Here is a 122,895-nt window from a genome sequence, read left to right on the forward strand (position 1 = left end):
TGTGGGGTGAATTCGACTCTCGGGACAATATAATGATCTAATGATTATTTCATTTCAGCTCGAGGAAAAGTCAATGATAATGAGACAGATTTAAGTTATTTCAGAGCATGAGAACTGTATCAAATAGGAGGGATGACACTTCTCCCAATGTTTCTTGCGGTCAAATATTCCATCAACATTCTTACAATTGAAAGTATTAAGATTACAAAACCATAGATCATATTTGGAACAATTCAAGTTTCATTCGGGGATTGTTAAGAATATAAAATCATAAATCATGATTTAAGCTTTTAGATGGCAAGACAGCGACAAGAAATTCAAAAGAAAGTCATGCAAATAGTATACAATATAGATTAAACTTAATTGGTAGTAACATTACATGTTCTGAGATTACACAAAAATATGCTTCTATCTTTACAACATGCTACCCTATAATTCCACCAAATAGCCACCTCTTTATGTTATACATTGTATACCATGCTAAAACCACTTCTTCTGTATAATTGCAAGCAATGCTTAAAGGGCATCTCAGAACAAATTATTCTGGTTCAGAGATTCAGATATAGCAATCACAACCAAAGTAAATAAATCTAAGCAACAAAATCATGCAGCAAATGTGTTGACCCGAGTCGGTGTCGCCGATCTCCCATGTTTGCATAATCATAATCGGCCGTATCAGGCCCAACTGGAGCAGCTGTGCCATAAACATCATTCGCTCTCGCTGCGAGAAATCTCTGCTGATCGTCTGATGCAGGATGGCCGACATCACACTGTTGCAGCCCCAGTGTGAGAGACACTCCGCTGTTTCCGTAGCGACCCAACTCAGCCATCTGATAAGCCAAAAACCTCCCACTCCCGTCTTGGTGGGCAAGAGCATCTTGTAAGAAGCTGGAATCTACTCCGACTGGTCTTTGGTCACTAATTTTCAGATTCATATATGAATCTTGCGCAGTCTCTTCGTTCTGGAAAGCAGCAACTGATTCGGCCACATCCATAGCTGGGATGACATTAGGTCTTGAGGAGTTGCTTATCTGGCTTGTTTGGCATCTTCCGGTTGCAGGGTTTTGCATGTCGTCATGGTCCTCAGAGGACTGAATGTCTTCCTTAAGTCTTGGTGGATTTTCTGAGGAAGAGTTTGAGTCAATCTCGGTATCACCAAACTCTTCTTTGTACATGTCTTCGATCATAGGCTTCCAAAGACGAACTCGTGCGTTTATGAACCAGTTTGATACCTGAATGAAAGGAGACCAAATCATGAAAAAAATACTAAGTTAAATTCAAAACATATACACTATGACTGCCCTTTTTCTCTGACGCAGCCTGATGTGAGCCAGGAATTTACTTACTATATGTCTTGATTCGTCAGTCATACAAACTAATACATTTGAGCAAACTAGACTGTTTGATGAGGAGACCCAAGTGGAATCAGGAATAAGTCTAACTAATGATGTGCACACATTTACAAACCAAAAAGATTGCTCATAGCACACCAGTACATTATCAGTTCTCAAGCACAAGGATGTTAGTTCATCAGGAAGAATATACAGATACGATCCAAGAAACAATTCCTTCCTGGTAAAAGAATCGAGAGGAAGTGGACATAAGACGACGTGAGAGGGGAAAGAGATAAATTACTGGAAAAAGACATTAAAGTAATCATAACAGTGGCTTTTCAGACGAAAAAAATTATAGTTAGATTGTCAGTTAAGCAATGCATTCCTAACGACATTAGCATTAAAAGAAGAACTATCCAAAGAACACAAGAGAAGTACCTAAGTTAAATCAAGTATACCTGACTTCTTGACAAGCCTGTCTGTCTTGCAAGCATTAGCTTTTCGGAATCCTTTGGGTAGCTGGCAAAACATATTAAAATGGAACTGTTAGTATTTGTATATATTTATTGTAGTTTTAAAACAACCAGGTGAAAAAGAAGGTAGTTGGGCTTACGGATTAAGGAAGTGCTCAAACAGCCAAGCACGAAGAATCAAGACAGATGACTCAGGCAAGCCCCTCTGTGGCCTCCAGGTATGCTGTTGCATCATACCAAATTGCTGCATGGCTCTCTGTTGCCTTAATTGCTGATCTATGTACCGAAGGCGAGATAACCCACCACCCTTGCCACTTGTGTTGTCTGGCTCTCCAAGATTCTTCCTTATAGCTTGAATTTGGCCACTGATTGCATCTCTCAAGCAGCGAAAATGCCGAGAAATGGTTTGAAGGGCAAGCGCAGTGTATGGCTTTGCAGCCCCACAACCAGCTATCGCATCAAAACATGACACTATTATCTGCATTTGATGGTAATACTGTTTGTACCTTCTATCAACCTGCAGTGAAAAAGAAATGATAACGAATTTGTCAAAATTGCTCTACAAGAGTATATTCCATTAATACAAATGATTGCACAATGCTGTTATTGTCAATACACTTCTACTCAGCAAGTGCAAGCCTTTTCGGAAACTTATATCAAGAAATTTTAGTTTGTAATGTTACAGATGTAAATAGAAGGAAAACGATCATAGCAGTCTTACATTTCCGCAGAGTGCCAGTTTCTCATACAACACCATAGGCACAAACCCTTTCCATAATTAGGCACAAACACTGTGTCTCTTATGCTTCATAAATTTGACTTAGGCGCATCTAACCTTATAGCTAAACCATGAGATCCCATTGCATATTTATTTGCACTCTTCTATCTTTATTCCATGTGAAAACTTCACAAATAAGGATTGCTTATAAACCATAGAAAAGAATCAACCTTCAAAAGGGCTGCCATGACTTTCCAGATGATAATCATGCATGGCAGTATCAAACTAAGCCACCGAACTTCAAAAAGATTATGCCAAGGAAGAAACTTCTGAAATGTTTAATAGGGAAATTTTACAGGTAGCAAAGAACTACAGAACCAGTATGACATTTTTCTTTCAGCCATAGTGCATTTCTCGAGGCACTCACTCAGTTGCCATTCTCTTCCACCATTACCTGCCTAGTTACCACGATTTTTCGGATAAATATCTTGTTTTCCTCCTGTCAAAATCCTGCTTTTTCTGACCTCAAGCATCACGATTCTTTGTTCACTCGCTTGTAAATCTGTGAACATGCACTGTCTCTTTCCATCAAAGATAACAAGATGGTTCCTTCAAACATTATAATCAACATGACTTGTTTTCTGCTAGGCCATCAGTATTTGAAGCCTCAACCTCAAAAGATTTTACTGCTACTCTCAATAAAAAATTTCTAACTTCAAATAAAATTTATTAACATGATCCTACATTAAATGAAATTCTAAGTATGAAAACAAGGATGACAGCAAATTAATGAAAAAGATAGAGATAAGGATATAGTGTACCTCATCCAACATCCCTAATAGCTTTGAGACCTTGTTCTGAAGGTCCTGCCTTTCAGAAGGTGAGAGCTCATTAGAATAATTAACGGTGGCTTCTTGAGGGTTTGAAGCCATCCCTTCACTCTTCGATTCCCCACTACCATCCTTACATGTAAGAGCACCATCGGCAGAAGGGTGACTTTGGCTTTTATCTGCTCTTTGCTTCAAAGCACTCCCAACGTTAACAACTTCATCAAGCAATTCCTGTGCTATCCTGAGATATTTAGAATTTGGAATATGAGACTGTCTGTAAGGGGAGACATTGCCATGAAAACTTCTGTTTTGAAAGTGTTCCTCCCTCAACAGACCAATATTTCCAGAAGTTGACTGATGGCAGCCCATGAAAGAGATACCCAAGCTAGTTGGTTGGTACTGAATTGAAGGAACCGGCATATGTGTGCTAAGGCTGAGTGATAAACCTTGATTTTGCATGATTGGAACATTTGACTGCTGCAAAGACAAGTTTTGTCCGTTTATGATGCCCAACTGAGTCCGCATACTCGTCTGAGGGTCATCAGTATGAAGTAGATCATCTGCACCATTCATGGTACCATCAACTGTCTGCATAAATAACATCTCATTTCTTCCATCCTTCCAAGCATTATAACCATGGCTGCCAAGATGCGAAGTGATCATGTCAGAATTCCCTACAGTCAAGCCTGGTGAGATGTCAGAAGTGGCACCGGGAAGTTCAATGTGATTCTGCTGGGTTTTAGTAACACCAGCAACTGCATCTGTATACTGACCAGAATTCAAGAAGCTCAGGTACATCATGTTGCCTGGACCTGGTGATTCAGAATATGGAGCATGCCCTGGATCCCTCAGGCCAAGATTTGGAGTGCTTCCACTGTGGTCATTAGACATTGAATAGAAAGTAGACATCTTTATCTTCCTTGATCTTAAACAGGGCAAGATCTTCAAAGACAGAAGTCTGATGGATCATTGCAATATTTTGTGTGAAAAAATGGCAGTTATCTTAGTCATGGGAACCTGGATGAACCCGACACTAAAAGTTCAAGCCCATGGTGAAGAATGAATTATGTCACAACAGTTCTGAATACAGTAAAGAGGAAGAGCTGATTAAAGATCAACTGCAAACAGAGAAAAAAATTAATGAATCATAAATGATCAGAAAAAAAAAGGTTCTAACAGAAAATTCATTTAATGAACATGACTAAAAGTAACTTCTGAGCTGCAGATCATTTATATTTTGTTAAAACTTGTATCATTCCTCAGATTGAAATTAATCATTTTGCAAAATTTAACTGAAGAACAAACAAAGACCAACACAGACACAAATAGAAAGGATAAATAAATGGAGCTCAAGATCTGTTTGCTTAGTTAATAAAAGGAGTAGCCAGAAACCAATTAAGGAAGACATAATCTCTTAATCAATCAGGACATTCAATCAACCCGAACCACGTTTCTCTCATTTTAAGGCTACATGTTTGCACAATGGCCAAAGGGTTGGGAGGAAACTAACAAAAGTACATGATACAAATTCGGTTGGGTTCTCGAGCTCCATGAACTAAAAGAACAATTGATATATGACAGCAAAAGGGACAATAAGAAGTAGAAAATCTTTGAAAGGACCCAAATGATTGGTCTCTTTTAACCCTTTAAGCATGGATGAGCAAAAGGTCTTTGGTCCAGATACCAGAGGAAAAACCCCAGATGCACCATATAAAGCCAAAACCCACCACCAAGAAATCCAGAATATGTACCCTTTACCCTAGCCAACGCAAAATAAATGTCAAATCTGCATAATTTACAAAATCAAGAAAAACAACAAGAAAGAGAGAAACATAAAATAAAGGAACCTTTACCCAAACATCAGATTTTGATAAAGAGGGAGCAAAGAGCATGAGAAAACTCATCAGACAGATGAAAGAGAAGTATAATACCCAAGAACAACAAAATCCGCTTAAAAATAATCTGTTGCACAAACAAAGAAAACTAGTAAATGAAGGAGAACGGTTCTCAAAACAGTAGATTTCTTAGATTGAAAAAAAATTAAAATAGTGAAGCCAACATCCAAAATTCTTAAACTAAAAACTAGATGGAGAGATAGAGACGGAAGGACAAAGAGAGGGAGCCAGGCAGGAAGAAGCAACTGCAATGATATGGATGTTGATTTGAAGAAGCAAATATGATGCATATACATACAAAATCGAGACGTCCTTGTTGAAAGAAGAAAGACATGGATAGGGAGATGAAGAAAGATGGGAGACAAGTGAAAAATCAAAGTCTAGTACCTGAGATAGAGAGGGGGAGGGCGCGAAAGGAAGAAGGGAAGGGCGGCGGCCGCTGCTGTCTGCGCGCCTCGTGGGGGACAAGAAAGCATGAACCCACAGCCGATCGGCCGAGGAGAATCCTACCAATTCGGAGACAAACCGATCCCGAGACCTCAATTCCAAAGACAAAGCTCTCCCCCCTTCCTCTCCTCCCCTTATAATATATCTATTTAATACTGCCTCACCACCTTCATCAGCATATCCAACTATATTAAAATGACAACCAGTTTGCAAGTCCCGTCTTTCTCTCTCTCATCAGAGCTCAAAATTGCATCTTGCACGTGAGAGTATTTCTCCCTCTTCCTAATCCATGATAAATGACGAATCTTTCTATCTCTTCTCCCTCCTTTCTCCCTCTTTCTATCTTCCTCTATCTCTTTATCTGCAAGTCTTCAAAGGAGGTTCCTTGCTGTGGCTTCTTGGGAGTTGGTGATGAGGATGGTTAAGGTGTTCAATCTCCTAACCACCAGTTGGTAGACCTAAACTTCCTCTTAATTCTCTCAAGCACCAATTTGCCCACCTCTTTGATCTCTCCTCTTCTCATTCCTCCTTTCCTGCAGTATCCTGCGTTCCTAAGCATGGGGAAGATGCTGACATCTCACAGCCCAGACCACACAAAAAATATAAAGCTACTTTACTCTTAACCATCCCTTTTAGTAAATGGTGCGCCAATTGCTTCATCTAGAATAATGACACCCTTGGGGTTGATGGCTAAGCTCGTGTGGGGCTCCCCACCACTGTAATCAAACCTTGTCCTGCTCCTCTTTGTTGCATGTGTGGGGCTGTGGCATGTCTTGGTGACAATGCCCTCCCCTCCCCTCCCTTCCATTCCTTTCATCTTGTTTGTTTAGGATCTCTCTCTCTCTCTCTCTCTCTGAATGCCTGCAGTGGACCATGCTGACTGCACCTGCCTCCCTCATTAGTCTTTTAGTACTCCTGTGAGTGCAATTCTGGCAGCTCATCATTGGCAGCATTAGGTGATGAATTGGAACCGTGTCGCGCTCTGATTGGCCAAATCACATTATTTGAATGTCTCATCTGAGCTAAACATAAAGAAATCAAACGAGTGATGATTATTTTAACCTATAACCGTATAATCATGATCTAGATTTTGCACATAATCCAACCATGGGACATGAACAGAAACTCACAGTATAAACTCCAGCAAATGCAAAATGGATGATGAATGAGACAAAACAGAGTATGCTTAAACAAGTGTAAATGATATATTATAGGAAATGACTGTACCTTATGATATCATCGAAGAGAAGAATGAGAAGCATAAGACTAAACAATTTTTTGTTGGAGTATGCTTAAACAAGTGTAAATGATTGATAGAATCTATTGGGAGAGTCGAAGGCAATCGATGTGCAGATATTGTTCTCAATCTTTTTCTGTGTGTCCTACAGTTGAAGAGAAGCATGCTTCCAGTTGCAGACATTAAAAAAGCTCCATAAGACAAATCCCAACATTGATTTAGTTCAGGCTGTTCTAATGATCAAGCATTAATAAGCTTAAGATACAGAATAAAGAACATCTCCAAGTCTTTCTTTTTCTCAGATATTTATAAGAATTCAACTGCTCATCTAATATATTATCATGTGTCCAAATATATCAGTTTTGGAACAATCTTTTTGAAGGACTGTACCACAGTATTCAAGCATAATAATCTTTGCATATAACTCCATAAATATAAACCACCAGAAAACGGAGAAGGCCTAATGGTTCACTTATAAACATCATCATCCAAATGTAAATTGTTCTTCACCAAGATTATTGTTATCAGGATCTATTGACATGAGGGTCACATATCATCTACCACAGGTTTTCTCAGGAAGTGATGCCTTTGGCCAATAAGAATCTGTTTGATTCTTTCTGCCATAGTTGTTACTGGTTCATGCTACTTGGGGAGATCCATCCATCAAAGGAGCAAGGCCAAAGAGAAGTATTCTGTCCTTCACAAGTACCTGCGTGAAGGGATTCCGGAGCGAGAGAAAGCTTCATTTGAGATGACTTTTGAGAGTCCCTCACAATGTACTGGAGGAATTAGAAAGGTTGTTCACAAAGCCACCTAAAGAGGCATCTGATGGCCTGCATTGAACAGATGGACAAGCTTGATGCTCGCAGCAGTTCACTGGCAAGAAAGCAGGGTCAAGAAAGAGTATTTATATCCCAATAATATGAGGAAAAGGACAACAGCAGGACCACAAGTGATACATCAGGAATCACTAGGAACAGTAAACAGCTCATGAGCTATGCACATTTGCAGCTCCAAGAAGAGCAAATGGCCGCAAGAACAGTGGTCACACAATTCACATGCATTGTACAAAATGAAAGCCATGTGGGAGCACAGCATGTGGCACTCGAACAGCCTTTGGAAATGACCCAATCATGAAATGTACCGAGAAGAGGCTCAGTGTGCCAAACCTAACTTGTATTTTTCCTCTATTTTTGAAATATATTATGACTCTTGTTAGTGTAAACAACCTTGTGCCGTGGTCTCGGGGCCGACGTGACTCGTTTCGAGACGGAATGACGGGGATCTTTGCTCGAGGTCTCTCGGGGTTGCTGGAGTGGCCGAGTGCGCGGACCAGATCACATCTGGGTTCGTCGGGATGTCCCGTGGGGAAGGCTTCCTCTCCTTGGCATCCCGGGAAAATAGCTTCGTCCTCCTATCTGCACACAAGTCGGGTGGGAAGCTCGGCCCGACCCCTCCGACGATCGATGTGGAATGGAGTGGTTCCCCCTCTCCTCAAGGGCGGGGTTATTTATAGGGTTGATTTACTGTGTCTGATGCGACTGCTTGCAGGGAGCAGGTTGCGTCTAACATTGGTGTTTGCGTGGCGTGAAGAATAGAGTCTGGACGGGTCGTTAATGGGCCTCGGTCTGTGTTCTGGTTCGTTTGACCAAGTTCGACCGGGTCGTTTGAGGTGTGAGGTGTCGTCCGGGACAGCTAACGTCTGCGTGGGTCTTGTCACAATTTATTATCCTCATCAACTCCAAAAGCTAATTTCTGGCTTAGAAAAGAGGCAGTGTAATTACAACCTTAGTTAAAGCAAACTGCTTTATAAGCTTCTTCTATCAAGGAGGAATGCTTATTTAAGAGACTCTACTTATTCCACCACCTAATTCTTCCATGAGAGTTGGAGACCTTATGAGGTCATTTCTTTAAGCATTGCATGACTTGATCTGTACATCAAAGTAAAGTCTTTTAACTTGATTTGAACATGATTCTTTTCACTCTTCTTTCTTTGTGTCCTCACTTTGACTGTACCTCTGTCCATAAGATCCCAGAAAAGCTAACATAAAATTGAGGAGAATAATGTCAGATTATACATTTATATATATATATATGGTTGACAGGTGGAGAAAATGATACGGCACGCAATTCGTGGAAGCAGTCCGGGCCAAATTCGTATCCTGCACACGTGTGGGGACCGACCTCCACTTGCGTCGGAATCGAGCCAACGCAGCGTCCGTGGCAGGCAGCGTGGGCGACCCACCGGTCTGCTGTCGCTTCAATGGTGCGAGCACGTGGCTTGGGGCTCGGGAGGGGAAGATTTCGCCGTCTCCCTCCAGCCAGGATCCGCGGATCCTGCTCTTCCTCGACGAGGCCGCATCCTCCATGGGGGCCGACGCAATTCTGTGTTCCCTGTTTGGAATCGGACATCGGGCCATAAGAGGGCCGAGAGTGGTCGGCCCGCGGTGGGGGCCCGGTGGGCCACCGTTTTTGTCGGCTTGCGACGAGAGGCGGAAGACAACAAGGAAGGCTTTTGGAATCTTCCTCCTCCGGGCCCACCTACCGAGAGAGGCATTCATTGGCTGACCCCAGCGCAGCGGGTCCCACGGCCTACTTTTAACCTGGTCTGATGTGATGCCGTCCTCCCAAGCTTCGATTGCTTTAGGAATCAAACAAAGGTGGGTGGGGGGGGGGGGGGGGGGGTAGCAACACAGAAGCTTTCCTTGGGGACGACAACATGCACTTGCTCTTCCGTTCCACACCAACTTTATCTGTATGAATAAGATCACGTACACGATAGTCTCGTGGTTATCTTGAATAAGAGCATTAATTTTATTTTCCTTTTTGTAGTCATCTTATTTGACTTAGTCTCGTGGTAATCTTCTCTCTGTATCTTGTTTGAATGGGTTTTCTTGAGCTTGGCTAGATTACAAGCAAGTGATCCCCCCATCATGGTGGCGTTTTTCTCAAGTATATCTTCTTCGCAAGCATCATCCTTATCTGTTGGTGCATCGTAGTCTAGGGAATTATATATATATATAGTTCTTCTTCATCGCTGGATGTGAGATCCAATACCATGCATCTGTTCAACGTGAAAAACAAGTTCTAGTCGGGACTCAACATGTTCCATATTTACTTCAACCAAAACCTATTAGCAGTCAATCCGAAGGCCGCAAAAACATGATCTCGTTTGCTTCACAATTTGTAGGACTTAGAGTTCTAACTCTAATGCTCGTTTAAGGAACACTGTGATTCACAATTATGCTACTGCTATTACAATTAGTAATATAATAACAGGAGATTTGATGGGATTGATAAAGACGACAGTAACAACAGCAATGATGGTGATGATGATGGTAGTGCAATCTCTATCCCTCTATGCTATGTCGAATAGAAGTTAAGCTGGGAAATAACATATAATGATCATCTCCAAGTGACATCCTAACCCCGTTTTACTGTTCGTTTCAAGCAATTGACAGCTTAGCTCCTCGCTTAATCTTATTGTGACCGGAGACCGTTATAGTTGAAGCAGTCAGAGAGGAGGTTGTCTTTGAATAGTGTTTGTGATAATGCTGCTGATGCAGAAGAAGACCAGCTTGGTTGGTAGTATATAAATTTGCTTCCTTCGTGTTCCGTGAGGAGCTCAAACAAGTTTTTGACCAAGCAATCTCAAAGCTGAACCCCGAGAACAAGGCCTATAAATATCACGTTAGGAGAAGAAGACATGACAAGACAAGCTAAAATCCGAGAAAGATGGATCAGTGCACAGGTACGTGAGAGAGATGCATGCTCATGTTTGTTTCTGTAAGATTGGCTAGCTGATGAATGCTTTTCGTGTGACAAAACGCAGGGAAGAGCTCGTGGCCGGAGCTGGTGGGAGTGAAGGGAGAGACGGCGGTGACGACGATCGAGTCTGAGAATCCGGCCGTCAAAGCTGTCATCGTCGAGGTTGGATCGATAGTTACTCCTGATATCCGCTGCGACAGGGTGCGGGTTTGGGTTGACAAGGCTGGAATCGTCGCGGAGATTCCTCGTATTGGGTAGATGGTGACAAATATGTATGGATATGTATTGGAATCTTAAATAAGGCTGGCAGATGTCATTGTGCCACCGACATGAATAAAAGTTAATGGGCTCGATCGCAATTGTTCGTAGTTTGAAGTTTGTGTCGTTTATCGTTTTCATGAATTAAAGGCTAAATTTGCGTCGTTTAGCGTTTCGTAACCAACATGCTTTGAATGCGTGCGTAGACTTGATCGAAACCTTCAAGATTTGCAGTTCTGCAGAGAGATTGAGCACGAAAAATAATGTAATTCTTGAAATGATGATCACTTGGGGGGACAAATGGCAAGCAGATCTATCTATCTATCTATCTATCTATCTATCTATCTATCTTTTCTGCAGATTTCTGTAGAAGTTGACCTCGCTAAGAGCAGGCAAGAGAAGACAAGATCTCAACAACTCTCAGCAGCTGTGTTCCTTCCTACCTAAACAATTTGGCGTAGCTTCGTACTTGTCCACGTTGCATGTCCTACGACTGTGCACGTACTGCATGCAGCGAAACCATATCTGAAGCTGGACTTCCAAAGCTCAGCTCACGTGAACTGCTTGTTCTTATTCTGTGCATCTTTGACATCCAAGAAGTCACCTTAACTTGATGCTGCCTATAAGAACAAATCCTCTCGACTCAATCCCCACACGCAGAAGAGGTAAAAGAAAGAGGCGTATCCTTCGATCCTCCGTTAGAAGATCTAAGGATAAAAGGAAGATGCAAAACATATGCGCTGGTAAGTAAAGCTCGACTGAGGAATCAAGACATGTAGGTTTGATGCTGTACATGCATGCATGCCTGTTCGCAGGGAAGTATTCATGGCCGGAGCTTCTCGGAGTTGAAGGGGAGAAGGCAGCGACCATCATCGAGTCGGAGAATCCAACGGTGAAGGCAAGGATCGTCGAGGACGGCAAGGTGGTCATCCAGGATTTCCGGTGTGACAGGGTGTGGGTTTGGGTGAACAAGCATGGGGTCGTTGCTCGGGTCCCTCACATTGGCTAAGCTTCACAGGAAAAAGGTTGAAGTAGAAGAAGAAGAAGAAGAAGAGGTGGCAGCAGAAGCATAATAATAAGTTGTGACAGTATCATATCGTGGGCTTTGTTGAATCCAAGACTCTGAAATCGATGTTGTTGCATCGTTTAATGTGTGTTGTGGTAGAACATCATCCACTCTACGTTCTTGAGGAAGAAGCACAAGTAATTTGGCCATGCATATCCAAGATAGAAAAGATCCAATGATAGAAATTATTGATCTCATATGATTGATAAATGAGGGGAACATGATGGTTCATTGATCTCATAAGATCCCCTGTTCACAGTTGACCATTCAACAAAATGAGCTAGATTTCCACCTTTATCATGTCAAAGTAAAGATTTCCATATGAGAAAGAAACATCATCCACTTTCATCATAAAGTTTCTGGAGACATATTATATGAGAAATGTAATCATCACCAGAACTACTGTTCACTGCAGGGCTCATAAGAGAGCCTTAGATAACATTTTCCAAGTTCCAAACAACATTAAACTAGATGGCATACTATTTTCTTCTCAAGAACAGCTTTGTTCATCATTATGTAAAAGCAAATCCAGGATTTCGCCACTCTCAACATCCCAGTTCTCCCCTTGTTGTTCAGAGTCTGACGGGTAATCAGGCATGGTAATGGCTCCTTGTCCTTCAGCTGATGATACAGTTCCAGGTAGTATACTACTACCTGCTCCACTGCTGCCATCAACACTGGAATATGCTCCTGTGGTCAGCATCCCACAGCTTCCATTAATGGTCTGACCATGGAATACACTTGTTCCACTGGTCCCTCCGTGCAATGCTGCATGTTGCATCTGTTGTTGTTGAAGCTGGTCTTGAGTGTGCATCTGATCATGTAGCATTGCAGGTCGGGCAACCATCGAGATCTGAGAGTTCATCGGTTGACCTTGCTGAGTTTGCACGACAGCACTGGGACGAGACGGATGAGCTTGCCGAGACTGAAACACCTGAGGGACTGGTTCCACAGGAGCGTTGGCAGGATACAGTTGAGCTTGCTGGGGTTGCACAGCCACAGTGGAAGGAAAGACATGGGGAAGAAGAAACATTTCTTACCCTAATAAACTTACCATTCGAGTATGGAAACCCACAAACTAATCTGTAGAAGATTAAATTATCCTATCAGTTACAACGCATGATTCCTACCTGCGCTGCAGTTGGATGTTGAGGTGGTTGATTGTCTGTAAGAGCAGCGAGACAATCGAGGTTCTGCTGTAGCCTTTCAAGTTTCCTGCAGCAGAGAGCAAATAGAAGAACTTGTAGATGGTATGCTAATGAGAATCTGGAAGGAACTCACTCATTACTTTGATCTGGTTATATTAATTCCACAGAAACTTGAAGAGGAAGGAGGAATTAACAAATAGAACAACCATACATAATGGCAAGAATGCAAGAAGCAAATCTAACAACAGAAATGACAGCAAAAAAAGAGTTCATTGGAATTTCTACTGCTGTTTTTGCTAAAAGTTTGGAACTGGTCATCAGTTATGATTTAGGAATTTGTACAGTGTTACAGAAGTACTTAGCAGATGATTGCAGAATCTACATAGCTCATGTTTGTCATGAATGCTCCTCGAGTTCAAACTTACCGAGCAGAATCCTCTAGCTTTCCTCGCTTCTGTTCATCAATTATAGCACAAATCAAGCGTTCATTCTCATCAAGGTACTGCAGCAACAATAGCAGAGTGAGTCATAACAAAGAGATCAAGCAGGAAGAATGCCTCTATTTAAATGCCTCAAACTAAAGAAGATGAAAGAACATAGATAGAGGAAAGCAAACACATGAAAGAGTTCTTCAACAAAACTGAAACTTAATACAACAGTAACAAGGCAAATATTCAATACCACTCCAAAATCTAATCCAAATGTGAAGATTATATATATACATACATATATATGAATTCCAAAAGGAAAAGGAAAAATAAAATAGAAAATAAACATCAATTAAGTTTTTATGTGAAACTTGCATAACACCATGAATTAATTATGTACCATAAATGGGACTACTACTGCAAAAATAGAAAAAGATTGATGTCCACATGAAGAACATTTAATGACCACATAAGTCAAAATAACAAGGCATGCATATTAAGGGTAAATATACATGAAAATAACTTATAAAAAGAAAATGAGACTATAACGAAGAACATCACATGCTTGTCAAAGTGTGTTTGCGAATTTTAGTGTAAAGATAAGCAAAATTGAAGAGAAACAAAAGATTAATTCATTTAGACATAATGCTTGCAGTCCACGCACAATCAAGGAAGTTCATTCATAAGAGTAATTAGAAGAAGAAAAAGAAACAAAAATGATGAATAATTATAGGAATAGATTGCTCGAATAGCATGATAGATTTAAAGGAAGAAAAGAATAGCATGATGTATACATATAGAAAGAGAACAAAAAAGAATTGAAATGGCAAACTAAGAGGAGAACCTGCTGGATGAGATGCGCGGCCATGGCGATCGACGAAGGATGTTGCAATCTCTATTGATTTGATATTGTTTGCGATTCTCCTTCTCCCTTCCTTTATATGCTATTTTGTTCGTTAGAAAAGAGGAAATTAATGCAGTGGATAATTTTGGTGAAAACCAAAGAAGGGTTTTAGGGAGCACACAAGATTTAAGTATAAAACGACAAAAAAATAATTAATGATTTCCGTGTCCAGCATCAGATAAAGATGAGGAAACGAGAGGCCGTCAGCGGTAGTAAAACGTCCTCGTTTTCATTCTTCATTAACACTGTTCTTGCATTTTAGTATAACAATCAAACAAAGTGCTCATTTAATTGCGAACGTTCTCGATTTGACACCCAAACTATTTTAGAGATAGCTTTCAGCTCCTAGTGACATCTAAAAATCTTATAAATTCTCTTACGATCATGTGATACCATATATGAGAAATTTTTCTATAGATTTCACAGGCTTTACTAACTATGATTTTTTAAGATATATATATATATATATATATATATATATATATATATATATATATATATATAATATGGGGCCAATCAACATATGTAGATATTAGTCCAAAATAATAATATAAGAAATATGTTAAAAATTAGGACAGGAAACATTCTGCCTACAGATTACCTTAGGTATAATAATAAAGGTGAATTGCTGTTTATTGAAATTATTTCTCGTGAATCCTAAATTTTGATAAATTTATGGACTAATATGTTTTTAAGATAAGAAACGTAAGAAAACTTCGATCATGGACTTGAATCATCGAAGGATAAATTATCAAAGCAGAAGAATCAAATATTGAGTCGAAAAGCATATTGGACGTTAGACTAACGGATTCATCGACGTACCGACGGATGGACTTCGTGTCATGAGTTCGTGCATTGGGCTAGAAGAATCGGGTATTGCAGTAAGAAGATTGGATATTGTGGGAGGTCAAAATATCGATAGATCGGGTAATACTCCAAAAGAAATGACGATATGCTAGAGGTTCGGACGAAGTGCCGAATAAGCAGATGACATATCGGACAATATTTTGAAGGTTTCATGATTGTAATTAGAGTGGTTAAGTTTTAATCGAAATCGTTTAAAGCCTAATTGAATTGGTTTTGGGTCGTAACCATATCAACTTAATTAGAAGCCCATTGGGCCTGAATCAAGGTTGAATTAGACCTATTGAAAGACCAATTCAGTGACCTTGGCCTAAGCGGTAGTACCACTTGAGAGCCGGAAAGCACTAGTTGTGCTTTTCTAAGAGTTCCGACGGTAGTACAGCTAGTATCGATAATGGTATTACCAAAGCCTAGATTCCCAAGCTCTGTTTAGTGGTAGTACCACCTAATGCTGATAGTAGTACCACTAGTATCCCGAAAACTCAAAGATTTAAATTTTTAGCTCCATTGGCATTAGAAATATTGATAACAAATCAAATATCTTAATTAAAGATATTTTGTTAAAAGATGGTTTAAATATAACTTAATAAGCATTTGTCAACTTTCTAACAAAAGATATGAAATTTGAATCTCATGCTTACATCTTGATGATAACAATATTTATACTATTAACCTTGATGATTTTTGTGATGAAACTTACTTTTCGATTTTCAATGATAATGTATGATTTTGATGAAATAAATCTCACATATTAAAGAACTTATAAGAAGAATATATTTTTATTTTAATATTCTTCTATCTCTAAATCTTATCAAGTTTTCAATAAGAGATTCTTAGTCATTGATGAATCTATTTGTATTATTTTTAATGAATCTCTCAAACTAAGAAAAATAATTTTGATGATGTTTTTAGATTTGATAAATTGAGTTTAAACGAGAAGTTTTCTCCTTAAAGTAATTTAGATATATCTATTCTAAAGATATCTTACGCAAACAATGGAAGTATATAGATGTACATTCTAGAAAGTTAATTATTGGGTATACATCAAAAGGTGTTAGAACTCGTTCTTTGTTAAAAAAATATTTATATAATTTTTTATTTATCTCAAATTTTATAATGTATTGATGATGCTTTTAAAGATGACTCATGGATCTCCATAAATGAAAACCTTTTACTTTTGGATCATTTATGATTCTTTGTTTTTGCTAATAATTAAGAAGGAGATTTATCCAATTGAATTATAATATTTTGGTGTTTTTGACTTAGATTTATTTTGTATGAATCAATATCTCTTACTATTTGATCTCCTATAATTCTTTCATTTTGTTAATAACTAAGAAGAAGATTTATCCAAACGAATCATGATTTTTCACTTGACTTTTTGATATTTATTACTAGATTTATTTGGTATGAATCAAAACCGTTTACCATTTATTCTCATATGATTCTTTCCTTTTGCTATTTAGCAAAGAAGAGATTTATCTAAATGATTTGCGATCTTTTTTTCATATTTATAACTTAGATTTATTTCATATGACTCTTTTGTATTCATGGCTTATATATCATATCAATTGATCTCTAACTTATTTTTGATATTAATAGTCTTCATGTGATATTAAAGTACTTTTACAATTGATTAATTGATGTAAATGAAGAGAAGTAATACCATGATATTATAATATCCTTTTCTTATTTTTTTTATGATGACAAAGGGGGAGAGAGAAACAATAGCTTACACATTTCTTCCTTTTTGTCGATGACAAGGGAGGAGAAGTAATGATAATTTATTTTGATGACTATGCATTCTTGTATATGTTATGTTTGATGATATTTATTTGAAGATGTGCAACTATTTTGATAACATTAACTTATAATATTTGTTTAAGATGTGCAACTATTTTGACGTTGTATCTTAAGACATGATTGATTCTGAGCAATGGTTACTATTAAAAGTCACTCTAATTAAAATTATTTTAACTTGAATTTAAAGTATATGATTGAAAGATTATTATTTTTTGAATTCAAGTTCCTTATAATATTTCAAAATGGCATATACACGAGGAGAGTTTAGTTAAAGCTCTATCAATAATTAGTTTTCATCATTAAAACGAGAGAGATTGTTGAATCCCAGATTTTGATAATGAAATTAATTGATGAATTTATGGACTAATATGATTTTAAGATAAGATGAAAACTTTGATCATGGACTCGAACCATCATAGGGTAAATTATCGAAACAAGAGAATCAAACGTTAGGTCAAAAAGTATTATGTCAAAAATTGGATATTGAGCTAGAGGTCGATATATCAAAGGATGAACTTCATCCTATGTGTTTGGGCATTGGACAAAAAGGATCGAGCATTGCGTCAAGAAGATCGGATGTTGTGGGAGATCAACATGCCGATAGATCGAGTAATACGTCAAAGGAAAAGATGATGCGTTGAAGGTTCAAACGAGGTGCCAGATAAGCAGATGACATACTAAACAATGTGCTGAAAGCTTCATGATTATAACTAGAGTGGTTTAAGTCTTGATCAAAGTTGTTTGGAGTCTAGTTGAGTTAGTTTTGAGCTGTAATCATGCCAACTTAATTAGAAGCTCATTGAGCATGAACCAAGATCGAATTAGGCCTATTAGAAGGCCAACTCAGTGACCTGAGGTTGGCACAGGTTATGCTTTTATAGGAGTTCCGGTGATAGTACCACCAGTGCCGACGATGGTATTGCTAAAGCCCTAATTCTCAAGCTTTGTTCAGTGGTAATGCCGCTCGATGCCGACGGTAGTATCACTAATACCCTGAAAACTCATGAATTTAAATTTTTAGCTATATTTTTGAAGCCATTTGGGATCTATAAATAACCTACTCATGTTTGGTTGGTATAAGAATGAAAAATTATGATTTGAAGTATGTAAACTCTCTTGAAAAGTGTTGAGTATCTTCCTTCTTGAGTTTTGAAGTTATACTAAAGAGGTATGAGGTCTTTTGTAAAAGAGAAGTATGAATGTTCTCTCTGTGAAAAAAAAGAAAAAATTATAATAAGGATAATTAATCTTCGCTTGTTAGAAAAAAGATCGATAGTAAAAACCGATCACCTCGAGGGGGAAGAGGAATCATGAGTGAACCACTATAAATCAATTTACATCTTTTTTTTTATTTTTTCTTGTCATTACTTACTAATTTACTTGCTCACTACCCCTACTAACAATCAAAAATTTCAAATCAGAATATTATTTTAAAAGCATTAATTGATCCCTCCCACGACCCTAACAACTTTCACTAATGATTTGAGTATTAAAGGGTTATTATCATAAACCTAACTCAATCTCGATCTCACGTAGATCGATAGCAGAACAAAAGCATAAGTCCATGTTAGCCCATGAGTAAGCGTTTGAGCTGTCCTTTTAATCACATCAAATTTCTTATCCACATGATCCGAATGGGGCTAATCCATACATCATCGATATTAACACCATCAAGTTTGACTATCTATTAAACATATTTTTTTATCCAAGGGTGAAGATTGATTCACAAGTAGACCGACGGCCAGAAATTGAATTTGATGATCAAAAGCTAAGACTTAGCGTCCCAGAGATGAAGGCTGAGGTAGATAGAGCCTCAGGCACTGAGATGGGCTCACAAGTGCCCTCCGAGAAAGCAAATAATACTAACGCCTTATCTCACACGACACATGTTTTGGTCATATGTTTTGCTTGACAATAATGACCAGGTCTAACTTCAATTAAGAGAAAAGAAAAGAAGACAATTAGAAGTCAAAACTTAGACCAGATCATACTGATTCAGAATTACTCATGCACGAGAAAACCAGTCACTGATACTTTAATTTCCATTCAACATTTGATTTTTCTTTCTACTACTTGATAGAACATCCAATGTATAGTAAGACCTACTATATACATATATGCATATACATACATATATGTGCGTGTGCGAAGGTTTCGACGGAAAGCTTTTACTCGTTCCAAGTTTTACTGAAGAAAAAAAAAAGACTAATAAATCGTAAAAAAGTTGAATTCAAACTTTCCTGTGTTCAAAGTAAGATTCAATGTCAAACGTAAACCTGGTCATGTTTCCACCAACCTCCTCCCCAAGCACAAGCAAAGAATAGGCTATAAATACACCTCCCATCCTGCTCATCTCCATATCTGCCAGCCTCCCACGAGCAACAAGGAAGACACAAATAGCTAAAGCTTCGGAGGATTTGGTTAACCATGTACTCGTCCAGGAGAGCTGTCTTGGTTCTGATAGCCATGGCTTCCATCATCTGCCTCATGAATTCCCAGCCAGTTGCCGCAGCAAGGCTTCTTGGGGTGGAGCAGCAGCTGTGGGGAGCTGCCAGTTTCATCTTCCAGGCCCTGCCGCAGGGTCCCGTGACGCCTTCGGGGCCATCCGGTTGCCATAATGGCTCAGCAAACAACGGCAGACCTTGCCCTTAGATCACACACTCCAAACCCCATACTGGCGTTAGGGTCTTGCATGGATGCTGAAGTTGCATTCTTAGTAGCTATTCTTTCGTTGTTTTTCTACCTTAAAGATGTATATCAGTTCCCAGTCAATAAGACATCAAGTGAGGAAGTGAGATTGGGAGTACTTAATTCCTGTAGCTATTGTTTCTCTCTGTAATATCACATTCTTTTGCTTGCTGGAGAAACGCTTCTCTTTCTTGTCTTTGCGATGATTCATCTAAATTCTGTTCACAACCGCTCCTCCTCGGATTACGCATCACCACATAATATACGTGGCATTAATCGATATTTCCCGTTCTCATAAATGATCGGAATTATGTTCATTTTAGATGAAATAATAATGATCAATGATTTGATTGATTCCAATGGTTGAGACGGGCGATGGATGGTTCTGATCTAAGGAGGTAAACCGGTGCATCTCGTCCTGCGAATGGATGCGTCCGACATAACTGCCATCGTACGGCTGTTAACCGCCATGGAAACGCTTCGCTATAGGCCTCCACGTGGCGGGAAGTGTTTGGACCATCAACCCCTATATAAGGCGGGCGCAGTTATCGCCATTGCCCATCGTTTCCGTTCCATTGGTGCAGAGCGAGAGAGAGATGGAGACGGTAGCGGTGGTCGAGAACGGGCCGGCGACTGGGGACGTGGTGGGCGTGGGGAAGATCAAGAAGAACCGCATTCAGGTCTCCACCAACAAGAAGCCGCTCTTCTTCTACGTCAATCTCGCCAAGGTATCACCGGCCTTTCTCTGCACACAAACTTGAAATTATAGCTCCGATCTCATTTCTTGGTTCTTTAACCTTCATATTCCCTTCAAAAGCATCATTTTGGGCATATTGTGCCTTCTTGATGTATATTTCTGGGTTCTTTGGATATCCTTCGGTTTGCATCTAATACGACGTTTCTTGCGTGACTGTTCTTTTTGGTGGAAAAGATCCGATTTCCGTTTTGACATCTTCGAGAATCGATCAGCGGAACAAAATGTTGATTTACTCCTTGATTAATGTTTCTGATTGCAGAGGTACATGCAGCAGTACAATGAGATTGAGCTCTCTGCGCTGGGCATGGGTAATGTTTTCTTCACTCGATCTGGTCTTCGCAGGCAAAATACATTGTCATTTTAATTCTTTTAGATTCAAAAGATTTTGTTTTGTGTTCTTGCTGCGACAACATGCCGAATATCACGCCATGCATTCATTAAAAGAAGAAAAATAATAAGAAAGATAATGAAGTAGGAAATACATACCTCTGCAAGTTTGTGTTTTCCTGTGATCTTCACAGAAATCTTGTGATATAGCTATTGGCACGGTCGTCACAGTCGCTGAGATCCTGAAGAACAATGGACTTGCTACCGAGAAGAGTAAGCACGAGATGAAACCAAATCTGAACCCCTTTTCGTTGATCTGAAACAACACTCATGACACTCTTTGTCTGATGGAAGCAGAGATCTTAACCTCCACGGTCGGCACCAAAGATGAGGCCAAGGGCCGCCTGGTTCGGAAGGCCAAGGTAACCTGTTGCACTTGTTCTTTTTCGTTTCGCTTCAAACGGAACCCCTTACTTTCTCTTAATGCAGATTGAGATACTGATGGGGAAGAAGAACTCAGATGACCATGACTCTGCCGACAAAGAAGCGGCTCATGAGGCAACCGAAGCGGATGCGAAGAAGTGATGCGGGAGGGATTCGATTCCTCTCTTGGTAGTAGTAGCTGTTATGTAAATAGCATGAGTCAGTGATTCAGTGTTTTCCTCCGACCAGTAGTTTGTTTAGGCTGAGTGCTTCAAATTCCGTCTGAGATTGCTTCTGTCACTGCAGTGTCTTATGTGTTGCGTGTGGGAAATGACTGGTTTTCACTGAATAAAAGGAGAAACAGAAGAGCTTTTCCCCAACTTTGTGTGCAGACAGACTTCTCTTTCACTTGAGCTACTAAAAGTCAAGCTCGCTTGCATTCGGTTTGAGACCTCTCTTGCTCCCCAAACCATCAACCAAGTCGCCGTCCTCTTCCGGTCAACTGAAGCAACCTACTCGGTCAGAGCAACCCGTTAACAGAAGAAGAAAAGTCCCTTACATTCTCACGCTGATCAAAATCAAGACTTTCGATTCTTTGTTTCATACTCTCTCAAAATTGCACGTCAAAGATCGCTGCAGCACATGTAGACTTGATTAAACCAACCTCTCTGTTGTGAATGCTTTCTTATTTTGATGGGAACACTGAACCCCTCTGCAAAACAACCGCGTTTGGAATGAGTCTACAGACTTTGAGTGCTTTGAATACGTGGAGATGGTAGCTATATAACGAGCACTCTCCTCAACAGTTTGCCTCATTCCAAGGCCCTCGGGCATCTTCACCTTCTCATCGTCGGCTGCTGTTCACAAGAGCATCACCTTCCCTTTCTCTTCTTTGTTGAGATGGCCATGGCTTCTTCAAGGCAGCTATTGCTTGTTCTGCTACTGGTTGCGACCATGGCACCCTTCATGGCAGCGAGGCCCATGCAAGAAGACGGGTGGTGGAAGACCGGCGGGCTCCTCGAGTCTCTACCGCAGGGGCAGGTGCCACCTTCAGGACCATCGGGTTGCACTCACAACCCCAAAAACCACGGTGGTAAATGTCCTCATTGAGGGAGGAAGAAGGCTGTCAACCATGTTCAACCACAAATACGGTGGTGATCGGACAATGGTTTAGAAATCTGATTAGGTCCTTCAAATGTTATTTTTATATCAGGATGAGAATTATTATATTTACAGGAAAAATGTATATCCAAATAAATGAATATTCATTTAATATTCTTGCAGTGTTTTTTATTTTAACAAAGTAAATAGTAGGTATATAAACATTTCGCTTGTTCTTTTATGGATTATCGGTTCATCCGCACATATGGAGCCATCATAATTCTCTAATTATCAGCCAAGTAGATGAGTCAAATAAGTGAATCTAATGTGACTACTTTATCACCGTTGAAAGTTGATACTTGTAGAAAAACTATCAACTCAACTATAAATACCCACCTCAACCTTGCTTCGATCATCCTTCTTACGTTGTTGCTTGGGATAAAATATAACACTTTTGTTGTTGACGATGTATAGTTTAGTTTGTAATATTTGGATAGTTTATCATAAAATTTTAGGTTCGAATTTTATTTTTATTATTTATTTATTAATAAACTCTTTATTTTTTATTAAAATAATGTGTAATCCATTTCAATCGAAAAAAGAAAAAAAAAGGGTTATTCGAATCGCTGGGTCAACTCGTCCGATCCCGTGAGCGAGTCGTTGAGTCCATGGACGGACACGTTCACACCGCGGGGCACGAGGACGTCGGTCACCGTGTCGATACCCGACGCCCGGAGCGGGTACACGAAGTGGGTCGTGGCCTCCACAGTACGAATCCCATTTCGAAAGAGCGACACGAAAGCGCCAACTTTGTTGTGGAGAAGTAAATATAAAGAAGAAAAACTCCTTTATAAAGAAGACGGCCCCGCGCGGGGAAGGTCGGTGTTGTGGGGCCATCGAGCCAAAATAAACTTTGACCAGTTCTTACCGTTCAAACCCCTCTCTCCTTGACACGTGTGTCGAAACCTGTGAATATTAGAATCGGATCGTATACCTAAAAATAAAACAAAATAGAATTATAGAAAGCAATAATATGTATCAATAAATTAAAAAAAGCTTAAATCACTGTTCGATTTTTAAAAATTATTCATTTAGACTCATAAAAGGATCAAAATTTTTTATTCCTACAATCAAACAAAAATGATTAAAAGATTTAATTCTCGATGTATATTGCCTAGATTCAAGTCTAATATTTTGATTTCTCGATGTGATGCTAATCCTCTACCTCTTGCGTGAAGATTAATGTTAAAAATTTTGATGTTAAAAAAGTTTGATATCATCAATTACAATAAGATTTAGTCAATTTAAGGTTTGATATGAAAATTTTCATCTTTTTTTTTAAATTGCAAATGTTCAATTATGCTAAAATATTACTTTAATTTTTTGGGGAATAAATTTTGATGCTTATTTAACAGAACTTCTATATAAAAAAAAATTCTCAAGTTTCATTTTTTTATTTTTCATTTTTTTATCCAATGAAAACTGGGATACTTGTCATTTTATGAATCCTAAATGTTGGACAGTCTATTCTCAGGTTCATGGGTGGGGAATAAATGCTGTGAAAATGGCTCATCTGAACTGTATTATGATCATTTATATCTCATACTGCAAGTCAATAGACTAGTCTTCAAAATTGACATGATAAAAAATGCATGTCCTTAAAAGTGGAATTTGGAGAAGATGCTGCTGCTGCTTGGTTGGACTTGTTCTGATTGACCTGATCTACTACATCTTTATCTGTATTTCTTTAGGTTTAGCTGAAGCACAAATCATTTTGATTTGGTTTGGTTTGGCAATTATTAACACATCAGAAAATACTATCAAAAATATATAGAAAAAAAGGGAGAGATTTAACAGAATAGGATCCTTAATCTGAGCTACATTTGTTAGAACAAACTTGAGGGATGACTTCAGTGTGATATGTGCATTGCCAGCTTCTGGGGATGGAAGGAAGCCAATTTTGAAATCCAAAAGCTGTGTTTTTTGACCAGAAAACAAAAAACAAAACTTGCATGAGATGAAGAACTCATTTTCGGACTGTAGATGCTGCAGAAAGCAATTCAATCATGATCGATTTGGACACAATAAATGATGCTTTCTCATTGCTTTTTTTGTTTCCCTTTTTTTATATTTATTTTCGGAAGGGAAAAAAACCACCAAAAGTTCAGATTGTTTCTCTTTTCATAATAGTTTCCAGAAACAAAAAAGTTATTTATTTTTTGTTTTTGTTTTTGTTTTTTCTGCTATCAAAAAGGAAACACTTTTGGTTTCTTGTTTTCAGAAAAAGAAACACCAACGCTTCCATATACGAATGAAGCCTTTTTCCACCTTTCTCCTATCGATCTTTCGTCTCCTTCGACTTCATTCTCCAATCTCCTCATCCAATCCCAACTCGATTAGGGTCTCCAGAATCTTACCTTTTTGCTGCATCGGTCATTCCGGCGTGCTCCGATCCCAAAAGAAGCCATTCCAAATGAGAATTCGGGCCTCAAAGATCCCACTTTTAAGCTCCATTTCCGATTCCCCTCCCTCCCTGTCGCCTTCATTGAATTCACCTCCTTCTAATGATTCGTCGAGTCGTTGCGAAGGCCTCGATCTCTTGGTGTTGGCTGTCATTGAAGTCTTTGGAGACGGAGCTCTGGAGATCGAACGGATTGGGAGCAGTGGAGTTGGGGAGGAGGAAGGGAAGCAAGAAGGAATTGAGATGAGGAAGGAGGAGCTGGATGGCGGAGTTGAAGCTGGTACGAAGCGGAAAAGTAGGAGGAGGCCAATGGCAACGCCTTCCAGGTTCCAGGATTCGGTGCTGCAGCCATGGAAGCGGCGCACCCGGCGGCGACTTAGCGAGGGGAAGCGATCGGGTTGAGCGGCAAGGTTGGGTTTTTTTACTTCGGCTTTTGCTTCTCGGGTATCGATTTCAATCTTTTTATGCGAAATTTTTGTAGAGATCGAAAAATATGAATGAAAGCAATCTGAATCAGTGCGCGAGTTTCTACTGACATTGTTAACTTTCAACAAAATGATTGGATTCGGTTTTTGTGGATCAGATTATTCCAGTTTCAGATTTGTTTATGATTGTGTTCGTTTTCACATTGCTGATAGGTGGAATGGGAATCTTGTTAGCTTGTAAGGTCTGTTGGTCAAGAGTTTGTAGCGACAATGTGAACTTTTCCTCTCTTACTCTGATGGTCTTAGTCGATTCTTGTCTAATTTTGAGTTAATTGGAGGAGGATTGCTTTGCAATTATGCACTTCGTTATCATCATTTCTCTCTTGAATGTGATGATTCAAATTTTGTATACTGATCTCTTCTTAAATTTCGGTTGTGTGATTCCTTTTGTCTGACAAGTTAAAACTGTGAAATCTTTTTCCTATTTGTCAAAAATTGATTACTCTATTGTCTATTCTTCTTGTTGTTTGAATTGAATAGCTGATAAACACAGCCATTCAGGAGTCTTTGAGACAATTTGAAGCTTTAGACGACCACTCGAAGTTCATAAAGGTGAGACTGTTGGTTGATCAGGCATATGTAGTTTGCATCTTCTACTCATTTCAATCAGTCAGGTCATGGGCAACCGTACAAACCAGTTCACTGTAGTGTTGCAAAATAAACTTATATGAAAGTTCATGGTTCTTTTATTTGATACCAGCGATTAGTTAAATTGCTTCCTGGAGTAAAAAATTTCTTTTCGGTGTGATTCTTCCTTGAGTTGTTGGTCTAACCAAAAGGCTGGGGTTTTTTCGGTAGTCAATGTGTTTTTCTTTCTCCCTACTTCTTTCTGAATACGCTTTTGATTACTTATAAGATGTCTGAGTGCTTAGGTGGAACCTCTTCTTCTCTTGGTCTGGCTAATTATTTTAGCTGCTCCTTCCTTGTCTGATAAGTACTGCACATGCTTACTGCAAACTCAAGATACTTAATTCATTTGTATAGTCAGAGTATACTCGTTATCATTCTTGATGTCCATGCATCTTGTTATTGGAACATGATAAAGCTTAATCTAGGCCCACCTTTTTATTGATATAAAGCTTGATACTTTAGCTGCAGATAGTGTAATTACTAGGATAATTCAATCAGGATACTGTATTTTCATACCAATATTATACCACAACAGATCAGTAGTTACACCTTTCAAAGAGGTGTTATGTTGACATAGTCTTTTCTTTGACACTGGGCATTGATAACTGGAGTATGTACAAGTATAAATGCATAGCAACTGGAGCTGCACTTTCTGGTCTTACTTTTGGTGGTAGTCAATGTACACTAGGTTTTGTGACTCTGCTTCCATGAAGGAAAGCCTGATAGCTTAATTCTTTGGTTAAAAAAATTCAAAGAAATAGATGTAATATGTACAGAATATGCAAACTGACCCCTTTAACTGATGTCTTGCAAGTCTTGCTCTGTGAGTCCTTAGCTGATTTTAGAAATTGTTAGACGTCACATAATAACTCATTGCAGATGACAATATCTTAAGATGCTGCTTATGAACTTTTATTGAATTAATCTAGTTAATGAACATGAATAATTGTCACAACCACCTTTCACGTTTGTAAAATTGAAGTATTTTGGGAAAAAATGGACAATCTGTACATAAGTGAGAGTTGCGCTGTTGTCCATGGTGAATGTCCAGATGAAGATTGCACTTCCATCTACATTCATCTTTTCTCTATAAATAGAATAGTACTTTTAGCGTCTTTTTCTGAATGACAAGTTCCGTGATGAACTAAATTTTTGCACCTTTGCAGAGAAGTGCATCTAGCCACTTAGTCAAGAGTATCCTGTATTTTCCTGATTACACTTCAATCCTAGAACATGATATCTGGTATCTTGTTTATATTCTCTCTCTCTCTCTCTCTCTCTCTCTCTCTCTCTCACACACACACACACACACACAACACTCCCCCCTCTCTCTTTCTTATGAGACATTGCCTCAAATATACAATGAGGTATTTGTCATCTTGTTTAACAGGCTTAAGAATGAAATATTAGATTTATGAACAGCTCAGTTGTTGGTTTTATAAGTTTGTGTGACATTGATCCTAAAAAAATCTGCTCCTGCTGTTATTTCACTCAGTTTTTCATTTATGAATACCATACACAAGTGCCTTGAGACATCATACAACAATATTTAGGTTAGGATGAAATATATCACTTGTTTTGAGTAGAAAATTTTCAAGTATTCCACAGCTAAGAATGTTGAAGGTGCACTTTCTTATGCTGGTGAGTATTGACTCCAAGCATCACCAATACAGTGAGAGAAGGTAAGCACTATCAATGATTCATGCTTCCAAGTTCTTTTAAGGCATCACAAATGAGGAAGATGTGAATGATCCATGACAGGCACTGCTGTCTTAATAAAGCTGGAACATAGTTTTTGGACATATGAATCAGATTCTAAAGAAATTGGTCAAATTGAATCCTACTTGTGCCCTGATTTACACTAACAGTACATGAAAATGCTGCAAATATGTAGAGTTATGGGAATAAACTAATTTATTTTGATACAAATTATGCTCAAGTTTGACCAATGAAAGGGCAAACACTGCTTTATCTTTCATTCTTGATCTGAGCTACATATCTGACAGGACTAACACTTGTATCTTTCTCTGAAATGTCAAGCTTCAAATGGAGTCCATCTCTTGTCTTCATGTATATGTATAGCTTCTCATATAGTCAACCCAACACTGCTACCAGCTTAGTAATTTTTATATACATTTGCTATTAGGAGTTTAAGACTTATGCAGGTTGATGTGTTTTCGTGGACTATTACTTCGGCTCATTGTATATATAATTGGCTTATATTATCACTGCCTAAAACTTGGCTGAAAAATGATCTTACCAAAGACAACTTGAGAGTGGTAGAGAATCAAAGAGCCAAGAGGCTCCCAAGTTTCCAAGGAACAGAAATCATGGAGAAAGAAAATGATTTTGGTATCTCCCAATATCGATGATCACCTTTGAATAGGACGATGCCTCGACCTAGTTAGGATCGGCTCGGAGAAACTAATGTTATCTTTTGAGTATCGAGACTTTCCTACATGGTGTTAATGATCATCATTTTATAAAAAATCCAATATCATGAGGGGTTTTTCTAGTGCCCAAGTTAATAAATCGAGTGACTCGATAAGATAAAAATAAAAAGAGAGAAGTAATTCATTTTTTCTAACTTCAAAAAATATTTTATTTTTTAATTATTATGACATGATAGATTTATGGGTTAATGATCATCATTCTAAAAAAATCCAATATCGAAAAGAGTTTTTTTAGTGCTCAAGTTAATAAATCGGGTGACTCGATAAAAAAAAAATAAAGAGAGAAAACTAATTCATTTTTTTTAATTTTTAAATATATATATATATATTTTAATTATAAATATAAATATCTTAATGTAACTATTAAAAATATAGAAATCAAAATACTAAAGATAATTAATTATAAAAATAATATGTAATTACTCCTAGATTTACTCAATTGAACTTTTACCTTTAACTAGTGATGTGATTGACCTACAAGTGAATATTTCTTGTATCAGAGACTATATAATTAAAAAAATTCTATCAAATAGACTGGTCGACATCATTGTTATATTGAAGACATTAAAACAAAATATCTTCAAAATAATATTGACGGGAATTAAATAGCGTAAATCTGATCGTACACTTTTGGCTGTTCCAATGCGCAAAATGAACGGTTGAGATATGAGATGGGACATAAGTGAACGGTTGCCCTCGGGTCGTGGGTTCTGTCGTGACTCAAAGATCTTGTTTTGAGTGTGGCAACCGAGGAGGGGACGAAACCCGACTAAGCCGGAGCGGATTCTTCTCTCTCTGCGGCCGCCTCCGCCTTCGCCGTCCGCTCGATCGGCGTTTCTGCTCTTCCTCTAAGGGTACGCTCTCCCTCCTCCTTCCCTTCCCCCGCCCGCTTCCCTTTTCTCTGATTCAAGTCGGTGTTCAGATCACATTGTTTGGGGAGACGTTGGTTTCGCCACCGATATTTTTAGGTTGCTCGGTCGGTCTTCGATGTGCCTTGTTCGGTCGCTGTCTGATTTGGGAATCGGCAATTTTATGTTGAAGATTAGCCCTAGACACACACACACACACACATTCTTCACCTTCAATGTTGTTTGCTGGTGTGTCATACGCAAGATGCGCCCTTTGTGTTATCCTCGACTCGAAGCATATGATCCCTGTCTAATTTTGAGCATCACAACCATCAAGTGGTTGGTTAAAGAGACGAAGCTGGCGGATTTTAGGAGGCATTGAGTTATAGCCATCGCCATGGGAACATCCTAATTATAGGAGCGATTATTTTCTTCGTATTGAATGCGAGGGCACTTCTATACAGTGTAGCCATGTCTAACATCCAATCATTTCATGCCAATGTGTTAATCAAATGGCAATTTTCAGCACATCATATTAGAATTAGAATTTCGTGGTGTTGAAATGTTCAATGGAGCTACTGCACTTGTTGTTCTTGGGTAATTTGTCTTAGGCAATTCTATAGGTTTATACATCATCAAATTCCAAGAGATTACTGAAGGAAAATGCTGCATTTCATTGTAGTAGTACATTAGTAAGCCTTATTTCTATGAGAGAAGGTTAAAATTTTCTTTAACCATCAATTCCTGGTAAATAGTTTTCTCTTTTTGTTATTCTGAGGACCTACTTGAGCAGATGAATGCTACAACTGGAGTCAGTGGCTTTGCTAAGTTCTTGTCTGGTCTTTGAAAGGTTGGCGATTAAACTGCAAAGGATATAGTAAAAGCAGTCATGTCATGTCGGTCTTGTGATGAGCGTTCCTGCAATATTGTTTCGTTACATTTCTGTATTTTAGTTACCAAGAGAAAAGGAAGATATCTGCATTTCCATATATGCTTAGGCACATAAATGAGCTTTAAGCATTATGCAATCTGATAGAACCTTAATAATATGCTAATTGCCATGCAGGAAACGTTTTTAGGCTTAAATACTTGTGCCTTTCAAGTTTCATCTAATTTACAGATATTTTTTATTCAATACAAGTGCTTGGGAACATGTTGTAGATAACCATTAACCAAAATTCTGATGCGTGAAGCTTCACATTCAAATTATGGTCATGGTGAAACTTACATTCTGCATTGTGGAGAGAAGTGAGGAATGAGAAGCTCTTTTGGATAAAAGAGCATGGAGTTTGTAAGAAAGTTTTTTTGTCTCTTAATCAACTCTCGTGAGATCAAACTGCTAGTTTTCTCTCTGGTTTCTAACAGATCACAAACATGGTTTTCCTGGAGGTAGAAATGGCATGGAATGTGGTAATTTTGCCTGAACAACTCGATGCAAATGGACTCCTCCTCCACAAAGCCATTATCTTGCGTCTTATAGATGACATAGCAAATAGAAAGGCATCGAAGGAGCACGGGTACTATGTTGCAGTTACTACCTTGAATTCAATAGGTGAAGGAAAGGTTCGAGAGCTGTCAGGAGATGTTCTTTTCCCTGTGACTTTCAGCTGCATCACCCAGAAACCCGCTAAAGGTGAGATTTTAGTAGGGACCGTGGACAAGATTCTGAAGCAAGGCATATTTCTGAAATCCGGGCCAATAAGTAGTATATTCCTTTCGGAGAAGATGATGAGGGATTACAAATACGTCGGAGGGGAGAACCCAATGTTTTTGAATGATAAGCACGCAAAGCTCGAAAAGGACACCATGGTGATGTTCAAGGTACTCGGTTTGAAGTGGTTGGAATCTGATAGAGAGTTTCAAATTCTTGCAACTCTGGCAGGTGATTTCCTTGGGTCTTTATGAAGCAGTGGCAGTGAAAGCTGCATGTATGATATGAAGAAGGGCATCGGATGGAGTTAGAGCTTGCAATTTGCTATCTGTGTATGGCTTGTGGGATGGCATTTATGTTTTCATGATCCAACGTTGCTTGTGAGCTGTATGGTGATTGTTGTGAATATTTGGCTAACCCATGATGGGGGAAATTAGATGCATTAAATTAGGAGTTGGAAGATATGGGTGAACCTTTTTTCCTTTGATCTTTTTGTATTTTTTGTTATTGGTTGAAGGGCAACATTATGATACTTTGGCAACATATGCATTTGTGCTTTATATGTCTGATATGATAGGGTTTTAGAATGAAGGGGCATGTGGGTATTTTTGGGTTAATTATATATTATCTCTTTATATTTTGACTAATTTAGTATTTTAGTCTCTAAATTTAAAAAATTTATATTATAATTCCTATAGTTATAAAAGTGAAACATTTAATCTCGCGACTGAAGATATAACACATGACAGATATGTTTTTCATATTTTATGTCCTAATTAAAATTTTTTAGTTGACTGTTATGATAGTGGCAGACGACGATACCATTGAGGGTCACAAGTGGTTGTTGTGGTGATAGTCAACAATAACAACTCAATGGTCGATCTTGTTGATATTGATTTTAGCATTGATGATTGAGATAGGGGTGACGATCATGAGGAAGATGACGATGGTCGTTTTGCGTCATCATGTAATTGCATTAGCATCACTATGCATGGTAGAGTGTACTTGTACCTCCTTCAGTTGTGACATGAAGACCCACCATGTTTATAGCAAGAGTGACTATAGGTAATAGGTTAAGATTGTCATTGATGACTTGCTCAAAGAGGAGATTGACAAGACAAATGAAATAAGTTACGTGGGAAGTGATTAGGCATCAATGCAATCCAAGCTAAAGACATGTTGCAACGAGAGAGGAGGCAAAGCTCCTGTTGCCCCTTGGCATTAACACCATCGATGGAAGCAAAATAGAGATTAATTACATTGTACTAGAGCATATATCCGCAAAGGGAATATATCTCCAGTCAGTAAACGTAATTAATTGCTATTACAAGCTTCTATCAGACATGAGAGGCAGTTTGGGTACTACTCATGCCTATGAGAAATTAATGAAGGGGGTGTAGTTCCGCACTAAGAAATTGAAACGTTCAGTTCTGGAAGAGTTCAGGAAGATGGGCATTGGTTAGCTTGGTCCTCTTGGTAATTTCCCGTTTCTTCTTTGGCTTAGGCTTGGAGGTGATTCCATGAAATTGTGCCATGACCCGCCTCTTTGCGGTGTTGGTGGCGGGCTTCATGCCATTCTTTTGGAGCTCCTTCTCGATGTCCACCATGTCTCTCGGTAGCTCGATCTCACGAAAATGCTGCTTTATATCATCGTCCACCTTGATCATCACCTTGGGGTCATTTGGGTAGACAATGTCCTCCTGAGAGTCCATGTTGGACAGTAGCCAGATCTGACCAGCTGCCTTCAGAGCCTACAGGTGCATCGATGATATGGCATTATACACAAGAAGGAAAAATTGGCACACAAACAGCTTCACATTTCATTGCCATGAAAACCAACACTCGATGAGCCTCACTCCATCAAGATCATGTAATAAGCTTTTCATATGCACGATAAGTTGAAGTTTTTTGCTTGAAAACAGAAAGCACCTAGTACATTTTACTCAAGAACAAAACTATATATGTCTGCATCTCTGGATTTTTCTAGGTCATGGATAAATAAGTCTCAAACACTCAGGTTTTAAGACTAACTTATTCAATTTAACAACTCTCAACCTAGAAATAGCAACATGAATAAAAGATCAGAGAGCAAACTGTAAGACTGCATGCCGTAAGACTATAAGCAAGTTGAAAATATTAAAGGTTGAAGACTAAAAATATGTGCAAAACCAAGAAAAGATGCAGTTTTTAACTACTTGATAAGAACAAAAATAAACACTGTATAGAAACATCATAGACAACTAAATTTTGATAGAATACCTGCATGTCTTCCAAAACAGATGGATATGAATCTTTGACCTCCATAACTTGAAGTCCCTCTGGGTACTTCCTTATCAGTGAAAGGAGTTGATCTTTTCCCTTCAGATCATACTTGGACTGTACAGTATCCAGAAAACATTTCTAATTGAGTATCCACAAATAGCGTAGTGCTCACGAACTGGGAAAACAACAAAGCACGACGAAGCAACTGACAATCCTGGTGCATGTCATTAACTCGCCAAAATACTAGATGATAACCTATAATATTTCACAGAGAGGTGAGACATAATGATATAGAGAATGGATGTTTGATGCAACAGAGACTTGATATATAGATCATTTAACTTGGCAGTATCATTACAAAGCACAGATGTGTCGAGCACTGTAACATCCTAACATGGATATAGCTGTCTACAATGTTCCTGTAAAGAAAGGCATAATTTACATAAAGCCAGTTTGTAACTAAACAATTGGTCTGGTAGACCGAACATCTGATTCCACTTTAAACCCCGCTAAATATGTTCTTAATTAGGCCATACGGATGCCCATAATCTAGTCAAATTCTTAGCATAACTTAAATATCTTAAGCAACTAGGAATGCTAAAATGTCCTCATATCTTGACTCTAAAGCCAAAAACAGAAAAAAAAAATCATTGTTAAGATTAGGTATCTATAAACTAACTGCAACCAGTAAATATCTGTGACCATACGCTCATCAGTTAGCTTGTAAACTATTGGCCTAAGTTCAGATCAAATCATCTGGAAGAAACCTGGCATGTAACATTCTAATGCAGAGCTACATACGAAGATCATGAAGCACCAACTCTAAAGGGATGCAGAAAGGTTACAAAAGCTAATTTTCTTCACAGAAATGATTTTACCTTGTATGAGAAGCGCTTCCCATCATAATGTACTTTAGTGTTATTCTTTAAACTATCAAAAAGGGCCTTGTTGGAATTTATGTCAACATAGCATGCTTCATTTATCTCTTCTGGTGTGAGAGTCTGCCTCGTCTGCAGAAGGTAGAAAGAGGCATAAATTAGTGCAGATCAAGAGTATAATAATTCATAGAAGTGTATTCTTTTAAGATCCTAGCCTATAGATTGTTGACAGACAGAAAAGATAGTAGTCTTAACAACCTACTCATAATGGGTTTTGCCCCTTCTTGGTTCTGATTTGCTTCCACAAGCAAGATTCTATCAACTAAGAACCTTACAGGCACAATCATAATAAACAATTCACCAAATTTTGTTTCTTACTTTTTGTTTTCTATGTGTGCTTGCACATAATGGAGCTGAACATATAGTTTTGGTTGAGCCACATATTGCACAAATTTATTCCATTATGTAATCAAACCACAATTGAGGGAGCAGCCAACTCTTTTTTGTAATTGAGACTTTATGAAACTCAAAACTTGATCATATGACCCAATAAAATTATAATTTTTTTTGCAACAGGATAGTTGCCTTTAGGATTTTTCATATCATCAGATCTCCTCAATGTTCAGTTGAACTAATAATTTTTGTTAGAGTGCCTTCAAAAAGTTAACAAAACATAGTAGATATCTAGAACCTAGATGTTTTGACAATATTTAGACCAGTAAGAATAATCATATATTTCAAGGGCACAGTTACATATTACTATTTTCTTGGACAATAAAATATCATACCTCAAAGAGGAGGCCAATAACCCGTTTAAGTTGTGCACCAACAGGAGACTTTCTAATAGCATTAATGTGTTGTAGCCTTTCCGTATCATTTGAGAATTTCACTGATGCAGTTACTGTTGAAGGAGCCAATGAATTGCTTGCAGGTGTTGCTTTGTGCGACTGAACGACCTTTGGAAGTGTAGCTCGGGTTGTTATACGGGTGAGAATTGTCTGGCACTTCTCCTGCTGTCGCTGAAATCTATTGAGACTTTCCTGCAAAGACATCTGGCAAATCGCCAACGAACTATCATAAGTTGAGTGGGAACACCGACTGTAAATAGAATGAAGGGACTTCCAATTCAAAGAATCCAAACAATTTTAACCAATAAGTTTTATGTTTATAGGTTTAAGTAATAATGAAAAAAATCCATTCTTTTTGACAATTCATCCAGACAGAAAGGTATCTAAAATATGTGAACTCGTCAGCAGAAAGTAAGACATAAGATGACCTCACAAGAGAAGCAACAGTGGGATTCAGACTCTGCATAGTTTTTTTATCATTGAAAAATTCAAGCACAGTCTTAAAATCAAATCAGAAAGGAACAGTCCACCAAGAAAATAGATGTTCCTTCTTTTAATTTAATGTGCATATTACATCAACCATGTCAACCAATGGTGTACTAGAATTAGCAAAACTTTTAACAATCTACAAAGTTGTATGAAGAAGTAAGAAATTAAAGAAAACATAGAAGGGTATCCTAAGCTCAAAAGACTAGCTTATCCAAAGTGGCACCTTCAGTATCATTTTTACCAAGCAGTGACAAAATAAATACTGAAATCATGTCCCTATTATTCATTCATGATAATGTTCCCATCATCCAAAAATTGATAATAGCATATGCATATTGAAATACCCATTATTTTGCTTGCATAATTCTTCTGTTTCATCACATCTCCAACCTATGATAAAATTTGCATCACAAAACATCTAAAAATCTAGCGAAATGTCAAATCACTCACTCAAATAATCTCAAAGATCTCAAGAACTATGCAACAGCATCAGATGCACAAATGGAAAAAGATATTAATGTGTTCTATCAAATCAATTTTGCATACAAAAAAAGAACCGTAAAAATAAAACTATATAAAAATAAGAGCTGGCATTAATCCACAATCAAGAAGATCAAAACAAAGGGCTCAATCAGTATGAAATTCAACGACACCATATAACACACACCAACATGCTTTAACTCTGTACTAAGAAAATTACATCATGCATAAACCACCACATCAAAATCAATAAGTACATAGAAAAAGGTTGGAACTTCTTGATAGTGCTACTTCAATCAATATATATGAAATAAAAATAAAATAAATTTTTCATGAAATTCATATTTCAAATAAGAACTTATGCATCATTATATTCATTAATAATTCCTATGCAGTAAATGAAATCATGCTTCAGTTTCATACAACATATCACATATCTCAATCATATGCAAAAGTGACATCACGGATAACATAGGTGTGTGTGTTATACACTCGAAGTGCCCTCTCCCAACAACGTATGCCCTCTCCCAACAACATACGAAGAGTTTTTACTCCATGACATAAATTCTGCATTCTTCTAATCATCCAATGATAGATAGAGAGAACTCATATTCACTCCCAACAAAAGTGGGAGCAACATTCCTCCCAATGATAGATGAAAATCATCTTGCCATCATGTCTAATGTCTCGTTAATCCTAAAGGTAATCACCTACCAGTAATGCCTGCCTACCCTTGGCAGGGAAACATAGTGCTCATAATCATACATCACAATTGTTAATTTTCATTTATTTCATTCATGCATGTATTCAAGGAAATCATATAAAATTTCATAATAGACTATGTTCAATATATGGCATGATAGGCCATGCTTAATTAATTAATTAAAAGTTTAAATTTAAACTAATTGAATAAACATTGTCATGCATTATACCTTTAATTCCTAAAATTTAGTAAAAATATAAATCATGATATTGAATGAAAGAAAGGTAGAGGACCTAGCTCTCTTCAAGACAGAGGTCCCTCTCTACTCTCTCTGATCCTTGTTGTTAGAGTCCTCTTGACCCTATTGATGAAATAAAGGGGACTGACCAGCATTATATAGAAGAGTGACGGTTCTCAAGGAAATAGAAATATTTTTTGGATTAATTAATCAATTAAATTCCTAACTAGTCCACAAAATTTAGGAACCATATTTCAATTGCTAATTGACTTTCCTTAATCATATTAGTATATTACACAAATAAGGAAACAAATCAATCCGAATAATACAAAACTCTAATTACAGAAATTTTTAATTTGGGAAGGAGTGGAAAAACCCCGGTGATTATACCATATAAAACCAAAAGATCTTAATGGAAAAAAAAGAAAATGAACCGAAAAACCATATAGAAAAACAAATGTATACCTCAGAGGCTATTAGGCAAAGCTTCCTTTGTCGGTCGTCTCCTTGTTTTATATATTTGTCCATTCCAAAAAATTCATTTGCTTTCTTGAGGATTCTGCCTCTTCTGTGAGAGTTTGGTTAGGGTAGGATTAATATCCTTTGATCCCAAGTAATGAAATATGTATGTGCGTAGATCTCTAAATTCTGTACAGGTGATTACTTATCCAATGTCACTAGAGGCCTCACATGGGATGAAGTCTAAACCAAAGTGATGGCCTCGTCTATTGCTGAGTAGTTCATGTTACTTTTATAGGCGCTTCAGTTTAGTACCAAAGATTTGGAGGTTCTATCACAACATTAAACTCAAAATGCTTTCTATGGTCTAATCCAGAAATACAAATGCTCAATAGAAGAAAGCTGTTTCTAAAAGGTCCCTTAGGATTCTAACATTTTTATCTTAATAACTGATTTTAGGCTCTCTGGTCTAATACCAAAATTTTGGAGGTTCGATCGCAGTATGAAATTCAAAATACTGTTTCTAGTCTAGAATCCAGAAATATATATGCTCAACAGAAGAAAGTTGTTTTAGAAGATCCCTTAGGTTTCTAACATTTAAGACCACCTAATTAGAAAAGGAACCAATCATCAACAGAAGTAACTCTTGCACTCAGCTTTGGGAAAGGGATCCTCTGAATGACATAAACGACTGTAAGATGTTTGTCTCAACCAAAAATAACTTGCTTCGGGTTGAAATACAGAAGCATATAAATTATGGGGATCAAGGAGAAAAACAATGCCACTCGTAAAAGAAAATTTGTGATTTTAATCGGACAAGATGTGGCCTTATTTGGAGCATGTGGCATTATCGTTTATTAGTGAATAAATATGTGTTCCACTCGCAAAATCTACAGAGAAGTCAAGATACATATTGGCATTTGATAGAAGGACAATAGTTAGTAAGCAGAGGATGGAAGGTTTTAAAAGATGATAATAATTTGAAACCAAAAGTATTACAAAAATGTGAAGGAAAATGGAGATGCGACATATTGTACCTCATGGAGAGATGCAACAAAAGAACAGAGCACAACACGTGGAACTTCACATAACATAAAAACCAACGGAATTTATATTTCAGGACGTCAAGTACCTTTCCGCAATGCAACAAAAGCTCCCCTACGAGATACGATCAACACCACCTGAAAAGATAAAATGGACAAATAGTTGGTAACACTATAAACTTGATCTTTAGAATACGTATTCTCAATCATGAATCAAGCAAGAAAGAGAGAAGGGGAGATGAGTTGGTTCACAAAGCAAGAGTAGTGTTTGTACAACGGCCAGGAAAGAAAAAAAGCAACGAAACAAGGAGACGAAAGGACCAAATCTATGATCAAGGAAGACGAAATTTGCCTAAAAGAGAGGAGAAGCTTATAGCTGTAATTTTGAACTATCGCTACCTAACAAATCAGCTGCGCAGTTGATCTACGCGCTGAAACGCATCATTCATTATAAAGTCACCCTTAGACATGCGGCACCTTTTTTCCGATCTCAATGCATGATATTGTGATAAGCCGTCACTAATTTCTCCATATCGATCGTTTGAGTCTCCCGTTCATCCGCCCGAAACATCGGTTGAGGGCAGAGGTCAAGAAGGGCCGACGGACTGATTGCAAATAGAGAGAGAGAGAGAGGATCGGGACCAAACAGGCATCGATTAGGAAAGAAAACCCTACTCCATTACCAAAATAAAGAGCTCATAGTAATACTAGTAGCTTAGGGTTCTGCGATAGCAGTGACAAAAAGCACCTAGGGTTTATGGTTTCTACTGTCACACGGTGGTGGAGATCGTCCTCCTCGGTGGCACGCACGCTCTGGATCTCGCCGGTGAGGGCCACCGCGACGAGCCGCCGGAGGAAGTGGGCGGCCTTCGTTAGGTTTCCTCGTTATCCGCGGGCAAGCGGCGGAAGGCGTCCTGCTGACACAAGAGTAGACGAAGCGCAGGCTCAGACGGTGTCTCCCGAGCTTGTGGAAGTGACGGTGTTTAAATCGACTGTTTGCCCCATATTTTTCTTAATATAAAAAATACATAATAATTTAACAACGGCCCGGCTCGGCCCGGGTCGGTTTTTACCAGATCGGGCAGCCAGGGAACCGTTGCCGATCCAATTATTAATCGGGTCAGGTCGACCCGTACCTATTTCGGGCATCGGATCAGAAACATAGTCCATAATCAAAACCCGATCCGATTTCATTGCATAGAGAAGCTTCTTTTACCATATATTCTCAGATTTTAAATAAAGTTTCATGTAAAATAATAATAATAATTGAAATTTTGGTAGTTGCATTGCTACAGATCGAATGCTGGAAATATTATCTGTCTATTTAAGCTTTTATGTGAATTTTCCAGTAAATACATTGATACGAATCATGGCAACCATAAACACCAAGTCAGTTCAGTGTGTCAAATCGAACACTGGATCGACAGAAGACAAAAAGAGAAGGAAGATGAAATGAGAAGAAGATTAGGTTGAGCAAACCAACACTGACACACATCTCAGTACTTATCAATGCGTTTGAGGAGAACGTAGTGCATGCATTGCTGCTAGCAGTCATAGTCTCGAATGCAAAACTCCTGCGGAAGGGCTACTTGGTTTCTTGCTCGTTAGCAACAGGAGCAAACTTTTCGGTTTCCGGCGTGTCGGCGACTTGACCAGGGTGTGCTGCAGCTTCATCTGCTGCCATGCAGATCGAGGAATATTCCGGAGTTGGAATCCATATGCCCCTCACCACCACAAAGTCGGCAGACGAGGTGTTGCTGCTGCTGTGATGCATGCTGCTTGTTCTTCTTGACTGAATCCGAAATTTCTGAAACAAATATCTCTAAGCTTCGCGATCGACATAATCCAGTGATTGCTAACTGTAGTTTTCTTGTCAAGGTGAAATCAGATGGAGTGACTCGATGGAGTTCAAGAAAAGATCAGATCAGATGCAAAGTACGGGTAGAAAATGACAAGGCACTTAGAACCCTACTTGCATGTGGACAGACAGAACTTGGTTCTCAAATGTCAGGTTTATATAGAGATCAATCCGTTTTTGTTTAAAGCAGAAACAGTGTGGGAAGGTCATATAATTTTGAGTTTAATTAGTAGGTCATGAGAACAGTAGCATAGTGGGAATCTGTTGTAGAAGATCGAAGTTAGTAGGTCAGGGATAATTTTTAGTATATAGGTCTTTAAAAAAAGGAGCTGCATAACCTAATCTTATTCGGATTTCATGATCCATAATCTGGATGAGTCATGCCTTTTTCGATCTTTGGTAAGAGGAACGCTTAGATCGAACTGACCTGCAGGTGGCTCTTGATCTCATCACCGGTGAGTTCATCCACCTCCATCAGTTTCCTGATTTGTTTCGGTGTTGCAGCTGCACTCAAGCAATTAATATTCACAGACTGATAAGTACCGACACATGGAGAAGAAGAAAACCTTAGTTGGGAACCCACCATGGCAGCCACCGAGCTGCTCCAGTGCATGCAAGAACCGTTCATGGAGATCTTCTGTCCAATATCGCCTCATCTTTCGTCGTCTATGCCGAAACTTCTCCTTCTTCTCCCCGTCTGTGCCACCATTGTCGTCACCTTCTCGACCGGCAGGTCCAGTGATCGGTGCAGCTGCATCCTGTTCTTTGTCGGAAGACTGGGAGTCTCCCCAGCTCTTCGTCGCCTTGAGCATTTAGAGATCTGCTAGTATCAGTGCATGACGAAATCTGGAGTACCAAAAGAGATGAACATTAGTTTCGTAGCCCCACCAGTCTGGGACATGGATGCTGCTGCTTACTCCCCGAGACTTCTGAAGACATGGAACTGGGTCTCAAGGAGATCCATTCCTTTTCTGCGAGCTCATGGCTTAGAGTGAGATCTCTAACCATCAGCTGCTGCCTGTAGCTCTCGATCGCTGGGTGCATGATGGAACGATTAGAGTAAGCACACAAGAGAGAGAGAAACATGAGGAGGAAGCCATTAGCGTGTAATTACTTTGGTTGATGAGATGCAGACATAGCGGCAGCTCGCGGTGGAAGACTTCCACCTTTCGACGCTCCTCGTCGAGAGCATCGATCAGTTCCTGAAACCTGCGAGCGTTCTCCATCTCTTTCCGATCTGGTAGAAGCCAAAGGAAAAGGTGATGTTAGAGACGATCTCAGAATAGGAACAACAGAGTCGGATGGTCGCATAAGCACCAAGAATCATCTTGGGGATTTCTTCTCTGAACTGGATTGAAGTCAGACATGGTGAGAAGATAAGATCAAGAACTCTGCAAAAGTAAGGTTGTCGACGTTAGATTTGATCGTTGAAGAGGTGGTGGAAGCAAATTGTGAGAGGATTGTTGAGTAGAATATGCGTGGATATGCCCTAAAGGATATGCTAAATTAACAAGTCATGGCATGCAGCAGCACAAGGTTGTGTTATTATATAGACCGTAGTGGAGATTTCCAAGGGACCTCAACCCATGGAACATTTCCACCCCTTGGTGTGTTAGCTCTTGTATTGGCTTTGCACACTCATCTATGGCTCCATTGAACTGGACAAAGCAAAAGCATATCCTTGTTAACAAGGAAAAGTTTCTTTTCTTAGTCATATTGTTCATATCTTTTTTGCATTAGTTGACAATGAAAATTGGAATTGAAATTATATTTATTAAACCATAAAAAAGTATATTGTAACAAATATGAAAGATATATCAAGCAATAATATATTATTTAATCATTGTACCTCCATTATTTATCTTGTGTAAAAATAAAAATGAAAACTGTGACTCGAAATTATTCACCATTAAAGTTTTTGCATAACATATTCCTTACTTGGCCTTGGTTTAATTATTTGTCACAAGATGATTAAGTATTGTATGCATAGTGCCACATACATTGAACCAAGCCAGAGTTTCGTAATGCGCAATGGATGTGTGCATAAGTTCTTTTGACATAGAAAGCAAATCAACCCATCAAAATGGATGTGTGCATGAGCCTTTGAGGGTAGTTCACAATGTATGTGGTCCTTTCTATCGATATTGTACACAGTGCATGTGGCCATGGTCTTCTGGAATGACATATATAAATTAAGCTATATATCATTGTCCTGAAGGGATTGGAGATCTGAAACTTCGATGTGACATGAATATCCAAATGAATACTTTTGATTCATGAAATGAATATTCAATCCATAGCTCATGAAATGAAGAACTGCTACAACAATTATTTTTAACTCACCTGTGAACTCAATATGCCTAAATGGTTGACCCAAAATATTTCAATCTAAACTAGTGAAGGTACATCCATCAAGTTCTACATAGTAAATCATATTTTTCTTTCATACCCAATGTGAGACTATATTATTGTGTCTGCCTTTCAAGAATATGTTTTCAGACAAGTCCTAAAAATCCCGGTGATCTGTAAGTCAATTAAGAAGCATCAAATCATTTGATCGATCAAATATAAACAATATCTACATTTTTCATCCATACATTCTCCTAAACCACCAAGTAATAAACTCCCATGAAGTGCTAACCAATGAGAATCTGAAAACACATCAAGCTATGGTTAGGAAAAAAGATGATGACAACAGTTACAAACATTGTTGATCAATGTTAAGGGACACACAGAGTGACCGGTACAGTACAAGATCATCAAAACAAGATGCCGCTTGTTTTGGCTAATATACAACAAAGCTTGGTGGCCTTTATTACCTCATCCAGCTTGGTTAAAATTCTCCTTTGTTTGTGGTATATAATCCAATGGCTTGCCATGTTGGCACTTAGAACCAAAGCAACTTTGCAGGAAGTTATTAGAATGATGCATATACCACAAGACATGGGAAAGGCAGTCTCACCTCCAATGTTCTAACTGCAAAATTTTTGCGATCCTTGTGAGCACTTCTAGCTTTGGTTGTTCAATCTTTCCAGAGCATCAGCAACATGTCTCAATGATGGTCTCGTTTCAGGATTGGGTTGAACACAAGCCGAAGCAATTCTCAGCACTATAATATTGTCTTCTCTATGTAAATCTTGAGCTACAAAAGGATCCAACACATTCAAGAAGAGTTTCTTCTCTTCGATGCAAAACTTAAAGTGAACCAAATTCATTTCCATAGCCTCCACAAGAACAAGTTCTTCGATCCATGCCTTGACTTGATGACAAGATCCTTGAGTTATGATGGGTCAATGTGACATCTGATTGTTTGCCATGATTTTTTGTCAAGAACTACTCTACCTGACTGAAGAAATGGAGATCAGCCTGCTATGTTTGCTAGACATCCAACTGCAAAATCAGATATGTATGGTTTGATATTCAGTCCATGGAGTACATCGTAAGGTTTGAGATCTCCATGAACATACTTCTTTGGACTAAAATTGTGCAAGAAAGTCGAGCCCTTTGCAGTTCCTTTCATGATCTTCGAGCAGAACCCCTTGTTCCATCTTTCCCTGTAATTAGCTATATCATTAAGAAATATAATGAGAAGTAAAATATGCATGTAAAAATTCGAACTTTGAACTTGCAAATGTGCCAAATTTATCTAGAGATGCGGATCAATTAGCATGCCAATTATCCAATTTGCTAACTAATAGTGCTATGACAGAGCACCTATTCTCTGAGATAGTTACTCAACATGAATGGTAAGTCAAGTTTATGCTTATATTTCGAGTGCTGTCATCAAGAATCTTTTCAAGTCCAAAATTATAAATTTGGCTAGTCTATGCAACATTTAATTCAACAGTTACAAGCCCTTTTCCAGACCAGCTGATTTGCCTGACAAACAAGATCGAGTTTGTTTATATGAATAAGCTGTAAAATGAAAATGCAACTCTCGAGTGGCAACCAGTTCAGCTGACAGCCGCAATAAGGGAAGCCTGAATATTTGCTTAATTCGGTCAGACATAATCTCTTCACAACCTTCCATAATTCTAAATTCTTGGAAGTGAGACACACTGATCAAGGAATCTGACTTTGGTCATACTGGACAGTACTGTATGGTATTTACTGGTCCATATCTGATCCAGTATGTCGGCAGGGTATAATTGCTCGATCTGATTCAATATCGGATGTAACACACAATAAGATTACAGCACTGAGAATAGCACTCGATTAGGCAACCGGCACCCAGCTATATGGACGGCAATACTACCACTCAATACTGATATCAACCCATTTCTCTTTTGCATTTGAAAGTTTCAAGTTACAACACCCATGTGTGTTTCTTTCTCTCATGTCCTAGCTGCCTCCTCTCTAATGCTTCTTATAAATTTACTAAAAGGAGATGAATAAACAATCTGAGTAAGCAAATCATACGACCGGTCTGTCTCATGCATCTTATAAATAAACTCATTAGGAGATGGATAAATGAGGGTTTCTTATGATCTTTTAAAACATAAAATGATGCTGATTGACATGGAATAAAATATGGAAGCAGTTCTCAACTAAGTACTGCTATATATCATTGTCTAAGCCTAAAATTGGGTACTGCTGCCATGTGTCTGTTTTCCAAAATGCAAAAGAAAATCTTATCATTTCTTAAGCTATTTTAAATGTAAAAAGTACTGAAAGGTAAATATTAATATGAATCTATATAGCATGCAAGTCATAAACACCAACAGGCAACTTGAGAATCAGCACACTGCTCTCTAAACAGATGTTATTAGGAAAAATGCACGATCTTTTTTTTTTTTTTTCAAAAGTAAATGATTTTTTGCTCACTATATCAGAGAACAGATTCAAATATGTATCCACCTTTTTCACAATAAAATACCATTCTTTCTTGTAGCTAATTCAGAAAGCAAATAGGGTAAGAAATTCTTGCAAATTTCTTTTCCATCAGGTGCAGTAACGTAGCGAGGGAGGCCTCATCGTCCCCGTGGAAGAGATCAGTCCAGCTCAGGAGCTCGTAGATCCCCATGGCAGTGACATTGGACAGATCTCGGAGATCGCCAGGTCGGCTTCCCTGGATCAACTTTCTCAAGGCCTGGATCTCAGGTTCCAGGGATCCGACGGTCCATCGCCGGGCGAGAAGGAGACGACGGCGACGTCGACGGCGCAGAGGGTGGAGATCCAAGACAGTGGTCGTAACGCTTTCTATTTCCCAAAAATCATAAAACAATCGTTATACTCATCATAAACCGACACGATTAATGTTCGTATCGACGTTTTAGAATGATATAACGGCTGATATGATGATCATAAACCTACCGTTCCGTCCCCCACTTTTTCTCAGCGGTGGTTTTACGTGTCCATCAAACTTCGGATAAATCATTTGATATTGCATATATGCTTCTTCGATGATTTTGTTCTTTTTATATCCCTTTAAATTACAATTCTTTTTTGTCTATCTCACTTCCGTGAATATTCATCCAACAAAATTAAATTAATGACTACGTTTAGCACTAAATTTCAAAATATCGAAACCACCAAATATTTATGAAAATATTATTATGTTTTGAATGATCTTATAGTATTTTCATAAATATGCAAAAAATATTATAAGGACATTCATTCTAAAATTGATATAGAACTCTCCCTATTTGATTGATATTGTACATAAATCAATAAAAAATATTTATTTAAAAATATTAATTATATATATAAGTTGGTATGTATTAAATTTTGATCTAATTTGTTTTACTTAATAGTATTTTGATGATGTGCTAAAAATATTATACATCTACTAAAAAATTACTATAACTAACCATGTAAATCATATACAACAAGAATTGGCTCGGTTCATGTCAAGGTATTATACGATTATAATACCCCTTGTAAAATTGGAAAATGGGAGTATCTTCCCAAAAAAAAAATATATAGAAGAGTTTTATCTGAAAATTATCTTTATGAGAATATATACGAATATTATAATATATATATATATTATAAAAAAGAAAATATATTCTTTCTGAAATCATATAATAGCCGACATAAGTTTCTTAAATTACGATCCGAACCGTTGGGTCAATTTCGGTCCTTCCCAACCACCGATCCGAGTCAAACCCAAATGCCAGCCGTCTCACCGCTTTACAATAGACACAAGAGTAATACTCGGGATTCACGCCTTTTGTTCCTCCGTAAGAGCTCCTTCGTTCTTCCAGATCTGCAATTATTATTGATTCGTTATTCTCGTCAATTGGTCTTATATATGTCGTTGTTTCAATACCAGCAAAATCTTGATCCCCGTCTCCTCCGCGTGACATGAGAAGAAGACCAGAGGAGGGATCCGTTTGCATTTTCAAGAAGAGAGAGGTAGAGAGGAGGCGGAGGAGATGGCAGGAGGGGCGGGGGATCCGGCTTCGAGGCTGGCGATGGACGTGGAGCGGTCGTCGCTGTGCAACTGCGTGGTGAACTTCCTGCTTCAGGAGAACTACCTGCTCACCGCCTTCGAGCTCCTCCACGAGCTGCTCGAGGACGGCCGCCACAACCAGGCCATCCGCCTCCGCGACTACTTCGCCGACCCCACGCTCTTCCCCCCCGACCAGATCTCTCGATTGAACTCCCTTAGAGGTTCGCTTGCACCCTCCGTTGTTCTCCCGTCGATCCCCTTTTCAAGAATCGACTTTCTTGTGGCATAAAACCGACCAACTCATCTCTATCATTTCCCTAGGAATTCCCCAACCCTTAATTTCGATGATGGGTAATTAAACAATATCAATCTAGGAGTAACCTCGGCTGCTGGCATTTGGGTAATATTGACAAAAACAGCATGCTAAATGTTGGTGGATCTGGGTTCTCTAGCAACCTGAGTGATCATGTTATTTTGGTGATGATTCTGACTCGGGTTTATTTCGGCATTTTAAGTTGTGACATCGTTCCATGCGATAAATCTTGATGATTGGACAAGATTCTTTTGATGCGTTTTGACAATAGATCTTGTGATAAATCATCGATTGCTATTGGTATATAGCATTTAGCATGTTGGTTTTGATGTTGAACAAATTGTTTAAGTTGCTAGTATTAATCATTGAACTTGGTAATTCAACAAATTAGATGTTGAACTTTTATGTTTCTGCTTGTCCAAAATGTTACCATGTAACATCACAAGTTCTATTGTCAACTGTACTTGGCTTGTACTTGTATGAGAAACTCCTGTGATATTTCTTGAACTTGTTGCAGTTGCCGAGCCACAAAGTTTGCTAGAGGAGAAAGTAGCAGTAGAAGAAAAGTTGGCAATCACTGAATATGAGCTGCGTTTAGCCCGAGAAGACTTGTCAAGACTGAAGGAGGAATTACAAAAGCAAAAACAATCCTGCCCTGATGAACTTAATGGTTTGTTCTCGATGATGGAAACAATCCCTATGATATGCATGTTATCTCAAGCATGCAGTATATGAAACTGTGTGGATATTTATCATGTCAGTGAGCATTTAAAATCTACCTATGAGTCATTTGTTATAAAATTACACATAAACTCATACTTAGAGGGGAAGTATATAATTGGTCAGCAGCTTCTTTGCTATAGAAAAAGAGGTTGAGGAAACATAACTATGGTCGGCTATATAGTAAAATCTAGACTGTCTAGAAATGTTTGTTTGCATTCCATTGTTACAGCTTACAGGTTGCATACCAACAATTCTCTATCCTAGATGATGCATGAAAAGAGAATTTTGAGGTTGCGGCTTGCATAATATTGAGATCTCTCGAGCATTATGTTAATAAAAACTTTTTTTTTGAATGATGTGTAATTGTGTATCACTTAGGTTGCCTAGATTTCTCAGAAATCTAGATGGAACTTCTAAAATATAATTAGTCACAACCAGGGCTGTATCATAAATTAAGTGGATCCTATGTCAAAACTCTTTATGTATCAAATTGCAACACCATAAGTTTCTTTGTGATTTCTTTTAGAGCTTCAAAGTGGGAAATCTATGATAATGGAAAATGTTCGACAAACAAAATAAGGAACAAGCTTCATTTTCTTTAATTTGTCCATCCTAACAAACATATATTTCTCCTTAGCGTTTATGTACATGTTGTAGATGCCTCCATGGACCTTAAACATGTAAATGATTCCTGTGATCTACAAAGTGACTTGGATAAGATACTAAGATAGGTGGTAAAAGCTCAGAATCTCCTGAAAATTTATCAGACATGCTTATGTCTTGTTGTATAGCTATTATCTTGCTACTGTGTTTTTGTTGATCAATTTAAATTCACGACATGGTGGCAATTGGAAATTTGTCCTTAATTAGTATTTTATATTTATGAGATTTGTTCATATCAATACTTAACACTTCATTGATGCCTTTGTCTTGAAAATATTATTCTATAAACAAAAGTACTCTAATGCTGTTCTTGTATTCTAGTTCAGGTTCCAGTTCAGGTGTGTCTGTAGCTAATGGCCCTACATATCAACATAACAAGAGGGAGATCTCTTATGTCTCTTTAGGCCCTTTAAAGGACACCGAACGCAAAGATATAAATTGCGCTGTGAAGGAGTACTTGCTCTTTGCCGGGTACCGCCTTACAGCTATGACATTTCTTGAGGAGGTGAGTAGGACTTAGTGGCATGACAGCAAACATTTATAACTAACAAGTTCAACTGATGCAGTAGGATGGTTAATCATTTCACATGATATAGAATAAGCTGTCATCTTGAGCAATTGCAGAATATGTCAGAACATTTATGTTAAATGAGATTCTGATTGATCAGGACTTAACTTCTGTTAAGATTATCATTTAAATTCCTTTTTGTTGATGGACAAATATTATCGTATCCTTGATTTTACTTATTTTTTTTCTATTCATTATTGTGCACAAAATGCTTAAGCACATTTTATTTTGCCTTCTTGTATTATAGGTCACTGATCAAAATCTAGATGTGTGGCCACAAAGTTCTGCTTGTGTTTCTGATGCTCTGCGTCGATATTATTATCAATATCTTTCATCCACTTCAGAGGCTGCTGAGGTACCTTTTCGAACATGGTTTCCATTTTTTTTAGACAATATTTTGTTCCAAATCCAAACTAGTTGCATTCCATGTTTAATTGGGATTGGTGATACATATCCAAACTCTGGGCAAAGTTTTCTCTCACCCTTAAAATGACATTTCTTTCATTTACATATGTTACTGTACATCCATTGACCTATTTGTTCATATCATGATGTTTCCATCAGTAGATCATATTTACGAGCTTAAGGGCTTGTTTGATTTTGTATTAGTAGCAGTTAGTAGAGTTGCTTTATGTGTGTGATTTTTTTCATAAAATGATTGTCAAGTTTACTATTCAATTTATCAATAAAGTGGATGAAGGAAAACAAATTACTTCAACCTTGAATTTTTTAATAATTATAAATGTTGAAAATTAGCATGTCTCATGTCTCTTTTAATTTGTCTTTGACAGTCTGCATAGGCCATTTCAGGATGCTGGAGATTGCATGTATCTTCACCATTAGTGATCACCAAGTGCTGACATATCACTACTAGTGATCGTTTGATGATCAATAGCCAAAGACCTTAGTACCCTAACATCAGCTTTGTATCTTAGCACATCATGATAGACAGTTAGTCTTTAGCAGACCGGTTCATAGGCTTTACCATCTGGTTCACAGGGCTCAAGGGTTGTAAGCCCTGTATTGCATATGAACCGCCCAAAGTTGGGCTGGTCTACATGCCGGTCAGAAGTCGAACTGGTAACTAACGTCCGTACTGTACCAAAATAATCAAAATTGCATTCCTTGATTCAAAGCACTGATCTCATTGGTTATAGATTAAAATAATGCACTCAACTAAAAGTTCTATGCTACTCCAAAAGTTGTAAAGAGTCTTTGATGAAGAGGGAAACCACCAGGCTTACGGATGAAAAATCATCTTCAAGGTACCAAAATAGTTCAAGAAACATAGGATGTTTGTTACATGGATGTAAACATTGGCAGCACATGCTAGTGATTTAGTTCTGTATAATGCATGCTATTGGCTGTGTGTAGCACCAATGAGTTATCTACAAGTGTGTGTTAGTGGTACATGTCATGAAAAAATAAAGGAAAAAAGTTAAATTCAATCATTTAAGAATATATTGGTTGAATCAAACTTAAATTTTGTTGTCTATTCATTGCCTTATTAAAATTTGAAAGAGAAGACACGTTTTGATTTTGTTTTTCTGGCAACAAAAAGAAGAAAGGCAGAGCTTGGACTGCAGACAATAATTTTTCTGGTATTTCTTCTAGTTGGTGCAAGGTGATCTGACATCTTGAAATGTAGCATTATGTGGAAAACAAAAACACAAAAGAAAAAAGGGATTAGGGAAATGGTTATGGCATGTTTCTGGTTCCAATGATCCTTGGTTTTGACATGGCCTATGCTTGTCAAGATGGACCACCAAGTGCCGCCAGTGGTCTACGCCATCATTCTAATACAAAGATACTGGCAAAGGTTAAGAGTAAAAAAAAGAAGGGTGAGGAAAGAGGAGGACTAAGAAAAAGCACATATTTCCAGCTGTGAACTATGAAGCACAGTTATTGCTTGTGGATATATACTGGTTTGCACCTGTCAAACACCACATTTTGGAAGTACTCCATGGATACTTCTGGAGAACTTTCTTTGTTTGTGTGTTTATAATTCTATTATTAGACAAGATGTGTATACCACTAGTTAGATTGTTCATTTATTGTCTGTGCTAGGCATTATATTATGAATAACAATATTAAAATAATGGTATTAATTTATCATAAATTCTTGGTGTATACTCCATTTGGTTGAAGTAACTATGTTAGTAAAAATATTTTTTTCTATGATGAATATAAGGGATTAGTTCTTTTCAATATTGATGAACTAAAGCAATAGCCTTCACCCAGACAATCATTTGTGTTAATTGCTTTTACAAAATACAAGGTTCCTATGAAGATATTACAAACAAGAAATGAAGCAAAATTTGACTGTGTTTCACAATGGATTGTCTGGCTGCAGGAGAAGATTTCCCTCCTTCGAGAAAATGAAGTTTTGATGAAAGAAAATCAAAGACTTCATGATGAGCTAGAGTCCATGCATAGAAACAAGGAATTGACTGATAATCAGATAGTAGTTCTAAATAAAAACTTGGAAGGTGCACACAAAGATTTGAAAGATAGAGACATTCTGGTATCACTCATGTCCACAATCTTTCTGCAAGTTAGCTTCATGGCTATACAGCTGACATCTGTGTTGTTTGAAGGTACTTGATCTTAAACAGTCCATGGATCTTCAGAGACAGCAACTTAATGACTACAGAGCTGAAATCACTGCACTGAAGATGCACATAGAAGGAGCTCGAGCTAGTAGAGGATGGGCAACCGGAGAAGGGGAAAACAAAAAGCCTCCTTATACTGAAAAATCTAAGGAAGAAAAGAAATCATCATATAATGAACTAGAAGAATTTAAGGGTGTTGATTCTTCAACAAGAAATCCAGAATCTGTTAAATCTCTTAGTGAGGATGTGCAGATGGAGGAAAAAGTTGTTGAGATCAATGAATTGGCTGTTATATCTAAATCTGTTGAATCATTATCTACCAATTCAGATGGAAATGATGGTTACCAGACATTTGAAGATGTTAGATCTAAGGCTAATGATGTTGTTTCTGATTCAACAATTGTTTCTTGTAATGGTGCTGTTGAATACCAAGAGAATGTTCATAACCTCATTTCTGAATCACAATCCGATGATAAAGGATTAGACCAAAATTCAGTGACTCTCAAGAAGGTAAGAACTGAAAGATGGTAAATGCTAAGAAAACGTGTGTCTAACACTAGTATTCTTCTATTTGGTGGATATGTAAAGAACGAGTTTAACTTCTTTTTCTTGCTAGGCAATGGAGACCATCCAAATACTTTCAGATGCATTACCTAAGATTGTTCCCTATGTTTTGATCAACCATCGTGAGGTTCTTATCTGGATTTTCTTCCTTTGTCTACATATTTTGAAACTTAGATTACATGAGCTATGTCATGGATGCAGGAGCTTCTTCCATTGATTATGTGTGCGATTGAGCGCCATCCAGATGGTACAATTAGAGATTCCTTAACACACACATTATTTAATCTTATAAAACGGCCAGATGAACATCAAAGGCGCATCATTATGGATGTGAGTTCCTGCATTAAGACATGGTTTAAATGACTTCGTTTTTTTTTTCCTTATTTTTTATTGAAGAAAAGAGTAGCTAAATGAGTTGCTTATCACCATTTGTATTTTCTTTACAGGCCTGTGTTACCCTCGCAAAAAACGTAGGAGACATGAGAACTGAAACAGAGTTGCTTCCTCAGTGTTGGGAACAGGTAATTTATAGTTGTCTTAATCTCCTTCATCTATTTAAGCAACATGGTCAATATGTTGAAACTGATATGCAGATTAATCATAAATATGAGGAGCGTAGGCTACTAGTTGCTCAGTCATGCGGAGAGCTTGCAGAATTTGTTCGACCGGAGATTCGTGATTCTCTGATTCTATCCATCATTCAACAATTAATTGAGGATTCTGCCACAGTTGTCCGAGAAGCTGCTGCTCATAACCTGGCGCTGCTGCTTCCGCTCTTCCCAAATTTGGACAAATATTTTAAGGTCAGCCTCATTAATGCTAAGAGGCTATCATGGAGCAGAAAATTGAGTTCACAGAATTGTCTAAAATGTAAGCTATATAATAGGCTGTAACAAATGGCTCCAGGAGTGGCTTAGGAGCTTACTTCCTGGTTAAACAAATTGATCACAACTGAATTCTTATCTGAAATGCATGTTTTTGTTTCATAGGTTGAAGAGCTCATGTTCCTGTTGGTATGTGATCCTTCAGGAATGGTTGTTGATACCACAATCAAAGAACTTGTTCCTGCAGTGATAAATTGGGGTGGCAAACTGGACCATGTTTTACGAGTCATACTCTCCCACATATTAGGTTCTGCTCAGGTACTGTTGTGTAGTATTTGCTGACTCCTCTAACATTACTGGATTTGGCTTTCTTGCTAATACACTGTCGGAAATTATTTGCCAGCGGTGTCCACCTCTATCAGGGGTTGAAGGTTCTGTAGATTCTCACTTGCGTGTTCTAGGAGAACAAGAACGCTGGAATATTGATGTGCTACTTCGGATGTTGACAGAGTTGCTGCCATTTGTCCAGCGTAAAGCTATTGAAACATGCCCTTTTAATATAGCAGAACCTCTTGCTGTATCAGAACAACAAAATTCTTTCTTCTCAACCTCTTTGCTTCAGTTATATGCAGGGTTAGCTACTCACATGATTTGAGGCCCTTCTAGTTCGTCCATTTCTGAAACATATTGATTTTTAATTACTTTTTTCTTGCTTTAACATTAGCTGATCTACATATTTTTTTGTAAAATACACTTTGAATAGGAACCATACAATTTGGCCTATGTTTGATTGGATGCATGTGGATTGCCTTCCAGACTTGATTCAGCTATCTTGTCTCTTATCTTACAAGGAAGACAATTTAAGAACTCGAATAATAAAGGTAAGTCAGTAGTAATTGTTATTTAACTGGTTCCCTTTAGACTCACTGCTTATTCCCAGGGTAATGAACTCTGACCTGTTGATTTCTTGGTTTTTTTGTACATACAGTACCTTCTGGATGTACCTAAATTATTTGGGGAACAATATCTTTCACATATAGTGCTTCCTGTTTTCTTGATAGCTGTTGGCGATAGTGATGCTGCAGATTTGACATATTTTCCTTCAACCATGAAGTCCAGAATCAAAGGTAGTTGGACCATCTCAAGAGGCGTTATGTTTTTCTGTTATTTTCAATATTAATGAACTTAGTATAATCATTTAGGCATATTTGTGTACCTGCTTCATGGCACTCCTCTGTCGTTTAAGTTTTCACTAATAGGAACTTTGGACTGTGTAAACTATGAACATTGATGATTGATCAACCTGACTGGTTGAAGAGTCTCTTCACATCATCCATTGGAATATTCTGCTATGTAGCCAATTTCACAATCATTGATGAAATTATTCTTTGTTAATGACCACTGATCTTGCTTTCTTTTCCTTCGTTGCAGGATTGCAGCCTAAAACCCCTGTGGCAGAGAGACTTTCTCTCATGTGCATTCTTCCTTTGTTGTTGTCTGGTATTTTAGGGGCTCCAACCAGCCATGAAAAATTGCCAGATTACTTGAGAAAACTGCTAGTGCAAAATAATAGCAAAGAAGATTCATGGTTTGTTCATTACAATGCTGAGGTGATTGATGCAGTTCGCTTTCTTTGGTTAGTATTTTGAAATAATGCATGGTTACTATGTTGTTACTGTTCCTTCATATGATTTCACTAATATGGGGTTTAATCCAGCATATTTGAGGAACATCATGGAGTCATTTTTAATATCCTATGGGAGATGGTAGCTAGCACCAATGTGAATATGAAGACGAATGCAGCAGTTCTCTTGAAAGTCCTTGTATATTTCTTTCACAAATATTGCAGATACTTTCTTCTTCTTTTATAGCACTGGATGCTTTAACTCCATTTATGCAAATTGTAGGTACCATATATTGATGTGAAAGTGGCTTCTACACATGTTTTGCCTGCTCTTGTCACTCTTGGTTCTGATCCAAATTTGAATGTAAAATATGCAAGCATAGAAGCATTTGGAGCTGTTGCACAGCATTTCAAAAATGATGTGGTACTAAAGAAATGCTATTGCACTATATCTTTAGTTTTGAAATAAATATTTAAATGTAGGCTAACCAAGCGGTTATCTTTCAGATAGTTGACAAGATACGCATACAAATGGATGCTTTTCTTGAAGATGGATCGCATGAAGCTACTCTTACTGTTGTTCGGGCACTACTTGTGGCTGTACCACATACGACAGACAGGCTACGTGAATATATCCTTTATGTTCTGGATGTGCTTTAATATATATATCTATATATATATAGTTTTGGATGTTCTATTTTTTCCCTTCCTTTTTCTGCTTTTGTCCTTGACATTTCATACATCTGTTGTCAAAAATTTTCCAACTTACTTGCGTGCAATCTCATGGAAACGATATCACACGTCGCCATGAGAAAGCAAATGTATTTTGTGAAGCAATTCGTGCTCTGGATGCCACAGGTTTGCTCCCTTCAGGACCAGTACCCTCTTACTACAGTTTTATATTAGTTATCAATCTTATGTTTTGTTATCTAATCAAAATATGCTACTAGTACATGTTGCTCATACAAGGAGAACATTAAATTGTAGATAAAATTGGAAAGTTTGTTAAGCTTGTTGTCTCAATTGTGTATGCTTGCTACCTTGCAATATCAATAAATTTAAAAGATCTGGTATATAGGTTTTCAGAGATGATAATAATGATCTTTGATTGAAGAGAATAAACTATCAAATTATGAAAAGGACTAGCAAAGGTAATTGCTGATTAATATAATAATTACATTGGTTTCAGGCTTTTATTGGTCTATTTGATTTTGCTAAATTGGATAAATAGTCCTGTTAGGTTGCACTTTTCTGATCTAGGTGACAGAGCTTGAATCATGGAAATAACTTTCCTGCTTATAGGGGTAAGGCACACACATAGACTGTCTCCCTAAAACCTGCATTTGTAAAAGCCGTGTATATTTGGCTGTCCTTTTATTTTGGACAAACAATCCCCCATGGTCTTAGGGCATCTGAAGTTGACTTCTAAGGTGTGAAACTTTAAGGTTTAGTTTGTCAAAGGTACCCATCTATTTCTCTTGTATATATTAGATGCAAAAAATGTTGAGCGATAGTGACTTATCTCTTGTTTGCTCTCCTCTTCCCCTTTTCTATCCTATTTGTTTTTTGTTTTTTTTATATTGATATGGAAATTGCAACTTTGCAAGCATAACAGAGATAGATATAATTGCAAATTTAAGTTTAGGTATTACATATTTACCATTTGTGTGTGTGTGTGTGTGTGTGTAACCCTAGGGTTTTATCATAGAAGAAAGGGGGGAAAGAGAGATAAGATCACTTTGAGGGGATCGGCCTCCTGGTTCCACCCCTTAGTCCACTAGGATTTGGATTCCTAATCAAAATAACAAATCTCAATTAGACCCTTAGCCGACTAGAAGGCCTAGTCGACTCCTACTGGAACTGCAAGACTCAAGAGAATATATTCTTTAAATTAGTTTAGGACTCAGAGAAATCAGGGGATCCTAACATTCCTCCCCCCTTCAATTTAGCCTTATCCTCAAGGCTGAGCAGTACCAAACTCTGGGAACTTCTCTTTCGGCGCCTTGTAGGACTCTCAAGTGACATCTTCCTTTGGTAAGTTAGCCCATTGCACCATCACTTTAGTCACAGGATGTCTGCAGCGCATCACAACTCGTCGATCAAGTATGGCTTGCGGTTAAACTTGAACTTCACTAGCAGTAGAGATGTCCGGCAAATGGTGTTGCACTATCTCATCTTCACTTCTTTTTAAGGCAGGAAACATGAAAAACTGGGTGTATCTTGGAGCTAGCCGGCAAATCCAGACGATGGGCAACTGGTCCAATGCGTTTTAATACTTTATAAGGCCTAAAAAATCGAGGAGACAACTTCATAGAAGATTGGACCTTTATGGAAGTTTGCTTGTAAGGCTGAAGACGAAGGAAAACCCAATCACCCATGACAAATTCTTATTCACTTCGGTGTTTATCAGCTTGCTGTTTCATTCTTGCTTGTGTGGCTGCGAGGTTATCCTTTAAAAGCTGAATAATCTTGTCTCTGTCAAGCAATTCCTTGTCCACTTGATCAACTTTAGAGGAGTCGGGTACATATTTTGCAATTGCAGGTGGGGTTCGACGATAAACTGCTTCACAGGGAGTTATTTTAATAGAAGAATGGTAGAAAGTATTATACCACTACTCTGCCCAGGGAAGCCATTTAGTCCATTCCTTTAGCTTGTCACTAGTAAAGCATCTGAGATAATTTTCTAGGCACTTATTTACCACTTCAGTCTACCCATTTGTTTGTGGATGATAAGCAGTACTCATATTCAGTTGAGTACCTGTAAACGAAAAAGCTTTGTCTAAAAGGTGCTAGTAATAACCCTATCTCTGTCACTAACAATGGAACGGGGAATCTCATGCAATTTAGCTATGTTCTCAACAAAAATACGAGCAACACTTGCGGCAGTATAAGAATTTTATAAAGCACAAAAATAAGCATACTTCATAAGCCGATCAACAACTATAAATATAGTGCTTTTCCCTTGTGATGGTGGGAGTCCGTCAATGAAGTCCATGGATATGTCGGTCTAAGCAACATCAGGAATAGGGAGGGGCTGAAGCAAACCTGGGGTAGCTACTGTCTCACTCTTATGGCATTGGCAAACATCACAATCAACAATAAACTTCTTGATAAAATTTTTCATACCCTTCCAGTAGAAAAGTTGTTGGACTCGTCTGTAAGTGCGGAGAAATCCGGAATGACCAGTAATTGGTGATGAATGGAACTCCTTCAGAATTATTGCTTGGCAAGAAGAATATGGTGTTATAACTATTCGACCTTTATAGCGTAAGTCCACCGAATCCCAGCTATAATTTAGAACGGAACCCGGAGCTTCTTTTAGTCTTCTAATATTATCTTGGATCTCAGGATCATCTGACCATTCCCTCCTGATAATTTCTGAAGTCTTGCAAGTAGGAATAGAGATAGCTACTAATTCAGTTTATTCTGGAAAGCGTGAGAGTGCATCTGCAACTAAATTCTTGTTCCCCTTTTTATAAATAATCTCATAATCGAATCCCAGTAGCTTAGTGACCTATTTATGTTGCTCTAAAGAAGACATCCTTTGCTCCAGGAAATATTTTAGGCTTTTGTAATAAATGCATATTTGAAACCGTCGACCAATTAAGTAGGGTCTCCACTTCGTGACTGCATGTACAATGGCTATCATCTCCTTGCCATAAATAGATAAATTTAAATGAGAAGGGGAAAGAGCCTTACTAGTATAAGTAATGGGTCGACCTTCCTGCATTAATACAGCTCCAATACCTGCTCCGGAAGCATCAGATTCAATTACAAATAGTTTGTTAAAATTGGGTAAAGCAAGCACTGGTGTAGTAGCCATTGTAGTCTTCAAGGAGTTGAAAGCCTGGGTTGCCTCACCATCTAAATACATCTTTTTTCAAAGCGATGTCAAGGGGACACTGATTTTGTTATAATTTTTCATAAACTTTCGATAAAAGCCCATGAGTCCCAAGAATCCCCTTAAAGCTTTTATTGATTTTGGAATTTGGCAGCCTTTCATCGTCTAGATTTTTGAAGGATTAACTACAACACCCTTTTGAGTGATGATATGGCCGAGATAGTTAACCGCTAGTTGCACAAAGTTGCACTTTGATTTCTTGACAAAAAGACAATACGCACGAAGGATAGTTAAGACAATCCACAAATGTAATAAATGACTCTCTGAGGAGGGACTGTATATCAGAATATCATCAAAGAAAACCAGAACAAACTTACGGAGATAAGCTCGAAATATATCATTCATTAAACTCTTAAAGGTAGAGGGTGCATTGGTTAACCCAAAAGGCATTACCAGAAATTCATAGTGGTCGTTATGTGTTCTGAAGGCGGTTTTCTGAATATTATCTTCATGTACTCGGATTTGGTGATAGCCTGATTGTAGGTCTAATTTAGTGAAGACCTGGGCTCTTCCCAATTCATCCAACAGCTCATCTACTGTTGAAATAGGGTACTTGTCTTTCATTATAATGCTATTGAGTGCTGTGTAGTCCACACACATCCGCCATGAACCATCCTTCTTTCTTACTAGCAGGACTGGGGAAGAATATGGGCTGACGCTAGCTCTTATGACCCCTATTTCCAGCATCTCTTTGACAATCTTCTCTATCTCTGCCTTTTAAAAATGTGGATATCTATAGGGTCGGACGTTGGTTGGAGCTCTCCCAGGTAATATCGGAATTTGGTGATCATGAGGTCGAAGAGGTGGGAGTCCCTGTGGATCTGCGAATACATCTGCAAACTCTTTGAGCAATGATTCAACATCTTCGGTTTGGTTGTGCATTATCGCTTCCTTTTCAATACTCTACAACTGTACTAAGAATCCGGTGTGTGTCTTCCGAAGAACCCTCTCCATTCGATGGCTAGCGATAGTTGTGACCTTACTTCCCACGCCTTTCCTTTAGGATCACCTACTTTCCATTAATAAAAAACTTCATGATTAGTTTAGAAAAATTCCAGGAAACATCACCCAAGGTTGATAGCCATTCAATTCCAAGCACCACTTCGTAGTCTTCCGGGAATAGCAAAAATAAATCCACAAGTAATTCTTGGCTCTGTATAATCAATTTTATCTCCAAACACTTGCTATCACTCGTCCATCAGTGACTTTTACTTCAAATTTGTCACAACCTTCAATGTGTTAGGCCAATCGGGCAGTAACCTTATTGTCCAGAAAATTGTTAGTACTACCAGTATCAATCAAAACAGTAATAGGCTGATGTTTCAAAGTTCCTTCAACTTTTATAGTTTGCGGGTTAGAGTAGCTGGCTAATGCATGCACTGTATGTGTGATAGGTTCAATATCTTCATCAATTTCCATACCTTCATGATCGAAGTCCACATCGTCAGCTTCCGATTCCTCTTCGATTGGTTTAATCATCATAAGCTTCCCTTGTTTGCATCGGTGCTCCTTACTCCACTTTTCATCACAATGCCAGCATAGACCCTTCGCTAATCTTTCCTTGAGTTCTTCTCGGGTTAGTCTTCAGATGTTTGGGTTTCGGTTGGGAGTAGACGGGGTGGGCGGCTTGCTGATCACTTATTTGTTGAAACCTTTGTTTTACTGATTCTTCATGCTATTTTTTTCCTTATGCAAACGTGCAAATGAGATCGTGGCAGTTATAGTGCGAGGTTGGCAAGCCTTAATTATTGGAAAATCTAGGGGCGACATCACATGCGCAGCAGAAGAACAGAAAACAAAAACCCCAAATTTCCTAAAAAGGTGTTCGTCGTCGTGCGAAGATTGGTGCGCAAAAACCTGCAAAACTTAAATCCACGTGTGAGATAGTGTTTTTACCTAGAGAGATCATATATCCCTGAATTTCTGCAGATCTATGGTATTGGATGAAAGAGTTCAAGTGCCCTCCTCTCTAACGGTGATCCACACAACAGGGCTGCGTCGACGCTCCTCAAATCGTTGCCCAAATCTCCATACCTACTATTTGAGGAGAAGGAGAGAGGAGAATAGGAGGTAGCAACCAGGAAGTCCCAACCTATGGGCCTTTGGTTCCCTCCTATTTATAGAGGCCCCCAGTTAACTTAACCATAAGGGATTCTGCCTTATCGGGTACTGGATCTCCATCCAATTATCCAAGCCTCTTAAATTGGTGGGTCTCTACCCAATAATCTCTTATTAGTTCTTATTGGATCTCATCCATGCGATCCAATAATTCAGGGGCTTATTGGATATCCAATAAGATAGGGGTTCTGACGGATATCTCATATCCGAGCCTCTACTCGTCGTAACGCCGACAATATGTGTGTGACCCTTTAGGCCCAATATCGTGCTCGCCATGAGTCATACTTATCAGAATTTCTTTTGACTAAGTGAATTATTATCTCCATAATAATTCATTCGACTCATCGATTGCGGACGTACTAGGCCATTACGTCGCAGTCCCTAGACGGTACAAGGGAATCAAATCCTTTGGACATATCTCTCCTTAGTTACCGTGTACCTATAGTTCCTCATCCATCTAATATCTCAAAGATCGTATACAGGGCATGGTGCTGTCAGACCCATGTAGTTTCTCATCGAGTTTTGCTCTAATCAGATTCTCCTGGATGACCTTGGCCAATTTGTCTGAGCAAGAACACACAGGATATTCTTCTTATGATATCGAGAACGGATGATCCTCTATCGACACTTAATAGCCCTTGTAAGGTTGGCTGCCACTCCCAATGATCGGTTGTACTAGATCTGGAACTTTCAAACCTATAAGTCCAGTATCAAAGAGTGGAATACTCATACAGGACATTCTTGGTGTTTCAAGTCTAAAGACCAGGTACACTATTGAGACAACGGAATCATTGTATGACAATAAAGTATTATTAACCATCCAGCATTCCGTAAGAGGATTAATCAATGAACTCATTCTCCAGTGAGCACCTGCACTGTATCCCTAGTGTCCCCACACGAGCAGCTATGAGACCAGTCGTCTTTATCATATGCACGGGTATACAGTACACCAGTATGTTTGGTTATCTCGATGTCCCTCTCGAGTAACCTATGACCAGGATTATTTAGGGTCTGTGTTTAAAGGTGAATCAGTCTCATTATCGTGATCTTGTCACGATCCGATTCCTATTACACAGATCTATGAACATCACTATATATATATATATATACAACAAGCAATAAAAATTGAGAGAATGTCATAATAATAATAAGCAAAAAGATTGCATGTCATGTCACACGTGTCATCACTAACGTGATTGGCTTGCAGAGCACCTATGACTAGCATTAACTTCACATTGGATATCTGGAATAAGTCTTTCAATAAATGTACCCATCAATTGTCGTTCAGACTAGACTCTATCTTGATTTGACGGTGTTTAATTGACTTTGATATTCTAGCATTGTAGAAGTCTAACGAATTTTGACGAGCTACCCATCAACATTCTCATATTCGGATGGTCCAAAGCGAACAAGAAGTCCTCTCTTGAATTGCTCCCACGAGGTGACCTCATGACAGGTTTCGTACCAATCATACCATTGAATTGCATCTCTATCTAATTGGATTGAAGCTATTTCCACCTTGGATTCTTTCGGAGTTTTGTAAAAGTGGAAAGTTTTTTCTGCCCTAGAGATCCAACTAGTCGGATCCCCATCTTCCCATATTGGAAATTCCACCTCCATGCGTGGTAGCTTGTGTCATGTTTTTGGTGCCTTTTTCCTGTGTCTCCAAATCAGTTCAACGTAGGACTTGAATTTTCATCTTGTTGAAACTTGCTGAACCTCTCCAATAGGCTCCTTTTGAAATCATTAAGGGTTTCTTGCAGTCGATTATCAATCTTGGCTTCCAAGGCTTCTAGTTGGGCTTTCACTGAGTTGTTGGTAGCCATTGCATCGGATTGCAGATCTGTAATCCGCAATTCCTGTTTTTGGTGTCTGGTCAAGGGTGATGCATTGCCCTATTCGGTGCGGCTATTGTGACGTTGGCCCATGGCAACGTTAAGGGCGCGAGGGATTGCTGTTGCCGAGGCCTGGGAGGTAGCGATGGTGGGCGTGAGGCTGGCGATCCTGGCCGGGGGCTACGAGGGGGTGGTTAACGACGGTGGACCTTTCTCGCTCGGCCACTGGTGAGCGGGAAAAGGGTGCTCGACGCCAATTGTTGCTTCGAGGACGAGCTCGATGACGGGTTCTTGGAGGAGGCAACGAAAGAGATTAGGTGCGAATCCGGGGTGGGCTCCGGGTCCGACTCCGTCGGGGGGATCGAGGATGCCGTGCAAGTGTTGCTACAAGGCCGCGGGGAGGACCACGAGCGGGAGGGGCTCCGAAGGCTATTTCCATTGTTTGAGGCGCTCAGGAGGGTAACGTGGATGGGGCCGATGTAAAGTGGTGGTGATCTGGAAGTCGATCTTAATCGGGCGGGCGACGTGGATGGGGAGCCACGACAGTGCCCTGGATTCGTGTTCCGGAAGTCGATCCTGATCGGGCACACCGATCTGGGGCTGCATGAGGTGGTTAGCAGTGTCGTCTCTGGCCGGAGATGGGATGTGAGGAATTGCAATGGGAACGTCGAGGATCGTTGCTCTGATACTAGATGGTAAGACCCCTAGGGTTTTACCATAGAAGAAGGGGGGAAAAGAGAGATAAGATCACTTCGAGGGGATTGGCCTCCTCGATCATTTCGAGGGGATCAACCTCCTGGTTAGCCAAAGGCTGAAAGATTATTTTCTTGATAGCGAAAAGAAACAGATACATCCTTATTTATAGAGTTCCATCCCTTTAGTCTACTAAGACTTGGACGCCTAATCAAAATAACAAATCTCAACTAGACCCTTAGCCGACTAGAAGGCCTAGCCGACTCATACTAGAACTGCATAACTCAAGAGAATATGTTTTTTACATTAGTTTAGGACTCAGAGAATTCAGGGAATCCTAACATTATATATATATATATATATTGAGCTACTGAACATGGATACTGATATGACACATTACAAATACTCCAGGATGTTCAAACCTTGGGAAAATATGGTACAACACGACATGGATATGACAATGAATTCTTTTCAAGTATATAATGATATGTGCTGCAAGCCTTACGAATTACTTAGAGGTTTAGCTACAGAACATGATAAATAACAACTATCGAGTATCGCTAGTACATAACACATTTTAATATCATTATGCTCCAAAATTACAGAAGAATGTAACAAGAACTTATAAATAGAAAAATAAGTTGAGATCATTCTTATGGATAAGTAGCCATAATTTAAGATTCTAAAGCTGTAGTGACAATACAAAAGACTAGGAGTAATGATCCAGTAATTGACCATTCTAGATCAACAATCAAAAGCGACTGTACCAATAGAGCGTAGTGGTGATGGAAAGGAGCAGTGGAGTCCAAGTGAATCAAAGTCAAACATTGTCCGATTGAGTGCAGATGGGGTGGGTGGCCTTGCATTGCTAAAAAATAGAGACCAGAGTGCAAGGAAAATGAGGAGGAGGTTGTCGGGGTGATTAGGGCTTACAGGTGCTTTTGACTCACTGTGGATTGGACTCGATATAATCCACTCAATATAGAGGAAGGGGGAGGGTTTGAAGGAATCTGATGAATTGACTATACCAAACCAAACCATTTGGCTTAATTTGGATTGGACTCACTCTAAGGGATGTGACATGCCTGGGTTGACTCATATGAGCGCCTGTGTCACTCGATGCCCAAGTCCAAGTGCCTTGTCTGGGTTTTCATGAGGTGCTTGGGTCTTACCTCGCCTCGCCTTTCCATTGTACACTGTCAAGTTTGTATAATATATCCATCTCAGTCATTAATTTAACTGATTAAAATTTTACACATGCAAGCCTTAATTTCATAAAGAGGTTGTTCATTTGCGACGAGTTATTATGGTTCGACCCTCTCCATAACCCGCAATGGTGGGAGCCTCATGCATTTGTGCTATTATCTGTCAAATTTCTTTATTATTTCAGCTTAGGATTTTCTGCATCAGATGCTTTTTTTATTTTTTTCATTCCCTAAATTTGAAATGACTATCATGACTTTTTGACATGTAACTAATAATTGAACATTCTGTGCGACCATAGACTTTGTGTTTGTTATTTCTATATGCTGACGTAATCCATTTGTCATTTGTTCCCAGAGCCATAGTGCTAAGTACTGAGGTCTAAGGGCTATACCAAGCATATTGTGCCATCATTCATCCTATTGTCTCTAGGTTAAATCCCTTTCTCTATTTGAGATTCCTGTGTAGATTTTTCATTGAAAGATCAGTTCTTGAAAGCAACTTCTGTGTGTGCAAAATTTGGCTCTATGGAGACAAGAACCAACGCTGCAGACTATCACGTTAGCAATCGATTAAGCTGGTACAAGCATCATGGCCATGAATGGATAATCCTTTTATTCTCTTTCTAAAGGAATTTACATAGTTTTCCAAATTGTTTCATCTTCTAGGAAAAAAATGGAGAGGTTAAGCAGCACATGATTATAGTTTGTCTGGTAAGCCTATGATGTCATAAATAGACCAATTAAGTAGATGATCAAAAAAGCTAATTTTGGCTTGATTTCTGGACTTAATCCTCCAAATTTCCAATTCCCATTTCTGGACTATTAGCCCCATGGTATTTGGAAAAGGGCTGGTAGAGTTGAGCTTTATCTATTTCAATTTGGGGGAACTTCAAGTTTGACGAAGCACTCAGGTTTCCATTGTATTTTCTCTTTTAGGCACTATGTTTATGCATGTTGTCTCTCCGTGAAATTTCTTAAAAACCCAACTATATGCATTGACTTTTCATTTCTGAGTTGAATACAAATCTACAGAAGAATAAGTTGCAAGACTTACAACCATACTAGATGACAGCTGTCATTGTAGCTGGTTGAGTTAGCTGTGGTTGTTTTATTACCATCATATTGGAGAACTCTGTTTAGGTTGACCGAGTTACCCAGAAAAATTTTTTGGGGGTCTCTCAGAGACTTGCTGTGATGGGCCCCAACCTGTCAGGTCTGTGAGTGGTGAGATCATCCTGAAGCAAGACCTGATTATGGTGCGACCCACTCACATCTGGCCCTACTCACCAGGTTTGCCTAATAGTTTGGTCCTTTCATATTTCCTTTGGAGCCATTATGTTCAAGTAAGATTGCTCCTTTTGTCACCTAGTGGACAGGGTCCGAGTCATGGAATAATCTTTCTACTTGTCAGAATAAGGCTAAGGCTATGTACACTAATCATTCTTGGATTCCTCTTTTGTGAGACCTTGTGCAGTGGGCTTGCTTTTCATGTTTCATCATCTTAAATGACTAACTTCTTGCTCCAAAAAGTGGAATTTGTCAATATCAATTTTGATGAATGGTTACTGATTATATAAATTTCATGGTTTTTTATTAGCAATGCAAAGGCACAATACTCTTAAGAATGATTTAGATTTTGTCAACTGGTCATGATTAATTGGTGAATCTGTTAGAATCCCTACATTTACTTTTATAAAAGAACTCATTCCAAGCTTTTTCCTTTTTCTGCAGATCTTTCTGCTACCAGTATCCGTGATTACCTTGTACCCACCATCCAAAACCTTTTGAAAGACCCGGATGCTCTGGATCCTGCACACAAGGAAGCACTGGAAATTATACTGAAAGAGAGGTCAGGTGGAGCATTTGAAAGCATCAGCAAGGTTATGGGGGCTCATCTTGGGCTTGCATCTTCGGTTAGCAGCTTCTTTGGTGAGAGTGGCCTTCTAGGGAAGAAAGAGGTTGGCGACTTACACGAACCGGCTGCTCCACCACAACAGCCGAGTCCACCGGCTCTGCAAGACGATACAAGGTTCCGGAGAATAATGAAGGGCGGTTTCAGTGAGATGTTAAGGGGCAAAGTTAATAAGGGCCACGAGGAGCCTCCGAGACAGTCGGGCTAGGAGCTTTCGTCCTGTGTTCCTCAGAGTCAATCGATGCACTTTCCTTTGATACTTAGAGTCAAAGGTGATAGAATTCTTCTAGAGCCATGAAATCCGTACTATGATTTATAGACCACAGATGTTATCTTTGTATAAGCACATGGTTCTTGTAATCCCAGTTGTGGTTGTTAATAGTGCATCCGTTATTAGAGATTTGCTCTATTCTGTAATTACTGCTCTCTTTGACTTGTAATATGTGGCAATTTTAATTTTACTAGTCAAGGTTATTTGTTGTAATGTAATGAACTCAGCTGATGAAATTACCTCGTTGAACTGGATTCTGGATTATAAAGATGGCCAATAAGATCTCGGATGTAGCGTACACCAGGATGAGAATTTGATTTATTTTAATTATTTTGTCTTTCATGAAGGTTTTTTTAATGGTTCATTGAACTAGCTTGCAATGGGGCCGGACCAGTAAACTTAAAATAGTTTATTATTTTTTATGAACAAATCCAACCACTAATTGCTTTTTTATGAATATTAATCTTAAAAACAATCTGTTGATGACGATAATGTATATCCATGGCCATCATCATCGTTCTCCCAGGGTCATCACCAACCATCCTTGCACGGCCAACAAGATCTCGGAGGTAGCGTACACCAGGATGAGAATATGATTTTTTTTCTTCTTCTTTAATGAAGGTTTATAATGAATGGTTCATTGAAGTAGATTGCAACGGGGCTTGGCCAGAAAACTTAAAATAGTTTATTATTATTATTATTATTATTTAGAAAGGATGGTTTTTAAAAGGGGAAGAGGCGTGGGAAGACGACGGAGAGAAGGGAGACGTGGTGAAATAAGAACCCTATCAGGTGTGGATCATTAAATCACTGGGCGTCCCATTAACCCTTATCCTATCTCAAGGTACACTTAATAACAGCAGCTAAAACAGCGGGATAGCGTGTGATCGCCGCTGCCTGCGGTCCGTCTGTCGAGGGAAGCAAAACAGCGGCAGAAGAAGCCAAAAGGAGGGGTCGCGACTTGCGATGACGGAAGGGTGCATTCGAGCAGCGGTCGACGCTATCCATTCCACCCCCACTAAGGCCGTCGTCTACCTCTCCGGCGGCGCTTCCCAGGTCCTTCATCCTCCCTTCTCCTCTTCCTCTCTCTATATTTCTTTCTTCCTTTGTTGATTTTGATCCCCGATCATCGGAAGAAGAGGGGAGAGACAGAGAGACTGACTGGATGTTGGTAATGTAACAGGCTCTCGGATGGCTGATGTCCCTCCCGGGGGCGTCCAACACGATTCTTGAAGTCGTCGTCCCCTACTCCAAGAATTCCATGACCCAATTGCTCGGCAAGGTACGCCTCCTCAATCCAGCCTGTTCTTTACATTCCTTCTTCTCTTTTTTGATGTTTATATTCATGAGGAAATCAGGGGAAGATTATAATTAAGTAGGGCGTCATTTGTGAATCTTATATGAATTGGTCTTAGAAATTGTCGTTGGACGTCCTTGATTAATGTCTCATAGAGGCATGCTTCGATATAGAGGGACTGTCGGGGATGTGTGGAGACTCTTTAGAAGATATACTCATATCGTAGAGTGATGATGTTGCCGAGTGGATGTGCTTTGATGTAACGTGAACATATAATTGAGATCTTAATTGGATGAAGGTTGGAGTAGTTCAGTAACTTGTCTTTTGAATTGACGAAATTATAGAAATGAGTCTCTAACTGTCAACAACAACAATAACAAGGTCGTAAGTCACAATTATTTGGGGTTGGCTACATAGATCTTTTGCTGTCATTAAAAAATAAATATAAAGATAACAAAATAGGTTGCTGAAAAGTCTGATAACTAGACATGGGACCAGATGAGTGAGATAACCCTTCTGTTTTTGTATTTGTCCTTCTAGCCATTCTTCAATTTTTTTGGATTCCTTTGTTTTAATGGATTTGGTTGTTATAAAGCTAGTTTTTTTAACCAGCATATAATTTGAGTTGTCTCGCTTTGGACTTAGAATCATGTCTCATAAATGGATTTTTTTTCTTCCATCAATGCAACATAGGAAACTGTAGCCCAATATAGGAAACTCTAGCAACACCCATAGTGATATAGGACAAGTATATCTCATACTAAATGTTTAATCTTGTGCCCACAATTCCACAATATAGCGTGAGGTATATTGAAAGGCAGTTGTTTGAATGATTAGGAAGAGTCAACCTTGATGATCACCTCTTAGGGTACAGACTTAGTAAGATATATCAAGATATAAGCGCAAGTAGGTTTACTCCCTTCCCCTAGAAAGGTAATGTCATCAATTTTTTAGAGTTTCTCCCAGGAGGCCAGACATTTAGAGTAGGTTATTTGGTTTGATAAACTCAAGCGGTATTCTAGAGAATTGACCCTGGTAGGAGGTGCTATGAGCCTATGACCCTTTTCTCTGAAGTATGAAAGTTCTCTTTATAGGGAAATAAAGAAAGTTCTTTACGCCTTAAAAAAATTATGAACTCCCAATTACAATCTTCATTCTATCCTCGTCCAAATTGAATAGGAAGCCAAAATAATAAAATTAAAAAATATCAACAATAAAATAAGCCAAACCTGATGTCATTTTTTTTCAAAATTAGTAATGTATATATTTACTACCAATAAAGTCATATGATTTACAATTATTGAATAAATTACTTTTTTTAAAGCACATCTGAGTTGATATTGCATTTGGTTAAAATGATTGAATTTTTTATTATTATTGTAGTTTACTATCATATTATTTGTTAGATTTGAAATGCATTGCTTATTGAAAAGATATGCTAACATATTATTTTAAGTGGCTTTCAAGTTTGGCCATGATCTGGACTCTACTAATGAGATTATATATTGATTATAAGTTCTAAAGCTAGTTTTTTGTACCCTAATACATGGATAAATGTGTTATCTACACCAAGGTTTGACTTACTAGACTGAGCCAGTGTGCCGGTCGATCTGTGCCGCTCTGTATTGGTGTACCAACATGGTACGCCGGTGTGTACTGGTTTTTCGATGAGGAAGAAAAAGAGGTTGAAGAGGAAGGTCCAGAGGAGGAACAGAGGAGGAAGAATGAAGAAGGAAGAAGGAAGAATAAGAAGAAAAAAAAAAAGGAGGAGAAGAAGTGCAGCGATACCTGGGAAGCAGCGGCAGCGTTGAAGGGAAGTAGCATCATCGCAGCGACAAAGAGGCAATGCCACTGCAGCATCGCAATGGTGAAGTGACGTGAGGTAGCAATGTTACAATGGTGAAGAGGTAGCGTCGCTGCAGCATCACAGTGGCGAAGCGGTGAATAAGCAACTCTGTGACTTCGTATGCGAGAAGAGCCCTAATCTGCCTTTTTTTTAATGCTGAAATGGACTAGGGCCCACCACTTTTTGATTTTTTTTTATTTTAATTCAGACTGCCCGAAACGAAGTGGTCAACGTATTGGTCCATGCTCGGACCGGTATGTACCGCACAGACCAAACCATTTTGTGTGGTACAGCAATCCCTGATCTACATTACGAGGGTTAAACATAATTTTGACTCTTGTCACAGAGATACAACATTGCTACAGTCATTACTATTCTGACTTCTGTTATGTAAGTGGCCTTAGTTATAGTTATGATCATTTGTGAATTTAGATATGAACTTTAATTATATTCATAATTATTCATGATTAATTAAACCTTCTGCACTATGATGTTTTTTGTTTACTTATGTTTTATTATGAAGATGTATTTGAATGATTGTGTTTCAAAACTTATCCTGTGTGCTTTTGTACTGTTTATGTTAAAAGTTATGGTTTGTAAAGCATAGAAAGTTTATGTTTTGATCTTTCATATAAGCAAAAAAGAAGATTAACATTGCATGTATGAATGCATAGAGAACGTACAAACTCAACAAAATATTACTTCATGATATGTTTTATCAGTATATGAGTTTCAGAATTTATTGTTTATATCTTGTTGTTAAAATTTTTCATATCACGAGGAATTGTTTTTAGATTTGTTTGGAGGAAATAAAATGTGTTGCTTGTCATGATGTTTATTACAATAAACATTTGTGTGGATGTTATGTGGTGAACTTATTATATATTGAGTTATGTTTAACTGTTTAAGTGTCTTAAGTCTTTGTATAGGTTTAGGCCTTGCAATTCTCGTAGGAAAAATTAGGTTCTTAAATCTGATTTCCGCAAAGTTTAGGCCTTTACGTATGATCACTCCACAACACCCAAGTACTTCTTTGATACCAACTGAGCAGAATGTATTGGAGGCATTACAATTTATGAGAAGAGGATTATTACATAAATTGTAACATTCCCAATCTGGCAAAGAGTGTGGTGCAACGCCACAATTCACCTTTTTAATATGTTCATCTTTTCGGTTTTGGGGGGGTATGTTTTCTACATAAAAATTTTAAACAAGTATGGCAAGCTTTTTGATTGCTTATTTTCCTGAATCCTTGTTTTCAGATTCCTGCACAATTTGTTAGCAACCAAACTGCAGAGGAAATGGCACTGTTGGCATACAATCGTGCATTGAAGCTTTCAAGACCAGGTTCTTCTTTTAAAGACCTGTACAACATATGTTGCATTGGATATTCTAAACAGTTTCTCTATGCCACTGTGTGATGCTTGGACATGTTGCACATAATTGCTCAAATTTTTTAACTTGTAACTTCTACTAGTGCTGATCGACTTCCAATACAAGTTGAGCATCCGGAACAAATGTGAATGGTATACGATTCTGTATTGAGTTGTTTCAGCACTCAGGCATAACTTGGTGATCGTATCAAATCATTGATATTTCTAGCTCGTCTCAGAATTTTGTCTAACTAGGATTTGTGTTAAGTCTACTGTTTTCTTTTTCCTATTTTTTCCTATTTTTGAACTGGCTTTATATTTCATTTTTGGTGGGTCTCTCATTTTAAGGTTTAGGAAATAATCTTTATATGTTGGGATTTGATAGGATATGATAGGAGTCGACAATAATTATGTAGGATTTGATTATATAAAAATTATTTTCCTTTTTAAGTTATCTTTGATCTTAAATAATCTAGATTATGTAGAAAGGAATTAGATGAACTAATATCATTGAATTTGTTCAAGGCTTTTGGCTTATACATCTCTTCTCCCTTTTCCTAAATTTTCAGTCTTAGTTTTTCTTCTTCCGCTACCATTCATTTTACATTGAAGTGGTGCTACTGTGTTCAATTAAGATCAAGATGGACAGTATTATGAAGACCATAATTGAAGTAACAAGAAGCTGATGAAGGTTAGATCTAGCTTGAGTCAACTTTTAGTCTAAACAAGGTGACATTTCTGTCCAATGCCTTATTTTTTTTGTTGACATTTTTTTCTGAATGATCATTTGTATCATTTATCTTAGGTGTCTAATTTGTCCAAGTAAGTTGAGTTTGGAGATCTTTAGGTTTAGGAATCAATCTTAGTATGCTAATATTTGGTTAAATAGTGGTTCTCTTGTTTTTACAATTAAGTTTGAGCTTAAGTTCTAGATTACATATAAGGATATTGAATTTCTTTTTTATGGCAAGCTTTACAGATAAATAATAGTATATTCAGCAAGATCTTCAATTTCGAATAATATCGCTCGTACTGGGTGGTACGTACCGGTCAGTCAGCAGATCGGTACACAGACCGCTCGCTACCGGACAGTATTATATATATATATATATATATATATATATAGAGAGAGAGAGAGAGAGAGAGAGAGAGAGAGAGAGCAGAGAGGCGACGTCGCCTTGCATAGGGAGAAGAGAGACGACAACGAATTTTTATTATTATTATATATATATATATATATGTATATCGATGGTATACCGAGCGGTATACAGTACCGGACCGTACCGAGCGAATGTCGAAACTCCGGTAGGGTACGATATTTCAATCCTTGATATTCAGCACTTTGGCCTAGATTTTTTTCTCTCTTCCTGGTTCTTCTATTTATATCTTCTCCCTCCTTATCTCCAGAAGTCGTTATACATTAATCTTCCATGGGTTATTCTTTACTTGTCAACCGTGAACTTTAGCTGATCCATTTGAATGAAAGAAAGGAACTCTAGTTCCAACTTTTGAAGTAATAATCCAATATACATTTGAATGAAAAAAAGGAACTCCAGTTCCAAATTTTTTTCTACTTATAATGCAAAATCATTATACTTTTTTGAAGATTTCTTTGTTCCTTGAACATCAACTTGTAGATTATTTAATCTACTTAACGGTAGGTTTGATGGGAACTGGGCATACTTATTGACAAGGTTTAGAAAAACTGGCACTGGTACTTGTACCAAGCCCAAAATCTGACCAGTATATACCGGTCGATGTTGTAATCATAACAGTTGGACTCAACCAAAAAAGAATGATAAATGGCTACTGAAACCTGAGGTGGACTTTAGTCTATTGGCATACCAACTCGCCCTGGACTGGTTTGTGCCTTGTATACCTGGCAGCACACTTGCAGTATTTAAAACCATGCTTTCTGATATGTCAATTATGGATATTCTTACGTGATTAACACATTTCAGTCAATGTTTGGAAAAGCAGGTTTACCAGTTTTGGGTGTTGGATTTACGGGGTCCTTGGCTACTACATATACAAAACATGGAGACCACAGGTATCATTGTTGTTGCCTTTTATTTTCTATTCATAGGAAATGAGATGTTGTCATTTGGTGGTTGAATTCAATTTTGGTGTAGATGAAATATGTTCTCTGAAGTAATTGAGTCAGTGTGCTTCTGGGACAGTAAATAAAATATATTTCTTCAGAAGTCTATGAAACCATTTTTTTGGCAAAAAGAATTAAATTGTTTAGTTGGCCAACTATGTTATAACTCATGTCTATGCTCAATTGAAACAAAATTATGGAATATACGGGAAGATACGAAAGACTAGTATGTCTGGTTGCTTGTCCTTTTTAAACATGAAACTGCATCATATACAGCTAGTGATTCATTTCTTCAGATCAAGTAAAATACTCTTCTATGTCATGTTCCTACATATCTTTTGATGATCATACAGTCTATATTGTCTTCCTACTTAATTTTTAACTGTCATGCAGATTTTACTTGTCTACCCGAACATGTGATCGTCTTTGGACATCAAGTGTTACTTTGTTGAAGGTATTCATGGATAATATTTCTATACTAGATTTGTTTTTACTACTATACTATATTACTTAAGAACTGTCTTTATTAGGGTTTGCGAACTCGAGAAGAAGAAGACAGGGTTTCCAGTCATTTCTTATTAAAGGTATAATATTATGCGTTTTTGCATGATTTCATAATGTGAACATAAATAATGAGATGAGTACTTTATAAACTAATCATAATCGATAGGCCAATTATGCAGCAGTTTGGTAATATTGGGCTACCTTCCTATTAAGTGTTAATTATTGTTTGCTTACTTTCAAACTGTTGCTTTTTGTGTTGTCTTTTTGTGCTAGATCATCAGAATCATATAATGATAAGCATTATATCATTCAAAGAATGATGTATTAGTCTGTTTTGGATGCCTGATGCATGATGATGATTTGGATCAATAAGACTTGATGAGCTATCGAATAAGACCTATTCTGTGCATGTCTTTTACATGAGAAAAAAAGTTACAAGATGCACAATTTGCTGGCTTACTTCATTGAGATGAAATATGTGCAAAGAGTGGGATCTTGAAAAGGGGGATTGGTATATAAGAACTAACAGGCTCACTACTACTGGAGCATTTTGAGAGAGAAATAGGATCCATTATATGCAAGTTTCTTTTTTCTCGAGCTAAGGCCATACAACTTTCACTTTCTGTTGTTTCCTTGATGATATCATGTTATATACCTAATTTATGTTGATTGGTTGTTTAAGGTTCCATATGCTGTGCCCATGTTGGTTAGCTTTTGTCATTATATGTATTGTGGTAATATGGAACCACACCATAGTCTGTGCCATACTCTGGCAAGGACAGTTATTATACTTTTATAATGTGATCTCATATGGCATCATTGGCAATGGCACTAATGCTGTGTGCTTGTATGACGCCAATGTGAGATGTACTGCACTTTCAGAACTTAGTGATGTAAGTTATGTATTACTTGTATTGATTATTTGAGAATTAGATCGAAAAGCAGATTTAGCTTGATTGAGGAAGAAGAAATAGAATAATTGTGCTTGCATATATATGCCACTTGGCTTATTTGAGTGACTTCTGTTGTTAGAGGTCTGTTGCAATATGTGCTACTTGCATATATGCTACTACCCTATTGCAATATAACCAAAGTGCTCACTTCTTTCTCAAAACGCACACAGCTTTTGTTTATCACTCATTTATTAGGAATGTAGCAGTGCTCATTTCTTATTGTACAACACAATTTTTTTTTTGTGTCTTTTTTTTCTAATACTTTTCTGATTACTTCACTTAATATCATGATATGCATTATTGAAACTTGATTATTTATCATCCTTTTAGTGCAGTTAAATATATCTTTCTAACCATTGTTTGATGTTCCGGATATTGGCGCCGTGCTGGCCTGACCATTATTGGTCTGGTACATGCTGGTATACCAACACATGGCACGTCAGCATGTGCCATGGAACCTTTTAAGATTTGAGTATATACAGTTGAGTGGCATGTGCCACGGTTTATGCTGTTGACTGCCAGGCCATTGGACTGGTACATACCTGATGTAACAGTTCAGTCTATACCTGCTTCTGAATTCTTTTAGTTTATTGTTTTTGAGACTTATTCTTCTTATTCATGTAGCATTGCTGTAGTCTATCATCGTACTAGTTTTGTTAATTTCTATGCGGAGTATGAGCTGTAATGATGCAGTTGAGCTTCTTAATTGTTGATTGCGTTTTTATGACATGTATAATTTGCAACTATCCTGATGAAATGTTACCTGATTTTGAAAGGCAATTTCAGATGCCTGCAAAGTTTCTGCCACTTTTAGTTCAGAATTGTATGAATCTGAAGTACCCGATGAATATGAAAGGCAAGTTGATGAGGATGAGGAGCTACAACAAATTATTGATGGGAAGCTTTGCATGAAGATTTATGATTTTTCTGGCGGTACTGTGAAAATAGTTAGATTCTTTGATGTCATCTTACAAAACTTAATTTGCTTGTACTTCTTATAAAACTTAATTTGCTTCTAATATTTGTGAGCTAACAAGCATCTGTGCTTGTAGATAAGGACACAGCTTCAGAGAGGATGGTGATATTGCCAGGTTCATTTAATCCATTGCATGATGGACATCTGAGACTCTCGGAAATTGCATCAAGGTATTGAAATACACTCAAAGATTTTAGTTGATCTGCATTGTCTATTTTTTCATATTCCTGTTTACATCTATGTTACTTGTAGTCCTAGAAGTAGCAAAACCATTATCTATGTTTTCACATTCCTGTGTGCATTGTCTATTTTTTCTTTCAAGGTTGCTTGGAGCATTAGTGTGCTAATATATTGCAGTTGAGTTCCAGTGCTCTTAGTTTAACATATTGCAGAGAAAGACCTAGCTGTGTCGAAGGTGATATTATGGCCCTTAGTTTGACTAGTGATATTCCCATCAATACAGAGTGGTAGAACAAAAAACGATTCATGTCGCTAACTTATAAGGAGATTGCTATTGCAGCTAGATTTACTAAAAGAAACTTCTAGTGAACGTCAGTAAATTGGGCCGACTAAATCATCTTATGACTAGCTATGACAATCACTGATGTTATTATTTTTTCATTCGTTCATTGATGTACGGTTAGCTATTGGGAATATAAGATCAAAGGAGTGGTTATTTGGTGTTGGGTTTGGGCTTGCAAACCAATACAAGGCAAAGTAGCAGCAGTTTGTTGTGATGTAAATTGTATCATTAACCATCTTAGAGCCCACATATCAACCTGCCAACAACCTCCGCAATATGGGCAGTATGGACCATTAATAGTTCCATTTTGGCACACATGATGGCCCTTAATATTGTTCATGGCAAGGTATGTAATTTCGAATAATACCGCCCGGTACAGGCGATACGTACCGGTCCGTCAGTTTACCGGCATACGGACCGCCCGTTATCGGGCGGAACGAAAAAATAAATAAATAAATAATATATATATTAATATATAAATTAAAGGCGACACGACGTCACTTTTTTCGGCGACGTCGCCTTATATATAAAGAATATTTATATATAAATATAAATAAATAAATAAATATATAAATATAAATAAATATATATATATATATATATATATATAAACGAACGTCGCCCCGCGTGGGAGAAGGAAAAGGCGACGTCGCCTTTTATAAATAAATAAATAAATAAATAAATATATATATATATATATATATATATACGAGGTGACATCGTGTCGCCTCGGCGACGTCGCCCCGCGTGGGAGAAGGAAAAGGCGATGCGACGTCGCCTTTATATATATATATATACCGAGCGGTATACCGGTATACTGTTTCGTACCGTACCGAGCAAACGTCGAAACTCCGGTACGGTATGAAATTGTATACCTTGGTTCATGGTTTCTGTAGTTCTAGATTTTATTTGTCTGGCCTTTAACATTGTTCTGGATTTTTTTAATACATCTTGTATCTTTCTTTAACATTCTAGAGCTATCTTTTGCAGTAGCTCTTCAATTAGGATGGATGGATTTTCTAAAAAAAGGTTGCATGGATTGCCTTATTTTCTACTGAGCTATGTAGAGTCAGTGTCGGTCATTTGATATTATGGTGAGGCCAATTTGTGCTTTGCGTAGTGCAAGGAATGCATCTAGAATGTGGCGCTAAAGTCCTTTTCCTCCAACCATACCAAATCACTTGGTGTGGCCTAGATTTAAAACCTTGTTAGCTATTGCTTTGTGAGGCATCAGTACCTGCCAAATTGGCTTACGATTTCTATGGGTGTTTTAGTTATGCTGCTTGATGTCTATCAAATTATATGATTCAAATTTTCAAAAGAAAGACTTAGGGACAATTTAATTGACTAAATTGAACCTCGTTGATGTATATTGAGCAACTTGTGTGCGTGATTGAGATCGAGGTCAAGTTAGATGTAAAAAGTATATGATGGCAAGCTTATCAATATTTTTTGTTTTTCTTTTCTTTTCTTTCTTTAGGGAACTGGTCATAATGTGACATTCCTAGAAATCTTATTCTCTCTATACTATTTACATGCTGCATGATCCTTGTTTTCTTACCACTCCAATTCTCTCGCACTATCACAAATTGTGTTGAGGACAGTTCAACCTAAACTAAAGCAAGTGAATCTTAAATTTTGGTTTGTCTTTCTAGATGTTGATAGGCAAGAACATAGCAACTCATTTTCAGAGTACATTTTCTATCACACCCAAGGATGTCACCAGGCGCTCAAGCACTCACATAAGTGGGACAAGGCAAGGTGAGGCTCAAGCACCTCGATTTGAATTCGAGCAAGTGCTTGCAATTGGGCATGGCTCAGTCGGGCACTTGCAATTGGGCGCGACTGCACACTTGAGCCCAAGTGCGCACCTGAACCAAGTGATATTGGGTTTGGCAAATTGGTTCCATCAAACCAGATGAGCCTCCCACCGCATACCCCCCTCCTCCGGAAATTCTAATGACGAACTTGCATCTTCTTGCAGTAATTCTCTCTCCTTTGTTGCTTTTCATCTTTCTCCTCCCCTTCCCCCTTTTCCATCATCATCGCCTCTCTTCGAGACTCCCCGATATTCCCCCTCCCCCTCCCTCCTTCTCCCTAATAGCTCCCCTCTTGCTGTTGTCACCTTCTCCTTCTTTTCCTCATCGAGCCTCATGCTCCCTCTTGATTGCCCCCTATCCTTTCTCATCCTCTTCTTCTCCCCTCCCAACCGATAGCCTCCATTCTTCTTCTCCTTGTCTAAGCTTCTCCTCCATCTTCTTCCTTTCGATCTTTCTCTTGTAGTGATAGTAATTGTTCCTAATAGTTAATTTTTATCTCAATTTTATTTTAGTAACTGTACTTCTCGTTATTTATATTTTTTTAATTTTAATATTCACGAGAGTCTCACTTTGCTCAGGCGAGCACCTAGCACCTTTGACTATACTGGTCACATCAGAACTTATTAGTTTGGTGTTATATCTATGGTTTGCCGTACCGGACTATACCGCCCGGTACGGGCGGTACGTACCGGTCCGACAGACTTTCGGTACGCGGACCACATCTTACCGGTCCGGTACTGTAGCAGTACTGTAGCACGGCACGCCTGAATATACCGCTCGGTACACCTGGGTGTACCGCTCGGTATACCGCTCGGTATACCGTACCGTACCGATACCGAGCCCAGATCGAAACTCCGGTACGGTACGGTATTGCGAACCTTGGTTATATCCCAAATGAAATACCCTGTTTAAGAGAATGTCCATCTTATGTCAATGCTCGATTATTGTGAGATCTAAGACCTTGATCTGTTGGTAGTACTAAATGTATGTACATATCTTGTTCTTAGAGAACGAAAATTAAATGTCTTAGCGAGTTCCAAAAAGACCATATAACTGTGTGTTTTTGTTTTCCTAAATGCCTATCAGTCTTATGTAAAGACTTCACCATTTTCTTCCAAATTCTGAATTCAAAATAATAGCACTGCACTTCCACAATGTCTTGTAATCCTCATACCAATTAGGTTGAAATTCTAAATTTTTTAAAGTGGTTTCTTGTTTCCGTACTACTTTTGCCAATTTTCATTCAGCCAATCTGTACTATTGCATACTGGTTGGTTATGAGGGCATATTACCTTTTTCTTTTTGATGATTCAGTGTATTACTTCTGACTTTAGAAATTCAGCTTTAGCATTTCTGTCCATTACAAAATTTGGTTGTTGATGATTCAGTGTATGACAAGATAGCTAGGTAGGTGCCTAAAGTGAATATAGCTAAGATTCAATATAACAGATTGTCAACATATATACATTATACACAACAGCAAGAAGCCATAAATCCTGACATTTTCATATTGTTTGCATGGATCTTTTCTCACCATCTGACTTGGGAAATTTTTGTATCGTTCTCATAAGATGCTTGACAACATTATAATGCTTGAACAACAAATGTGTATTTATTTATCAAGATTTGCATGGACAGTTCATGTCAAATCTTTTGTTCTGCAATCATAGTGACATGATTTATAATAAATGAACTGAGCTTCAAACAAGGTAAGGTGACATGGTAATTTGCAAATTCTATCTAAAACATTTACTATAAAACATTTATCTATAAAGTTGTTATGAAGTCAGAAGATAAATCTAGTTGGGTGCAATAACAAGTCATGTCCATAGACTAAACTGTTTATAAGTTAAACAATGTGCCCAAGCAATACATATTTTCGGTTGAAACTAATTTCATTATGGTAATTAAATTAAATCTTTTGTATGTAAAAATATTTGCTATGACTCGGAGTCTCTGTCATCCCTTAGCTTGATAAAATCATCGCATGTTTGCCCAAAAAAAAAGCACTCTTTTACCATGCAGGCAATCACTGTTTCTCCATCTAGGTGCACAATAGCTGCTTGCCTAAAACGCCCTAAAGTGCGACTGCCTAGGGGTGGTGGTGACAATGTATTAAAAAATTATGCTCCTTCTTGTTTCGTCTGATTCATTTTGAATCAGAAATGTGAAATGCTACTCTAGTGCACTGGTATATATTCTCACTGGAATAGTGATTTATGGCAACTACAAATAAAAAAAAGAAATTTTTATATGAGATGTGTGATTGCCGAAAAAAACTGAATAACATTACTTTTCACCAGCATTCTTTGACACCCTCTGAAGTTGAATAGTTTGGTTTTGCATTTGTTTAATTATTTTTAATTTATCCTTTTGATTTCTGATGCAGCATCTGTGAGAACGGATTTCCATGCTTCGAGATATCAGTGATCAATCCTGACAAACCACCATTGTCTTTGGCTGAAATTAAAAGTCGAGTAGAACAATTTAGAAAGGCAGGTTTGTGCTGCTACTAGTATTTTTGAGACAAGTCTGCACTACTCCTAGCTATCTAAAGCTGCTGCTTGTTTTTTGAGGCAATTTTTTGTGCTGGTACTAGTTATCTGCAATCAGTGATTTTTATTTTTTTCATTTTCCTTCATGAAAACATACGAAATATGAGGATCGTAATCTCGTACCAGGTACTGTATCGGTCTCTAGCCAGATCGGTATGTACCAACTGGTGCCAGTTTACTGAGACACATTACACTAGTATGTATTGTAAGAAAAGAGGAGGTAAGCAGCAACAAACGACAGCAAGAAGAGAGGTCCACGAAGAAGAGGGCTCGCAATTTGCAAGCCCTAATTTCAACCCTTCAATTTTCTTTTAATAATTGGAACTGACCAGACTCTCTGAAATGGTGGTGGTCCACATGCCAGTTCACACCTGGACATGTAAATACCAGTTGGGAGTTCCCTGTGGAGTGATATATCATGAGGTCAGGTTTTTTCAGTAAATAGCCAAAGTTGTCAAAATGCCTACTTGGTCCTAGGTGGTAACCATACAAGGGTTAGGTAAAAGACAAACACATAGGCAGGCATCAAGGGAGAATTACTATAAAGTTAATACATGTTCGTCAGTTCATCGATCATATAAAAATTAAGTGTAAACATATTTTTATCAATTCACAATCTAAGTATTATTTTCTCATGTTGGCTTATTTCTTGTTGATCTTCAATCCAGGGAAAACTGTCATTATCTCAAACCAGCCATACTTCTATAAGAAAGCAGAAATTTTCCCTGGAAGTGCCTTTGTGATTGGGGCAGACACTGCTGTGAGGCTTATTAATGTAAGAATTTAATAGTTGCTAAATTCTTAGCTATATTTTGCTTATAAGACACCATCAATAGAGCAAATTAATTTACTTAGTGCTAGCAGATAGATACACGAACTAAGAATATGTTCTTTCCATTGTGATAGCAATAATTGTAATAGCTTTTCTGAAGAACTGTTGATTCGAATAGCTCACGCTAAACAAGATTCTTCTCTTTCTGTTAGCCGAAATATTATGGTGGAAGTTATAGCCAAATGCTGGAGATTCTTCTTGGCTGCAAAAGAACAGGTTGCACATTTCTAGTTGGTGGCCGCTTGGTCGATGGAGTTTTCAAGGTATATGATACTTTTTCCAGGTGTTGTTTGTGTTTTATGGTCATTTTCACCAAATTCAACAATAACAATTGCTATTCTTCAGGTTCTTGAAGATGTTGATATTCCTCAAGAGTTGAATGACATGTTCATCTCCATACCACTGGAAAAGTTTCGCATGGATATTTCATCAACCGAGATAAGGAAGAGCAAGAACATGTGAGCCGCATATGATAACGTGATATGTATTAAAAGGTACATAATTGATGAATTCGAGACTCTCCATACTTGGATGAAACAAGAATAACATTTAGAACCATATCAACATTATGACTTTTGAGTTCTTGAAAGTCAAGTAGATAATTGATCTTTTGCATGTTAATCAAGCTGTCATTTCTAATTTTGTTGTTCACAATGAACACAACGCACACTAGACAGGAACTTTGGACAATGAATGAAATGATGTGTGTTCATAATTGAGCATTAGTCTTGTAGATACTTACATGGCAACCATGAATAAACAAAATCTGATTCATCTTATACAATTATTTTGTCCAGCTAATAGCCTTAAAGAGAAGTGTGTTAAGGCCTTGGTGGCATTTCCAATTTTCCAGTGCTTCCTTCCCACATTTCCAAAACCTTGCTCATCGAAGGTCTATTGGCAGGATTTACCTGTATACACCATAATCCAACCATTATCATCTTTCTCGCAACCTCTCCTGTTTCACTGGTCAACCCAGAAATGCCCACCTCACAGTACTTGTTAAGATTGTCATAGATCCAATGTGGAAAATATATCTCACTAGTATTTTCCACTCCTGCATCCAAGTTCTTCCTTCCTCCAGCCATCTCAAGCAGCATCATGCCATAGCTATAAACATCAGACTTGCTGGATACAGCTCCGATGCTCCTAGTGACCACTTCCGGAGCAATGTACCCAAAAGTCCCCCTTGCAGCCGCCATTGAAATGACGCTCACTTTGGGAGGGCATATCTTGGCAAGTCCGAAATCAGAAATCTTGGGATGGAAATCTTGGTCCAGTAGGATGTTGTGGGGCTTGATATCAAAATGCACGATGCGGGTGTTGCATCCCCGGTGCAAATATTCTAAGCCTCGGGCAACACCGACGGCGATCTCGTATAATTTCTCCCACCCTAGGTTTTGTGTCTCAGTTTTCGATTTATCGGCATAAATGAACTGCTCCAAGGACCCATTTGGCATGAAGTCATACACCAAAGCCCTCTTTGGTCCCTCTAAGCAAAACCCTAGAAGACTCACAATGTTAACGTGGGATGTTCTACTGATGCTGGCAACCTCATTGATGAATTCTTCTCCGTTGCCTTTGGTTTCGCTTAGGACCTTCACCGCCACCAGATGACCATCTTTGAGAGTCCCCTTGAACACGGTACCGTATCCACCTTGCCCTAGTTTGTTACTGAAGGAATTGGTCATTCTCTTTATTTCTGAGTACTTGTATCTCTTTGGGACCAAGGAACCATATCGAAGTAGGAAGCCTTCGACACCCTTCACAGGGTCTTTAGAAGATGGCATGGAAGAGAGGTTCTGCATAAGGGATTTGGAGGAGGGGGAGTTTCCTTGCTTCTTCTTGTGCCTGTAGTGGATAAAGCCAAAACAAAGTAGGAGGAAGAAACCAGCTGATGCTGCAATACCTGTTGTTCATGACAAATAACAAACAACATGAGCCGAAGGAACCATATGAAAGAATCCAAGTCCAGATTTCAAGCGCTGCAACTTCTCCAGAGATTAGGTTCAGCAATTTTTTGAGGTTCATCAAATTATGCTTTGTTTTCTAATGAAGTGACTTGTTCCATGGAAATAATCTAATTTGAAAGCTACAAGATGAGTGAGGGCTATATCTATACCAGATTTGATGCAGCTGTGGCTTTTCATGAGACTAAACAAAGACGATCTACTCTGTTTGAAACTCGGTCAATAGCAATAACAATGGTCACCAATTGAGGTTATTAACATGGAGTAGTTGATGCCCATTGAGGAGCAAATCTTATGACCATATGAACGAACAGAAACTTCAGAAGTTGTATCTCATTTACATATTCATTAAACAAGCAAAAACTGTTATCTCAACTATCAGAGATAAAAAGTATCATTACGGAAACTGTATAAAATTATGCAAAGCAGGAGAAATAAGTTGTTACTTACCTATTATAATTCCATGTTTCAGTTTACTCTTGCTCTTTCCTGCAGCATATGAAAATTATTTCCATAAGATCACTGAAAATGATAAGCGTGATTAAGAAGCATGTACAGAACAGCGTAAAGGAATATCCCAATATCTACTCCAAAAACCTACTGATATGTATTTTCTTTTAAACCGCTATATCATCCAAAAACCTACTGATATGTATTGTCCCTTGCTCCCAGATTTATGTTATTAAATATTTAAGAAAGCAACAGGATGTCAGAATGCAAAATAGAAAGAAAATATAAAGACTCTGCCATTTGACCGAAAAAAGAATCAGATAAAATATGCTAGGCAGGCAAATTTTGAGAAAGAAAATGTTGATAATTTGGAACATTAAATATTAGTCTTTGCTTGGCCTGTCCCTGTGAACACCAAGCCTTCCAATGCCATAAATTTACTGCTTCCTGATTTGATTACATGTGGAACAAGTCATAAGACTGACAATCCAAGCTCTATAACTTGGTGTTTTCCTCATTTTTGCATCCGGACGCCTGTGGCGTGGATGGATAGCAGGAAGTGATTCATGAGACTAGTTTAGATTATTTGCGTGTGCGCACGCGCACACACACAAAGAATGAAGAAAGAAGATGAAAGGTGACAGCATTGCGGATGTATAAAATGGAAGAAACAATAGTTGAGATGATCGATCAGTTTGGATTCCTTAGAACACACTAAGTGAATCATATATGACTGAAAAACCTATGAGGTCAAAAAATGGTTCAGAAGTTTTTGATTTTAGATATACATAATATATTAATCCAAATTATATACCTAACTTGAGTTAAGAATTTAAAATGATCTGGTAATAAACAGCGATTTTTAATTTAAAATATAACAAAGCAATCAATCCCACAATTCAATCTTTTTAAAATGTCGTCAGTTTAGAACTTTCTCGCTCTACTCTTCCCTATATAATCACTGACACGAGTACGATGAGGAGTCGAAAAGATTTTTATTATCTTTTTTCTTTCAAAATAAAATTTTTATTTATTATTATTGCGTGGACTGTTGCGCTTCCATGTTTTAGTTTTTATAAACCTTCCTTTAGTCCTTATGTTAGTTTTTTAAGTTTTGTTCTAACAATTACGGTAAAATAATTTTTGTATTCCCTTCCAAAATCTGGCTTCGAATTCTCTCTTCAGTCGATTAACAAGTTAGTATATGATCCTACCTATCTAATTTAGTTTATTGTCGATTTAATAATATTGGATCCATTTTGATTTAGGAAATAAAATGCATGGAATTTATAATTTTTATCACAATGAAATAGAAATTTTAATGAACACAACGCCCAATCGATTCTTATCTAAATTTTAGTCGGATGGGTCCCGCCCGAGTCAAGTTGCAGCTAAGCTAATCTCGGAGTCATGAATCCATGTCGAGTCGATTAAGCAACTCGAGCCGTGCCATGATTTTGACTTCTGATGGTTCGGTCAATCGTGGTTTACCAATTTGTCCAATCTCGTAAAATCCACACCATCATCTTTTTGACGACGGTGACACTGCCGCTTGACCCGTCCATCGTATTCCAACGTTATCTTACCACGCGCATCGGACCCCACCAGATGTCCAAGTCAAGTTTAACGTTCACCGCCTACTCTCCAGAAAGAGAGAGACGGAGTGGGTGGCCAAATCGGTTGACCAGTAGACCAGAGATGGTGACAGGTGGGGCCCAATGTCTGACAATACCAGCAGTGGTGAGTGAAAACTAACCTAAACGACATTAAAATAAGATCGATATATGTGACAAAATTCACACAAAATCATGTTAATTTCGGAGCTGACAACAGCCATGGGAGACATTTGCTGCTACCTTAGATCGCACGGTACCACCTTAATGGAAGGTCAAAAGCAGCATTACTTTTTCCCTGATGTGACATTAATTGAATGAAAATTAAATCAAAGAAATCAAAAGAGGACTACCAACTCGGATAGTGGCATGATTCCATAGTGTTTCTTTTTATATTTTTATGATGATGTTTTAAATTCAGATAGTCTACTAATTATGAAGTTTGACTAAGTCAATGGCTGCGTTTGGGGTGGCCAAGGACCGGAGATCGTTGTTCTCAGGGCATGGAAGAAAGATGAAGGCGGGCTCTGTTCTTCCGAGACAGAGGATGTGATGGGCCAACTCTCGTATTAAATGAAGAACGAAGTTTCATACAGCAACCACTAGACCTACTGTGATTCTTCTAGTTTCTCTGGTACTCCTACCGATCTCTTGATTACCGGTGAAAGGCCCAAATTATAATGGATCGACAGAAGGTGCAGCTCTGAACGAAATAGAACGAGAAGCAGAGCGGTAGAAGATAAGTAGGCGTACCTGAACAATTGTACGATTCTATTCTTCCGTCGGAGCAGAAGCAGGCGAAAACCGAAGTCGTACTACTGGTCTTGTTCAACCCACACCACCCACCGGATTGCTCGCAGTGGCTGCAGGCAGTGTTGGTGGACGCCGACCAGTTCAATTCGAATCCTTCGTGCAACACCTCTCTGAACCCGTTCGCGAGTTCATACTGATAAGACTTCAGATATTCCTGCAGGACCGGAGCCACGATGACGGCTTCGCAGTTGTGAGGAACGAAGGAATTGTTCTCGATCATCTCGTCTGTGAGAACAAAAGATTTCTTTCCAAGGCAGGGACTCATGTATTCGGTGAGGCCGTCGCTGCAGTTGAAGAAGAAGGTGAGATTGGCGTCGGAGGGAGCGTAGGCCAGAGAGGAATTGGTTAGAACGGTGAGGTTGTGGCGGACTCTGGGACAGGCATCCACACTGCTGACGATGTCGTCGTCGGCGAGGGAGATGATACGGTGGCCGTAGTCGATGTGGGTGACCGTGTAGTTATCGGTGGCAAGGCTGAGAATCGGCGTGTTGTCTCGGCAAATCACCTTGAAGTCTTGGTAGCCGCAGTGGGTGAAAAGCTCATCCGTATCATTAGCGAGCCAGAACGGGTAGGTGATGTTGGTTACGCTGCCACAGCTCGTTGAGAGTTCCTGGCAGGCGTAATCGGAAGCGAAGCTAACGGCGGCGATGGAGAATAGCAGGACAAGGAAAAGGAGAGGGATGGGAAGAGGAAGAAGCGGCGGCGGCGACGGAGGTGGTCGGATTTGAGAAGGCATGTTGGGTTTGGGTCGGATCGGGGGAAGAGGGAAGGGGGCGGTGGAAAGCGAAGACTTTCTTCTTTATTCTGGAAGGCTTGCTGTGGTGTTTTATATGGTGATGATGGTGGGTTGTGTGCTCGTCTTCTCCTTCCCCCACGCGCGACACGGTGAATGCGAAGGGTGATGGATGGCTTCGGTCCTGATACAATCTTCCATCCTTGCTCTTGCATTCTTGTGTTGGATGATGATGTGGCGTGGGTGACCAAAAGATCACGTGGAAGCTGGCAGTGATAGGATGAGGACTGCACGCCAGAGGGTCAATGCAGTACAGCCCTTTCAAAGTTACGGGGTGAGCGGACCATATGGTATGAGATCATCGGAACCCTACACGTCCTTTCTTTTCCTGTTGGACTTCGTACATTAGCTGCATCCTTACATGCGTATTATTATGCTCCGTCGTCTTCTTCCCGGCGTTGCCGAGTCCAGCCAGCTCACCGTCGATTTGAAGTGACGGTGGACGGGAACTGCTTTTGGGTTTCTTAATTGATCATCAAGAGAGTCGGGTTTTGAAATGATTTAATTGATTTATTATTAGTTACCAATGATTTAATTTTAAATGATATAAACGATTTTGATTTAGAGGTGTATTTTTATCTAATTTAAATTAAATTAAATTAATTTTAATTTAAAAGATATGTTCAATTTATTGTCCTAAGTCTTTGATCAATTTAAACCGAATAAGCAAATCGATCTAAAAACCCATTTATAAATTAGACTCAATTTCATAAATCTTATCATGTCTATCCAGTTTTATTCAATCGAACTGAATCGATTCATTTAAAAATTATATATTTTTAAATTAATTAAAATTATAAATCAGTTAATTGGTTAAGTGAATTGAGGTAATCGATTTTGAATCAGTTTAGTTATTAGGTCTGAATTGGTTTGGATTCGGATTATCTTATTTTAATTGAATTAAATTATCAATTCGATCGTTAACGATTGGTTCGAACTGATTTAAACACTCCTAATAATAATTTTTTTAAAAAATTAAAATTAAAAATCATATTGTTTCAAAATGTGATTACCCCTAGCATCAAAGGCAATCAATCAAAGTAATGAGATCAGGAAGCCAAAACTATCCAAAATCTATCCACACATTATGAGTTCTACGCATAAATTTGCTAGCCAATTTATGGAGCGATTTTTCTCCCTAAATAAATGTATCACTTTAAATTCCTCAAACATATTTAGAAAATTTAAAATGTTTTGTTTTCAATAACATATCTTATATCTCATGGTGGCTTCAAGTTGTCATGGACTTAGCTGGTTTTGCCTAAGTCGTGCGGTACCCTTGCGTGTCCGTCCGCAAAGGTCAGCCTCCCCGAAGCCTCCCATGTCCCTTAAGACCCCCAAAAGAGAGAAACGGGTTAGAGAAAATACCTCATTCGAGATCCACAAGCAAACATCTCCGAAAACACTTCACAAGCTCTGAATAGTTGCACAACAAAGGGTAAAATGGTCCATTATATATCAAAAATCTCTCACACGTGTCCACATGACATAACTTTTATTTACAAGCCTAAAGCGGTCATCAACCCTACTAAAATGGGACTATTAAGCCTTCGGTCATCCCTCTACATGCTGTACAAAGCATGAACATACCAAAAGACACAGACATACATAAGCATTACATCAAACATCCTGTTTCGAAGTTTGTCCGTGACATTCTCCCCCACTTATTCCTTCGACGTTCTCGTCGAAGCCTTTGTGAACACTGCAACTCCTCGCCTTTGCTGAGTCTTCAATCTTCTGCTCCAGCTGCAATGCGCCTCCTGGCTCCCAACTGCTGAATTTGAGTAGTCGAACCTTTGATCCACCATGCTGCTTCAACTCGCCAATGACTCTGACTCTAGTGTGGGGTTGGCTGAGTTGTGTTGATCCCTGTTGGTTCCTGCGGATCCTCCAGATGAATGAAAAGACCATCCTTACTACGCCAGTCTCTCAAATGCCTCATGCTGCTTGAACTGGGTGGGTGCTTGTTGGAGCTTTAACGAGCATCATCTCGCAAACTTCTGAAGTTTTGGGTCCTTCCTCCACAAAATTTGTCCATTGACTCTTATTTAACTTAGTTGTCACTTCCAAGTATGTTCGCATCACTTCCGCTTTCGATTGGCATTTCGTTGGGAAATGAAGCGGACAATCTATTCTCAGTAGCACTGATCACCGTTGGTGAGGATTTGACAACTATTGTCTTCCATTATCTTCGAAGGGTCTTTGAACCTGTGCAGAGCTCCTCTGCTGGATAGATAAGAGAATTGGGGTACTCGGTTTCGCCCATTCTCTTAAGGGTTGAGAAGGCAAATGTTACTTGACTTCGCCCACCTCCTCGAGGTTGTACTCCATGCATCAAGCTGGTTACTGGCCTTCGCCTGCTCTTTGCTCACACTTCTGAAGCACTTGAAGTGTTTGCACTCCTTGCATTGAGTTAATTACTGTGATTCACCTTCTCAATGCCATCGAACTTCTGGAATGCAGGAAGTTTTCATCCTAACTTGGAGTAATTCTCTAATAGATTTGGTCGCCTCTGGGATGGGATTGTACCGTCTTCTCCATCAATCTTGCTGCCTACTCCCATGAGTAGCGAAGGTATAGTACCACGTACTGCCTGCTTCGTTCCTTGGTCGTGCACTCTTGCATGACCCGAAGTCCTTCACTTTCGACTATCTTGATGAGAAACTTGTTGACACCGGTCTTACGAAGTTTCTTGGCCTCTGCCCTTCAGCCTTGTCTCGGTACTTGGAGATTGCCTTTACATGCTCCACCTCTTCGGCCCCTTTCACGACCAAGCGCTCTCCCTCCATGAGAGCAAGAGATCAATGACTTTCACGGAAGTCCCGCCTCTGTGGTACCATGGCGCTGCCATGCCCATGGCCCTACTATCCATTGCCTCGCATCTGCATCTCTTTTCTTCATGATCAGTAGATATGTCTCCGTGGCACTCCTCTGAGTCCACCTACATTCTAACTGATGCTTGATTTTGGGTAGCTAAGTCTCTCTGGACTCGTCATCGCTTCCTCGCCCCTTTCGACCCCCTGCTTTAACACCTCTGTGTTCTCCAAGCAGCTCCCTCTGGTCGATGGAAAGACAGACTGCAACTCCCATGCATGGCCTCTGCCATCACGTTGTAGGGTTTGCACCGATTCTGTTCTCCTTAGCTTCCTTGGTAGTAACGTTCGCTTACTCGACCTTGTCCTTTGACTTGCCGGGCTCCCTTAAGCGAATATGAGCTCTGGAGCAGTCCAACTCTCTAGCTGCTTCGATCATACCTCTACATGATCAAGTCCCTCCCATGGAACTCACTGGTACTTGCATTCGAACTTTTCCCTTTGTGGAACACAGCCCCCATATGTTGATGACCAAGGCTTTCATCCGATGTAAAATTCGATGCACGCACGGAAGACCCGCCTCTGCGGTACCATGGCCTTCACTCCTTGAATCCATAGCCCTTCTTGTCGTCATGTTGTTCACCGAAGTGGAGCTTCCAGTAGCTCCCAATCATACCTCCATATGATCTAATCCCTCACGGGACTAGATCGTGTGTATCGCATTTGCCACGAACTGTTCCACCACGATCCGCTGCACCATGTCGCCTCCTGGTGACATTTCTATTGCATTCTGATCCTTGTGGGATGAATTCGAATTGTGAACCCTCCATGTGTGGCCTCTGCCAATACATCGCAGGGTCTCTTCCACCTTCGATTTTGTTCACTCCTTTGGCAATCGACCTTCATCCACCCACTCTTGGGTCACACCTAGATGAAGCACCGCTCTAGGACAGTCCGTCGCCTAGTAGCTCCCGAAGTCCACCGACTTCACTGTAATTTGTGCACCATTGTCTGGATCCTGGGCCTCTGCCCCTACTAGCACAATCTCCACTGCGCACCGCTTCCTTCATGGCAACTTGAATGGCAACACTATGACATATTCTTCAAGAGTACCCATCTCCGAGTCCTCTTGCCCCGTGTTAAGGCCTTTTGAACTCAATTTTGCCTCCGCAAATTGAGTCGCCTTAGTTCCTCCATCGAATGCTTCTCCGAGATAAGATGCATGTGCCCAGAAGCTCCTTTCGTCTTTGGCACAATGCAAGATAAGTCCACTCCGTCAGAATGAAGGACCCATGGAACAACATGATTCTACTCTTGCCTCTGCAAGAGTTCATGTCCTTGACATCTGTCTAAGGAAAGCACTGTGCCTCCACTCCATGTTCTAACTTCTATGCTGGCTCCCTTCATGCGGCTTGGGTACTTCGCTAAGTTACACCCAAGTTGCTCCACTCCTCGTTTTTGCATTGAGTCAATGGTGGCCCTCGCGCCCACCATTCCACGGGTCAACCCTCCCTTGAGTCTGATCTCCATATCGACTCCAAGTGTGCCTTCATTTGGGTTGTTTTGGGTCGCTCCCCTACTTGATCTTGCAATGCATCCACCAATGCATTCTCTCGAGCGAGATCATGCGACAACTCCTCGCCGCTTGCTCAGTCCATTGAGCTTCGTGGAGTTGTTGTTTGTCGAGGTACTCCTCCTCAACAAGTGAGGTCCGTCCCACATGATTCTCCCTCTGGAGAGCCAAGACTTATCCCTCCTGGATAACTGTCCTGTTGGAGCAACATCTCTCTTCGTTTCGGAGACCACCATCCCCTTGGACTACTCTGATCTGCTGAACAAACTGTGCATTGTTATGCCTCCTACAAACGCACTTGCTAGATTGCGACTCCACGTTAATACAGCCCTCGTTGCACCACTCAAGGCCTAGCAACATGCTGAACTCGTTGCACACTTCAGCCTCCTACGGACGTATCCTTCACATGCCGAAGAGAAAGTTTCAATGCTCCATGGCGCCGAGTTTCGGTCGCCTTGGGATGGCCGCGAACATTCCATCGTCCGCATACAAGCCCATGTATGAGTACCGAATTCTTTGAGTTAGCAATTCCCCTCACCTCTGTGAGCTTTGGACAACTCTTTCGATCGCTGAGCAACTCATTCCACCTTAGATGGTCTCATCCTTTACCAAGCGCCTCGCTTGCCTTGAGCACCATCAAGTATATTTATCAACGTTGAGCCGTAGCTCAAACTCAACCATCCCAACCTTTGTGCACTTCGCATTCTTCCAAGCTTGCCTGTTCTCGTGGTACCTCTTGCGCGAAGGGTTGGCCATTCCTCTGAATGCCAATGTCAGATACCCGCTCCTCCGAGCGACTCCTTTTCCCTACATCTCCATGCCCGTTTTCCCCCAAACGGTCGCGCGTGTGCTGACTGCCCTCAACGCAGCCCCGCTAGGTCCCCCACGTTTGCATGCTAAGTGTTTCTATGAGTGCTTGTCCCGCTCTGATACCATCTGTCACGGACTTAGCTGGTTTTGCCTAAGTCGTGCGGCACCCTTGCGTGTTCGTCCGCAAAGGTCAGCCTCCCCGAAGCCTCCCATGTCCCTTAGGACCCCCAAAAGAGAGAAACGGGTTAGAGAAAACGCCTCATTCGATATCCACAAGCAAACATCTCTAGAAATACTTCATAGACAATGCAAATTACAAATAGACTTTATAAGCTCTGAATAGTTGCACAACAAAGGGTAAAATAGTCCATTATAGACCGAAAATCTCTCACACGTGTCCACATGATATAACCTTTATTTACAAGCCTAAATCGGCCATCAACCCTACTAAAATGAGACTATTAAGCCTTCGGTCATCCCTCTACATGCTATACAAAGCATGAACATACCAAAAGACACGGACATACATAAGCATTACATCAAACATCCTGTTTCGAAGTTTGTCCGTGACAAAGTGGTGGTTGATAAGTTGTATAATAGCTAACGAATCCAACTCCACCAAATAAACTTTCTTTGATTGTAATTGCTTCATTGAAAACTATCGACCTTGGAGTGATACATTTGTAACCTCGGAACAAATAGCATTACTATCCTTGATGATGAAACCAACACCTCCCACCTATTCTATATTACCCGAGCCATCAGTATTTAGCTTATTTCATCATTTTACGTCCCGTCCATATTGGGTTTGGATTATATGATTTGGGTATTGAGCCCACATCTAATTTATTAAAAAAAAAAACGGTAGAGACGTGCACAGCGAGGAGAGCGGACAGTGGCGGTGTGAGAAAGAAAATGAGAGAAAAAATTAAGGTTTTTAGTACTTTTGCAATCAAACAGTTAAACTTCATTGGTTTTGGCTCAAATTTTGTATAAATTTTTTTTAATAAATTTTATAATTTTAATAGTATTGATCTATAGTTTATCCTATCGAAGGTGTTTTCCTGTTATATCCATTTTATGAGACTTAAAATTTAAATTTATATTTAATGATGATATGTTAATGTTGAACCAAGATTTGTGTTCTTGATTTTATTATGATCCATAAACTTGTTATCATTATTGGTGATTTTGGAAGTTTGAAGCGGACTACGGTACCGTGATTTTTTTCCGCACTGAATTTTCCATATAAAAATTTCAATATCTCACTTTGTGACTGATTTATTGTTCTCCTATTTATGTTGCTCTGATTAATATTTGCTTCTAATAACAAGTTAGTATTTTGACGAAGAACCCATTTTAATACACAAAGAGGGAAAAGAATTATTCTGCTATAATCATTTTTCCTAGCAAGTGGTATCAAAGCAACAAGTTGTTTGATACTAGTTTTTTTCTTGTGTGATTGAAATGAAAAAGTCATATTGTATGATTAAATTGAACTCATTAAATTATTCCACTTGAAGGCGCATGATGGAAGATATGTTCTATTACAAAGATTTGTATAAGCCCATCAAGGTTAAAGATAAACCTTCTACTATGGAAGATGAAGAATAAGAGGTTCAACATATAAAAGCTATTACTTATATTAGAATATGGATGAATATAAATTTGTATTAGCATATTTCTAGTGAAACCAGAGCTAATGTTTGTTTGGTAAAGGTTAGAAAGCATCTTTGGGAAAAAGATAGTGGAAAATAGAATTTCTATTATAAATTTAAAATATAAAGATGGTAGCAACATAATTGAGCACATAAGTCTATTTTAAAGTCTTGCAAATAAATTGGTTGCTATAAAAATGAATATAGATGATAAGATGCAAGGATTATTACTTTTCAACTCTTTACCAAAAAGTTGGGAAACATATGTAGTGACAACTTGTAACTCCATGCCAGAGGGACTCTAATTATAGATATGGTTAAATACAGTTTGCTAAATAAAGATGCTAGAAAGAAAGAACAAATATATTGATGTTCGATATTACTGGATTCGTGATGTGCTTGAGATAAAATAATTACACTTGGAAAAGATGTATACCAATAAGAATGGATCAGATATATGTTGATAAAGTTTTTGTCTAAGGAGAAGTTTAAAACATATAGATGAAGAACAAGCTTAGTAGTTTGGACTAACCCATATGAGCTGAATGAAGAGAATTATTGGATCTAACCTATATGTAAGTTTGGACTAAATAATTTTCACGTTGAGTCTCAGATTTATAAAAAAAAGAAAAAGAAAAAAGAAAACCGTAGAGACTTGCATAGTAAAGGCCACAAAAGGAGAGTGCATGCAGGCTGCGTGAGAAAGAAACAGAGAGAATGTGAGAAAAAATTAAGTTTTTATAATTTTTACTAGATGATTGAGCAGCTAAACTTTTGTTTGTTTTGGTTCAAATTTTATGTAAAGAATCCTTATAACAAGCTTTATAACATTAACAGTACCAATATGTAGTTTATCCTTTTTAAGGTACTTTCTGATTATATTCAGACTTAAATTTTTTTTTTATGAAACTCATTTTTGATGATAATGATATGTTAATGTTGAGTCAAGATTTTTGTTCTTGATGTTATTATGATAATATTGATAATGTTGAACCAACTAAACAAGCATCTCCACCACGATTCCATTGAGAAGATCCATAAGAGAGCGACAACCATATAATAGATATCCTCTACATGAGTATGTTATGCTTATTGATAGGGAGAGCTAGAAACTTACTAAGAAGCTATTCTAAATGAGCATAATAATGAGTGAGTTAAAGCCATACAAAAAGAAGATATATGACTTAGTAAAATTGCCTAAAGAGAAGAAAACTTTCAAGAACAAATGAGTTTACAAATTGAAAACTGAAAATAATAACTCACTACAAAGATACAAGACTAGTTATGAAAGGATTCAATCAAAAGAAATGTATTGACTTTGAAGAAATATTTTCTCCTGTGATGAAAATATCCTCTATCCGAGTTGTTCTTGGTTTGGCTACTCGTTTGAATTTAGAAGTTGAGCAACTTGATGTGAAAATAGCATTTTTGTATGGTAACTTAGAAGAAGAAATTTACATAGAGCAATAAGAAGGTTTCAAAGTCAAGAGAAGAAAATCTGGTGTGCAAGCTTAAGAAAGGCTTATATGGACTCAAACAAGCACATAGACAGTGGTACAAGAAGTTTGATTCCTTTATGATAAGACAAGGGTATAATAGAACTATATCTGATCATTGTATGTTTATAAATAAAATTTTAGATTATGATTTCATTATTCTCCTGCTATATGTTGATGATATGCTGATTGTTGGCCATGATGCTAGTAAAATTAAAAAGCTTAAAAGATAGCTAAATAAGTCTTTTGCCATGAAAGACTTGGGATTGGAAAAATAAATACTTAGCATCAAGATTCTTCGGAAGAAAGGAAAGATTTGACTATCTTAGGAGACATTAAAAAGGTTCTTGAAAGATTCAACATAAGTAAAGTCAAAGTAGTTTATTCTTCACTTGTAAGCCATTTCAAGCTTAGTTTGAAATAATATCCTACATATGAGAAAGAAAAAAAAGAAATGTCCATAGTGTCTTACTCATATGAAGTAGTCAATTTGATATATGATATGATTTGTACTAAGCCAGATATAGCTCATGCACTTGGAGTTGTCAACCGATTTCTCTCTAATCCTGGTAAGAAACATTGGGTAATAGTGAAATGAATATTAAGATATCTAAGATGTACTTCCAGGTTGTGTTTATGTTTTAGCAGTGATGAACCTGTGCTAGAGGAGTACACAAATGCAAACATGATAAGTGATATTGATTCCAGGAAGTCCACTTCGGGATTCTTGATGACATTTGTAGGGGGATTAGAATTGTATTGCTTTATCAACCACAGAAGCAAAATATATAATAATTACTGAAGCCTGTAATTAAGCTTTATGGATCAAAAAGTTTATATAAGAATTGAGCTTGAAACAAGAAGGATATATTGTTTATTATGACAATTAGAGTGTTATTCACCTCTCCAAAAATTCAACATTTTATTCTAGATCCAAATATATTGATGTTAGATATTACTGGATTCGTGATGTGCTTGAGATGAAAGAATTATACTTGAAAAAGATGTATACCAATAAAAATGGATCAGATATATGTTGATAAAGTTTTTGTCTAAGGAGAAGTTTGAAGCATATAGATGAAAAATAAGCTTAGTAAGTTTGGACTAATCCATATGGATGAAGAGAATTATTGGATCTAACCTATATGTAAGTTTGGACTAAATAATTTTCGTGTTGAGTCTCATATTTATTAAAAAAATAAAAAGAAAAAAGGAAATCGTAGAGACTTGCATAGTAAAGGCCACAAAAGGGAGTGCATGAAAGAAATAGAGAGAATGTGAGAAAAAATTAAGTTTTTATAATTTTTACTAGATAATTGAGCAACTAAACTTTCGTTCATTTTGGTTCAAATATTATGTAAAGAATCCTTATAACAAGCTGGTACTTTCTTACTATATTTAGACTTAATTTTTTTTTTTTTATGAAACTCATTTTTGATGATAATGATACGTTAATGTTGAGTCAAGATTTTTGATAATCCTCTAGTTATTCTAGAGAAAATTTACTATAATTCTATTATCATTGGTGATAGTGGAAGTTTGAAATGGACTATTGTCTCGTGGTTTTTCTCGTATTGAATTTTTTAAGTAAAAAATTTAGTATCTCACTTTACGATTGATTTATTATTCTATTATTTATACTGCTCTGATTAATATTTGCTTTTGATAATAAGTTGATATTTTGATGAAAAACTTATTTTAATATAATAGTTTTTCTTATTTTGATAACAAGTTGGTATTTTGATGAAGAAATATAATAGTTTTTCAAGTTGCTTTTGATAATAATTTTTTCCAATTTTATTGTTCCCGCAATGCAAAAAATTTAAACCAAATTCTCAAAACAGTTTTAGAAAGCAACCATACAGATTGTGCAAAAGAGCAATTGAAAAATAAGTGATCAATATATTCTTTATGATTCTTACATAAGTAACAACATCATTTCATCTTCAATCCCAAATGGATCAATGTATCAACCGTCAAAAGTTTACGGTGTACTACTTTCTAACAAAAGAGTTGGACTCTATGAGCAACCGGTAAATTGCAATAGACATCCTATATGAGTAGATTTAGTAGAGGCAACCCCTTTCGGATTAGGCTTCCAAATCTAACTATCATCATATGATCATGAAGCAACTTCGACTCTAAAATTTTCTCGATAAGCACAAGCCCAAAGGTCAAACCAAGCAAGGATGCATTCCAACATGAGCAAAGTAGTTTTCAAACAAACTGGCATGTGAGAAAGGTCAATTATCCAATGCAAACATTAAAGGAACACTATTTCCCAATAAATCTAATAATAGTTTCCAATTCCAATTGGCATTTGTAGGTCTAATGTTATCCCATAAATCAAAAGGATTGTCTTTGGCGTTAACCACAAGTTGACCTCCTCATTAAATATTATCAATGACAGTTCTAATAACATGTATCTCTCTAAGGCCTAGAAATGTATATTTCTATCTTTAATAAAGATGTATTGTATCGAAGAGGAAGAGAAGAATTCAAAGCCAAAAGGCAATTATAGAGATCAACAACGTAGTTTAGTGAAACTAATATATTCTTAACAACCCGATCCAAACGACGCCGATTAGGAATCGGACTACTGAATCAGTGATGCGGATAGAGAAATCGGACCGAGAAGGGCTCTTATCGTATGATCATATGCCTTGTTCTTATCTCGGTCAAGACGCGTAATCAGATGGATTCTGAATGAACGGTCAACGGGTGAGTTTGACCGAGGCCCATTATTTCTTCGTGCTTTGTAATTTTCTGCAGAGATATCTTTTTTCTTCTTCTCGGTGGACGAACTTATTGTCCGCCTCCGATGCTGACTTCGATGTCCACTATGTATCAATTTCTTAGCATCACAATTTTATTTTCTGCAAAATGGAAAGATTCAGCGAAAGAAAATTACGGTCAGTGTGAGGATTGTCATATCCATCGTTTAGTAAATACCCTTCGCTCTCTTGCCATTTTGTCTGTTCATTTCTGTGTGTCCCAAGTCAACTCTCATCGTCCACTTCTTCTCACTTCCCAACCACCTATCTATCTATATGAAACACCTTCATCGTGGAGTGCAAAACGGTGCCTGTTTTCGTATGTTCTAACCACGTGCGATCATGCTCGATGCAAAACCACCACCGTCATCTCTTCCTCTTCCCATCCCTCTCCTTTTCCTCGTCCTGCTATTCTCCATCGCCGCCGTTAGCTTGGCTTCCGATTACGTCTGCCAGGAACTCTCAACGAGCTGTGGCAGCGTAACCGACATCACCTACCCGTTCTGGCTCGCTAATGATACAGCTGAGCTTGTAACCCCCTGCGGCTACCCAGACTTCAAGGTGATTTGCCGAGACAACACGCCGATTCTCAGCCTTGCCACCGATAACTACACGGTCATCCACATCGACCACGACCGCCGTATCATTTCCCTCGCCGACGCCGACATCCTCGGCAGTGAGGATACCTGTCCCAGAGTCCGCCACAACCTCACCTTTCCTCCCGATTCCTCTCTGGCCTACGCACCCTCCGACGCCAATCTCACCTTCTACTTCAACTGCAGCGACGGCCTCACCGAATACATAAGTCCCTGCCTTGGAAAGAAATCTTTTGTTCTCACAGACGAGATGATCGAGAACAATTCCTTCGTTCCTCACAACTGCGAAGCCGTCATCGTGGCTCCGGTCCTGCAGGAATATCTGAAGTCTTATCAGTATGAACTCGCGAACGGGTTCAGAGAGGTTTTGCACGAAGGATTCGAATTGAACTGGTCGGCGTCCACCAACACCACCTGCAGCCACTGCGAGCAATCCGGTGGGTGGTGTGGGTTGAACAAGAACAGTAGATCAACTTCGGTTTTCGCCTGCTTCTGCTCCGACGGAAGAACAGCATCGTACAATTGTTCAGGTACGTTTACTTATCTTCGACCACTCTGATTCTCGTTCTATTTCGTTCAGATCTGCACCTTCTGTCGATCCATTATAATTTGGGCCTTTCACCAGTAATCAAGAGATCGGTAGGAGTACCAGAGAAACTAGAAGAAACACAGTAGGTCTAGTGGTTGGTGTATGAAACTTCGTTCTTCACCTTCTGCGAGTGTTTGCTGACTGACTGGCTGGTCTTTCGGAGGAAACACGGCAAGAGAATTGAAGGATGGATGACTTGACCAGATTAAGCCATTATTAAGATCATTTATTTTAACTTGAACTGTTTGACCAACATTTTCAACCGTACAGTAACGGCGACTGAATCATATAAACGACTTGGCTTTTCTTCAATCTAATCGTCCTACGTTATGCTTCAGTCAACAGTTTCTCATTTCACTATGATGCCGAGAATGTGTTCTAATATCACCATTTGTTAGTCAATGCAGGCAGCCTTGGGAAGAAGAAGAAGAAGAAACTGAAAGGTACACAACTTTAGAAATAATATATTCGGAGAGACTTAAGCAGGTAATTTGTATCTCTTATGCTTTCCGTGACTCTGCAGGGACAGTCGTTGGTCTTACACTTGGATGCTTCACTCTGCTATGCCTATTCCTTTGTGTCAATATTCTACGTTCCAGAAAACACCATGAAAAGAATGAGCAGGGTGTCGAAGGCTTCCTACTTCGATATGGTTCCTTGGTCCCAAAGAGATACAAGTACTCAGAAATAAAGAGAATGACCAATTCCTTCAGTAACAAACTAGGGCAAGGTGGATACGGTACCGTGTTCAAGGGGACTCTCAAAGATGGTCATCTGGTGGCGGTGAAGGTCCTAAGCGAAACCAAAGGCAACGGAGAAGAATTCATCAATGAGGTTGCCAGCATCAGTAGAACATCCCACGTTAACATTGTGAGTCTTCTAGGGTTTTGCTTAGAGGGACCAAAGAGGGCTTTGGTGTATGACTTCATGCCAAATGGGTCCTTGGAGCAGTTCATTTATGCCGATAAATCGAAAACTGAGACACAAAACCTAGGGTGGGAGAAATTATACGAGATCGCCGTCGGTGTTGCCCGAGGCTTAGAATATTTGCACCGGGGATGCAACACCCGCATCGTGCATTTTGATATCAAGCCCCACAACATCCTACTGGACCAAGATTTCCATCCCAAGATTTCTGATTTCGGACTTGCCAAGATATGCCCTCCCAAAGTGAGCGTCATTTCAATGGCGGCTGCAAGGGGGACTTTTGGGTACATTGCTCCGGAAGTGGTCACTAGGAGCATCGGAGCTGTATCCAGCAAGTCTGATGTTTATAGCTATGGCATGATGCTGCTTGAGATGGCTGGAGGAAGGAAGAACTTGGATGCAGGAGTGGAAAATACTAGTGAGATATATTTTCCACATTGGATCTATGACAATCTTAACAAGTACTGTGAGGTGGGCATTTCTGGGTTGACCAGTGAAACAGGAGAGGTTGCGAGAAAGATGATAATGGTTGGATTATGGTGTATACAGGTAAATCCTGCCAATAGACCTTCGATGAGCAAGGTTTTGGAAATGTGGGAAGGAAGCACTGGAAAATTGGAAATGCCACCAAGGCCTTAACACACTTCTCTTTAAGGCTATTAGCTGGACAAAATAATTGTATAAGATGAATCAGATTTTGTTTATTCATGGTTGCCATGTAAGTATCTACAAGACTAATGCTCAATTATGAACACACATCATTTCATTCATTGTCCAAAGTTCCTGTCTAGTGTGCGTTGTGTTCATTGTGAACAACAAAATTAGAAATGACAGCTTGATTAACATGCAAAAGATCAATTATCTACTTGACTTTCAAGAACTCAAAAGTCATAATGTTGATATGGTTCTAAATGTTATTCTTGTTTCATCCAAGTATGGAGAGTCTCGAATTCATCAATTATGTACCTTTTAATACATATCACGTTATCATATGCGGCTCACATGTTCTTGCTCTTCCTTATCTCGGTTGATGAAATATCCATGCGAAACTTTTCCAGTGGTATGGAGATGAACATGTCATTCAACTCTTGAGGAATATCAACATCTTCAAGAACCTGAAGAATAGCAATTGTTATTGTTGAATTTGGTGAAAATGACCATAAAACACAAACAACACCTGGAAAAAGTATCATATACCTTGAAAACTCCATCGACCAAGCGGCCACCAACTAGAAATGTGCAACCTGTTCTTTTGCAGCCAAGAAGAATCTCCAGCATTTGGCTATAACTTCCACCATAATATTTCGGCTAACAGAAAGAGAAGAATCTTGTTTAGCGTGAGCTATTCGAATCAACAGTTCTTCAGAAAAGCTATTACAATTATTGCTATCACAATGGAAAGAACATATTCTTAGTTCGTGTATCTATCTGCTAGCACTAAGTAAATTAATTTGCTCTATTGATGGTGTCTTATAAGCAAAATATAGCTAAGAATTTAGCAACTATTAAATTCTTACATTAATAAGCCTCACAGCAGTGTCTGCCCCAATCACAAAGGCACTTCCAGGGAAAATTTCTGCTTTCTTATAGAAGTATGGCTGGTTTGAGATAATGACAGTTTTCCCTGGATTGAAGATCAACAAGAAATAAGCCAACATGAGAAAATAATACTTAGATTGTGAATTGATAAAAATATGTTTACACTTAATTTTTATATGATCGATGAACTGACGAACATGTATTAACTTTATAGTAATTCTCCCTTGATGCCTGCCTATGTGTTTGTCTTTTACCTAACCCTTGTATGGTTACCACCTAGGACCAAGTAGGCATTTTGACAACTTTGGCTATTTACTGAAAAAACCTGACCTCATGATATATCACTCCACAGGGAACTCCCAACTGGTATTTACATGTCCAGGTGTGAACTGGCATGTGGACCACCACCATTTCAGAGAGTCTGGTCAGTTCCAATTATTAAAAGAAAATTGAAGGGTTGAAATTAGGGCTTGCAAATTGCGAGCCCTCTTCTTCGTGGACCTCTCTTCTTGCTGTCGTTTGTTGCTGCTTACCTCCTCTTTTCTTACAATACATACTAGTGTAATGTGTCTCAGTAAACTGGCACCAGTTGGTACATACCGATCTGGCTAGAGACCGATACAGTACCTGGTACGAGATTACGATCCTCATATTTCGTATGTTTTCATGAAGGAAAATGAAAAAAATAAAAATCACTGATTGCAGATAACTAGTACCAGCACAAAAAATTGCCTCAAAAAACAAGCAGCAGCTTTAGATAGCTAGGAGTAGTGCAGACTTGTCTCAAAAATACTAGTAGCAGCACAAACCTGCCTTTCTAAATTGTTCTACTCGACTTTTAATTTCAGCCAAAGACAATGGTGGTTTGTCAGGATTGATCACTGATATCTCGAAGCATGGAAATCCGTTCTCACAGATGCTGCATCAGAAATCAAAAGGATAAATTAAAAATAATTAAACAAATGCAAAACCAAACTATTCAACTTCAGAGGGTGTCAAAGAATGCTGGTGAAAAGTAATGTTATTCAGTTTTTTTCGGCAATCACACATCTCATATAAAAATTTCTTTTTTTTATTTGTAGTTGCCATAAATCACTATTCCAGTGAGAATATATACCAGTGCACTAGAGTAGCATTTCACATTTCTGATTCAAAATGAATCAGACGAAACAAGAAGGAGCATAATTTTTTAATACATTGTCACCACCACCCCTAGGCAGTCGCACTTTAGGGCGTTTTAGGCAAGCAGCTATTGTGCACCTAGATGGAGAAACAGTGATTGCCTGCATGGTAAAAGAGTGCTTTTTTTTTGGGCAAACATGCGATGATTTTATCAAGCTAAGGGATGACAGAGACTCCGAGTCATAGCAAATATTTTTACATACAAAAGATTTAATTTAATTACCATAATGAAATTAGTTTCAACCGAAAATATGTATTGCTTGGGCACATTGTTTAACTTATAAACAGTTTAGTCTATGGACATGACTTGTTATTGCACCCAACTAGATTTATCTTCTGACTTCATAACAACTTTATAGATAAATGTTTTATAGTAAATGTTTTAGATAGAATTTGCAAATTACCATGTCACCTTACCTTGTTTGAAGCTCAGTTCATTTATTATAAATCATGTCACTATGATTGCAGAACAAAAGAGTTGACATGAACTGTTCATGCAAATCTTGATAAATAAATACACATTTGTTGTTCGAGCATTATAATGTTGTCAAGCATCTTATGAGAACGAGACAAAAATTTCCCAAGTCAGATGGTGAGAAAAGATCCATGCAAACAATATGAAAATGTCAGGATCTATGGCTTCTTGCTGTTGTGTATAATGTATATATGTTGACGATCTGTTATATTGAATCTTAGCTATATTCACTTTAGGCACGTACCTAGCTATCTTGTCATACTAAGGCATAGGACCACCTACATACTTTGATTATTTTGTCACAACAACCAAATTTTGTAATGGACAGAAATGCTAAAGCTGAATTTCTAAAGTCAGAAGTAATACACTGAATCATCAAAAAGCAAAAGGTAATATGCCCTCGTAACCGGTGATTTAAAAAGCGTTAGACACCAAAAGGCGTCAAGGTCCAAAAACACCCGAGGCGTTAGGCGCTCGCCCGAGCGAAGCGAGGCGCTAAAATATAAAAATATATAATATAATTAATAAATATAATTATTTAAAATTTTAAATAAAAATATGCTATTAAATTAAGAAAATCATTTTAAAATTCAAATAAACTTAATATTAAGAGTATACTGTGACGGAGAAACGAGGAAGCAGCGGCGAGTGGTGGCAGCGGCAGCGGGAAAGGGAAAGGGAGCGGGAGGCGCGAGAAGCGGGAGGGCTCGCGGGAGTCGCGAGCAGCGGCGAGTGGCGGCAGCGGCAGCGGGAAAGGAAAAGGGAGTGGGAGGCGCGAGCAACGGGAGGGCTCGCGGGAGGCTCGCGGGAGGCGCGAGCAGCGGCAGCGGGAGCAGGAGCGACGAGCAGCGAGATCGGGATCAAGAGCGGCAGCGGCGTCGGGTTAGGGTTGGGTAAGGGTTATATCGGTTTAGTTGGTTCGATTGAACCAACTAACAACCGAACTAGGACCGAACCAGACCTAAAATCCTGGTTCGGTCTTGGTTTACCCAGGCGCTCGCACGAAGCGCCTAGCGCCTGGGCTCGGGCGAGCGCCCAGGCGGCGCCTGTTTGAAGCGCGCCGCCTAGGACATTAGTGAGGCGCTCGGGCCTCACCTCGCCTCGCCTGAGCGCCTAGGCGAGCGACCGAGCGCCTTTTTCAATCACTGATATATATATATATATATATATATATATATATATATATATATATATATATATATATATATATATATATATATATATATATATATATATATATATATATATATATATATATATATTGACGGTATTCCGAGCGATATACCGCTCGGTATGCAATTGTACCGTACCGAGCGAATATCGAAACTCCGGTACGGTATGATATTTCAATCCACCCAAGAGTGGGTGGATGAAGGTCGATTGCCAAAGGAGTAAACAAAATCGAATGTGGAAGAGACCCTGCGATGTATTGGCAGAGGCCACACATGGAGGGTTCACAATTCGAGTTCATCCCACAAGGATCAGAATGCAATAAAGGATGTCACCAGGAGGCGACATGGTGCAGCGGATCGTGGTGGAACAGTTCGTGGGAAATACGATACACACGATATAGTCTTGTGAGGGATTAGATCATATGGAGGTATGATTGGGAGCTATTGGAAGCTCCACTTCGGTGAACAATACGATGGTAAGAAGGGCTATGGATTCAAGGAGTGAAGGCCATGGTACCACAGAGGCGGGTCTTCCGTGCGTGCATCGAATTTTGCATTGGATGAAAGCCTTGGTCATCAGCATATGGGGGTTGTGTTCCACCAAGGGAAAAGTTCGAATGCAAGTACCAGTGAGTTCCATGGGAGGGACTTGATCATGCAGAGGTATGATCGAAGCAGCTAGAGAGTTGGACTGCTCCAGAGCTCATATTCGCTTAAGGGAGCCCGGCAAGTCAAAAGACAAGGTCGAGTAAGCGAACGTTGCTACCAAGGAAGCTAAGGAGAACAGAATCGGTGCAAACCCTACAACGTGATGGCAGAGGCCATGCATGAGAGTTGCAGTCTGTCTTTCCATCGACCAGAGGGAGCTGCTTGGAGAACACAGAGGTGTTGAAGCAGGGGGTCGAAAGGGGCGAGGAAGCGACGACGAGTCCAGAGAGATTAGCTACCCAAAATCAAGCATCAGTTAGAATGTAGGTGGACTCAGAGGAGTGCCACGGAGACATATCTAATGATCGTGAAGAAAAGGGATGCAGATGCGAGGCGATGGATAGTAGGGCCATGGGCATGGCAGCGTCATGGTACCACAGAGGCGGGACTTCCGTGAAAGTCATTGATCCCTTGCTCTCATGGAGGGAGAGCGCTTGGTCATGAAAGTGGCCAAGGAGGTGGAGCATGCAGAGGCAATCTCCAAGTACCGAGACAAGGCTGAAGGGCAGAGGCCAAGAAACTTCGTAAGACTGGTGTTAACAAGTTTCTCATCAAGATAGTCAAAAGTGAAGGACTTCGGGTCATGCAAGAGTGCATGACCAAGGAACGAAGCAGGCAGTACGTGGTACTGTACCTTCGCTGCTCGGGGGAGTAGGCAGCAAGGTTGATGGAGAAGACAGTACAATCCCATAGGCGACCTCATCTATTAGAGAATTACTCCAAGTTAGGGTGAAAACTTCCCGCATTCCAGAAGTTCGATGGCATTGAGAAGGTGAATCACAGTAGCTAACTCAACGCAAGGAGTGCAAACACTTCAAGTGCTTCAGAAGTGTGAGCAAAGAGCAGGCGAAGGCTAGTAACCAGCTCGATGCATGGAGTACAACCTCGAGGAGGCGGGCGAAGTCAAGTAACCTTTGCCTTCTCAATCCTTAAGAGAATAGGCAAAACCGAGTACCCCAATTCTCTTATTTATCCAACAGAGGAGCTCTGCACAAGTTCAAAGACCCTTCGAAGATAATGGAAGACAATAGTTGTCAAATCCTCACCAATGGTGATCAGTGCTACTGAGAGTAGATTGTCTGCTTCACCCAACGAAATGCCAATCGAAAGCGGAAGTAATGCGAACCTACTTGGAAGTGACAACTAAGTGAAAGAAGAGTCAATGGGCAAATTTTGTGGAGGAAGGACCCAAAACTTCAGAAGTTGCGAGACGATGCTCGTTAAAGCTCCAACAAGCATCTACCCAATTCAAGCAGCATGAGGCATTTGAGAGACTGGCGTAGTAAGGATGGTCTTTTCATTCATCTGGAGGATCCGCAGGAACCAACAGGGATCAACACAACTCAGCCAACCCCACACTAGAGTCAGAGTCATTGGCGAGTTGAAGCAGCATGGTGGATCAAAGGTTCGACTACTCAAATTCAGCAGTTGGGAGCCAGGAGGCGCATTGCAGCTGGAGCAGAAGATTGAAGACTCAGCAAAGGCGAGGAGTTGCAGTGTTCACAAAGGCTTCGACGAGAACGTCGAAGGAATAAGTGGGGGAGAATGTCACGGACAAACTTCGAAACAGGATGTTTGATGTAATGCTTATGTATGTCTGTGTCTTTTGGTATGTTCATGCTTTGTACAGCATGTAGAGGGATGACCGAAGGCTTAATAGTCCCATTTTAGTAGGGTTGATGACCGCTTTAGGCTTGTAAATAAAAGTTATGTCATGTGGACACGTGTGAGAGATTTTTGATATATAATGGACCATTTTACCCTTTGTTGTGCAACTATTCAGAGCTTGTGAAGTGTTTTCGGAGATGTTTGCTTGTGGATCTCGAATGAGGTATTTTCTCTAACCCGTTTCTCTCTTTTGGGGGTCTTAAGGGACATGGGAGGCTTCGGGGAGGCTGACCTTTGCGGACGGACACGCAAGGGTACCGCACGACTTAGGCAAAACCAGCTAAGTCCATGACAACTTGAAGCCACCATGAGATATAAGATATGTTATTGAAAACAAAACATTTTAAATTTTCTAAATATGTTTGAGGAATTTAAAGTGATACATTTATTTAGGGAGAAAAATCGCTCCATAAATTGGCTAGCAAATTTATGCGTAGAACTCATAATGTGTGGATAGATTTTGGATAGTTTTGGCTTCCTGATCTCATTACTTTGATTGATTGCCTTTGATGCTAGGGGTAATCACATTTTGAAACAATATGATTTTTAATTTTAATTTTTTAAAAAAATTATTATTAGGAGTGTTTAAATCAGTTCGAACCAATCGTTAACGATCGAATTGATAATTTAATTCAATTAAAATAAGATAATCCGAATCCAAACCAATTCAGACCTAATAACTAAACTGATTCAAAATCGATTACCTCAATTCACTTAACCAATTAACTGATTTATAATTTTAATTAATTTAAAAATATATAATTTTTAAATGAATCGATTCAGTTCGATTGAATAAAACTGGATAGACATGATAAGATTTATGAAATTGAGTCTAATTTATAAATGGGTTTTTAGATCGATTTGCTTATTCGGTTTAAATTGATCAAAGACTTAGGACAATAAATTGAACATATCTTTTAAATTAAAATTAATTTAATTTAATTTAAATTAGATAAAAATACACCTCTAAATCAAAATCGTTTATATCATTTAAAATTAAATCATTGGTAACTAATAATAAATCAATTAAATCATTTCAAAACCCGACTCTCTTGATGATCAATTAAGAAACCCAAAAGCAGTTCCCGTCCACCGTCACTTCAAATCGACGGTGAGCTGGCTGGACTCGGCAACGCCGGGAAGAAGACGACGGAGCATAATAATACGCATGTAAGGATGCAGCTAATGTACGAAGTCCAACAGGAAAAGAAAGGACGTGTAGGGTTCCGATGATCTCATACCATATGGTCCGCTCACCCCGTAACTTTGAAAGGGCTGTACTGCATTGACCCTCTGGCGTGCAGTCCTCATCCTATCACTGCCAGCTTCCACGTGATCTTTTGGTCACCCACGCCACATCATCATCCAACACAAGAATGCAAGAGCAAGGATGGAAGATTGTATCAGGACCGAAGCCATCCATCACCCTTCGCATTCACCGTGTCGCGCGTGGGGGAAGGAGAAGACGAGCACACAACCCACCATCATCACCATATAAAACACCACAGCAAGCCTTCCAGAATAAAGAAGAAAGTCTTCGCTTTCCACCGCCCCCTTCCCTCTTCCCCCGATCCGACCCAAACCCAACATGCCTTCTCAAATCCGACCACCTCCGTCGCCGCCGCCGCTTCTTCCTCTTCCCATCCCTCTCCTTTTCCTTGTCCTGCTATTCTCCATCGCCGCCGTTAGCTTCGCTTCCGATTACGCCTGCCAGGAACTCTCAACGAGCTGTGGCAGCGTAACCAACATCACCTACCCGTTCTGGCTCGCTAATGATACGGATGAGCTTTTCACCCACTGCGGCTACCAAGACTTCAAGGTGATTTGCCGAGACAACACGCCGATTCTCAGCCTTGCCACCGATAACTACACGGTCACCCACATCGACTACGGCCACCGTATCATCTCCCTCGCCGACGACGACATCGTCAGCAGTGTGGATGCCTGTCCCAGAGTCCGCCACAACCTCACCGTTCTAACCAATTCCTCTCTGGCCTACGCTCCCTCCGACGCCAATCTCACCTTCTTCTTCAACTGCAGCGACGGCCTCACCGAATACATGAGTCCCTGCCTTGGAAAGAAATCTTTTGTTCTCACAGACGAGATGATCGAGAACAATTCCTTCGTTCCTCACAACTGCGAAGCCGTCATCGTGGCTCCGGTCCTGCAGGAATATCTGAAGTCTTATCAGTATGAACTCGCGAACGGGTTCAGAGAGGTGTTGCACGAAGGATTCGAATTGAACTGGTCGGCGTCCACCAACACTGCCTGCAGCCACTGCGAGCAATCCGGTGGGTGGTGTGGGTTGAACAAGACCAGTAGTACGACTTCGGTTTTCGCCTGCTTCTGCTCCGACGGAAGAATAGAATCGTACAATTGTTCAGGTACGCCTACTTATCTTCTACCGCTCTGCTTCTCGTTCTATTTCGTTCAGAGCTGCACCTTCTGTCGATCCATTATAATTTGGGCCTTTCACCGGTAATCAAGAGATCGGTAGGAGTACCAGAGAAACTAGAAGAATCACAGTAGGTCTAGTGGTTGCTGTATGAAACTTCGTTCTTCATTTAATACGAGAGTTGGCCCATCACATCCTCTGTCTCGGAAGAACAGAGCCCGCCTTCATCTTTCTTCCATGCCCTGAGAACAACGATCTCCGGTCCTTGGCCACCCCAAACGCAGCCATTGACTTAGTCAAACTTCATAATTAGTAGACTATCTGAATTTAAAACATCATCATAAAAATATAAAAAGAAACACTATGGAATCATGCCACTATCCGAGTTGGTAGTCCTCTTTTGATTTCTTTGATTTAATTTTCATTCAATTAATGTCACATCAGGGAAAAAGTAATGCTGCTTTTGACCTTCCATTAAGGTGGTACCGTGCGATCTAAGGTAGCAGCAAATGTCTCCCATGGCTGTTGTCAGCTCCGAAATTAACATGATTTTGTGTGAATTTTGTCACATATATCGATCTTATTTTAATGTCGTTTAGGTTAGTTTTCACTCACCACTGCTGGTATTGTCAGACATTGGGCCCCACCTGTCACCATCTCTGGTCTACTGGTCAACCGATTTGGCCACCCACTCCGTCTCTCTCTTTCTGGAGAGTAGGCGGTGAACGTTAAACTTGACTTGGACATCTGGTGGGGTCCGATGCGCGTGGTAAGATAACGTTGGAATACGATGGACGGGTCAAGCGGCAGTGTCACCGTCGTCAAAAAGATGATGGTGTGGATTTTACGAGATTGGACAAATTGGTAAACCACGATTGACCGAACCATCAGAAGTCAAAATCATGGCACGGCTCGAGTTGCTTAATCGACTCGACATGGATTCATGACTCCGAGATTAGCTTAGCTGCAACTTGACTCGGGCGGGACCCATCCGACTAAAATTTAGATAAGAATCGATTGGGCGTTGTGTTCATTAAAATTTCTATTTCATTGTGATAAAAATTATAAATTCCATGCATTTTATTTCCTAAATCAAAATGGATCCAATATTATTAAATCGACAATAAACTAAATTAGATAGGTAGGATCATATACTAACTTGTTAATCGACTGAAGAGAGAATTCGAAGCCAGATTTTGGAAGGGAATACAAAAATTATTTTACCGTAATTGTTAGAACAAAACTTAAAAAACTAACATAAGGACTAAAGGAAGGTTTATAAAAACTAAAACATGGAAGCGCAACAGTCCACGCAATAATAATAAATAAAAATTTTATTTTGAAAGAAAAAAGATAATAAAAATCTTTTCGACTCCTCATCGTACTCGTGTCAGTGATTATATAGGGAAGAGTAGAGCGAGAAAGTTCTAAACTGACGACATTTTAAAAAGATTGAATTGTGGGATTGATTGCTTTGTTATATTTTAAATTAAAAATCGCTGTTTATTACCAGATCATTTTAAATTCTTAACTCAAGTTAGGTATATAATTTGGATTAATATATTATGTATATCTAAAATCAAAAACTTCTGAACCATTTTTTGACCTCATAGGTTTTTCAGTCATATATGATTCACTTAGTGTGTTCTAAGGAATCCAAACTGATCGATCATCTCAACTATTGTTTCTTCCATTTTATACATCCGCAATGCTGTCACCTTTCATCTTCTTTCTTCATTCTTTGTGTGTGTGCGCGTGCGCACACGCAAATAATCTAAACTAGTCTCATGAATCACTTCCTGCTATCCATCCACGCCACAGGCGTCCGGATGCAAAAATGAGGAAAACACCAAGTTATAGAGCTTGGATTGTCAGTCTTATGACTTGTTCCACATGTAATCAAATCAGGAAGCAGTAAATTTATGGCATTGGAAGGCTTGGTGTTCACAGGGACAGGCCAAGCAAAGACTAATATTTAATGTTCCAAATTATCAACATTTTCTTTCTCAAAATTTGCCTGCCTAGCATATTTTATCTGATTCTTTTTTCAGTCAAATGTCAGAGTCTTTATATTTTCTTTCTATTTTGCATTCTGACATCCTGTTGCTTTCTTAAATATTTAATAACATAAATCTGGGAGCAAGGGACAAACTGATTTTTTGTTTATCAGTATCACATTATTCGGGATGATATAGCGGTTTAAAAGAAAATACATATCAGTAGGTTTATGGAGTAGATATTGGGATATTCCTTTACGCTGTTCTGTACATGCTTCTTAATCAGGCTTATCATTTTCAGTGATCTTATGGAAATAATTTTCATATGCTGCAGGAAAGAGCAAGAGTAAACTGAAACATGGAATTATAATAGGTAAGTAACAACTTATTTCTCCTGCTTTGCATAATTTTATACAGTTTCCTTAATGATACTTTTTATCTCTGATAGTTGAGACAACAGTTTTTGTTTGTTTAATGAATATGTAAATGAGATACAACTTCTGAAGTTTCTGTTCGTTCATATGGTCATAAGATTTGCTCCTCAATGGGCATCAACTGCTCCATGTTAATAACCTCAATTGGTGACCATTGTTATTGCTATTGACCGAGTTTCAAACAGAGTAGATCGTCTTTGTTTAGTCTCATGAAAAGCCACAGCTGCATCAAATCTGGTATAGATATAGCCCTCACTCATCTTGTAGCTTTCAAATTAGATTATTTCCATGGAACAATTCACTTCACTAGAAAACAAAGCATAATTTGATGAACCTCAAAAAATTTCTGAACCTAATCTCTGGAGAAGTTGCAGCGCTTGAAATCTGGACTTGGATTCTTTCATATGGTTCCTTCGGCTCATGTTGTTTGTTATTTGTCATGAACAACAGGTATTGTAGCATCAGCTGGTTTCTTCGTCCTACTTTGTGTTGGCTTTATCTACTACAGGCACAAGAAGAAGCAAGGAAACTCCCCTTCCTCCAAATCCCTTGTGCAGAACCTCTCTTCCATGTCATCTTCTAAAGACCCCGAGAAGGGCAGCAGCGCCCATTTCCAGACCCATCTCTTCTCCTATGAAGAACTAGAGCAGGCCACCAACCACTTCGACGAATCCGAAGAACTCGGTGATGGAGGCTTTGGCACTGTCTACAAAGGTACCGACAGAATTATATGTTACAATCTGCACTATAATCATCTCCTTCGGAGTTCTCAACTCATCGTTAGCTCAAATGGCTTCTCTTCAGGAAAGCTTCGAGATGGGCGTATTGTTGCAGTCAAGCGGCTATACGAGAACAACTACAGACGAGTCGAGCAGTTCAGGAATGAGATCGATATCCTATCCCGCCTTCGTCATCCGAACCTTGTCAACCTCTATGGCTGCACCTCTCGCAGCGAACGTGAGCTCCTCCTCGTGTACGAGTTCGTGCAAAATGGCACGGTGGCGGATCACCTCCATGGATCCCGGGCTAGCGAGGGGATTCTTACATGGCCTGTGCGTCTTAACATCGCCGTCGAGACGGCAGACGCTCTGGCCTACCTTCATGCCGTCAACCCACCGATCATCCACCGCGATGTCAAGACCAGCAACATCCTGCTCGACAGCTGCTTCAACGTGAAAGTCGCAGATTTTGGGCTCTCGCGTCTCTTCCCCACCGACGTCACGCACATCTCCACCGCTCCACAGGGCACACCAGGGTACTTGGACCCGGAGTACCACCAGTGCTACCAGCTCACCGACAAGAGCGATGTTTATAGCTTCGGAGTTGTATTGGTGGAACTCATATCCTCCAAACCTGCTGTCGACATTACCCGGCACCGAAAGGACATCAACTTGGCGAACATGGCAGTGGACAGGATCCAGAATGGCGAGCTCGACCAGTTGGTGGACGAAGGCCTCGGATACCAATCGGATGAAGCGATAAGGAAGATGATCACCATGGTAGCAGAGGTGGCATTCAGGTGCTTGCAGAAGGATGGGGAGATGAGGCCACCGGTGAAGGAGGTCCTCGACACACTGAAAGCAATACAGAGTGAGGGGTACAAGGTGGCCAAGGAAGGAAAGGATGGTGCAGACAATGGAGACGATGCCGGATTACTGAAGAATATTGCACCAATGTCACCTGATTCAGTCATGAACAGGTGGGTGAGTAGGTATACTACGCCAAACACCAGCGAGTGATCACTAGTTTCTGAATGCCTACTAATGTCAACACACAATGATACTTCTTCTGTTTCTGTCTCTTTGTATGTGTTTCAGTGATGTGTTTGCTTGAGGGAATGTACATAGTTTGATAGAGTTTCTCTATGTTTTACTTGTTTGGATGTTTTAGTGTAGAATCTGATACCATTATGGCAAGCTCTATCTCATCTATTTGTAGTGTTCTGCTCAACTCAGACAGTAGTGATGTGCCATTTTGCCCAATCCATCCAACTCATTCAAACAAGATGGCTGCCTTTTGTTCCTAAAGGAAACGAAAAGGTATTAGCTGGCCAAACAGTTGACATTAGGACAGTGTATCTGTTGAATGTTGCAGAATCAACACTGTGAGTTTCTATCTTCTCTATTAAAGAGGATTTTAAGGAATAACATATATCACGGGCATGTTTCCAATTGAACATCGACATTAGGAGAGATCATTTAATAAGATTGAGAGATGGATAAAAATAATATTGATAGAGTAAAAGTTGCCCGGAATTCTGTGTGGGCGTCAAATTCTTTTGATAAAAAAATTTATAAGATTCTTACATTGTAAATTTGAATATTAGATGGTTAAAAAATTATATATATATATATATAAGAAGTTATGTCGTTGAAATAAAATATTTAAGTGGACATGCAAAATTATAAAAAAAATAAAAAAATATTTTCGTTCATTGACAATTAATTATAGTTTAGTTGGAGATAGAAGTTTGGAGGGCTACAAATCTTGTAAGATAAAATAAAACGTATACTAGGATGACTTATGGATATTATAATTATAAGATATGTGATAATTAATATAATATTATGATGTGGAGTAGAAGAAAGATTCAAGAAATTTTTTGTTGAAACTAAAATTAATTATTTAAATAAAAATAGTTATTGAGTATATATTACAGGGTTTACTATACCGATGCATACTATTTGATACGGATGGTATGCATCGATCTGACAAGATATCCGTACACAGATCACTATTTATCGGGCGGTACTAGTCACTTGATTCTGTACCAAGCGATACGGATTTCGTGAATTCATATCGGTCTATACAGAGCGGTAAGTATAGAGCGGTAATGGTTAAAATCTGATCGTTACCCACTTGTATCGATCAGCTAGTAATGATCGGATTTCGATCGTTATTGATTAAAAATTAAGATTGCCCTATTTTAAATGGTTAATTTAACTATTTGAGGTCTTTCCTCTTTTCTTTTTTAACTTATGTCACTCTCTCTATCTCTTAAAAGTCTCTTAAACTCTTTTTCACTCATCTCTCTTATTTTTATATTTTTACTCTCCTAAACTCAACAAAACTATGATTTATGGATTGAAACAAATGTATAAGGTTAATTTTGGAGGATTAAGAGGAAGAATACTAGACATATGTAATTTTTTTCTAAATTTTTATTGAGTTATAAGATGATTAAGCCACCCAAGATTTTACACATACCACCCAAAATTCATATCAAAGCTTAACAAGGTACTTATCAAGTTTATGCACAGAAGGGGAAGGGGAAGTCAATAGATGATTTTGAGTAGACATGACAGAGCTTACATAACTTAGAGACCAACTGAAGCTTATCATATTCATAACCATTGTAATATGAAGAATTTTACAACCAACAACAGTATGATGATAATTGGTCATATTTCTCTAAGCAATAATATGATGATCAATCTTACAATAAGAAGCAAAAGATCAGTAGTGAAAGTAGAAGTTCCGACATTCTTTATACTCCACACTAATACACGTCATATTCATCCTCAGTAACTGCTTCAGACACATATGGTTCATGATAATCAAACTATAACCATCACCACATTAATTCACCAATGACATATGGTGTATTAGTATACTATGTTAAGGGATTAATTTTAGGATCGGGTTTGACAAACATATCATATTGATATATAGATACATAGAATCGATGACTCTAAGACACTTCTTGTGGAGTTCGATTATTCTTTTTGGTGATATAGTTAGGCATATCTATCAATTGATTACTTAATTTATTTAAATATTAAAATTTAAGTTATATAAAAAATAATCTAACAATTCAAATAATTTTTTTTATAAATAATTTAATATTAATGAAAGGACGATCTCGAACGTACCATAAAACTATTTCTCAAAGTTCGAAAAAGATATATGACATTATTTTTTTTAATTTATATTATTTTCTCTAAAATTATACTAAATTTATATTTATTTTTAATTTAAAAATAATAATCTAACTTTTCTATTTTTAAGTATTTTTAGATTTTTTATGATTTTACGTATGCCTAAATTGTACATAAAATCCTAAATTATACGTATTTCCTAAAATCCTAAATTATACATAGAATTATAAATCGTATGTAAAATCTTAAATTGTACATAAAATCCTAAATTTTTTGATGATTTTTAAGTATTTTTATTTTTTTAACTTAAAAATATTAAATTATAAATACATCTCGAAACATATGGAAAAAACTCGGTATATCGATACGAATCGAAGTTGCAAACTTTGATATATTACAATATCATTTCTAGGGATTTTTATGAATTATATATCTATCTGACCCATTTTAATAATTTTAAAATATTAAAAAAATTATTATATCATATATGGGAACTCGAACATCAAATGTCAAATATACATTATTGCACTAATCCTCCCGGATGTCTCCACGTGACATACGCCTGCGACTCAAATAATCGTCGCAGTAAATTGCGTTCGCAGGCGTGGTGTTCTCCAACAAGACCACTTAGACGGGCGAAACGAATCCAAACCAAGACAACACAAAACGAAGGAAGGCTCCCATCGCCTCCCTCTCCCCTCCCACCTCCCCTCAACCCCCCCCCCACAGCGTCCCGACCTTGTCCTCCGCCCTAATCTCGTCCAATTTCTAGGGTTAGGATTCCGAGGCCGCCCCTCCGATCTCGGCGACATGTACCAGTGGCGGAAGTTCGAGTTCTTCGAGGAGAAATCCGCCGGCAAGGTGTCGATCCCGAGCGAGATCAGCGGCAACGTCCGGTGCTGCTCGAGCGGGCGGGGCCGGATCGCTGTCGGGTGCGATGACGGCATGGTCGGCCTCCTGGATCGCGGGTTCAAGCTCTCCTACGCCTTCCAAGCCCACGCTGCCTCCGTCCTCTTCATCCAGCAGCTCAAGGTTGGTCGAGAATTCCGCCCTATATCTATTTAAATCACGCCGAATTGGTTGGGTTAATTGAGCGATTAGGGTTCTTATGTTATGGAGAAAGTGAATTTGGAGTATCTTGATCGGCATTTCTTCGAGATGAAGAAAAAGAAGAATCGCTCTGTTCCCGATGGATTCGTCAGCTGACTAAAAACCTAAATCATGCAAGAAGATGCGATCGGGACCATTATCCTGTCGTCAGGGTTCTTACATTTCGGGAAACACATTATCTAGGAGGACTTAATGGGCTTCAATTCTTGATGTGGTTTAAGGATTGTTGTTGTGTAGGTGCTTCTGGTATATTCCTTCCATACCTTAATTATGTAATGAGTATACGAGACTGGAGCCCGTAAATTTTGTAGCCTTGAGGAAATCTTGATTCAATAGGATACAACTGAGTCTTAGGTTATTGGAGGTCTCTTTCCCCGCTAATCTTTGTTCCATTCTTACCATCTGCATGTTCTTTTACACTGTCATTTACAATAAATAGGGGATTTTATTCTCTGTTACACTTCTACTATGTAACAGCAACGCAACTTCCTGATTACTGTTGGAGAGGATGAGCAGACGACACCCCAGCTATCTCCAATCTGCTTAAAGGTTTTTGATCTTGATAAGATGCAGCCAGAAGGTTCAAGCACAACAAGTCCTATGTGTGTGCAAATATTGCGGATTTTTACCAATCAGTTTCCTGAAGCGAAGGTTTGATGTTCTTTCATCATCCTCTCCTTTTCTTATCTGAAGTGGCTTCATGTCTAGTGTATCTTCTATGGAATTACTGTTGATGGTTCAGTTTACGATTCTTTATGTCTAATGCATCAATAATCTCTCACCTCTGCAGATCACGTCATTTTTGGTTCTTGAGGAAGCTCCTCCTATATTACTCATCACCATAGGTTTAGATACCGGTTCCATTTACTGCATCAAGGGTGACATTGCCCGTGAACGTATTACACGCTTCGCCCTTCTGGTAGAGACTGTTGCAGACAAAAGCCCTGCTTCTATTACTGGGCTCGGTTTTCGAGTGGATGGGAGAGCTCTTCAACTCTTTGCTGTCACTCCTGCTTCTGTCAGTTTGTTTAGCTTGAACGATCAGCCGCCGAAGAGGCATACCCTTGATCAGATAGGATGTGATTCCAATGCTGTTACAATGAGTGACCGGCTGGTATGCTAATCTTGAAGTTCTTTTAGTATCTTTTCTCTTGTCATGTATACTTTGGTGTTGTGTTTACTGGTTTCTCTAATTAAATGTTGAGGATCTGACTTTCTCTTGGTTCAATGTTCAGGATCTGATTGTTGGTCGTCCTGAAGCTGTATACTTTTATGAAATTGATGGTCGAGGTCCTTGTTGGGCTTTCGATGGTGAGAAGAAGTTCCTTGGATGGTTTCGTGGATATTTGTTATGTGTTATTGCAGATCAAAGGAGCAATAGGAATATGTTCAATGTCTATGATTTGAAGAACCGGTTGATTGCCCATAGCATGGTAGTCGGGAATGTTTCACACTTGCTGTGTGAATGGGGTTACATTGTGCTAATAATGAGCGACAAAAAGGTTCTTTGCATAGGAGAAAAGGACATGGAAAGCAAGTTGGATATGCTGTTTAAGAAGAATTTGTATACTGTGGCAATAAATCTTGTACAAAGTCAGCAAGCTGATGCTTCAGCTACTGCTGAAGTACTGAGAAAATATGCAGACCATTTATATGGGAAACAAGACTATGATGAGGCTATGTCACAATATATTCATACAATTGGTCATCTGGAGCCTTCATATGTGATCCAGAAATTTCTTGATGCACAACGGATACACAACCTTACTAATTACTTGGAGAAATTGCATGAGAGAGGATTTGCTTCCAAAGACCATACGACTCTTCTATTGAACTGCTATACAAAACTGAAGGATGTAGAAAAACTGAATAAGTTTATCAAGGATGAAGACGGTCGTGGTGAACACAAGTTTGATGTGGAAACTGCCATAAGAGTTTGTCGTGCAGCTGGCTATCATGAGCATGCTCTGTATGTTGCTAGGAAAGCTGAGAGACATGAATGGTATCTGAAGCTTTTACTGGAAGACCTTGGTAGTTATGATGAGGCTTTACTGTATATTTCTAGCCTTGAGCCTGACCAAGTGGGTATTACTGTTAAAGAGTATGGTAAGATCCTTATAGAACACAGGCCAGCTGAAACTGTTGAATTACTTATAAGACTCTGCACTGATGATTGGGAATCAACAAAGAAGAGGATGACCAGTGGGATGCATTTGGTTATGCTTCCCTCTCCGATGGACTTTGTCAAGATATTTGTACATAACCCAAAGTCTCTTATGGAATTTCTAGAGAAGTATATCAGCAAGGTTGGGGACTCAGCTGCTCAAGTGGAAATTCATAACACGCTTTTGGAGCTGTACCTGTCTAATGATTTGAGCTTTCCATCAATTTCACAAGAAATTAGCAACGAAAATCGTGATCCTAAAGTGGGAAGGCATAAGGGAATGACTAATGGGTCTATGACAGAGAGCAGGGTTAAAATGAATGCTGAGAATAAAGACCTTAAAAAGGAAAAGGATCATCTTGAAAGACAGCAGAAAGGATTGGCCTTGCTTAAGAATGCATGGACATCTGATATGGAGCAACCTTCGTATGATGCGTTTCTTGCCGTTATCTTATGTCAAATGAATGCATTTAAAGATGGTCTCCTGTTTCTTTATGAGAAAATGGAACTTTATAAAGAAGTAATTGCTTGCTACATGCAGAACCATGATCATGAAGGTTTGATTGCATGTTGCAAGAAGCTTGGGGACTCAACCCAAGGGGGAGATCCATCTCTTTGGGTTGATGTACTGAACTACTTCAGTGAGCTCGGAGAAGATTGCTCCAAAGAAGTAAAGGAGGTGCTGACCTACATTGAAAGAGATGATATTTTGCCTCCCATTGTTGTTCTTCAGACATTGTCTAAGAATCCATGCTTGACCCTTTCTGTCGTCAAAGATTACATTGCTAGGAAGCTTGAACAGGAGTCAAAGCTGATAGAAGATGACCGTAAATCTATTGAGAAGTACCAGGTTAGTATTTCTAAACATAGTTCTAAGTTATTTAGCTTGGTCTTTCAAAATTTGTGAGGTTTGTTGCCTTTTGTGCTAGTATGATGATTTTCAGTGGTTCGGCAAACAAGCGAGTGAAATTTATCACGTAATCAGGCCTTGCTTTTCAGATCATGAGTTATTAATTTTGTTTACTGAATACACACACAGGAGGACACTGCTTCAATGAGAAAAGAAATACAGGATCTCCAAACAAACGCAAGAATCTTTCAGCTCAGTAAGTGCACAGCCTGCACTTTCACCCTTGACCTTCCTGCCGTGCATTTTATGTGCATGCACTCGTTTCACCTGCGTTGCCTTGGAGACAATGAGAAGGAATGCCCAGAGTGTGCACCCGAATACAGATCCATCTTAGATACCAAAAGGAACTTAGAGCTAAATGCAAGAGACCAAAATCTGTTTTTCCAGCAGTTAAAGAATTCAAAGGATGGGTTTTCTGTCATTGCAGACTATTTTGGGAAGGGCATAGTGAGCAAAACAAGTCCTGGTCCACCACAAAATCCATGATGGAAGAGTACTTTAAGCATTATCTACATCAGTGTGCCGTTTGTACTGTTTACCGGGATGCTTCTTGAAAGCCTCCTTGAGGTCTTTGGACAATTAAGTTTTATATCATTAGTTTCTCAACCATCGTCTGACTCTTGGTTGCTGCTTTTTCCTGATGATACGAGATTGTCTAAGTATGTTCAGTTCTTCGAGGCCTGATCTTTGCATATTTGTTTACTAAAGCAAAGGATTAATTATTCTGGGTGATGAGAAATACTGAGTAATTGAGCCAGAGTTTCAATTGCTTGCAAGCACTCGCTGCAAGAAGGGGAATTTGTATAGCGAGGGCAAAAACCTCTCCCGTGGATTTCTGATGCAATGTGAAGTTTGTAAAATTCTTGTGGTTTTTCTTTGTAACTGAGACGATGAGTTCTCACATCACTGAGTTTTCTTGTAATACTCTTCATCTGTACTAGTCAAAATGTTTCTGACACCAGCTGAGCTTTATGCATTGGTATTTTGCAGCAGTCTAAATTACCTCCTTGGGTTATATGTTTGTTTATATGTTTTATCATGGTACAAATAAGTTAAGCTTTTAATCTCAAAAGAGAATGATGTCCGATGAGGCACGTTAGAGGGGAGTTATTAAGAATTTCTTTACAAAAATAATCACACTAAAATAAAATTTTATGATATTATCTATCTTTGATGACACCGATATGGTCTATCTTAGATGATAGGTATTGATATGGTGTAGGCGATCAATGATATGTCATGTCCTCTCATGGGATTCGGTTCCACCAAGTTGGTGACATGGCATTGATAAGTTGAATCGCAATCTAGTTAATTTGAAAACACATGATCTGATGGTTGGAACATGTATACTCATTCTCAATAATTTGTAATAATCTCGATCAAGTTATCAGGATAAAACTAGAAACAAAATGTTACACATAAGGTTTGTATATGTTTATAGCTTTCAATTTTGTTAATTCTTTATACAGTATATAAAAGACTTGCAGTAGGCTAACTTCATTTTGATTAACTTTTATAATCGTTTCAAGCATGTAACGACAGGTTGTATACGATCTTCGTGTTAAGGTAAATAACACGAAGATCGTAGAGTGGTGTAGAGTGTCAGCTAGCATAGCACCCATGAACTACCCAAGCGACACACGGTTGGATTGGCCTTTGAGGTAGTGTCTAGGATTGGTTCGCTACCTTGTTTTGTAGCAATGTCATGTATACACTTGTGGGAACTTTTGATTGTGACGGACCACCTTTAACCCTTTGTAGCATGACCATTCAGAGCTGGTGAAGTTTATGTTTATAATTTTATTATTTATCAAGTGTTTATTAAAATGATTACTTGTAGATCTTGAGTTAAATGCTTTATCTAAATCGTCTTCTTTTTTGTAGTTCCTTAAGGGCTCATAAGAGGTTTTGGGGAGGTTAACCCTTTGTAAACGAACACGTAAGGGTACCGCATGACTTCGGTAAAACCAATTAAGTTCATGATAGATAATATTATAGTGGGACAAGCACACGTAGAAACACTTGACATACAAACGTGGGGGATCTAGTGAGGCTACGTTGAGGGCAGTCAGCACGTATGACCGTTTGGGGGAAACAAGCATAGAGACGTAAGGAAAGGAGTCGCTCAGAGGAGTATGCATCTAAGATTACCATTCGGAGGAATGGCCAACCCTTTGTATAAGAGGCACCACGAGGACAATCGAGCTAGGAAGACTATGCACTAAGATCGGGATGGTTGAGTTCAAGCTATGACTTGACAGAGGCTACCAAACTTGACAGTGCTCAAGGCAAGTGAGGTATTTAGCAAAGCATGAGACAGTACAAGTTGGGATGGGTTACTCAGCACCTGAAAGAGTTGTGTAAAGCTCACAAAGATGAAAGGAATTGCTAACTCAAAAAATTCGATACTCATATAATGACTTATATGCGGACAATAGAGTGTCTATGACCATCCCAAGGCAATCGAAACTTAACACTATGGAGTATTGAAACTTTCTCTTCGATATGGGAAGGATGCGTCCATAAGAGATTGAAATGTATAGTAAGTTCAGCATATTGCTAGGCCTTGAAAGGTACAACGAGGACTATATTAGCGAAGAGTCATAATCTAATATGTGTGTTCATGGGAGAGAAATAATACATGATTTATTCAATAAGACGAAGTAGTCCAAGGGGATAGTGGTCTCCGAAACTTTTAGAAGGAATGATACATAGTGGAAAGTTGCTCCAATGGGACAGATATCCAGGAGAGATAAGTTTTAGTTCTCCAGAGGGAGAATCATATGCAACAGACCACACATGTTGAGGAGGGGTATCTCAAGACAACAACTTCACAAAGCTCAACGGATCAAGCGAGTGGTGATGAGTTATCGCATGATCTCACATAAGGTAATGCATTAGTAGACATATTGCAAGATCAAATGGGGGAGCAACCCAAGGCAACACAAGATGAAGACACACATAAAGTCGATAAAGAAATTAGACTTAACAGATGGTTGACCCATGGAATGGTGGGTGAGAGGGCCACTATCAACTCAATGCAAACTAAGGAGCGGAGCAACATGGGTGGAACTTGGTGAAGTGCCCAAGCCGCATAAAGGGAGTCGACGTAAAAGATGGAACATGGAGCAGA

At 38.8% G+C, this 122,895-nt stretch overlaps 11 protein-coding genes across 16 annotated transcripts; 6 read left to right on the forward strand and 5 right to left on the reverse strand.

The window, feature by feature from the left end:
• Positions 1 to 328: 328 nt before the first annotated feature.
• Positions 329 to 6,313, reverse strand: LOC135609961 (BEL1-like homeodomain protein 7). Of its 2 annotated transcripts, XM_065103809.1 has the most exons (6): positions 5,638 to 6,313; positions 4,129 to 4,473; positions 3,347 to 4,041; positions 1,948 to 2,324; positions 1,793 to 1,853; positions 329 to 1,232 (listed from the first exon to the last, which is right to left on the reverse strand). In XM_065103809.1, the coding sequence occupies exons 2-6, from the start codon at positions 4,262 to 4,264 to the stop codon at positions 591 to 593; spliced, it is 1,911 nt and encodes a 636-aa protein (XP_064959881.1). In that variant the 5' UTR covers positions 4,265 to 4,473; positions 5,638 to 6,313; the 3' UTR covers positions 329 to 590. The 2 variants fall into 2 exon arrangements, with proteins under 2 accessions (XP_064959881.1, XP_064959880.1); XM_065103808.1 differs by having other exon boundaries at positions 3,347 to 4,473; positions 5,638 to 6,312.
• A 14,123-nt stretch (positions 6,314 to 20,436) lies between these two features.
• On the forward strand, positions 20,437 to 21,625 carry LOC135609005 (uncharacterized protein At2g34160-like). The gene is made up of 5 exons (XM_065102098.1): positions 20,437 to 20,589; positions 20,878 to 20,926; positions 21,156 to 21,218; positions 21,303 to 21,367; positions 21,435 to 21,625. Exons 1-5 carry the CDS (start codon positions 20,458 to 20,460, stop codon positions 21,528 to 21,530), a joined length of 405 nt encoding a protein of 134 aa, XP_064958170.1. The 5' UTR covers positions 20,437 to 20,457; the 3' UTR covers positions 21,531 to 21,625.
• A 7,592-nt stretch (positions 21,626 to 29,217) lies between these two features.
• On the forward strand, positions 29,218 to 31,584 carry LOC135609007 (DNA-directed RNA polymerase V subunit 7-like). The gene is made up of 2 exons (XM_065102099.1): positions 29,218 to 29,352; positions 30,712 to 31,584. The coding sequence occupies exon 2, from the start codon at positions 30,721 to 30,723 to the stop codon at positions 31,249 to 31,251; it is 531 nt and encodes a 176-aa protein (XP_064958171.1). The 5' UTR covers positions 29,218 to 29,352; positions 30,712 to 30,720; the 3' UTR covers positions 31,252 to 31,584.
• Positions 31,585 to 32,174: 590 nt separating this feature from the next.
• Positions 32,175 to 39,374, reverse strand: LOC135609963 (transcription initiation factor IIE subunit beta-like). 2 transcript variants are annotated; one of them, XM_065103810.1, is made up of 7 exons: positions 39,146 to 39,374; positions 38,487 to 38,535; positions 37,361 to 37,463; positions 34,926 to 35,189; positions 34,138 to 34,269; positions 33,257 to 33,373; positions 32,175 to 32,748 (listed from the first exon to the last, which is right to left on the reverse strand). In XM_065103810.1, the coding sequence occupies exons 3-7, from the start codon at positions 37,421 to 37,423 to the stop codon at positions 32,422 to 32,424; spliced, it is 903 nt and encodes a 300-aa protein (XP_064959882.1). In that variant the 5' UTR covers positions 37,424 to 37,463; positions 38,487 to 38,535; positions 39,146 to 39,374; the 3' UTR covers positions 32,175 to 32,421. The 2 variants fall into 2 exon arrangements, with proteins under 2 accessions (XP_064959882.1, XP_064959883.1); XM_065103811.1 differs by lacking the exon at positions 37,361 to 37,463 and having other exon boundaries at positions 39,146 to 39,372.
• Positions 39,375 to 39,704: 330 nt separating this feature from the next.
• On the reverse strand, positions 39,705 to 41,816 carry LOC135609008 (transcription factor NIGTH1-like). Its single transcript, XM_065102100.1, has 6 exons — positions 41,573 to 41,816; positions 41,370 to 41,492; positions 41,144 to 41,289; positions 40,839 to 41,058; positions 40,683 to 40,759; positions 39,705 to 40,204 (listed from the first exon to the last, which is right to left on the reverse strand). Exons 1-6 carry the CDS (start codon positions 41,580 to 41,582, stop codon positions 39,983 to 39,985), a joined length of 798 nt encoding a protein of 265 aa, XP_064958172.1. The 5' UTR covers positions 41,583 to 41,816; the 3' UTR covers positions 39,705 to 39,982.
• A 4,622-nt stretch (positions 41,817 to 46,438) lies between these two features.
• On the forward strand, positions 46,439 to 66,688 carry LOC135609964 (uncharacterized). Its single transcript, XM_065103812.1, has 20 exons — positions 46,439 to 46,870; positions 47,480 to 47,632; positions 48,675 to 48,853; positions 49,164 to 49,271; positions 51,270 to 51,440; positions 51,514 to 52,038; positions 52,145 to 52,219; positions 52,294 to 52,422; positions 52,539 to 52,613; positions 52,686 to 52,895; positions 53,082 to 53,234; positions 53,320 to 53,549; positions 53,680 to 53,797; positions 53,905 to 54,043; positions 54,348 to 54,552; positions 54,634 to 54,739; positions 54,824 to 54,964; positions 55,048 to 55,171; positions 55,282 to 55,398; positions 66,024 to 66,688. Exons 1-20 carry the CDS (start codon positions 46,633 to 46,635, stop codon positions 66,410 to 66,412), a joined length of 3,585 nt encoding a protein of 1,194 aa, XP_064959884.1. The 5' UTR covers positions 46,439 to 46,632; the 3' UTR covers positions 66,413 to 66,688.
• Positions 66,689 to 67,217: 529 nt separating this feature from the next.
• On the forward strand, positions 67,218 to 81,876 carry LOC103981708 (uncharacterized). 2 transcript variants are annotated; one of them, XM_065103815.1, is made up of 12 exons: positions 67,218 to 67,531; positions 67,659 to 67,757; positions 70,881 to 70,965; positions 72,972 to 73,041; positions 73,486 to 73,546; positions 73,623 to 73,676; positions 75,326 to 75,482; positions 75,602 to 75,695; positions 80,258 to 80,367; positions 81,092 to 81,198; positions 81,408 to 81,518; positions 81,601 to 81,876. In XM_065103815.1, the coding sequence occupies exons 1-12, from the start codon at positions 67,442 to 67,444 to the stop codon at positions 81,715 to 81,717; spliced, it is 1,155 nt and encodes a 384-aa protein (XP_064959887.1). In that variant the 5' UTR covers positions 67,218 to 67,441; the 3' UTR covers positions 81,718 to 81,876. The 2 variants fall into 2 exon arrangements, with proteins under 2 accessions (XP_064959887.1, XP_064959888.1); XM_065103816.1 differs by having other exon boundaries at positions 67,320 to 67,531; positions 75,614 to 75,695.
• Positions 81,877 to 81,945: 69 nt separating this feature from the next.
• On the reverse strand, positions 81,946 to 87,024 carry LOC135609965 (LEAF RUST 10 DISEASE-RESISTANCE LOCUS RECEPTOR-LIKE PROTEIN KINASE-like 2.4). The gene is made up of 3 exons (XM_065103814.1): positions 86,042 to 87,024; positions 83,676 to 83,714; positions 81,946 to 83,164 (listed from the first exon to the last, which is right to left on the reverse strand). The coding sequence occupies exons 1-3, from the start codon at positions 86,835 to 86,837 to the stop codon at positions 82,077 to 82,079; spliced, it is 1,923 nt and encodes a 640-aa protein (XP_064959886.1). The 5' UTR covers positions 86,838 to 87,024; the 3' UTR covers positions 81,946 to 82,076.
• Positions 87,025 to 98,313: 11,289 nt separating this feature from the next.
• On the forward strand, positions 98,314 to 113,616 carry LOC135583586 (LEAF RUST 10 DISEASE-RESISTANCE LOCUS RECEPTOR-LIKE PROTEIN KINASE-like 1.2). 3 transcript variants are annotated; one of them, XM_065103818.1, is made up of 4 exons: positions 98,315 to 99,144; positions 111,601 to 111,639; positions 112,151 to 112,414; positions 112,505 to 113,616. In XM_065103818.1, exons 1-4 carry the CDS (start codon positions 98,361 to 98,363, stop codon positions 113,437 to 113,439), a joined length of 2,022 nt encoding a protein of 673 aa, XP_064959890.1. In that variant the 5' UTR covers positions 98,315 to 98,360; the 3' UTR covers positions 113,440 to 113,616. The 3 variants fall into 3 exon arrangements, with proteins under 3 accessions (XP_064959891.1, XP_064959890.1, XP_064959889.1); XM_065103817.1 differs by lacking the exon at positions 98,315 to 99,144 and adding an exon at positions 108,279 to 109,258; XM_065103819.1 differs by lacking the exons at positions 111,601 to 111,639; positions 112,151 to 112,414; positions 112,505 to 113,616 and adding exons at positions 99,611 to 99,646; positions 99,727 to 100,900 and having other exon boundaries at positions 98,314 to 99,144.
• Positions 100,970 to 102,593, reverse strand: LOC135609290 (uncharacterized; the record flags this gene model as incomplete). The annotated part of the gene is made up of 4 exons (XM_065102395.1): positions 100,970 to 101,245; positions 101,328 to 101,438; positions 101,648 to 101,754; positions 102,479 to 102,593. Coding segments are annotated over 4 exons (450 nt in total), but the record flags the coding sequence as incomplete, so codon positions are not given.
• Positions 113,617 to 116,266: 2,650 nt separating the features above from the next.
• On the forward strand, positions 116,267 to 120,754 carry LOC103981374 (vacuolar protein-sorting-associated protein 11 homolog). Its single transcript, XM_009398093.3, has 5 exons — positions 116,267 to 116,610; positions 117,166 to 117,339; positions 117,479 to 117,802; positions 117,924 to 119,702; positions 119,892 to 120,754. Exons 1-5 carry the CDS (start codon positions 116,389 to 116,391, stop codon positions 120,246 to 120,248), a joined length of 2,856 nt encoding a protein of 951 aa, XP_009396368.2. The 5' UTR covers positions 116,267 to 116,388; the 3' UTR covers positions 120,249 to 120,754.
• Positions 120,755 to 122,895: the final 2,141 nt, after the last annotated feature.

This window comes from Musa acuminata, chromosome BXJ2-4 (assembly GCF_036884655.1).
Source record: "Musa acuminata AAA Group cultivar baxijiao chromosome BXJ2-4, Cavendish_Baxijiao_AAA, whole genome shotgun sequence".
In the NCBI taxonomy this organism is placed as follows: domain Eukaryota; kingdom Viridiplantae; phylum Streptophyta; class Magnoliopsida; order Zingiberales; family Musaceae; genus Musa; species Musa acuminata.

Coding starts and splice junctions, on each gene's coding strand:
- LOC135609961 (XM_065103808.1), bottom strand. CDS start 4,264: ATGTCTACTTTCTATTCAATGTCTAATGACCACAGTGGAAGCACTCCA. Junction 2,325..3,346: donor TATTAGGGATGTTGGATGAG/GTACACTATATC, acceptor TTTTCACTGCAG/GTTGATAGAAGGTACAAACA. Junction 1,854..1,947: donor TTTGAGCACTTCCTTAATCC/GTAAGCCCAACT, acceptor ATGTTTTGCCAG/CTACCCAAAGGATTCCGAAA.
- LOC135609005 (XM_065102098.1), top strand. CDS start 20,458: ATGGAGACGGTAGCGGTGGTCGAGAACGGGCCGGCGACTGGGGACGTG. Junction 21,219..21,302: donor TGGACTTGCTACCGAGAAGA/GTAAGCACGAGA, acceptor TGATGGAAGCAG/AGATCTTAACCTCCACGGTC. Junction 21,368..21,434: donor GCCTGGTTCGGAAGGCCAAG/GTAACCTGTTGC, acceptor CTCTTAATGCAG/ATTGAGATACTGATGGGGAA.
- LOC135609007 (XM_065102099.1), top strand. CDS start 30,721: ATGGTTTTCCTGGAGGTAGAAATGGCATGGAATGTGGTAATTTTGCCT.
- LOC135609963 (XM_065103810.1), bottom strand. CDS start 37,423: ATGGACAAATATATAAAACAAGGAGACGACCGACAAAGGAAGCTTTGC. Junction 33,374..34,137: donor GGAAGCGCTTCTCATACAAG/GTAAAATCATTT, acceptor GATACTGTACAG/TCCAAGTATGATCTGAAGGG. Junction 32,749..33,256: donor CTGTTTTGGAAGACATGCAG/GTATTCTATCAA, acceptor ATGCACCTGTAG/GCTCTGAAGGCAGCTGGTCA.
- LOC135609008 (XM_065102100.1), bottom strand. Junction 41,290..41,369: donor TCTGCATCTCATCAACCAAA/GTAATTACACGC, acceptor TCATGCACCCAG/CGATCGAGAGCTACAGGCAG. Junction 40,760..40,838: donor GCAGCTCGGTGGCTGCCATG/GTGGGTTCCCAA, acceptor GCTTGAGTGCAG/CTGCAACACCGAAACAAATC.
- LOC135609964 (XM_065103812.1), top strand. CDS start 46,633: ATGGCAGGAGGGGCGGGGGATCCGGCTTCGAGGCTGGCGATGGACGTG. Junction 52,039..52,144: donor ATTCAGTGACTCTCAAGAAG/GTAAGAACTGAA, acceptor TTTTCTTGCTAG/GCAATGGAGACCATCCAAAT. Junction 52,896..53,081: donor ATTTGGACAAATATTTTAAG/GTCAGCCTCATT, acceptor TTTGTTTCATAG/GTTGAAGAGCTCATGTTCCT.
- LOC103981708 (XM_065103815.1), top strand. CDS start 67,442: ATGACGGAAGGGTGCATTCGAGCAGCGGTCGACGCTATCCATTCCACC. Junction 67,532..67,658: donor TCTCCGGCGGCGCTTCCCAG/GTCCTTCATCCT, acceptor GTAATGTAACAG/GCTCTCGGATGGCTGATGTC. Junction 75,696..80,257: donor CTCTCGGAAATTGCATCAAG/GTATTGAAATAC, acceptor TTTCTGATGCAG/CATCTGTGAGAACGGATTTC.
- LOC135609965 (XM_065103814.1), bottom strand. CDS start 86,837: ATGCCTTCTCAAATCCGACCACCTCCGTCGCCGCCGCCGCTTCTTCCT. Junction 83,715..86,041: donor AGAATCGTACAATTGTTCAG/GTACGCCTACTT, acceptor CATATGCTGCAG/GAAAGAGCAAGAGTAAACTG. Junction 83,165..83,675: donor GAAACATGGAATTATAATAG/GTAAGTAACAAC, acceptor CATGAACAACAG/GTATTGCAGCATCAGCTGGT.
- LOC135583586 (XM_065103817.1), top strand. CDS start 108,463: ATGCCTTCTCAAATCCGACCACCTCCGTCGCCGCCGCCGCTTCTTCCT. Junction 111,640..112,150: donor GAAACATGGAATTATAATAG/GTAAGTAACAAC, acceptor CATGAACAACAG/GTATTGTAGCATCAGCTGGT. Junction 112,415..112,504: donor CTTTGGCACTGTCTACAAAG/GTACCGACAGAA, acceptor GCTTCTCTTCAG/GAAAGCTTCGAGATGGGCGT.
- LOC103981374 (XM_009398093.3), top strand. CDS start 116,389: ATGTACCAGTGGCGGAAGTTCGAGTTCTTCGAGGAGAAATCCGCCGGC. Junction 116,611..117,165: donor TCTTCATCCAGCAGCTCAAG/GTTGGTCGAGAA, acceptor ACTATGTAACAG/CAACGCAACTTCCTGATTAC. Junction 117,803..117,923: donor TTACAATGAGTGACCGGCTG/GTATGCTAATCT, acceptor TTCAATGTTCAG/GATCTGATTGTTGGTCGTCC.